Source organism: Meriones unguiculatus, chromosome 1, assembly GCF_030254825.1.
Source record: "Meriones unguiculatus strain TT.TT164.6M chromosome 1, Bangor_MerUng_6.1, whole genome shotgun sequence".
Lineage (NCBI taxonomy): Eukaryota > Metazoa > Chordata > Mammalia > Rodentia > Muridae > Meriones > Meriones unguiculatus.
In genome coordinates, this window is record NC_083349.1 from 61,946,039 (window position 1) to 62,059,673 (window position 113,635).

General features: G+C 44.1%; 3 protein-coding genes across 5 annotated transcripts; 1 reads left to right on the forward strand and 2 right to left on the reverse strand.

Moving 5' to 3' along the window:
- Positions 1-12,378: 12,378 nt before the first annotated feature.
- On the forward strand, positions 12,379-66,321 carry Slk (STE20 like kinase). Of its 2 annotated transcripts, XM_021640239.2 has the most exons (19): positions 12,379-12,703; positions 29,176-29,340; positions 32,172-32,220; positions 32,536-32,685; positions 36,059-36,131; positions 36,271-36,465; positions 37,172-37,253; positions 39,672-39,800; positions 40,271-41,620; positions 43,287-43,417; positions 43,610-43,733; positions 47,449-47,628; positions 49,840-49,932; positions 56,396-56,525; positions 57,247-57,371; positions 57,830-58,018; positions 58,491-58,616; positions 59,647-59,760; positions 62,911-66,321. In XM_021640239.2, exons 1-19 carry the CDS (start codon positions 12,554-12,556, stop codon positions 63,055-63,057), a joined length of 3,702 nt encoding a protein of 1,233 aa, XP_021495914.1. In that variant the 5' UTR covers positions 12,379-12,553; the 3' UTR covers positions 63,058-66,321. The 2 variants fall into 2 exon arrangements, with proteins under 2 accessions (XP_021495914.1, XP_021495915.1); XM_021640240.2 differs by lacking the exon at positions 49,840-49,932.
- Positions 24,411-24,909, reverse strand: LOC110550374 (large ribosomal subunit protein uL14-like). Its single transcript, XM_060390880.1, has one exon. The coding sequence runs from the start codon at positions 24,706-24,708 to the stop codon at positions 24,463-24,465; it is 246 nt and encodes an 81-aa protein (XP_060246863.1). The 5' UTR covers positions 24,709-24,909; the 3' UTR covers positions 24,411-24,462.
- Positions 66,322-68,069: 1,748 nt separating the features above from the next.
- Col17a1 (collagen type XVII alpha 1 chain) lies at positions 68,070-111,480 on the reverse strand. 2 transcript variants are annotated; one of them, XM_021640226.2, is made up of 54 exons: positions 111,249-111,480; positions 105,747-105,809; positions 103,782-103,826; positions 102,801-102,905; positions 101,903-102,034; positions 100,898-100,945; positions 99,951-99,986; positions 98,854-98,901; positions 97,497-97,640; positions 96,107-96,265; positions 95,352-95,423; positions 94,475-94,546; positions 93,748-93,816; positions 92,641-92,802; positions 92,190-92,270; positions 91,353-91,397; positions 90,371-90,586; positions 89,639-89,872; positions 89,270-89,299; positions 88,911-88,937; positions 88,069-88,095; positions 87,900-87,962; positions 87,280-87,384; positions 86,558-86,620; positions 85,957-85,992; positions 85,371-85,424; positions 85,096-85,131; positions 84,617-84,652; positions 83,916-83,978; positions 82,970-83,005; positions 82,656-82,727; positions 81,789-81,815; positions 80,887-80,922; positions 78,894-78,929; positions 78,583-78,663; positions 77,583-77,618; positions 76,907-76,984; positions 76,391-76,444; positions 76,213-76,254; positions 75,992-76,045; positions 75,365-75,424; positions 74,722-74,772; positions 74,146-74,268; positions 73,502-73,639; positions 72,987-73,052; positions 72,436-72,576; positions 71,936-72,025; positions 71,729-71,839; positions 71,066-71,212; positions 70,461-70,820; positions 69,805-69,942; positions 69,496-69,558; positions 69,284-69,364; positions 68,070-68,967 (listed from the first exon to the last, which is right to left on the reverse strand). In XM_021640226.2, exons 2-54 carry the CDS (start codon positions 105,796-105,798, stop codon positions 68,915-68,917), a joined length of 4,434 nt encoding a protein of 1,477 aa, XP_021495901.1. In that variant the 5' UTR covers positions 105,799-105,809; positions 111,249-111,480; the 3' UTR covers positions 68,070-68,914. The 2 variants fall into 2 exon arrangements, with proteins under 2 accessions (XP_021495901.1, XP_021495902.1); XM_021640227.2 differs by lacking the exon at positions 71,729-71,839.
- Between the last annotated feature and the right edge of the window lie 2,155 nt (positions 111,481-113,635).

Here is a 113,635-nt window from a genome sequence, read left to right on the forward strand (position 1 = left end):
AAAAAAAAAAAAAAGAAAAAAAAGACATCCTGAAATGTCATGAATCAGGACAGCATCTAGTTAGCAGATTTGACAGAAATGAGGAATGAGACATCCCAGATGTTCTGTGAAACCTAGGCCAGGACTAACACGTGGCTATACAGCCAGAAAAGGGTGGCTGTCTGGTTCTGCACAGATTCACAGGCATTCGGCCTGATAAAGGGAACTCTGGGCTAGATTTCGTCTACCTGGACCCCCTTCACTGTGTTTTTGCAAGGCATACAGAAGCCAAATGAATGCCTATTCCACAAGCTGAAGCGAAATCTAGAAACTAGAATTCCTAACACAGCTGGATGTGAGGCGGGGGAGATTAGAATCAGCATACTTCGGATGCAAAGGTTCAAAGACAAAAAAAGCCTCGTCCAGTTGTCAGGTACAGGTCACTGTGGGTCGGACCTGCGCGGTGTCAAGACACTGCAGGCGCCAGGGGAGAGGGGAGGAAGGAAGACTGAGAGGGCAGTGCGGTTCATGTGTGATCTCTGGTTCATCTGAGGAGCGAGCGGGTGTGGGGGGCCAGAGTTCATCGTAATCCTTGGGTACTCAGCAAATTTGAGGCCAATTTGTGTGTTGCATGAGACCATCCCCCAAACAAAACAAAACAAAAGTAAAACTGAGTGGAGAAGGGCTTTTTGAAGACAGGTTCTAGCGAGAAGGCCCGAGGTGTGAAACTGAGTGGTCCCAGTTTTTTTTTTTAGCTCGCCAACTGAACCTGAGCTCACCCATTCATCTAGACTCGTTGGTTAGCAAACACCAGATGCCCTCTTGTCTCTGATTTTCCAGTTCTGGGATGACATACTCGTGCCACCTTACCCTGCTTTCTATGTGAGGCTGGAAAACCAAATCCAAGAAGACCTCAAGCTTGCATGGCCAGAGCTTTCCTGAAGAATTTTACCAACTGAGCCATTTCCTCAGCTTCTTTTTGCTGGGTTTTTCATGAGGAGAAATTTGATAAGTAATTCCTTGTCAAATAACAAACTGATGACAACAGTTTTCTGTTAAAGGAATCTGTGATTACTTGTGAAGGTAACCTAAATTTATATTATGAATCTGGAGAAGAAAAGCAGCATTTATCCATAAAGATGAGTGGGAGTCTTAAAAGTTCCTTGAGGAAACTTTATAAAAAGCCTGCACAACCACGTACCCCTCCCTCACCACCCAGGTCTGGAGATTTAACTCAGAGAGACAACAAACTAGCATAGATTTAGAGACTTGTGAGCCACCTGATGTGGGTTCTGGGAACTGAACTCTAGAAGAGCAGCCAATGCTCATAGCTGCTGAGCCACATCTCCAGCACCTGGGATTCTTTTTCATTTTTTCCTTATTATTTTTCCATTATGTATGTATGTATGTAATCACTTTACAGCCTGATCCAGCCCCTCCCTCCTCTCCTCATGCCCACCCTCATGCCCACCTCCCTCCAATCCCCTCCTCCTGGGATTCCTTTTAAAAACTGTTTTTAACTCAACATGCTTCCAGTTGCAGATTGCCTACCTGACTTCCTGAATGCCTAGTGCCTTTACTTGGCAGCAGGAGTGTATGCAGTGCCACACCACAATAAGATACAGAGGTGTTTTGGTTTTTTTTTTTTCTTTTTCTGGTTTTTTGTTTTGTTTTGTTTTTGTCGTTTCCCCCCACTATCCCCCCAGGGTTCACAATGTGATCAAATATCCTGCAACAAACCATGGAGATAGAAAAAGAGTGTGATTTCCCAGACACATAGGCACTGTCTTTTGACTGTGTGGATACTCTACTGTAATTAGGCTCAAACTGTGGTTTTTAATTGCTGTGGAAGTTTTGTGAATCAGGACTGTACAGCAGGTACTGGGTCCTAGGCAACTAGACCAGGAAAGGGGAAGAGAGATTTAGGAAGCTCTTTCTTGACAATGGTGTTGTGTGACAAATTTTTTCCTAGAGAGATGAAAACAAGTCTACTCTCCCCATATAGGGATCCCACAGACCAAAGTGCGGACACCACCAAGTCTAACTTGGTGAACCAATGCGTTCTATTGGGGTTTCTTACAGGCATATGGATGAGGGGTGCCTTACAGGAGTGGAAATGACTCACAGACCACGGCATCACCAAAGACCACCGCAGCATGGGTGACAGGCCACAAAGGTGGGAACCTGAAGCACCCTGCACAACCTGAGGCAACTCAAGAGGTTGGAGAGTGTCCTTTCCAGGAACCTCAGTTGGTCTAAGACTCTTTCAGGCAGCTAATCTGGTTTCTGTTTCTTCCAGGCAGCTGCCGCTTCACTGCCTCTGAGGGAGACTCTCAGCTTTTACTGTTAGCAATAAAAGGCAGGAAGGGGCCTAGTGAATCTGGTCAGTTTTAGGGACTTCCTAAAGCTATTTTGGATTGTTTGCCTTCTGGCTTCAGGCGCACCCCCAGGAGGAAACTAGCAATACAACATGTAGAAACTTGAACACCTCTTTTGGAAGATAGCCACTGATGTTACTTTGAAAATCTGCCCCCTCCTCCCTCAAGGTCCAAGGCAGGCTTTGCCTATCTTACTATGTACATTTCTTAAGGGTTACCCCAAGAATACTTTTCAGTGGGGGATGGGATGGGATTATTTGTGAGTTTTACCAGCTCTCCTTCTTTTTGAAACTTATCACTGCATTTTTTCACTGACTGGTTATAATTATGTCAGAAAAATGAACACGATCACATTACTAATGCATAAAGCAATCAAACATTGGGGCAGGATGGAAATAGAACTGTATGTCCACAAAAGCCCCCGGGGATCGTGTGGTCCTTTAATGTGGTGACTGCTACAAAAGATCTGACCTTAGCAGTGAGTCTGTCCTGCCATTCTGAGTTGTTTCAGCTCCCTGAGGCCATGTGTGCTAAAGGTGCAATGCATGTGCAAGCCCGGGAGAGGAAGGCCAGACCCTGCCCCATGGCTCATGGCAGCTTGGTGACAGGACAAACACTTTAAAACTATTTTTATTAGGCACGAATAGTCATGTATGCCACCACACTTTTTGTTGTTTTGTTTTGACACATTTCTTCAATTCCGACACTTGGGAGGTAGAGGCAGGAGGATCTCTGTGAGTTTGAGGCCTGTCTGGTCTACATAGTACCAGGTTAGCCAGGGCTACACAGTAAGGCCCTGCTTCCAAAATAATTTTTAAATTAAGTCTTTGAGAGTTTCATATAAAGTAGTTTGGTCATTTTCATCCCAAATTGCCCCCCTAACTCCTCCCTTTCATACTCCTTCCTCTTGACCTTTGTATGACTTTGAGGATAAATAATTTTGAAAGGATGCTTGAACTATCACATCTAACATATATCTTTTGGAACACAGAACAAATATGCTACATAAAAATGAGAGCAATGGGGGCTGGAAAGATGGCTCAGCAGTTAAGAGCACTTGTTCTTGCAAAAAACCGAGGTTGAGTTTCCAGCATCCACACAGTGGCTCACAACCAGCCATAACTCCTGTTCCAAGGAATCAAACACCCTCTTCTGATCAACAGAGACCAGGCACAGCACACATGTGGTGACACATACACATACAGGTAATACAACTGCACAACTGAAAAAACGAAAAAAAAATCTTAAAAAAAAACAACAAAACACCACAACAACAATCCACAAACTCCCTCCCTCTCTTCCTCCCTCCTTGTCTTAGCACTGCATTACATTCCCAGCCTCAGGCAACTTTTACCAGCCCTTTAGGGTCCATAGCCAGTGGCTTCTCTTCCTGGGTCACTCCCAGTTAGCCATTGTCAGAATAGAGAAAATTCAACATTGAGCACCGAGGTACTTGGGTTCAGAAGGTGTTTGGTTTGGGGTGTTTTCTAAGCATAATCTGAATGTTACTTATAAACCGATTATGTCCACATTGCCTTCCTTGTCTATTTTCCCAAGGTTTTTAATGTGTTACGCTTTCTCACTACACTGCCAAATGTTCATGATTCATTTCAGCAGAAGTGACTAGGAATGAGAAGTAGGTGGGTGTGTAACAATTCCCTATGACATGGAGAAATGAATCAGAACCGAGGATATTTTTAGAATCCTTTTTAGAAACTAAAAAGGTGATTGTTTACTTCTCTTTCACTTTTGAGACAGGGAAAATGACCAAATTTCCCATCTGGAATATTCTGAACGACACACACATTTATTTCAGGAGAATAATTGGCCTTAACTGCAGTTATCTTTCCTAAACTACTTGTAAAATTCCTTTCCAAAAATACAATATCCAAAGATAGAAAAATGTATTTATACCACTGAGTACATCAAAGGAACTCACTACCTCTGACGTACTGAGGTACATTACATTTTTGTAATAAACACAGTAGTATTTAAAGAACTGACTGGTAAACTTACTGTCTAAATTAGAAACATGGAAGTGGAAAGGAATAAGGATATACTTTCTTTAACTATACTTTCATTTAATACATTCATTCAACAAAAGTTTATGGAACAGGAAGACACTGGGCTAGACCTAGGAGTATAAGGTGAGGGAGATGGCCCAGTCTTTACTCTCAAAAAGCTTTCCCTCTGAATGAAAAAACATATATGCACCCTCACACATGTGCGCAAACACACACAATGCTCCCACAAGACTGTATTCACTGTATTCACACAAATACATATGCTCATACAATTCATATATACACCCATCACTACACATACACACTTTCACATATGCACGTATAAGCACATAAACACACAAGTAACCATTTATGCACACTCACAGGCTTACATGCTTGAGAACTAACAAAGTTGAGGTAGTGAGTGGAGCATGTTTTTGTCAGTTGAGAAAGGGAGGAGAAAGCAAGCTGTGCCAACAGTCAGAGAAAGTTGTTACAAAAGCTTAGTGAGGCCAGGGGGAGCACCTTCCTGGAGTTGTTAAATGTTTGTTAGGTTTTTTTCAAAATCTGCATTCTGATGCAGATTGCCATTTTTGTCTATGAGACCATAAGGAGGGACCTGAGCGCCGGTTCAGTTTCCCCGCCTTTCACACAGGGATTATTATAGTAACTACCTCTCAGCCCTGGCATGAGGTTAAAATGAGGTGACGTACACGAACCACTTAGCAAATGCCAGGCGTGCAGTAGGCACGCACTGTACTCTAAGTTTCTACTTTTAATGACATCCCTATTATGAGAGAGAGAGTTACCAGAGGGGTTGGTAAATTACCAACCCCTTACCAACTCTGAGGTTAGGATGCAGCCAAAAAGTGTGTATTAAGTGAATAGGTGATGACAGATTAAAATTGCTTAAGTCCTGAAAATCCACGAGAGTCAAACTTTGATTATAAGTAACACAAACATGTAGCTAGAGCAGTTTAGTAACAGAAAATCTGGATCAGTATAACGGCATCTTACCCAGCATCCTCAAATATTCCTGTGGCTTAGAACTTCAAGGTGGAGCTGTGTAAACATAACTTCAAGGTGGAGCTATGTAAACCATTACTTAATTCCGTGAACACATCTCTAAAGTATGTCAGACTTGATCATCTCATTAATAGGATATTAACAAAGTCATTTGGTAGCCTTCATTGATATGAGATAATTTACAAACTAGGATAAGAGTGGCAAAATGCATCTGAAAAGGCATAATCTCACCAATGATCAGAGAAGTGTTACTTGGGGGCTTTCAGCCTGGCAAAGACTAGAGGAAGTATGCGTAGGACCTGGTGCAGTGTTTCAGGTGTGGTGTAATTGGCACACTCCACTCATTCATTGTTGGTAGAAGTATAAATTAGAACAAGCCATCCTTTTCAAAGCTTGTTTGGCAGTATAGACAAACAAACAAGAAACAAAAAACAACCTTTAATATAGTTTTTGTGTTATCAAGTCTACTTCTTGGATTGTATCTTAAAGAAACACAAGCAGACAAACACACAAGGATGCTTTGGCCTGCATACTCACTGTGGTAATGTTTACAACACTGGAACCCACCTGATGCCTAGTAATAGAGAAATGCGCCAATGAACTATGACCTAAGGAGACAATGGGACTCTAGCCAGCCACTGAAAAGGGTTGGGGAGATTGCTTGATGCTTGAAAGATGATATATATAAAGTTCTGAGGGCCCGATATCTAGTGAGCACCCACTATATGCTAAGTGTCTATTTAAATTTTATTTTCTTTTTCCTTTTATTAAAAATATATACTTTCTTAGATAATATATCATGATTACTTTTTCCCCTCCCTCTACTCCCCTCAGCTCCTCCCCATGACCCTCCCATCCAAATTCATTTCCTCTCTGTCTCTCACTAGAAGCATTCTTCTATGGGATAATTATAAAATAAAATATCATCCAATAAAATAAAACAAAAACTAACACATTGGAATTGGACAAATGAACAGAAGGATAAGAACCCAAGAGAGGGCACAAGAAACAGAGATTCACTCATTTGCATACTCAGAATCCCATAAACACACTAAACTGGAAGCGGTAATATATACACAGAGGACCTGTAGGGTAAAAAGAGAGAAGAAAAATATATAAATAAAGTAGAGTAAAATAAGCCAGGTGGTGGCGGCACATACCTTTAATCCCAACACTCTGGAGGAAGAGGCAGGAGGATCTCTGTGAGTTTGAAGCCAGCCTTGTCTACAGAGTATGAGTTCCAGGACAGCCAAAGAAGCCCTAACAAAACACTCAAAAGTAAGTAGGTAAGTAAATGAAAAAAATTATAAAATTACTCTCAACACATAAAAACAAAGAACCTGGACATGACGTTATGAGACAGGGAACCTCTAAGGTCGCCACTGAATTCATTTTCTATTGGCCATCTTCTGCTGGGCATGCAGCCTAACCTAAGAGCAGTCTGTTTTCCCAGTGAGACTCCCCTGGAGGAAACTAATTTTCATTTGCAGGTGGCTATCAGTTGGAGACAGCTTCTGGGTTAGGGATGGGGGCATGTGTCCACTTCTCCTTTCAGCTCTAGGACACCAGCTGGTGCAGAGCCATGTATACCCTCTGTATGCTGCCCCAGCCTCTGTGAATTCGTGTGTGTACCAGACCTGTTATGTCTTTCATCCCCTCTGGTCCTTACACTCCTTCTGACTCCTCTTCCCTCAGGTTCCCTGAGCCCCAAGGAGAGGACTTTTATGGAGATATCATATTTTGGGCTGTTCAAAGTGTTTCAAGTGCTCTCTCTGCAGTGTCTGGCTGTGGGTTCTGAATTTGTCCCCATCTGCTGCAGGAGGAGCTTCTCTGTTGATGGCCGAGCAAGGCACTGATCTGAGTACAGCGGCATGTCGTTAGGAGTCGTTTTATTGGTACATTTCCCCCTCCCATACATGTCTATTTTAATGATATTCTTATTCCCAGAGGGAGTTACTAGGTAAATTGTGAAGGCAAAACTACATTTAGTTATTTGGTAAAATTGTCTTTTGGGTAAATAGGGCTCCAGATCGTGTGAATACATGCCACTGGTTAAACTCTACTTTCAAAGTTCTAAGAATTCAGGAAAGGGGCTGGAGAGATGGCTCATTGGTCAGTTCTTCCAAATGACCTGAGTTCTAGTCTCCGTGGGCACCCACTGGCATGTGGCATGTCCTCACACACACATAAATGTGAATAACAAATGAAAATTCAGGAAAGCCAAACTTTGATTACAAATAACACAGACAGGTGGATATGGTATCAACACAGGATGATGCCATTTTTAAATTAAAAAAAAAAATACAGTTTAGTGCACAAGCATAGAAAAACCATTCCTAGTTAAAGACACCGTTAGGGAAGTATAATTTGGGTATTGTACCCTTCTGTGAGGTACAGTCCATTGGTGTTGTGGCAAGCTTAGTCAGGTGACTTTGTTTTGGGTAGTGGTGCGCTGCCCTGAGTCCACTTCTCCCTCGGGGTAGCCAGGCCCATTGTGCCCTGAGCTGGACTAGACGGAGATGAGCCTGACCCAAGAGCGTTCGGGTGCAGTGCAGGCTCTCCGTCCCCGGCGAGTGTTTGGGCAAAGAACACACACCAGGAACAGCTTCGGAGAAGTGGTTCAGTTTATCGGGGAGAAAAGGAGGTATTTATTTATGCCCCTGGACAGGTGGCCAGGGTTTCTGGGGGCGGGGCTTGTGTGGCCCCGTGTGCCATTGGCCAGGGCAAGCGGTGTTGGAAGATGCCTCATCTGCATACGCAGGGGCTGTAGGGTCTGGGGGAAAGACCTTAAAAGGGCAAACAAGGAGTGAAGGCTGATAGCTGTCAGAATAATAAATTCTTGATGGTGGAGGAGCCGACTCTGTGGCACCAGGTTGGGAGGTGAGAGGTGGCCAACTCCTGCTGTCCTCACGTTGGAGGTTTCCAGCGTTGACACATCTTGCCCCTTCTCTTCGGAGCCCTGGGTCATTACAGTCCCACAGTGGTGGTGTCTTTCATTACTCCTGGCTTTGCAATGACATTTTAGAACAACAATTTCTCCTCCTCCCCACCCCTCCTCCTCCTCCTCCTCTTCTTTGGTTTTAAGAGACAGAGTTTCTCTATGTAGCTTTGGCTGTCTTTGTAGACCAGGCTGGCCTTCACACTCACTCACGAAGATCCTCCTGCTTCTGCTTCCTGGAATACTGGGATTAAAGATGTGCGCCACCACGCCTCCCCGCCCCCCTTGTGTGTGTGTGTGTGTGTGTGTGTGTGTGAGTGTTTGTGAGAGAGACAGGGTGTCTCTGAGTAACAGCCTTGACTGTCCTGGAACTCACAGAGATTCACCTGCCTCAGCCTCCTGAGTAATGGGATTAAAAACGTGTGTCACCACCCCCCGGCCCTAGAACTTCGTACAAATTAGGTTTATTTTATTTTAAGTGAAGAGTGTTTTGCCTGCATGAACCATATACCATGCACATGCTTTGTTCGAGGGGAGGTCAGAAGACGGTGAAAAATCTCCTGAAACTGGAGTTATGGATCATTGTGTGGTACTAGGAGGGTGCTGGGGAATCACCCCTGGTCTTTTGCCAGAAAGAACACTGTTAACTGCAGAACCATCAATCCAGTTCAAGATTTTAGAGGTTTTTATTATCCTTGCCTCAAGTTATTTAGTGTCTTTCGGCCAGGCCTATTACTTTTAAAACATTTCCTTAAGAGGTCCACTTATTTTTTCCATAATATATGAAAAAAAACCAAAAACCATGAGAGTATTTGTAATTGTTCAGGTGTCTGAATTTTTCCTCTGCTAAGTGTTTTTACATTTTAAGCGCAGAACAACAGACACCTTTATTACATGGGGCACAGATGAAATTAATTTACCTTGCTGGGCTTTGATCTTCCTCCTTGCCCTCTAGCCATCTGCTCTGCTACGTTGGCTGTTTTTCATTTAGTTTTTTTTTTTTTTAAGAAAACACTTTATTGAAGTATGATTGACACATACAAATGGGCTTGCAGCTAATGAAGTTTGGAAATAGGTATATTTTCTTTAAGCTATAGTTATAATCTATGCCAGGAATATCTCTAACATTATAGTTTTAGCTTTGTGTGTGTGTGTGTGTCTGTCTGTCTGTATGTGTTTATGTATACATGTGTACATGTATGCATGAGGAGGCCAGAGGCCAACCAATACCAGCTGTTCCCTTCCTCTCTACCTTAGTGTTTTGAGATGGACTATCTCACTGAACCTGGAGTTTGAGGTCTAGGCTGGCTGGCCAAAGAGACCCTGGAATCAGCCTGTGTCCACCCCCCTGCGCTGGGGTTGTGTGTGTGCCGCCTGACTTTTACATGGGTGCTGGGGATTGAACTCCTGTTCTCAAGCATGCACAGCAGTACTTTACCCACGGGACCATTTCCCTTGCCCAGCCTTAGCTTTCAACAGGAATGGATTCAAGTGAGGAGAATTCAAATGGTGAGAAGTATTCATAGCTTCCTACATTATAATTTCTGCATTTTATTTATTTTATTTTTGAGACAGACCTTCACACTGTAGGCCAGGGTGGAAGTAGAACCCACTAAATGTTGTAGGTTGGCCTGGAAGTCATCGTTGGCCTCCTGTCTCTGCCTCAGGAGTGCTGAGCTTACAAGTATGAGCCATCATGTCTGGCTTGAGTTATTTTTTAAAATTTAATATATATGTATTTAATCTTTTGGGAAGATTCATAAGCAAAAGTAGTTACAGTGTTGTATTTTAAACAAAAATGTTATAAACAACCCAAACATCTCACGGACGAGAATAATTACAAATTATACTAGAAATCTACTAGTCCTACATATAAATCTTTATATATGAAGTTCCTCTAGTCTGAAATGAACACCAAAAAAAAAAAAAAAGTCCTATCCTTTTGCTCAAATATACTTCTGGTGGCTTTCACTGAGGAAATAATCAAATATGAGGGAAAGTGAGAAAGGATTCATAAGCAAAGGTAGTTACAGTGTTTTATTTTAAACAAAAATGTAAACAACCCAAACATCTCACGGACGAGAATAATTACAAATTATACTAGAAATCTACTAGTCCTACATATAAATCTTTATATAGCGTATAATCTAATTTATGTAAAAATATGAAGTTAGTACATGTAAAAGACATCCTGTTTAAAAATACGGGAAAATCTTATTAGTGGCTATGTTTGGCCAGTGGAATTATAGTATTTTTCATTTTATTTTTTTATACCTTTCCTCATTTTCCCCATAAATGATAATAACTGAGTAAGTCATTTTCATGGTGCATGTATCTGTAAATACATGAAAGTGTAGATTTTTCATGTATGCAGTTCATTGTATAGTACTGTATTAAAACAATTAGAAGGATCTTGAAAAAACAGTCTTACGCCTTTAACTGGAAAAGAGATCTTCCAGTAATAATTGCTACATTTTGGGGTTGGAGCAAAAGTGGTTAAGAACGAATGCTCTTAACTGTCAAGCCATTTCTCCAGCCCCAAAGTTTAGAACTTTCTACTGTCCCCTCCCCAAGTTACTTCATACCCACAGGCTTCATCTTTGGCGTGCCTATTATTTCAATTTTAAAAGGTTTTCATGAGGTCCACTCGCTCATTTCCTGGTGAATTCACCGGGTCAGCTTTCTCCTTCTACCCTGGAATGTGGCCCTGCCCTTGGACACCTTGGAGCGTGACCCCGCCTCTGCCCTGGAAGGGCTTTTGTCAGGTGGAGGAGGGGAAGGTAAATCATGACAAACTCCAGGCAACACCCACACAGCCCCAGCAGATCTGGAATCCCGGCTTTATTAGCTCAGGCAAGAGTCACCGAGGGCGGCACCAGTTTCCCGGCTGTGGAGGTGGCCCACGGGTTACCTTTAAGGGAGTGTCACCATTCCACAAGTGAGCTTAAACAAACTCTTTTTACTTTTCGAGACAGGGTTCCTTTGTGTAGCTCAGTCTGGTCTCGAACTTGTGATCTTCCTTGTCAGCCTCCCCAGGGCTTCACCACGCCTACTTTTAAAACAATTTTTACAACCTATGTCTACACTATCCTCATACTTAGTGTTGGGATTGAGCACTTGCGAGTTCAGGCCCCGTGCAGCGCCTTTCCATTTATTGTCCCATTTTGAGCTAAGCTGCAACCTTCCACGAAGGACTATCGGGATCATCGCAAGGCGACTCTGATGCTCTACCAGCCACTCAGCTGTGGCTCGGAGCCCAGGTTCCCAGCTCCCTCGCACTGTACTCCTTCACCGGTTCCGGAGCGGAAACAGCCCACTTTCGGGCACCAACAAGCACAGCCTGCTCTCCCGCTCCCCCCTGTGCAGGATGAGGCAACATCCGCTAGCGCAATCAACGGGGTCGTGCCGAAGGGGACCTCGCCAGCCACGCCGTGGAGCCGCGAGGCTCCGGCTCCCGGGGGTGGGCGCGAAACCCTGGCGGCGGATGGAAGCGCTCGAGCAGCCACCACACCTCCCGCCGCAGGCGCCAGCGAGCCGCCGCGCCGCCAGCCCCGCGGACCCAGCGCGCGTGCGCGGGGCCAGAGGGTACGCCCTCGCGAGCGCGCGGTGAGCGGGGCGCGTGGCCGGGGGCGCGCGCGCGGCCGCGGGAGTTCGGGCGCGCGGCGAGTCGGCGTCGGCGTCCGCGCGCGCTGCGGGCCGAGGCTGTGTGGGCTGTGGCAGCGAGCGAGGCGGCGGCGCCTCCGAGCCGAGGGGACGCGCGGGCCTCGCGCGGCGGCAGCGGACGGCTTCGGGGCGGACGCGGGGTCCCTCGGCGGGAGGGCTCGGCCTCGCCGCTGCGCGCCTCGCGGGCGCCGGCCGCTTTCCGGGCCCGGAGTGGCCGCCGCCCCGGGAGACGCGCGGTGACACGGGCCTAAGGCGCCGCGGGCCGCGGGCGTCCGCGCCGCTCGGCCCCGTGCGGCCCCGCGCGGGCCGGGGACGAGCGCCGGGGCAGGTGCAGCCCCCGGGGCCCGCGGCGGCGAGGCGCCCACCGCGCCGCTCGGCCAGTCCCGGCCCCGGCGGCCGCGCGCCCCCCTCAGCGCCCGGAGCCCGCTCGCCGCCCCGCCTTCTCCGGGGAGCGCCGGGCGGGAGCGGCCCGGACCCCGGGCTCGCGCGGGAGACGACGCGCCGCAAACTTTGCCTTGTATTGTTCCTAGCCCTTGAAGTGCGAGGGACTGTGTTGGGCAGGAAAAATGTCCTTCTTCAATTTCCGTAAGATCTTCAAGTTGGGCAGCGAGAAGAAGAAGAAGCAGTACGAACACGTGAAGAGGGACCTGAACCCCGAGGACTTTTGGGAGATTATAGGAGAACTGGGCGATGGAGCCTTTGGGAAAGTGTATAAGGTAAGAGGGAGAAAATGGGAAGTTGCTGGAGGAGCTGGAACGGCCGCCTGTGCGGGGTGGCGCGAGGACTTCGCCCCACGCCCCTTCCCGTAGCTTACCCCCAGCCCTCGCTTTGTACACTGAAAGTTCAGCTCAGCATCCAGGCGGTGGCCCCGACGCTAGGGCTCACTGGACGCAGCGGGGCCGGATGCAGTGTCAGGAATACTGGTTGTGCAGTCTACCTTGTCAAACTTGGAAAGAAATGAGTGTAATTTGATGGGAGGAGCGGGCGGTTGTGGCCCTGGAGTATTTGAAATCGGAAACTCATTAGCTTTTCAGTGTGGTAATGTTTGTTTCCTAATGGCGTTTGTATGTGTGCTCGTATTGAAACAGGTAACTTTTGGAGATGGGGCATACAGCAGGCAGTGTCTATAGTTCAAATAAAACAAGGGCAAAATGATTGCCAGTTTGCAGTCTGTTCTTGAGTTGGTTGCTTGGCGACATGGGATGGAATTTCTGACAGAAAATTTCCAGAAGAAAATCTGCATTTCATCTTAGTTTCTAAATATAAAAAGCATTGGATAGAAGGCAGTACCAGTGCTTGAGGAATTAAAAAACTGCACGGGTGTTTATTTATTTCAATAGAGGTTTGACGTTTCAACACGGAGGTGTGAATGTTAACTGTTTACCCTGTCCTAGGAAGTATATGAATGATGTCACTGGAATATTTACTTCCTGATGGGTGAGGTTTTTATGAGCCACAGTTTAGGGGTTGCCTAGAAGTGAAAACATAAATACAAGACTTTGCAGTTTCACATAATTTGGCCCCCATAAAAGTCCTGGGAGGTGGGCAGATCAGTGGTAGTGTCCACTTGTCCATGGCGGGAGACTGAAGCCACATTGATCCAGTCTAGCCTTGAACTCAGGTCTTCTGTTCCCATATTAGTAGTGTGTTTCTACTTTAACTTCATTTGGTAGAAGGCATTTCTCGTACTTTCTGAGCATAGTACACTTTGTCTTGTAATGCATGCCTTGAAGGGGTCTGTCAAAATCCCAGTCCTTGTTTTTTATCCAGTCTGAAAGACACAGGTCCATTGCTGTGTTTCAGAACATCTTGCTCACATGACTACTGCAGCATTTGTCACACGTTACAATTGACATTTTCATATTTATATACTCAAAGTAAGGCCAAAGTTTCACACTTGAATCTGTTTCTCAGCACATGCATTTCCTCATGTATTTGTTGAAGCGAAATAGTGTGTGTTATCTTCAGATGAATACTATTGAAAGAATGACTTCAGCAGGAGCTGAATAAGGTGCATGGTGGAAGGGCATTTAATGTGGTCAGAAAATTATCCTAGAGCATACTTGTTTATTGCTGGTTGTCAGAGCCAGCTTGGGGTCATGATCAGCTCCTCCGACTTGATTTTCTTAGTTGTAGAACTATCAGTTTCCTTAAAGGTTTCTTCAGATCTTTCTGCCTATTAATGTCCTCTGAATATGCAAAGGAAAGGCAAAGATAAACACACAGGGCACCTGGCATCTTGTAGTGAGAAGGCGGTAGGTGATCATGGACAGTTTCCATGGTGTGAAGACATCTCATCAAATATAACAGCAGAGGATTAAGAGCATGGGCAGAATATTTCTTGCTCTCCCACGCAGCAGTCTGTGACCTTGGGCAAGTTACCTTCTTATTCAGTGACTGACTTCCCTCCTTGGACCGTCTACTTGGTATCTATAGTATAAATATATGGAAAATGTTAGGCAGCCAGAAGGTGCAATAACTGGTAGAATTTACTGTTCTTATCTGTAGAGGTCATAGAAGCAAAATATGGGTTGGGGAGGAAAAGGGACCCAGAAGATAACGAGCTGCTGACTTGGTTTCTGTGGCAGATGTGCAGTTTTGCTCGAGAGGGTGATGCACAATCCTGTTGCAACATTAGTTGAAATTTCCTGAAAATTTTGAGACTTCATGTAGCTTGACATTACAAAGCTGCCTACCATAATTCCTGTGGGCCTAAAGAGTATGTTTTACACTGATACTGAAGAACGAAAGTTCTTTGCATTTGCTTTTGAGGAGGCAGGCAGGAGTTTGATTTTGTTCTTAAACAAAAATTTAGATGTAAGCTTATCTAACTTTTTTATTTTCTTTTCCAAAAATTGTTTATTCTTTAGGATTCTTTGGAAGGTATAAGTTTATGTGAGGGAAACTAGAGTTCTTTTTGTGGTGTGAATGCTGTCATACCTTACTTAATATTTTTGGTAGTGTGCAGTAAGCAATTATTTTAAAACTTGATTCCAGCTACTCTTTGCTTATATAAATTGGTGACTATTAAAATATCAAATTGTAAGTAGGAAATCATGTGTGCTTAGTTTTTTTTAAATTAATTTTATTTTATGTGCATTGGTGTTTTGCTTGCATGTATGTTTGTGTTAGGGTGTCAGATACTGGAGTTACAGACAGTTAGTTACAGACAGTTGTGAGCTACCATGTGGGTGCTGGGAATTGAACCCAGGTCCTCTGGAAGCACAGTCAGTCCTCTTAACCCCTGAGCTGTCTCTTTAGCCCAGTTTCTTTTTTATTTATTTATTTATTTTTTTAAATTAGCTTCCCATCATATAGTTGCATTCCTTGCATTCAGTCCAGATCTGTACAGTTATCACATGATTACTTCATGCTTGAAAAATCACTATTTTAAATTTGTTTTCTTTTTAATGTAGTATGGTTGGATGTAAATGAAGATATGTAATATTTTTTATTTTATCAGAAACAAAAAATAACAAAAATATGCATTGAGTAGCATGTTACCCATTAAAGTAGTTGGAGCTGAGTGCTGGCTGCGTTTGTGTGGCAGCTGACAGCCCATGCCTTTAGAAAGGAGTGAGATATAGACTCTGGCGTTGAAGAGATGCTGGAGCTTGTATTTGTGCATAGCTAATAATAAACTAAGTTTACACTGACAGCATCAGGGCCAAGGAATTCTGTTGCACCTCACAGGCTCCTTAGGTCACTCAGTTATTTGCTGTACAGTCAAACATCCGGGTGTGCATCACTGAACATAAAGGTAGTTTGTTAGTGTTCAAGTGTTAGAAAAACAGAATCATATTAAGTGTATTCTGTGTTTGCCCTTTCAAGATCACTGTTGTATTTGTTGCATGATCTTGGTTATTATCTATTGCTGTAGTTCATTTTCATTGTCGCATAGCATTCTCTTATGGGATTATATCACATCATTTACTGTTAGTGGGCATGTTGTTGTTCTTAGTTTTTGACTCTGATGTAAAACACTGGAACACTTCACTAATACTTAATTCAGGAGTAGCATGGCTATGTTTCTGGAGTAGCATGACTTTAGTTTTATTAGATGATGTCAAACCAATTAAGCTATTTTGCATTCCTCCTGGCAGTGTGTAAAGATGTCTTTGATCTTCATTCTTGCCAACATTTGCTATTTTTATAATTTTTTGACCCATCTGATTATTAATAAATGCTTTTTATATGTTTGTTGTTTATTTTTTGTGTTCCATTCTCTTTGTTTTGTGTCTATATGTAATGTACACATTTGCAGTATATTTATGTGTATTATGAACATGTATATATGTACATATATTTTGAATTTTAACTATTTGCCAGTTACAGTATCATATATACCCACTCATTTTTTGACTTGCCTTTTTTTTAAGATTTATTTATTTATTATTTGTACAGTGTTCTGTCTGCATGTATGCCTGCACACCAGAAGAGGGCACCAGATCTCATTATAGATGATTATGAGCCACCATGTTGTTGCTGGGAATTGAACTCAGGACCTCTGGGGGTGCAACCAGTGTTCCTAACCTCTGAGCCATTTCTCCAGGCCCCTTGACTTGTCTTTTTATTTTTGTTACAGTGTCTTCGCTGAGCTACTTCTTCATGTCAGTCTAGTACAATTCAGTTTTTTTTCTCTTCAAGCTAATGTTTATTTTTAAGGCATTCTTTCCTAAATCAGTATCATGAAGATAATCTACTCTGTCTTCCAAAAGCTTTACAATATTACCGTTAACAAGTCCACAGTTTGCATAGACTCAGTTTTTATGTGTGGTGTGAGGTAGGGATGGAGTCCTGTGTGTTGTGTTCCCTTCCTTCCACGGTGAATATTTAAAGTTCCGGAACAACTCAGTTCTTTCCCTCAAGGGCTGTCTTACTCCTTTGAAATGTTTTATTTACCATATAACTGTGTCTTTCTGCAGTGTTAATTTAGCAGTCTATTCGCAGGTCACTATCACACTCCCTTATTAGAAGAGCAGTAAAGTAAGTTCCTGCTAAAGCCTTTTGTTGCCTTTTACTTTTCTATTTTTTTCTGTGTCTACTTTTCAGGCTCTTTTGCTAAAGAATATTTAAGCGTTGAGTTTCTCGGGATTTGGGTGTATCATTTTCTTTCTCCTTCCTTTCCTGTCTTCCCACCCTCTTCCTGTGTAGCCAGCCCTGTGTGGTCTGGAACTCCCTATGTTGATGAGACTGGCTCTGAATTTACAGCAGCCCTTCTGTTTCTGTCTCCATAGTGCTAGGATTACAGACATGTGCCACCACCCTTAGTTTCCTTTTCTTCTTTGCTTATGAGAACTCATTTTCTGCTGTGCTTTAATTACCACTTAAATGCAGTTTATGTCTGTGCTCAAAGATTGTTCTCGAAATTTAGATCCACACGTTTAGCTGTTGGTTAGAAGGGTCTTGACCTGTTTTTTTTGTTTGTTTGTTTGTTTTTTGTTTTTTTGAAACAGGCTTTACTGTATAGCTCTGGTCGGCCTTGAACTGGCAATGTAACATAGGCTCCTTAGTCTCCTAGGTTCGGGGATTATAGGCTTGGTGATGTAATTTATGTGGCTGGCAGTAATTTCAAGTTGAGGTGACAGTTACCTTGAACAAGTCCAGAGCATGAGTCCATATTGTTGGCCCTTAGTTTATTCCTGTGGTCTTTTTAGTGTTTGCCATCTGGAGCTACTGTTTGCTTAGACAGATCTTCTGTTGTTTAAGGTAGGGATTGGGGGGAGGAGTCTCACATTATCTAGCACAGGATGGTTTTGAAATCTACTTCTTGGCACTTCCTCCAGCTTCTGGAATTACTGACAGTCTGCCATTCCTGGCTTTCTAGAGGTTATTATTATTTTTTTAATTTCATTTTTTCAGTTAGCTTATAAAGTAGCAGGTTTCCCTATGGCATTTCACACATACTTAGTTTTGGTTGATCTTCCCTGACACCCCTTCACTTTCACATGTTCTTGCCCCCCCAAGTGCCTTAAATACTAACTCCTATTCTCGTTTCCCTTTCCATTTCAGCAACTTGCTGTTTACCTAACACCAAAACTTATATACTAATTAATTAATTAGTGTGTGTGTGTGTGTGTGTACGTGTACGAGCGCACAGGTCCTCATGTCATAGGACCTGGGCTGGTCAAATGACAATCTCAGGAGTTGATTCTCCCTGGGATTGAACTCTGGTTGTTAGGTCTGCCCCCATGTGCCTGTACCTGCTGGTACATCTGGCTGGTTAAAAAACCTGTAAGTTATGCCAAAAAATGTGTCTTCTCTCTCTGTCTCTGTCTCTCTCCTCTAGTTTTTTAGTCAAAACTGCTGTCTTACATGTACAACCATGATTGTTACTGCTGTGTTTTGGGCTTGATATAAATGTATTTTGAGTAAGGCTGTATTTTTGGTATAATGTATGAGACCATTTGTTCTTTTTTTTTACAGTATTAAAACTTTTGAAATGTTACAGTTTACAGATTATTCTATTGTTGGTAGCATTTGGATTGCTTTTACTTTTTGTATGTTAATAGTAAGGTTAATCTATGTACATACATATTTTTCTCATGTATATGTGTGTGTATGTAATTTTGTCTATGTGTGGGCACCGGTGTGTTTAGGTGTGAGTGCACATATATGCAGAGGCTCAAAGTTCAATTGCTCTCTATTCATTCTGGCATAATAAAAGGTCTCTCAGTTGAATTTGGAGCTTCCTGGTTGAGCTAGTCTGGCTGGCCAGCTTGCTCTAGGAATTCTGATTACTCTTTTCTAGTGCTGGAATTACAGACAGGCCACCTTCCTCACATAGAATTTACATGGAGTTTTGGAAATTTGAACTCAGATCCTCATGCTTCTGTTTAAGCCCTTTAACCACTGAAGTATCTCTCCAGAAGGAGGTCTCTTTCTGTGTGTGTGTGTGTGTGTGTGTGTGTGTGTGTGTCTGTAGTCTAGATTAGAATAGAATTTGTAGCCCAGGCTGCTCTTAAATTTATGTCTTTCTGTCTCTGATTCCCAAAAGTGTTGAGATTGCAGGCTTATGCCAACTAGCGTCATCAGTATTCTCACATGTGATTTTTTTTTTTTTTTTTGGTACATGTCTTCATTTGTGTTGGATATGTATCTGGGAACAAATTTTATTTAAGTAGTTATGTCAGTTTTCATTCCCACCAGGAGGATGCTAGAATTATTTTAGTAAATTTTTGATTGCTGTAACAATACCATGGATTGAATGTAAAGAATAGAGTCTTACTTGGCTTGTGATCCTGGAGTTAGGATCATTCAAGAGCCTGGCCCAGCATCTGCTCAACATCTGGTGAGAACCTTCTTTTGTGGCAAGAAACATTACATGGAGACAATAAATGTGTTAAGATTTGCCTAATAGCCTAAGTATTTCTCCGGTAATCCATTAACCCATCAGTGGACTCAGCACTGAAACAGGTGCTGACTATAAAGTGTGTGTAAGGGAACTTCTTGGGCATGACAAAATGAGCTAAAGCTTGATGGTGGCAGAGCCCTCCCGATCCTGCTGCCTCCCTAAAGTCCCAACTCTAAATACTAGAAGTGTATGAATTTGGGGATTAAATTTCCAGCATTTGAAATTTGGGGATATGTTCAGGCTTTTCTAGACTGTCCGTGTCCTTAGGCTGGAGTGATAACTCGGACAGTAAAGTGCTTGCAAGGACCAGAGTTCAACCTCTGGGAACCTATTTCAAACAGCTGGGTACGCTTGTGATGCAGGTGCTGGAAAGGTGCAGGCTGACAGATCCTTGGCCTGACTTAGCTTATTGGTGAGTTCCAAACCAGTGAGATCCCCTGTCTCAAAAACAAGGTCAGCAGTACCTGATGAACAGCAGTGATGAACAGCTTGCCTCCATCCTCACAAACACACATCTGTACATGTACCTGTATACACCTAAATGTGCTTGTGCACCTGCACAGACGAACAGACAGAGACCCAGACACACAGACACAGAGAGCTTTACCTAGTTCTTTTCCCAAGTCTGTTATAGAAACTTTTTGTTTTTTGTTTTTGCCAAGGTCCATAGCTGCTTGGGTGTAAGAGACTGTTGCAACTGTAATAAATGTTGTGTCTTCCTCATAAAGATTGGTGCTGCTATGCATTAACATGGGAATGGAAAGTTTTTAATTTCAAAACAGTTTTTAATGGGTGATAATTAATTCAAACTCTGCTAAATTAATTTTTTTCCTAAAACTTGATTTTAGAAGGTTGTACGTAAATAATTCATCTCAAGGTTATGAAAACCAAAATGTCAAAAGCAGGACAACTTGCTTTCTCCCCCTCCGTTTTCTTGTTAGCTTTCTGTTTTTCTGTGTGGATACAGTTACTCAATGAACATACGAGGATTAAAACAGTGGTTAGCTTTTTCTTCTTTTAATTTATAAGATAATTTATCAGAGTGTAGCCTTGTATATCTTCCTATAGGTTAGTGTGGGGAGATTAGTAGGAGTGCTTTTTTTTTTAATAGAAAAGTATTTGAATTAGTCTTCCCTGTCCTCATTCTTCCTTCTTCCCCATGAGTACTTTTCAGAAAGTTTTGAAAGTTTTGCCTCATGTAGTCTTAAAAACAAGTGCATTTTATTTATTTATTTTGTATGTGTTTCTGTGGGCAGTCATGTTATGACATACATACATACATACATGTGGAGGTCAGAGGACTGCTTGCTGGAATAGTCTTTTTCTACTTTGTAGGACTAGGGGATCAAATTCAGGTAATTTGTCATGGCAGCAGGTGCCATTACACGCTGAACCATCTCTTTGGCCCCTTAATGTAGTCTTCTAAGATTTTATTGTTTTAGGTCTTGTATTTAGATTTTTATGCTTTGAATTAATTTTTGTATGTGATGCTGAATAAGGAACCAACCTACTTCTTTTGCGCATGGATACTAATTTTCTTAGCAAGACTTAATGAAACAACTGTCTGTCCTGTCCCCGTTTTTGACACCCTTGTTGAAGACCGTGACCACACATGCCGCGCTTTCTCTGAGAGCCCATTGATCTTTGTCTGTCTTTATGCCCATGCTACACTATTTTGATTACTACAGTTTTGTGATAAGTTTTGAAATAAGCAATTAGGAATCCTTGAGGCTTGTTCTTCTTTTACAAAGGATTGTTTTTGGCTATTTAGTGCTATTTGAAATTCCATATTTTAGGATGACCTTTTTAATATCTGCAAAAACCTTAAGATTTTGGTAGAGTTTACATTGACTGTGTAGAAATCTGCAGGCAGTATTACCATTTTAACAGTATTGTCTCTAATCCATGAGCATATAGTGTGTTTCCATATTTTAATGTCTTCATTTCTTTTCAGTAATGTTTGGTTATTTTTATTGTATAACCTTTCTATCTTCTTGATTAATATACAAATATTTTATTTTTATTTTTTGCAATGCAACTAAGAGTTTTAAAATTTAAAACATTTGTTTTTCTTTCAGTAATAAGGTAGTATACCTTTGTCTTATTTTTAAATATAGATCTTGAAAATTTTTTTAATCTTGGTTTTCCTGTTTCTTTTAGCATTTCAGGCTACTCAGCAATCTGTAAAGTAAGTGGGACAATGATATAATCTGAGATTTGGTAAACATTATGTCCTTATGCTCTGGACAATTGGGTTTTTCTTTTACTTTTGTTTGGGTGACGGAAAGAATACCCTTTGCTTTTCAACATCTGGTGATGTTCTTTTGTGGCAAGAAACATTACACAAGACAGTAAATATATCAAGATTTGCCTAATAGCCTAAATATTTTCCTGTAATCCATTAACCTATCAGTGAACTCTGAGTATTGAAGCTGGTACTGACTGCAAAGTGTATGTAAGGGAACTTCTTAGGTATGACAAAATGATGTGTGGCGCTTAGCCCTCCTGTTTAGACTGACAAAATGATGTGTGGCGCTTAGCCCTCCTGTTTAGACATGACAAAATGATGTGTGGCGCTTAGCCCTTCTGTTTAGACTGACACCTTTGTGGGGCTGGAATCAACTTGATTTTCTTTGTAGATCTTTTACATTTCTTTTTTCTTTTCTCTCTCTCTCTTTCTTTTTTAGGTGTTTTAATTTCCAGCTGAGATTATTATTAAAATCTCCTTGTTAAAAAAATATTATGTAGTCTTAGAAAATATAGAACTGTAGAAATAAAACAGGATTTAAAAAAATTCTTCACCACCCAGGCATTATAACCACTGTTAAAAACAATAGTGTAGAAGAGTCTAGTTTAAAAACCCTCCTTCATTTAGAATATACAGTCAGTACAGAGAATTCAGGTAAATTACTCTTTCCTACAGTCCTCTTATGTAAAGTAGCCGTGTTATATTACTAAGTTATGAAAATGAAAATATTACGACTTTGAATGTCAGTGGTTGATCCTTGAAACCTTTTATCAAGAGAAGTCACATTTTAAATTATTTTTTACTACTGATTATCCTGGTCTTATTTTTTATTAATATTTGTTTAGTTATTTTATGAAGTCTTCATGTGGGACTGATACGATTATGCATTTGCAAGGCTGTGGGGTCAGTCCCAAATTCTGTATTAAAACAAGACAAAACAAAGTCAGCTAAAAATACCTTAAACTTCTAATTAGGAGTTTTCATGCTATTTAATTTTATGGTAGTTATTATGTAGATGACCTTTTAGGGTCATGGTACTTACAGTGCTTATTTCAGCTTGGGTGTTCTAGAGTTCCCTGGAACCAGATTCTAGTAAGTGATTATTTTAAGGCAGAAAAGTAAGAAACTTTGTGCTTTTCCCCTTCTTTTTTTGCTCCAGGAATTGGAGCTAGGGCCTCTCAGATGTTAAGCACAGAACTACATTTCCAGTCCTTTGATATAGGAGTTTAGCTTTTGTTTGTTACATCAAGCAGGAAGACAGCTTTCTTGGTTTAACATTATATCTAGGGCAGTGGAATATAAGAATTTGTTGCAGTAAGGAATTGTAGAGATTATGTAATGTCAGTTTTGTTGTTTTTTTTGTTTTTTGTTTTTTCTTTTCTCCATTCTCTAGGGCAATACTTTTTACACTGTTCCTTCCTCAGGACCAGTTGCCTTGGGTCTGTCCTTCTCGCACTGTTACAGTAAAGGAAGAAGGGCTAATCTCTCGGGGTAATTTTGTCTGCCCTACAGGAAAGTAGTTTTTAATTACTGGCTCAGCTGTAGTACCTTCCTAAGGGGGACTTAGTGCTGTATTTTACCAGTTGTGATAATCTCTCTGTCTCTCTCTTTTCAACAACTGGAAAGGTTGTGGAAGATGTTTTTGTCAATGCCATTTCATAATGGCTGTTGGCCAGGTCTTAGTCACCATGTAGCCATTCCTGCATCATCAACTCACACGGCCTTAGTGTTATACAATTACAACTCCTTGGTATTTTAGCCTCCAAACTATTTTAAGGACTTTATGAAGAAGCAATATGAGTACTACTTAATTAAAATGTTCCTCTTATGTAGAAAGTTGAAGAGAGCTTTTTCATTAAATACCTGGAAAATGGGAATCATTGCCTTCCAAGAAGATATTGGAGAGGATTTTGGAGTACTTGTTTTAAGAAATGCTGGACCTCAGTGTGATGTTCTTTTCAACACTCTACAGGTGAAGGCAGGAGGACCCTAGTTTGAGGCTAGCCTAGAATACTGCAGCAAGTTCCCATCACAAAGCTTCTAATGATCAGAGCATGAAAAATACAAATATCAGATAATGGTCAGTCAGATGTAATTCAGAGGAGCCTAAATTTTCATATGTTCATAGGCATAATAGATACATGATAGAAATTTAGTTGAACTATTCTGAACTGTTGGCAAACTTTAATTAGTATTTTCTTCTTTGGTCTAGAAAATAATAGCACATCTTCTTGTTTTATTTTTATTTTTTGAAATAGGTATAGTTTGGGTTGACACTCACTTTGTAGCTCGTGCTGGCATCTAACTTAGAAGAATCTTCCTGCCTCTGCCCCCAAGAGCTGGGATTGCAGGCATATACTAGAATACTCAACTTTATATTTTCCAATACTAGTGCATCTTAAAAGAAATCCTAGATTTTATAAAATTTGATAGATGAGGATATTTTAGAGTGGCAGAGTAGTAAGGCTGACCTGGGGAGCAATCTTTTTTTTTTTAAGACTCAAATCACACATGGAATTTATTGTACATTCACAAGTAGTTTTTGCTTGCATGTGTATCTGTAAACCATGTGTATGCCTGGTCCCAGAAGCGGCCTGAAAGGCAGCATTGGATTTTTTTTTAACTAGAGTTACAGCCACCATGTGGCCCCCGAAGACTTAAACCTGGAAGAATAGCCCAAGGTCTTTATAGATTATCTACCTCTCCAGCCCAAGAATAATCCTAAGACTGGAAAATGATGTTCTGCAAGGTCATGCCCAGAGCTGCCATCTAGCAGCTTCCTTTTGTAAAGCTGATATTGGTGAAGGTGTGTCAAGACAAGTTCTTGGAGCAAAGACTGTTTAATGGATATATTTTACAAATACACTGGAGAGTCATGCAATGCTGCCTGCATTGGATGCAATCCTGGGCCACAGGTCTGCGCACTCCTTTGCAACTGGACCCGTAATAGCAGAACCTTTCATCTCGCCTTTATTGTTCACTATGACCCCTGCATTATCCTCAAAGTAAAGAAACCCCCCATCTTTTCTTCGATATGACTTTCGTTGTCGAATTACCACTGCTGGATGGACCTTTTTCCTCAATTCTGGTTTGCCTTTCTTAACTGTGGCCATCACCATGTCACCCACACCAGCAGTGGGAAGTCTGTTCAGCCGTCCCTTGATTCCCTTCACAGAGATGATGTACAAATTCTTGGCTCCTGTGTTGTCAGCGCAGTTGATCACGGCTCCTACCGGGAGACCCAGGGAAATCCGGAATTTCGCTCCGGAGGACCCACCATGACCTCGCTTCGACGTCTTGAGCGCCCGGAAAGAGTCGGAAAGCGGGAGCAATCTTTTTTATCTCTGAACCCTAAACCTTAGTATTAGGATCTGTTTTTTTCCTAAAGGAAAGAAAATTTAGCAATAATTTGCTTAGGGACTTTCCATATGTAAGCTGATATCTTCTTTGTTTACTTTTATCTTCTCCGGGAAATCTCCTGTGTACATTTTTTTTTTAATTGTTGTTGTTGTTTTGTTTTGTTTTAAGTAGAAAGAATGCATGTCTATTAAGAGAATTCAGATAATGTAAAAAAATGCCAAAAGTCAAGTCAGGAATCTCTACCATTTTCACAGTTATGCCATCACTGTGTATGTTTGTGGTCTGTCCACAGCTGTGCCTGGTTTCCATATGGGAATATGATATACTTATGTGTTGGTGTTTTTATTTTTATTTTTTAATTTCATCGTTTCACTTGGCTACATGTTATGGTTACCGTTTCATTCAAGAAATGTTAATTGATTGGTCAGTCTTCTTAGTGGCTGATTTTCCATTTTGGAACAGTACTATGTGATTTAAAGGGGAGGGGTTCTTAATGAATATTCAGGCTGATCAGTTTTTCTAGCATCATTGTAAATAATGCTTTGAAACTTTTTTATGTATGATTATTTTATGAAATTGTATTCTTAAGATAAATTGTAAAAAGTGGGATTTTTGTTTGTTTGGTTTTTTTGTTGTTTTGTTGTTTGTTTGTTCTTGGTTTTTGAAGGGAGGGTTTTTCTGTGAGGCTGTCCTGGAGCTCACTCTGTAGGCTGGCTTTGAAGTCACAGAGATCCATCTGCTCCTGCCTCTCAAGTGCTGGGTTTAAAATTATGCAGCACCATCACTGCCTGGCTTTTTTTTTGTTTGTTTGTTTTTTGAGATGACATCTTACTGTATGGCTCTGGCTGTCCTGGAACTGTGTTGACCAGGCTGGCCTTGAATTCACAGAGATGTACCTGCCTCTTTTCAAAGTGCTGGGATTAAAGGTGTGCACCACCATGCCCAACTTGTAAAAAGTAAAGTTTGAACATGCATTTATTTACTCAATCGTTACTCATTAATTAGTAGTTTTTACACTTGGTCTTAGCCAAAAGACCCAGAAATGACTGTTAGTAGTTTTTAAAAGCTCATCTTTTTATATTTTAAAAGTAATAGTACAGTTTTGATGAAATGATAACATAATATTAAAACATCTTATAAAAACAACCTAATTAGTATTTTAAGGTCTGATTCCTAATCATCAAAAAGTGATATTGGGGTTGTTGAACCCCAAGATTAGACACTTCCTACAAAGCCTGGTAACCCAAGTTCAGTTCCTGAGATCTACATGCTAGGAGGGAACTGACTTCCAAAAGTTGTCCTTTGCCTTCCACAGGTGTGCCATGGGCAGTGTTCACACACAACAAAATAAATAAAATGTAATTAAAAAGTAAAACAACAAAAAGCTCAGCTCTTAGCTCCTACTACTTATCTAAAACCTTTAATTCATAAACATTGGAAGTGAGGAATTATTCAGCCACAGGGAGAAAAGTGGAAAACAGTAAAGTGGAACAAGGAAAAAAATAACCAAACAAATGGAAATAAAGAAAACCAAAAGGACAGAAGGAATTGGAACTTAGCCTCTTCTCTTTTAGGGCCCTGACTGGGTCTGAGAGTCAAATTGATCTAAGATGGATTATTAGGAGAAAAGCATACAAAGTTCACCCAAGTTTTACATCCATTACCCCATCAGGGAATCAGGACCCAAAGAAATGGTAACATACATATGCTTTGAATCTTTGGTTGCGCAAAGGCAGTTGTGGAAAGCTAGACAGTGATGCAAAAGATTACAAAGAAAGTTTTGTTTGTTTGTTTGTTTGTTTTAAAACAAGGTCTGTCAGTGTAGGATTCTCTAGGCTGTGGCTTCTATTAAGAATATTTTTGGGGCCTAGGAGATGGCTTAGTGGTTAAGAGTGTTTACTGTGCTTATTAGATGATCCAGGTTCAGTTCCCAGCATCCACAGGGTGGCTCTTCCCTGTAACTTTACCTCCAGGGAATCCCATGTCGTCTTCTGGCTTCCATGGGTTCCTGAACACATTAGTGCATACAGACTCCTATAGACACACATGAAAACAATGCATCTTTAAAAAGAAGAAAAGAAAAAGGTGTGTCCATTGCTGAATAGAGAAAAGGCATCTTTCTTGCTTGCCTTTAAAAAATTTACATTTAAAACTCTTTTTTGAAATAGGGGCAGTGAGAATTGTCTTTTTGTGTGTATTTTTCAAGGCCTTTCAAGGCTTTTAGTTGAAAGTAGCCCTTGTTTCTGAGTGATGTATTTGTGTACTCTTAGACAATAATGGTTAATGTGAAAAATGGGCTTGAAAGTATCTGGATTTAAATCCTTATTTTACCTCTTACTAAGCTATAAGACCCGGGGAAGTGTGTTACCTACTATCTTAGTTAGGATTTCTGTTGCTGTGAAGGGACACTATGATCATGGCAGCTCTTGGTAAGGAAAACATTTAATTACGGCTGGTTTACAGTGCAGAGATTGTTTAGTCCATTATTGTCATGGTGGGAGGTGTGGCAGCATGCAGATGCAGTGCAGGACAAGGAGCCTAGGAGAGCCTCGCTGGCCTGAAGTAGCATTTGAAACCTCAAAGCCCACCCCTCCCGCTAACAAGGCCACACCTCCTAGTAGTGCCACTTCCCTATGAGCCTGTGTGGGCCATTTTCATTCAAACCCCACACCTATGTATTTATGTTTTCCTTTGAAGTAGGGGGAATAAAATATCATGGTGTTATTCTGAGGATTAAATAATAGTAATAATTATAGTGAATACTTTTGCATTCATACTATGTGTGTCAGACATTATCTTCAGTGCCTATATATGTTTTTTTAGCATAGTTAATATGTATTATCTTAGTTCTCACAAACCAGAGAAGTTTAGGTAAATTTCCCTGGTAAGGGAATGAAAACAGGAGTTGTTAAAAAGTTGCTGTAAGCAACCCAGCTTAGAAGTGGCAGTAGCAGAATCTTTGAGTCCCTGGCAGTTGAGCCATTCATCAGTGAGTAAAACACAGAAAGGAGCCTTTGCATAGCAAGTGGGATTTACTTAATTTTTGAGACAGGATCTTGCTTTGTAGCTCTGGCTAGCTTGGAATTTTCTGTATAGACCAAACTGGCCTCAAATTATATCTTAGCTTCCAAAATGCTAGAATTGCAGGTACGAACTACCTCACACAGCCTGCATAATTAATATTTATGTTTAAGTTACCTTTCAAAAATAGTGTGTAGGAGAATGAGAAACCACAGTCTTGGTGAAAATATTTGTGGAAAACCTCAGGTAAAGTTTTGAAAAAATTAAAAACCAGTAATTAGAAATTAAAAAACAAAACAAAACATGAATAGTTACCTCACAAAAGAGGCTATACAGAAAGCAGGTAAGCACCGAAAACTGTCCTGCATATGTCTGTAGGGGATTATAGTTTGAAACACATCCAGGAGAGTGTCAGAAATTACCCGGATACCCTTGAGATGTGGACTATCACTAGTGGGGATGCAAAACAACACAGCTATTTTGGAATTCAGTGAGGCAGTTTCCTGTTTCTTTCAAAACTAGGCCCTCTGCTCCAGCAGCTATACTGTTTGGTATTTACTCAATAAGTTGAAAACTGTCCATACCGAAACCTGCATAAGTCATAATTCCCAAACTTGGAAATAGCATTTATCATAAGTTAGGCGAAAGGGTAAATACATGATGGTATGTCCAGACAGTGAAAGAGTGCTCAGCACTAACAAGAAATGAGAAGACCTACAGGAACTTTAAATACATATAATAAATAAAAGCCAAACTGAAAAGTCTGTGATTCCAACTATATGCCATTCTGGAAAGGGTAAAAGCAAGGAGGTAGTGAAAAAAGGGGTGATTGCTAGCAGTCAGGGGGCAGTGAAGGTGAGTAGCCAGAGCACAGAGGGCTTTTAGGGCAGTAGAACCTTCTGGATGATAAAATGGTGGCTGTATTTTGTTACACAGTTGTTAGATCCCATTTAATATGTGGCACCAAGACTGGACCCTGATGTGAGCTGTGTGTAGACATGTGATACGCTAACGTATCTGATTGGCTGCAGCAAGTGCCCCAGCCTGCTGTAGACTCGGGGGGCTGGGGAGAAGCCAGGGAAACAAAGGAACTTGGTGATGCTGCTCAGTGTTGCTGGGAGCCTAAACATTTTCTTAAATTTTTTTTTTAATGTAAAAGCAAGCATTTAAAATGTGACAGACATTTCTGATACTTTTGTTTTTAGGCCCAGAATAAAGAGACCAATGTTTTAGCTGCTGCAAAGGTGATTGACACCAAATCTGAAGAAGAACTTGAAGATTATATGGTTGAGATTGACATATTAGCATCTTGTGATCATCCAAACATAGTCAAGCTTCTAGATGCCTTTTATTATGAGAACAATCTTTGGGTAGGTAATTTTCATTCCTTTACAGAGAAACCAGAGTTCATCTGTGTGTTACTTCTTTTATGTAGTTACTTGAATTACTTGATTGAGCGTTGATCTGCCAATGAGAGTCATTAGCAAGTTTCAATGGATGTTCAGCTTTAGATTTTAGATTATACCATTTCATCTCAGTTGTTTGATACTGGAGCTAGGTAGGAAAGAATATTAATCAATAATCTTAATATCAGTATTGATCAAGAATATTAAAATTTCTAAAATATGTCTGTATTTGTAATTTTAAGTATTTGTTTTTGAAAGTTTTTTCTGTTTTTTATTTTTATTTTTTTTTATTTTATTTTATTTTTTTTTGGTTTTCTCTGTAGACCAGGCTGGACTCAAACTCAGAGATGCATATGCCTCTGCCTCCCAAGTGCTGGGGTTAAAGGTGTGTATCACCACTGCTCATTGAAGGTTTATTTTTCTTTGTGTTATTTATAAGTTTTTATCCTAAAGTTTTTATAAACCATGCAATACTATAAGTTATGAGAAATGCTAAATTTTATATTAGGCTCAACTTCACTGCATGGTGAAATGGTTAAAATTATATATACATTTTGTTCATTTTTAAGAAAATAGGCACAAGTAGATAAAGCAATAAAATTTTAATATTTACTATAATAGCTAGTTACTTGTACCAACCTAGAACCTATTTTTATCAACAGCTTTCTTGTTCCCTTCACCCTCCAAGACAGGGTTTCTCTGTGTACCTTGGCTGACCTGGACTCATTTTGTAGGATAGGCTGGTCTCAAACTCATAACTATCTGCCTTCCTCTCCAAGTGCTGGGATTATAGGCCTGTGCCACCACACCCAACAGCTTTTTTTTTTCTTTATTATTTTTTTTATAAATAAAAAAATATTGATTTATATGTGTGGGTGTTTTGTCTGCATGTATGTCTATGTACCATGTGCATGCCTGGTTCCCAAGGAGGCCAGAAGAAGACATTGGATTTTGGGGGGCTGGAGTTACTGACGGTTGTAAACTTCCATGTGTATTCTGGGAATCAAACCTCAGTCCTCTGGAATAGCAGTCAGTGAGTGCTCTTAACTGTTGTACCATCATTCTAGTCTATCAAGAAAGCTTTTTTATAAAATAGAATTTTAGGTGTTTTTCATAGAATGAAGCTCTGGCTTGAATCAAAAGGCTTTAGTTAGGAGCTTGGCTGGATTACCTAACCCTTGAGCCTGTTTATTTCTGCAGAAGATGAATAAAGAATTATTTTTCAGATCATGTAATGAATTTGAAAATAAATTGTTATTGGCAAGCACTTACAAAAATATTGTAGTATTCTGGTGTGGTGGCGCATACCTTAAATCACTGTCCTCAGGAGGCAGAGGCAAGTGAATTTCAGAGAGTTTGAGGCCAGCTTGGTCTGCATACTAAGTTCCAGGACAGCCAGGGCTATATAGAATTTTTAAAATTTAAGAATTTTGTCTCAAAAACAACAACAACAACAACAAACAAAAAGAAAACAAAAAGCTTTTAGCAAGAGTGACCACCTTTGGAATTACAGTTTACTAAAATTATTTTTAAGAAGTATATTTATTGTTGGTGTGGTGTCTTTTAAAATATTTGTTTGGGGCTCTGTAAGAATATTTCTAGGGCTGGAGAGATGGCTCAGAGGTTAAGAGCACTGTCTGCTCTTCCAGAGGTCCTGAGTTCAATTCCCAGCAACTACATGGTGGCTCACAACCATCTGTAGTGAGATCTGGTGCCCTCTTCTGGCATGCAGGTGTACATTCAGACACAACATTGTATACATAAAAAATAAATAAATCCTTAAAAAAATAAAAAAAGAATATTTCCAAATATTACAAGAAAAGCTTCTATATTTTAAGAAATAGATTTTTACTTGATGCTATTGTGAAATAAAAATTTGGTTTACTTTTATGGAGGGACAGTTTAATGGGAGACAAAAGTATAAATAAATCACCACCATAAGATTATAGTTGTAGGAACAGTTAAGGATAGGTACTTGACAGTGATAATTGAGTTTGCGTCTGTGTCTTGTGTGAATGTCTTTTCTTTTTTTTTTTAGCTTAAAGGTCTTGAGAGCTTTGGCTCAGTGCTTAAGAGCATGTACTGCTCTTGCAGAGGACCTAAGTTTGGTTCCCAGATCCCACATTAGGTAGTTCATAGCTGCTGGTAACTCTCGCTTCTGGGGATCCTGTACCCATTTCTGGCTCTCAAGAGCACTTGCGCTCGATGTGCATGTATCTCTACATAGGAACATACACATAAGTATAATTTAAACTAAAATAAGTCTGCTTTTTTTTTTCAGGATTTACTTATTGAACAATAAACAGTATAGTCACTTAACATTGTAATAGTTACTTGAAAGATGAAGTTAATTATATTTTTTAATAATATCTTTTAAATGCATAAGTAATATAACAATTAAACAACCTGTATTTGGTAATTTTAGAAAAGAAAAAATACTAAAAGTCAATATTTATAAAAATGGGCCTGGCTGGGTGTGGTAAAACATACCTGTTAGTATTTGGGTGGCAAAGGCAGAAGGATTGCAGATTTGAGTTTATCATGGGCCATAGGGAAACTTAACTCAAAAACAAAAAAGAAAAGGAAAAGGGCAGAGGGGCTTCTATTATAACATGTTCTCCTTGTGAATGCCCAGGAGAACATAATTTAAGACTGGTAACTGATGACAAAGAATCCTTCATGTTTATTATGGTACTGTTTCTATAGCCTAGATTAACCAGTAGCTTTTCACTATCTGCTTTTATTAAGTTTCTGAAATGTGGTATAATTACAGATACTTTTTTATTTGTGTGCAGATCCTCATTGAATTTTGTGCAGGGGGAGCAGTAGATGCTGTGATGCTTGGTAAATACCTTTGTTTTTATGTTTGCTTCTTGCAGTGTTCTTGGATAAAAATATTTCAACCATATATATGTATGTATATGTAATTTTAGGGTTCAGTACATTAAGACATCAACTTAAGTATATTTTAGATAAATATAATTCTGAAAAATGTTGAATATTCTTTGTCAGGAAATTAATCATTATGGATATTTAGCTCTTTTACAATAAATGACTTCATATGATCCCTAAAAGATCACAGTGGTTGAATGTACTAAAAATATTTAGTTAGTTTTATGTAAAACTAAATACATATATCTTTTCACTTTCTCCTTATAGAACTTGAAAGACCATTAACTGAATCCCAAATCCAAGTAGTTTGCAAGCAGACTTTAGAGGCATTGAGTTACTTACATGACAATAAAATTATCCACCGAGATCTGAAAGCTGGCAATATTCTTTTTACCTTAGATGGAGACATTAAATTGGGTAAGTTATTCAAATATTTGTATTTGTGCTCTGAGATTTACCATGGAATGTATGATTTGATGGTGTTTCAGCCTACCCAGACATGTAAAGCATGGAGAATTCCTCCCAGCTGCTCTTGTAAACACTTCAGTGGTTAAATATTTACCAGTCCTTAGAATTCCTAAGTATATGTACCTAATGACACCTATGAGAAAGTAAAAGAGGGTGTGTTTTCTTTTTATAAAGCAAGGATTTGTAAAATACTGGTTAAGATTTCCTCCTGTAAGTTTTTTAATATAGATTTAACACTTGTAAATATTTTATATTTGGAGTATAATATAATACTAAACTCAATTGTATCTTTCTAAAACGTGTCTAGTAGGTTTTTTGTTCCACATTGCTCCACCCAGAGCCTGGCACTTCTTAAGCAAGTGCTCTGTCAGTAACACACACCCCCGCCCCCCGGTTTCTTACTTCATTTTCCCATTGTACTTATTAAACCAACAAGTAGCCTTAGGTTTGAAGTAAAATGAGTTTAAGAACTAGCATTTAATTTTGTCTTTTATACCAAAGAAATAAATGATGACTGTCATAAAAAGAATTAGATGTAGATTTTAGGCTGGGATTAGTTAAATTCATACATATACCTATAAGTAGTAGATACAGCCTTTTAAAAAGTTTTACAAACTGGACAGTTTTTCAGAAATCAAGCAGTGCTGTCTACATTTATTTTTTTGGGAAAACTAAAATCATTCAAAGCCATGTTGATTCCAGTGATTGTGACCATCTTCTTTTACATTGTTACAACATGTAATAGGACATTGAAGGGTACGCTAAATTTTATACTTAATGTGCCATAAAGAGATACAGAAATCCACATGAAAAGCCATATAAGTTTAGACAAGAACTTTGAAATCATGACTTAGGTGAAGAAATTAGACTTGGCCATGCACCACCTACATTCTTTCACAGGGTCATCTGACTTCTGCTCTACCCTCCCTCTCCATGCTGGGTGTTGACTTTTATCATTGCTCATTTGTGTTTCTTATTTATCGTTGAGTTTAAATTTGTACATATATAAATTTTAATTTTCTTTGACATCTCTATAAATCGCGCATTTCTTCTCTATTCCTTTCTTTATGCAGTAGGATGCATTATTATTGAATTAACATTGTTCCAGCCAAGAAAGCAATATTTGTTTGGAGCCAAAAAGAGATTATGACAATGGTTTGTAACCTCTCCAAAGTCCACAGCATGCAAACAGATATACAGTATATATGCGATATTAAAATTCCCAGTGACTGGATGATTAGGAAAATGATTATAAAAAGGCGAGTTGAGGAGTTAGAAATGAATGATGAAACACTGGATCTGGCCATGAGACCTGGAGCTTTTCCCTCAGCTGCCTTTGCTGATCCTGTGGTCATGAGTTCAGTTTCTGTCTGTATTTTCTTCAGTTAGTAGATGAAGCAAAGGCTTGGTAAGGGCTTGATGAGCCTCAGGTTTGCTGCTGTGATAAGACAGTGGTTTGCACTGTTTATTAACTGGTGTAAGGCTTTGGTTATGGTTGTTTTCTCACTATTGGGTATTGAATCCAAGTCTCACATGTGCCAGGAAAACACTCTACCAAGACCAACATCCTAAGCTTTTTTTTGTCCTTAATACCCAGATTTTTCTCTTTGATTGAGGCTGCAAAATGAATTATACTATTTTTTCATTTGTTATTTTTGATAATTTTATAATCAATTAGTTTATTCTTTCATTTATTACTATAAATTAAAAACAATTTTATAAGAAGAGATTCTCTTTAGTTGTTTGATTATTTGGTTAAAAGCAGAAAAAATGTTTTATTTAGTTTTTAAGATAATTAGTTTGTTCTGAATTCTAAGCTAAAAAGGTAGGCTTTAGCAACTGATTAAGTTAAAATGCTGCTGTTCTTTATAACTTAAATCAGAAACCATAAAGCCTCCCATTTTTCTTTGTAATATAATTAAGGTTGTCTGTCTATCTGTGTATGTATGTATGTATATATGTATGTATGTATCTGATAATATCACTACATAGCCTAGAGTAGCTTTAAACTTCTGAGTTCCCTGCCTAAGCTTCCCACATACTAGGATTACAAGTACACACCACTATGTTCAGCTTTTCCAGTATAATTTTGTGAGGATGCTGATGAGATAGAATGCTGTTATAAAGGCTGCTTTGCTGTAATTTTTGTTTTTTCACACTAGAGGAAAGTATCTTCATTGATTTTAATTATAGCACACAAATTTGGCATTTGTTTTGAAGTATATATATTGTTTTAATTTAGAGTAACTTTTTGTTTTTAATTCTGAGGAATTTATCATCTTTTTTTAATCATTTGAATATGTGTCTAGATGGTGATCAGTATATTTGTGAAGGAAAATTTGACAATATTTTGAAAGGTGGTAGAAAAAAGATGGTTAAGATTAGAGTGGTAGGGGCTGGAGAGATGGCTCAGTTGATAAAGTGCCAACTGAGTATCTGAGGCCCTGGTTTTGGTTCCCAAGATTGCCCATGTACAAGCTGGCCATGGCCATGGGTGATTGTAACCCTCATGCTGGGTTGCTGGAGACGGGAGAAATTCTAGTGTTCCCTGGCCAAGCTGGTTTTGCCATAATGGTAAGCTCCAAGTTCATTAAGAAGTAATGTCTCGGGGCTGGAGAGATGGCTCAATGGTTAAGAGCACTGGCTGTTCTTCCAAAGGTCCTGAGTTCAATTCCCAGCAACCACATGGTGGCTCACAACCATCTATAATGATATCTAATGCCTTCTTCTGGTGTGCAGTATACATGCAGATAAAACACCATATACATAATCAATCAATCAATCAATCAATCTTAAAAAAAAAAAGAAGTAATATCTCAAAAAGTAGGATGAAGACCAATAGAAGAAGATACCGACATGACCCCTGGACTCATGAGCATGTGTGCACACAGCCCTGCATGCATACATAATAGAAGAAGATACCGACATGACCCCTGGACTCATGAGCATGTATGCACACAGCCCTGCAGGCATACATAATAGAAGAAGATACCTGACATGACTCCTGGACTCACGAGCATGTATGCACACAGCCCTGCATGCATACATAATAGAAGAAGATACCGACATGACCCCTGGACTCATGAGCATGTATGCACACAGCCCTGCATGCATACATAATAAATGTATGCACTGCACAACACACACAATAACTTTGAAAAGATTAGGTTGGCCTAGAAACGATCTCCTTCTGTTGTGTTTATCTTTTAATAAGAGAGGCCTTACTAAAGACTCGAAGTGCTCTCCTCTCCCTCTCCAATGAATACAATTTACCATTCTTGAAAGCTGTTATTAACGTTATTGTGTGGTTATTTATTTCAAGCGGATTTTGGAGTATCAGCTAAAAACACCAGGACAATTCAAAGGAGGGATTCCTTTATTGGCACACCGTATTGGTAGGTATTCATTTTTATGAATTTATACTATTAGTTGTGTCTGCAGTAACTACTTTGTCCACAAATAGTCATTATCCTGACTATAGTTTGTAATAGCTGTTAATTAAACATCTTAACTTTCATTTTCCTCTCTTTATAGGATGGCTCCTGAAGTAGTCATGTGTGAGACATCAAAGGACAGACCATATGACTACAAAGCTGATGTTTGGTCCCTGGGTATTACTTTAATAGAAATGGCTGAGATTGAGCCACCTCACCATGAGTTAAATCCAATGCGAGTGCTGCTAAAAATAGCAAAATCTGAGCCCCCAACATTAGCACAGCCATCAAAATGGTAAGTAAGCTATTTTAAACAACCAAAAAGGTTCTGTTTTTCGAGTTTGCTAAGGGTATTTAAGTGTGGGGATGTGGCACAAAAACTGTGAATGAGGAAACTGATGTGGGTCTATTTCCAAGACTTAAGGACCACAGGAGATCTCTCAGCAATTAAGAGCACTGTCTCCTCTTGCCAGAGGATTGGGTTCAGTTACCAGCACCCACGTGGTGGTTTACAACTGGCTATAATTCAGATTCCAGGGGATCTGATGTTCTCCTGGCCTCTGTGGCACATGTTTGGTATATAAATGCAGGTGCTCACATCTGTACATAAAGTGAACACGTGAGAAGGACTTAAGGATCATGGAAACCATTATAATAACTTTACCTGTGTGTTGGACAATATGAGAGAACTGGGTTCTGTGTACAAAAGATTTTTTCTACTGTAAACAGTGATGTCTATGTACAATACTTATGGAACTTAATGTAACCGTTTTTGTGGCACTCTGACAGGTTGTGCACGTGCCTTATTGTGTGTATGTCTAACGTATTTACAGAATGTATTTTATGGTCTTATTCTCATTAGTTTTCTTGTCACTATACTAAATACTGATCTATATTAAACATAATGAAACAAAATAATTTATTAAGAAATTTTGTTTTTCTTTTTTTTTAAATAACAAGAAAGTAAAATAAAATGCCATTGTTGACATTTTATTTTGCAGGTCTTCAAATTTTAAGGACTTTCTAAAGAAGTGCTTGGAAAAGAATGTGGATGCCCGGTGGACTACATCGCAGCTGTTACAGGTAAAACAAGAACAGTGTGGTAACAAGTCAGACTGTTTTAATATTGTCTTTAAATGAATGCACTTTCAGCTTCAGTCATTGTTCACCCTTTCCACTTGAATTTCTCTGTGGGAAAAAAGTCAGAAGACATTATGTATTAGTTAATCTTTGCTTTGAAGCATGTGTGTCGTCATTATTAGCAGGCATTTAGTTTCTGAGTCATTTCTCATATGCTTTGCATAACTCAGTTTAATTATGTTCTTTTTTTTGTAATAACTGTTTGTATACTCTCTCTAATGATTGAAAGCCAGTGCCTTGTATACAGGGGCTATGAGCTAATGAATTTTTTTATTCCTCTTATTTCAAGAGACAAGTGTACAGTTAACATTGTTGGTTTTTAAAACATGATGTGGGAGGCTGAGGAGATAGCTCACTCGTTACTGTGCTTGCTGACCAAACATGGGAACCTGCACTCTACCCTCAGAACCAGGTGTGGTGGTAGATGCTTCTAATCACAGTGCTGAGGAGGCAGAGACAGGTGCATCTGGGGGTGTTGGCCATCCCGTGTAAACCACATTGGAAAGCCCTAGACCAGTGAGAGATCCTGTACTTAAAAAGCTTAAGAAAGCGTGTGTGTGTGAATGGTGCCTGAGGAAGAATGTCATCGTAGGTTGCCCTGTCCTCTATATGCACATGTGCACTGCACAGACATGAGCAACATACATACACACATACATACCCTGATGTAAGGTGGTCAGATAAAGTTGATTTTACTTTAAAGCAGGGTCTGTTCCTTATATTGGAAATAAAAGTGTGTCAAGTAGTATTAGAGATAGACAGAATAACAACTCTTAGGGTAGTTGCTGTAAGGATGTGTGTTGTATAATGTCAGTATGGTAGTATATTAAGCTGACCTGTAAATCTGGAGAGGATATGGGGAAAATTGCCTTGCTCTGTTTAACAAGTAATCTCTGTAATCTCTAAAGCACACTTCCCAGTATTTCATTGCTCCTGTATTTAAGCTCTTGGCTTGTAAGATACTGTGTTAGTCAGGGTTTTCTGGAGAAACAAAACGGATAGAATTAATCTCTCTATACAACAGGTTTTATTAGAGTAGCTTACAGGTTATGGTATGACTGTTCCAGCAATGGCCATCTCCTGGTGGAAAGTTTAAGAATCCAGTAGTTGTTCAGTCCACAAGGCTGGATGTCTCTGCTGGTCTTCAGTATGTGCTGTAATTCCAGAGAAGGAGGCTCTGATGCCAATGAAGGAATGGACTGGCCAACAAGAGTGAGAATAAGCAAAGAGTAAAGTAAAGCTTCCCCTTGCCATGTCCTTTAAATAGGCTGCCAATAGAAGGTGTGGCCCAGATTTAAGGTGGATCTTCCCACCTCAGAAGATCTGGATTTAGGGTAGGCCCCATTTCAGATGGTTCAATCAAGAAAAATTCCTCAGTAGTAGACTCAGCAGCATGGATTTTGGTTAATTCCAGATGTTAGTCAAGTTGGCAACCAAGAATAGGCATCATAGAGTTGAGAGCACACAGATGAGTGAACTATCTTTTACTTAATGTTAGGATCATTTAAAAAAGAAAAACAGGTATTTGAAGATCTTTTAGCAGAAATAAAAGGGTTTTATAAAGTTTTTATTAATACTTTGATAGGATTTTTGTAGATACTAATGTTGAAAGTTGTGTGGGTGCGCATGCGTGTGCCTACCTCAGCCGCAGTGTGTGTTTGGTGTCAGGGGATGACTTTCAGGAGCTGGTTCTTTCCTTCCACTGTGTGTGCACTAATGATTGAACTCAGGTCAGTCATTGGTTAAGGCAGAAAGCACCTTAACCAATAGAGCCATCTCACTGGCCCCTTCGTTGCTGTTAAAGGAATGATGCGTAAACTTAAAACTTGCTTTAAATTGTAATTTAAAAATTGTCAATGACACACTTTCAGACATACAGAAAAGCCAAATGTATTTTATACTCAGACATAACAAGTTGTTTTAATTTTTGACAGATTCTTTCAAATTACCAAAACAAAACAAAATGTAGGACTCCGCAAGTTGGCTCAGTAAAGGTACCTGCAACCAAGCTTGGCAAACTCCAGGACCCACATAGTAGAGAAAACTGACTCTTGAAAGGCTGACCTCCACATGCACACACCCATACACCAAATAAATAATAAAGTGTTATAAAAAAATAAAAGCTAAATTATATAAAACAAAATAAATTCAGTTCAGGCAATCTTTATTTTTGCTTACTTCCCTTTCTCTCATTTTCTTTCAGGGTATAATGTTTGACATTGTATGTGTATATACATATATGTGTATATATATTCTATGCATAATTCATATTTTTTGACACAGAAGGATCTGTTTATATGTTTAAAATTTGTAGTTGTCATTAAACATGCTTTTTTTTTTTTTTTTCTTAATGATCAACAGCATCCTTTTGTTACTGTTGATTCCAACAAACCAGTACGAGAATTGATTGCTGAGGCAAAGGCTGAAGTAACAGAAGAGGTTGAAGATGGCAAAGAGGAAGATGAAGATGATGAAACAGAAAATGCTCTGGTCAGTGTCATTAGGATGTTTCATTTAGTAGGTTTTTTTTTTTTTCTTTTTTTCTAGACAGGGCTTCTTTGTGTAACAGTCCTAGCTGTCCTGGACTCTCGCTTTGTTGACCAGGCTGGCCTCAGACTCACAGAGATCTGCCTCTGCCTCCTGAATGCTGGAACTAAATGTGTGGACTGCCATGCCTGGCCATTTAGTAGAAACTTAGAGATGGGTTTTGAGATGTGGTTGTGAACGTATATGAGGGATACAGTGCAAAACCTTCAATTAGAAATGAAGTTGGTGACAAGGTTTCCCTTGTCAGCTGTTGTCGTGTTTATTCTTTAAAACTGTCGATTTTTAAAGTTACAACTCAGGTTTTATAGACTATTGCTATTAAAAATATATGAGTATAGATCTGTAAAGCCATTATTTGGATGAGCATCTTGAGGTCATGCTTTAGTACTAATGATGTATAAAATCTTTTTTAGCCAATACCTGCAAATAAGCGTGCCTCCTCTGATCTCAGTATTGCCAGCTCTGAGGAAGATAAACTTTCACAAAATGCTTGTGTTTTGGAATCTGTGTCAGAAAGAACAGAACACAGTACTTCTGGGGATAAATTTAGCAAAAACGTTCATAATGAAAAACCTACTACTGACGAACCTGACACGATTGTGGAGGGTATTGATGAGCATGCAGATGATACTAACTTAGAAAGTATGGCTGAACTAAATGACCAAACAGTAGGAATCCATGTGAATGGGAGAGAGAAGAAAAGACCCAAGCTGGAAAACCTACCTGATACAGAAGACCAACAAACTCTGGACGTTAATTCAGTCAGTGAAGGAAATGAGACTAATGTAGAAACTTTAGAAACAAACACTAATTGTCTGAAACCAGAGGAAAACAGGAATAAAGAAAACCAAGAGATGCTTGAAGATAAACTTACACAACCTGAAGAAATTAAAGATAGGCATATTCAAACGATGGACTTAGTTTCTCAAGAGACTGGAGAAAAAGAGGCAGATTTTCAGGCAGTTGACAATGAAGTTGGGTTTAGAAAGGAAGACACCCAAGAGAAACTTGGAAAGGATGATAAAATTCAAGAAGTTGTAGTCAGTGATAGAATCAGTGAGGTAGGAACAAATGAGGCACTAGATGTTCCTCAGAAGACAGCTGAATACAGCAGTAAGGATGCACAGAGTAGTGATGGGAAAGAAGCAGTGGAAGTAACCCAGAAATTAGCAGAGAAGCCCACAGAAGGCCCTGAGGCTGGTGGTCCTGAAGAAGAGCCTCCTATTCAAGAGGGTTTCGAGAACAAAGAGCTAGAGCAACAGTCTGCGGTGTGTAAAGGCGAGGAACAGTTAGTCAGCACCTCAGCAACCACACGGGCAATCACAGTGGAACCAGGAACAGATGAAGTTGAGCAAGTCAATGAGTCACGTAGCATCGAGGAGATAGAGGGACGTGTGGTGACTGGAGCTGAAGAACGGGCTCTAGGAAGTGACTCTGAGGCAGCTTCTACTGAGGTAGAGTTGGAGAGAAAAGAAGTTTCACAGGAAGTGCCAGTTAAAGCAGAGCCTGAAGCTCCTGCAGCATTGCAGCCCAGCGAGCCTCCTCCTGTCCCAATACCCAGTATCAATATTAACTCAGAAAACACAGAAAATAAAGGAGAAATGGGTGCTTTACCAAAAACTGAAACCATATTGCCACAAGAGCCAGAAAATGACACCGACTCAGGGACTGGGTCCACTGTGGAGAACAGCAGCAGTGATTTGAATTTGTCCATCTCTAGCTTCCTGAGCAAAACTAAAGACAGTGGGTCAATGTCTCTGCAAGTAAGTGTGCCTTGTTTGGGTTTTGCTTTGTCATTTTGCAATTTCTAATTCATTGCTACTTTAAAACACTATTACATCAGCGTCGCAATAGCCTATCAGTTCTTTTAGGATAAAAGCAATCAAAAAGAACTGCAGAGAGAGATTGAGAATAATCTTTAAAAATTTTTGGTAGAGCCTACTCATTTTTTGTAAACGATGTAGATAAACCAGACAGCCTTTTGGTTTCAGTTATTTTTTTCTTGCACATATCTGAATGCTGTTTTAGCAAGTGTTACTGATACCCCAAAGAACTGAGAAGCTGAAAGAATTGTCTCTTTTTGAAAAGCATTTTAAAGTATGAGTAGTCCTTAACCTCTGGCTCCTATAGATGTCCACCTTTGCTCTTTTGTTCCTAGCCAGCCATTAATTCTGACATGAAAAGCATCATGGGGAAAACACCCCTCCCCCCAAATACAGCTCTGTATCCGTGGAGCCATTAGAGCATAATTCTCAAGTATTGTGGTGTACTCAGGAATAACATGGGGAGTTGTGTAGAAGCCTGGGAGGCTCTTGAGGATCAGTATATATAGCAAAGTATTTTTGAAAAATTACATTGTGTTTATTACTTTGAATGTTTGTATGTGGAGTGCATGTGTGCCATAGTGAGCACCTGGAGGTTAGAGGATAGCTTGTAGGAGCCAGTTCTCTCCTTCCACTGTAAGCACCTTTCTGAGAACTAAGGGGATATTAATTACAGATACCTTATTATAGAAGCTAAAGAAATGTGAAATTTATAGGTTAAGGAAAGGTGTGTGTATGTGTGTTAATGTTAGGTTTTAGGAGAATGCTGGGGAGGCTGCCATAGTCCAGGTTTGGAGGGGACCATAAGGACCCTAGAACTGGAGGATGGAGAAGTGAGAGGTTGCTGAAAGACGCCAGCGGCAAACTTGAATTCAGTGCCTTTTTCCACTTTCAATTTTCTCTACTCCTTTTCTCTTTCTCCTTTGGTCCCCTCCTCTCCCCTTCATTCCCTTCCCCTTCTTTCACTCTTTCTTTCTTTCACTCTTTCCTCCTTCCTTCCTTCCTTCCTTCCTTCCTTCCTTCCTTCCTTCCTTCCTTCCTTCCCTCCCTCCCTCCCTCCCTCCCTCCCTCCCTCCCTCCCTCCCTCCCTCCCTCCTTCCCTTCCCTTCTTCCCTTCTTTCCAGAGTCTTTCTATGGAACCTCCCAACTTCTAGTCAGACTCCTGAGTACCGGGCTCCGTTGGCTTTCCACACCCTCCCCCCACTAGTAAACCGAGTAATTGTCTTCTTATTTAATCTGTTCACTGAAATAAAATGTAGAGCTGAGAACCCACAAAAGTGAAAGATGAAGAAAAGCTTAATATATAAATTCATCCTATTTTTTTTCTGTGGAATTATTATTATTGCTGTGCCTAATTTACGAAGTGTCATAGAAGTTGTGTGTGCACATGACCAGAATGCCCAATTTCACTTAAAAACTTTTTTTTTTTTTATCTGCAAAGTTGAGTGTGAGTTCCCAGCTTAGGTATAAGATGATATAACTGTTACACAGACAATTCTTACTGCTTTATATGTGCAGCATTCATGCATTTTTATTTTTAAAGAGGAAAATATCTTTCATGTATAGTACTTAATACCAAGCCTAAACCAAATAAAATTTCACTCAGGAAACAAGAAGACAGAAGAAAACATTGAAGAAAACACGCAAATTTATTGTCGATGGTGTAGAAGTCAGTGTAACAACGTCAAAGATAGTTACAGACAGTGACTCTAAAACGGAGGAATTGCGGTTTCTCAGGTGAGTAGAGAAACAATATATAAAAAACAGGAGTTTTAATCTTTTTGCAGTTTCTGAGAAACAAGAGAGAATCCTTGGTTAACTTTGGATTATTTGAAAAATTGTTTTTAGTTTAAAAATCTTATAGTTAAAGCTTTTATTTAAAGTATTATTCCAAGGTGTAATTTGCTTCTTTCTGTTATATTTTGTCAGGCGTCAGGAACTTCGAGAGCTACGGTTTCTTCAAAAGGAAGAGCAGAGAGCCCAGCAGCAGCTCAATGGCAAACTGCAGCAGCAGCGAGAGCAGATCTTTAGGCGCTTTGAGCAGGAAATGATGGTGACGTCTTAGATTCTGTGTTCTTTGTCAGTAAATGAAATCTAGTATATTTGAAAACCCTACTATAATAGGTGGTAGAATTTGATCTCTGATGAGATTTTCCTGCTTTTGTGATATATAACTCTGTTTTGGCATTTTGGATGCTTTAAAACAAAAAACAAACAAACAAAAAAAACAAAACAACAACTTCTTGAAAGAACTCTCCAATCCCTGTCTTATCACTGATTTATAGTGTACCAAATTTCATTTGAAATCTATCATGAAAAGTTAGTGTTTAGAGACTAGTATATTGTTTACCAAGTCTTTAGATATGCCTATTGCTGAATGCCTTTTCAGTGTGCTAGTTTTGTCTTTCAGCTTATAATTTTATGTGGTTTATTTTAATATTTTGAAATTAAAATACTGTTACATAATCTTTTTCCCTTTTCTACCCCCTGTTTAAATTTATCGTTTCAGACCTCTTTTTCTTTAATTGCTGGTGTGTGTATTCCTAGATATATAAATATAACATGCTCAGGTTGTATAATGTATGTGATTTCAGGGCTGACCACTTGGTATCAGATAACCAGTTGGAGGGCTTATCCCTGAGGAAGGATATTTCTCCCACTCTCAGCATTTCTTAGTTGCCTGTAGTTCTTTGTCTAGGCTTGGGTCCCCATAAGATTGCCCCCCTTTTATGTTGCATATCTTTTGATGTTGTGGTCTTCCAGAAATTGTTTTGGCAACTCTGTTGTTGAGATTTTATAGGTGTAGTGTTCCTCACATTTCGGGGAGCCTGAGTCTCATACAGAAATCCTGTTCCTCTGGCTTTCACGATCTTTCTGCCCCCTCTTCTACAATGTTTCCTGAGGCTTAGGTATAGGAGTTGTGTTGGGGCTGGACACCACATGATCACTTGTTCTCTTTCATTTTAATTAGTTGTGGTTTTCTGTAATGGTCTCCATCTGTTGCAAAGAAATGCTTTGTTTGTTTGTTTTTTGCTGCTGAGGAGTGAGACCTACAGTTATCTGTAGGTATAAAGATAAATATTCAGAATGCGATTAGGAGTTTTGCTGATTTTTTTGTGAAGTGGAGGTTGTAGGTTTTTCCCTAAGATCTGTGACCCTAGGTAGGTTGGCTATGTTAGACATGATTAGTACCAGGCATGATTTCCCTTTTGTTGAGTCCAGTTATAGAGCTGTTGGTTATTACCATGATAGGAGTGCCAATTTGCTTATTATACAGTGTGGTTGTTGTATTTCATAGGTGTCATAGCTGAGTAGGACATGGGGGCAGCTTGCATGGAACCTTCTGGTACCGTGAAAACGAGTTTCTTAGAGCAGAGGCTTTCAGGTTAGATCCAGCATGGATCTTGTGGGTCTTGGGTGTAAAGTGCGTGCTGTCTTCAGCAATAGGGAGTATTACCTCCAACCTCTGGGAGGCAGCCAAGGGCAGCAGCAATCACCTATTGTGGTTTGAGAGTCTCTTGGACTTCCCTGACCAGCAGCTCATAAGGGGCTTTCTGATGCCTGGTATTGGAGTTTTTGTTAGAAAGTCTGTGGCTTGTGGGGGCAGCATTGTCGCCCCATGTGGGAAAATTTCATTTAGACTGTGTATGTTTATATATACACATAGACTTAGATGTATTATATGTATAATTTTAGGAAAATAACTAATAAAGATTTTTATGGCTTTTTTAGATGTTCGTACTGTATATCTTACCCTACCTCTTTTGTATTGAGCTTTCTCCCACCTCCCACCCCTCCCATTTTTCCCATTTCTTCTTCAAATTACATTTACCTTGCTACCCTTCTATTTTTCTCTCTGTTGTACTCCTTCCCCCATAATCCTTTACTACTTCCTGGCTTCAGCAATTATTCCAGATCATATACTTAAATTTGAAGATTTGAAGTTAAGAGCCATAATGAAAGAGAATATTCCATATTTGTCTTTCTGGGTCTGGGTTAACTCACTCTTTTCTATTTCTACCCATTTGCCTATGGATTCCAGGTTTCATTTTTCTTTACAGCTGTATAGTATTCCATAGTGTATATTTACCACATTTTTGTTATCCATTCATCAGTTGAAGGACGTTTAGGATGATTTCATTTCCAAGCTGTTGTAAAAAGAATGAATGTGAGTGAGCAAGTATCTTTGTGTAGGATCTGTCAAGTAGGTGACAGGTAAATAACAAGTTTTGGGCATATGGCAAGGAGTGCTCTAGCTTAGTCATATGGGAGATTTTATTTTAGCTTTTTGAGGATTCTCCACACTGCTTTCTATAGTAACTGCAGCAGTTTGCAATCCCACCCACCACGAATGAGGGTTCCCTTTTCTCCACATCCCTTCTAGCAATTTTTAATTATTGTGTTGGTCTTTGCATTCTAATTGGGGTAAGATGAAATCTCAAAGTTTTCTTTGAATTACACTTCTCTAATTGCAGGGGACAATGAATATTTGTTGAAATACTTCTTAGCCTCTTCTTCTTCTTCTTCTTCTTCTTCTTCTTCTTCTTCTTCTTCTTCTTCTTCCTCCTCCTCCTCCTCCTCCTCCTCCTCCTCCTCTTCCTCCTCCTCTTCCTCCTCTTCCTCCTCCTCCTCCTCTTCCTCCTCTTCCTCTTCCTCCTCCTTTTTCTTTCATCTTCTTTTTTCTTTCTTCTTCTTTCTTCTCCCTTCTTCTAGAATTCTCTGTTCAGGTCTCAGGCCCGGTTTCTGAATGAGTTGTTTGATATTTTGACTTTGTTTTTTGAGTGCTTTGTATATTCTGGATATTAATCCTCTGTCAGTTAGAGCTGGCAAGGGTTCTCTCCCATTCTGTGTGTGTTCTCTTTAGCTGATTGTTTCTTTAGCTGTTCAGAAGCTTTTTAGTTTTATGAAGTTCTACTCATCAATTGTTGGCCCTAATTCTTGGGCAAATGGAGTTCTACTCAGAAATTCCTTTCCTATACCTTTAGCATGGAGAACACTGGCTATGTTTCCTAGATTTTAAAGTTTTAAGGCAATCTAGAGCAGGTGCCTTCAAGCCTAGCTGAGTTTTGGAATTCATTTGCAGCTTTTCTTGGCTCCTACCTTTAGTTTAGGCCTTTGTAACAACGTCCCTGCTGCCATAGCAACAGTGTTGTGGTACTTGCTCCTGATGCCTTCAGTTTTCACTTGTGTCCGCAGTTGAGAAGGGGATGTAGGAATGTAGTACAAAATCTCAGTAACATAGGTTGAACAATTAGCTTAATATATGTTAGAAGTAAAAAACCATTTAAAATACTACTGAAATTATAAACCTGTGTAGTGTTGTCATGTAAGTGTTGAGGATGGTTGTTTGTGGTGTGTGGCACTGTTGAGTTTGTGTTCCAGCACTATAGCAGGTTCCCAAGAAAAGAATGAGAGGTATTCTCACCGAGCACTTTTGTGCTTCTTTTATTATGCTTTCCAGAATTTTAGAAATTGTGTCTTTTACCTGAATAGATTTTTCAAAAATGTTTTTTGCTTTTCAATTTTTTGTTTTAGAATTTTGAGGGCTTTTTCGTTTTTGTTTTTTTTTTTTTTGAGACAGTGTCTCACTATATAGTGTTACATTCCTGCCTCCATTTCTTAGGTTCTAGAATTGTAGGCATGTGCTTCTACTTTTTTTTTTCCTTCCTTGCAAATATAGAAATAGGTCTTTCTATATTCAATATTGCAAAACTACTTGACTATTTGATGGATTAGTTAGTATGGTAACAGACTGCATTGTCTTATAGAGTAAGAAGCGACAATATGACCAAGAAATTGAGAATCTAGAGAAGCAGCAGAAACAGACAATTGAACGACTAGAACAAGAGCATACAAACCGCTTGCGAGATGAAGCCAAACGCATCAAAGGAGAGCAAGAGAAGGAGCTGTCCAAATTTCAGAATATGCTAAGAAACCGCAAAAAGGAGGTAAGTGTTAGCTACTGCTGTTAGTTACCACAGCTGTTTTTGAAAATGCAAATTGAAAACTAAGGAATTAGGAATAATAGCTGGTGGCTGAGTAACACTCATTTATTTGTTCCTTTGTTCTGTCTTGCAATGATAGGCTGTTGGTGAGGTCAGATATTATCCTCATTTTACTGCCAAGAAAACGGGAATAAAAGAGGTTTCAGTGGCATGTCTTGCTTAACTTTGAGCCAAGTCTTCAAAGACAGTCTAAGCTGTATTTCATTCTGCTATCCCACTCTTATTAATTCAGTATTCAGGGCCTTATTTAGAAATGCTCTTAAAGAGAACTTAACCTCATTGGTATTTACTGATAGCAGCAGGAATTATCATTTACAAATTACTTGACATTTGAATTGTTCTCAATTAGGTTTATTGATTTCCTTAGACATTTTGCCAAGCAGAATGTGACTAGCTTGAGATTCAAAATAGCATCTTTTATATACCTTTGAAAAAAAAGTCATGTGATTATAGAAAGGTTTTGGCTTTCCTGAGCTGCTTCCATATGATTATAGAGCTAATTGTCCTTAGCTCATAAAGAGGCTTTCCATGTATTGTCCTTTTGTCCCTAAATTAAAATAAAATGCATCCAAGCAATTTTCAATGACAATTTTATGATTGTTTTACATCCTCAGTGCAGGAGAAGGACTTATATTTTCAGGATGTAAATGAACAACCCCAGGCGAAAATAATTATGATCAATTCTAATAGGATTGGAAGAAAATATCTCAGTCAAACTAGGAAGTAATTTCCACTTTTGTTACATGTCTCAGTTACCAAGATTTTAACATTTGACTTTAGCATTTAATTAGGAAGAAATCTGAACATCATATTATTGACTATTAAGGCTATATTCAAGTAGGATTGAACATTAACAGAAAGTAATTGATGTTTTCCTTAGGTCAAATGTGTGTGCTGATGTATAGCTTCATTTGTTGTAGTCCCATTTCTAAAGGTTGTTTTATTGTTCTTAATGTCTTATATGGAGCTGCTTCATATACCATGATAAAGATCTTTGTTAATTTTTAAAGAAATTCTGGGTCATTTGTTGAGAGGCTAATCTTTGTATCAGATTAAATTAAAAGATTTAACTCTAGATGCCTAAGTCTGTAGTTACTGTTACTGTTTTGAATTTGGAGAGTTTTAACTAGTTATATTTGAGATAATGTTGTGTTTATATTAAATAATCTTATTGTGTATTTTTTTCCTCATTGCTAAACTTCTTGCAATTTGGGAGTCTCTTGCTTTGACTGGTGATTTGGTTTCATGAGGAATTACTGATGGGAACTTTAAGGAAACTTAAATCAAAATCAGTCTCTTTCTTGGGTGCCAGTGGCATGTGGTGATTTGGAATCTGGGATCTTTTTATGCTTTTACTTGTAAACACATGCTTGTTTTTCGGAGCTGGACTATAGATCTTTTGATGGGTGAAAGTTATATTTAGGCTTTGGAGAAAAAAGGAATTTTAAAATGTATTTCATTTTAAAATATACTTTGTTTAGTGTAGGAAATCATAGTTTACTAAACCTTTAAGAGTGCTTATATTACTGATTTTAAAGTTGACCAGCTCGGCTTCTGTTTTCACTAAAGAGGATGTTATCTAACCCTACAAACAGTCTGCAGCTGTATTTATTTTGTCACACCATATATGAGACAGTATTACTATTTTATGGAAAAAGTTTAGTGTACATTTGCAGTTTCACTTTCCTTCTTCCGTTTCCTACCCTGGTGTCATGAAGTGGGTCATCGAGAGCCCTTCCTTCAGTGTTGTCAAGTCAGTTTTAGAGTTTGCACTTACAAATGGCATTAGGTTTTCATGTATTTGGTGTTTCAAATGATATGGATAGATATGTTTGAAATTTTTGATCTTTCAAGAAGGCAGTTGAGTCTGTCAGTTTTATCTCAGCCGTAGTGCTGTGAGAACTCCTTCATTGATTGATGCTTGGGGACAATCAGGCAATGAAAGACCTTTGTGTGCTGTGCACTTTCTGCACTGAGATTAAGCACTGCTCTGTCTTTTAATTCTTTTCCACCAACTAACGCTTCTGCTAATGCATGGTGAAGGAATCTTTTTAACAACTTTAAATTTTGATCTGTAGCTTTCTGCTCACACACATAATGTTTTCTGTGGAGAAAGTATTATTTCCCCACCTCCTGCATGCTTATATACTGTAGGTTATAAATGAAGTGGAAAAAGCACCCAAAGAGCTGAGAAAAGAGCTCATGAAACGCAGGAAAGAGGAGCTTGCACAAAGCCAGCATGCTCAGGTAACAGCAGCAGCTTAATGCTACTAAAATCAGAAAGCAGCCTTTTCTCCTGGCTCAGCAAACCATGGTTGAAAGAGGAGATTTTAACTGTAATTATTATTTAATGTTGAACTTCTCCCTACCTATAGATATCCAGGATACTTTTTAAAAATAATGTTGAATATGTACTTGGTGACATTGAAGTTGCTAATGTGAAAGTAACTGAAACATTTAGAAAGTTGATTCTGGATAAGAGAATGAATGTTGATTTTTATCATGATGGAAGCCTTTTTTTTTTAAAGCAGTGGTTTCAATGCTTGCTAGAAGACCTTTAGGGTAGAATTGTAGGGTAATGTGTAAGTCTAAACTCAGAAAAAGAATGCTTATTAGGAAACCACTTAGAATAAAAATGGTGAATTTTATTATTAAATAGTAGATCAAACATTTATTTTAAAATCAACATAATCAACTTTTAAAACAAATTCTTAGTATATTATTTCTTTTTGGCTTTAGGACAGCTACATTAGCAAAAGATGGATGAATTAACTACATAAATCACTATTTTAATAGAATTTTTCATAGTGACAATATATTATTCTTTTAATGTGGTTTTATGTGATAACAAAAAAAATGATTTCTAAACTTTTAGACTTTATAGGATGGTAAAAAGAAACATAAATAGCCAGGCGTGGTAGCACACACCTGTAATCCCCAGCACTTGGGGAGGCAGATGCAGGTAGATCTCTGTGAGTTCGAGGCCAGCCTGGTCTACAAAGCGAGTCCAGGACAGCCAAGGCTACACAGAGAAACCCTGACTCGAAAAATAAAAATAAAAAGAGCAACACATAATATAAAAAATTCATTAGGGACCATGGTATATACTGCTACTAAAGTGTGTGTGTCTTAATAAAGTTAGTGTAGTTGAATAAAATTAGTATTTTTCTTTCCATGAGCCACTGAGACACTTTGTCTTGTCCTGGTGTGGGGTGACTAGTTGAGGGGTGTGGTGACAGACAGAGGATTTGCTGTGTACCTGTCACTTTATTCTGATGCCCCACATGTGAGCTCAGATCGCAGGGAGCAGCACCCTATCTTAGAGGTGAGGGGACACACCCAGAATGGTGGGATAATTGGCCCAGTGATTCATTGGTGGGTGGTAAACAGGACTGTTGTCCGGACAACTTCAGCTCTGTGTGCGTGCACTAGATGCCACACGGCACACTGAGCTGCCCGTGCTGTCATGTCTAGACGCTCCTCATGTGCTCTGGTGTTCAATGGTTCTGTGAACAAACCGAGGGGGCGGTCCTTGCTGGCCACACATTTCCTTCTGGTTCTCGTAGATTTCAAACTAGATGTCTTAAAAAGGACCAAACACATGGTTTTTAGTTCCAAAAGTATGTCAGACTTAGGAGTTGACATTTTTTGTTGAAAGAATTGAGTGATCTTCTACTCTAATTTTAGTTTACTTTTTAAAAAACAACTTCTCATGTAATTTGGGGGGCTAGTTTATGTTTTCCCATGAAAGATAAAATTAATGGCATGTTCTTTCAATTTAGTGAAGTTTAGAAGGTAAGTGGAGTTGAGTCTAAGTTTAGTGAAGTTTAGAGGAGTTTAGCATAAATTTATTATAACTTGGTAATTTTGCATTCTGTTTTAGACTTTGTCAGAGTTTTAAGTTGTAGCTGTATAGCCATGGAGCTGCTACATACTTGACACCAAGTCCACAGGCTTTTAGACTGTTTGTAGGAGATCTTACTCAAAAAGTCAGGGCTGCAGGGCTGAGGACACTGTTTCTGTGTGGACTGAAGAGAACAACTTTTTCTGTTCCTCCTTTTCCACCCTTTCCCTCCCCTTCCCTTCCTTGCTGTCTTCCATATTTCATTTATTTGTGTTTTGTTAGAGGGTAACATTTTTTTTTTTTTTTGAGAGATGTCATATAGAGCTTGAGCAGGTGTTGTACCCACTCAAGTCATCTTGCAGGCCTAAGGCACTACTTTTAACCTGACTTCTAAGTAGATCTGTCTGTCGGTCCATCTGTCTATCTATCATTATATCTATCATGTATTTATTGGTCTGTCTATATCATCTGTCTGTCTATCACCTATGTGGATGAGCTTTTAAAAAGGAGGTTTACTGATTTAGAAATGAGTAACACATTAGAATTTGGAAACCAGTGACCTAGGTCTCATCTTTTATTCTTTACATGGGAAATAAGCTCCTCTGTTCATTGACTTGATCTAGGCCTGAAGGTCAGCATTTGTATAGTTATTCTTTCCATTTACACAAAGTCATTCAGGTATCTGTATTCTCACCTGGGAAGTGCATTGTATTCTGATCCACAGGGTGTTGCTCAGGTCATGATTCAGTCTTTTCAGTTGTCATCTTGTGCAGTGTTCCACGCCCAAATTCAGGATGTAAGTCCGAGTGCTGTGAGAGGTGCATTCTCTTACTTGTGCTTTCTTTGACTCACATGTGCCTTTCATTATTAACTTCATTGACTGCAGTGTAGAATATTGAAAGCTGATGCCAATAATAATAGTAACATAGTCTGGAATGAACTTTGTCTTAACGGTGTTCTTCAGTTTTCACATCTGGTTTTCCCTGGCACTGTCCTCATGTGGGGATGGAGTATAGCCTATCTCCAGATGCAGAATGTGGGCACAGAAGACTAGTGATCTGGTACAGACGAGTGCTCTGTGGTGTCAGCAGCAGAGCTGAAGCAGAACACTCACAGTGGAGGGCTCTGTTTCCTGCTTTCCCACCACAGATTTCAACTTGAAATTTTCATGATTTTTAAGAAAAGTAAAGTATCTTCCAGGTAGAATTTTATAAGCTTTGCACATGTGAGAAATGGAATGCTGTGATTAGATTGTTATCTTTGTGTGAAGTGACATTTTGATTCCATGTACAATTTAGATGTCATAATTATGGATATGGTCAGAAAAGCCATGATAAAAGTAGTGATTTTACTTCTGTTTAACTTGTCTCCATTTATTCAAATTGTCAATGATAACAAATATTGAGGTGTTGTTATTATTACTACAGTTTGAAATGAAGTCTGGAATTCCAAACTGTATTCTTTCTCACAGTGTCCATAGGAAAAGCGAGATAATATACCATGGTAATTTTTGTTTGCAATGTTTGGTATGGACAACTGGAATAGATAGAATACAGCTTACTTTCAGCCATTTCTGTTCTCGCTATTCCCAAATTAGATTTGTAAACAGTAATTGGCAGGTACCTTTTAAAGCAAGAAGTTACGATTTATAATCCCTTTTCTGATCATTACCATTTCGAGTAAATCTGTTGAGTAAGTGATCAAATTTCATGCAAATACTCTTAATTTGTCATAACCTTTTCTGATATTTTTACATGCAAAGTTGTAGTTTTAAAACTTACAGTTGGTTAGCTGATATGATAAAATTACTTGTCAGAATTTGAACTTGTACTTTTAAAGGCCACTGGTTTCATAGTGCATGGGTCCATTTTTAGAAATGACTTGGCTTTCTTAGTTTAGGTTTTTTTGTTGTTGGTTTTTGTGACTTCTACTGATAAAGCTCATGTATTTTTAAGGGCAGAATGTTATCTATGTAGACTTGTTAGAATGTGAAATTTCTCTTAGATCCTGTTTCTAAGAGCAATTTCTAGTTATAAATTCTACTATAAGTATATTATATTTGGCTTTTGAAGTTGATAAATTTAATAAAGAGGCAATAATGTTAAAATTACATTCATTTGAAGTAAAGAATTATATTAATTTGTGTATGAGGATCTTTTTCAGGTAATTTTAGCTTTACTGTAAAATATTTGTGTGGTTCTGAAGTATATTGTCTGCTTGCTTAGTCAGTGGTGAGCAGCCTGTTTTCTTGCTAACTCTGGTCAGGAAGCCCTCCAACATGGTAGTTTGCACTGCCCGCCTTCACTTTGATTTGTTGGTCCTTATTTGTCTTCTGGGACAGCACAGACTCTGTTCCGCCACCTCTGGGCAGCCATCTTAGCATTGCTTTGTTGCATAGTCCTTCCAGCCCTTCACTGCATAGGTTAGTTTCGGAACCCTTTGTCTCCAGCTTTGATTTTCTGGGGTTAGTTTTGAGCCTTCAAAACTTTCCCCCTTGGGCTGGAGAGATGGCTCACTAGTTATGAGCACCTGCTGTTTTTATAGAGCATCCAGGCTCTGTTCCCCAGCCCCCAAATGAATGCTCACACCATCTGTAACTCCTGTTCTAGAAGATCCAAATGCCCTCTGCTGGTCTCCACGGGCAACCAGGCATGCATGTGGTGCACATACATACTTGTAGGCAAAACACTCAAACACCTAAATAAATCTAATTAAAAAAAATGTGACGCTGTCCTAAGGGTCTGATGGTTTAAGATTATTTGCATTTGGGACCAATATCTTAGTGCACGTGAAGGCTGTTTTTTATTGATTTTAGTTGCATTGTGCCTGGCATAGTGCCTGGCATATACTGAGTCAGCCTGTACCTAGCAGTGCCCAGCATGTACTGACTACCTCAAGAAAGTTCTCTTTGAACTGAACTCTCATCTTATGTAATCCAGATCTTAAGTATAGTAACATCCCCACAAACTGCATAGGCGACTTTGTTTACACATGTTTATTGGCTTGAGTCTATACTTTGACACTTGACTTCTGAGTCTGAATGTAACGTTGACATATATGCTAGTTAAGCTGTTTGTGCAGATATTTTAAAATCTGTTATGCAACTCAATGATAAAAATCTTGACCAAAAGAAACTCTTCACTCTGTCTTCCAGGTTAAATGTTTGCTGAACAGGTTTGCATGTAGAAACTTTGCATCAGAGGTTGAAAGGAATAGTATTTTTGTTGTAGATATTTGCTGTAGGAAAAAGAGGAGCTTGGGTAGTTGTTTTTTTTTTTTTGCTTGTTATAACTGCTTAAAAGATAGCATGCAGATCTTGCATCTCTTGAATAAAACCCAAAAAGCTTTATTCAGTATGATTAAATAAATAGAAGTTTTTAGTTGTGATAGTTACATAGGTTGATATAGTCAAGTTGCTAATTTTATTTTATAGAAACAGTTCACTTGTCTTTTTGCTACTATGTATTCAGATTTCTAATAAAACATACATAATAATGCAGATTAATCGGTGTTAACACCTGCAACTCCATATTACTCCCTCACAACAGCCTGAAATGACCAATTCCAGAGGCACTGCCATAGGCCAGCTCTTGGAGGAGCTTTGCCAGGCTGTGTGCATTAATTAAGTGCTGGGCTGGAAGTGATGCAGATCTTGTCAACTCTGTCCATGTTTCAAAGAATAGTTCTGAAAGAGAGCTGGGGCTTGATTGTTTCCTGATGCTTACGAGAAAGGAATTCTAGATCAAGTATTGTTTCAGTCCAAAAATGCAAACCCACATTCTCTATTTGTGTTTGGTTTTTTTTTGTACTAAACACCATCTTCTGTTACTTCAAAAGGGAGCGGAGATCCAGACTTACTCTTTTCTTAAAGAATAATTTTGGCAAATGATAAGTATTCTGTCAGTATTTATTAAGTGAATTAGTGATTCTTAAGTGTTTTGGTAGAATTCCTTCATTGTAAGGGTTTTGTGTGTGTGTTTATGAGGTGTCACTTACTTTCCTAGCCCTAATTTACATTTCTTTAGCTGTGCGCTGTTTCTCACTAAGTCTTCAAACTGCTCCTTTTAGATACAGGTTATAGATGGTGAGCACTGTCACCCTCTGTTAGTGCAGGTGTGGTATTTCTTCCTTGTTCTGCTTCTCAGAAAATAGGGTTAAAGATGGTGAGGATCTGTTTTTTTAAAAGAACTTCTTAACTTATTCTCGCTCTAGTTATACAATAGTGGAGGAAACATGCAGCCTCAGAAATTGTAATTTTGTTATTTTTCCAAAGCTTTTAAGAAATAGAACATTTTAGTTATGAATGGGATATACACTTTTTCTGTGTATCTTTTTTTGGTTTTGGCTTTTCAAGACAGGGTTTCTCTTAGTAGCTTTGACTGTTCTAGACTTGCTTTGTAGACCAGGCTGGCCTCAAACTCACAGAGCTCTGCCTGCCTCTGCCTTCTAGAGTGTTGGAATTACATGTGTATCCTTTTTAATAGTGAATTTAGAATTGTGTGCATTCTAGTACTTTGTAGACTTGAGTTGGATAACATACATTTGTACAATAGAATTTTACTGATTTGTTTGTTTGGTTGTTAGTTTTTCCTGGAACTCACTCTATAGACCAGGCTGTCCTCAAACTCACAGAGATGCACCTGCCTTTGCTAGGATGAACCAGCTTTATAAATTTCACTTAGAAATCTTGTAGAGATGTAGTTCAGTGCCATAGTACTTGCTCAATGTGCCAAAGGCCTGGGTCAGTCTCCATTACTTTTCCCTAAAAAAGAAGAAACTTCACTTACCATTAATACATAGTCACTAGGTAACTGAATGTTTAATCCAGTAGATATGTATTAACAGATGGTTAACTGTGTCTGTTAGGAACAAGAATTTGTTCAGAAGCAACAACAAGAATTAGATGGCTCTCTGAAAAAGATCATCCAACAACAGAAGGCAGAGTTGGCCAATATCGAGAGAGAGTGTCTGAATAACAAGCAACAGCTCATGAGAGGTATGTGAGAGTCCACAGTGTATATATATACACAAAACATTATCTCAGAAAAATTGCCTTGAGGTATACATTGCAAAGTATTGAGTGCTTTTCCTTTGCTGGGGTGGCAAAGGAAAAGATAAAGCTATAAATAAGAGGTGTTTTTTTTTTTAATTGAGAAATACTATGAGATATAATAGAAGTGTCTATAAATGTATACTTACAACGTGGACTGGATATGCCGCGCAGTGGTAGACTGTGGACTTAGCATATACATGGTGCCCTGGATTGTAGGGTCTCGCTCAACTCGCAGAGCTCTCCCTCCCCAAAACAAACAAGCCAACTTAAAACATATTTCCTTCTGGATAATGCTAGGAAACTATTTGAATAATTTTATATACTCATGATGCCTTATAATTACTGATGTAAATATATAATATGTAACTATGTAATGAGTAGATTTAGGATGGAATTTTAAGTCCTTATTTCTTCTAACATACTGGTTTAGTTTCTTTTTAAAATAGGATTTTTGGCATTACTGATAAGACATACTTAGTTTAGAACATTAAAGTAAAAAGTGATAATAAGTGCTATTTTACATTGGTAACATTATTTGCATCTTAGAATATCTGTTTGTATATGAGTTAGTATATATAAGACACTTTAATGTAAATATTAAAATAAAGAATGCTGGACATTAGTTAAAAGAATGGTGTGACATTCTGAAAACCACTTTGTATAGCTCGAGAAGCTGCGATTTGGGAGCTTGAGGAGCGACACTTACAGGAAAAGCACCAGCTGCTCAAGCAGCAGCTTAAGGACCAGTACTTCATGCAGAGACACCAGCTGCTCAAGCGCCACGAGAAGGTGAGCAGAAGGGCTTTCTCATGCCTTTGTTCATTTTACTTTACAGGGTTACTCAGTTTTGAAGTTTAATTTCTTAGAGGATGGGTTCTTGGCTTTCTTTCTTTCTTTTGCCCTTAATTTCTTTGAGTTTAGAGTATTTGATTATGCTTTATTTTGGTTGCAAACTTTTCTATCAACTGTATTAGTTTAAGGACCTTATAAATTGTAATCTTCATCTTATATCTCCCTGTTTCCAATTGTGATTCAAGTATCTTAATAAGCTATCTTTCCTGAAGTTGGGAAAAGTCTATTATCTAATAAGGTTTCTTATAAATTATTTTTGCCCAATATTTCATTGCTCATTATGCAGTGAAGGAGGGTACCTATGTGAAACAGTAGCATAGGCTATCTTGACCATGCGTATGGTGCTAGGAGTTAAGTTATATCTTATTGTTCAAGTCTGTGGAAATCCTTCTTAGGAAACAGAACAAATGCAGCGTTATAATCAAAGACTTATTGAAGAACTGAAAAACAGACAGACTCAGGAGCGAGCTAGACTGCCCAAGATTCAACGAAGTGAAGCCAAGACACGAATGGCCATGTTTAAGAAAAGTTTGAGGATTAACTCAACAGCCACACCAGACCAGGACCGTGAAAAAATTAAACAGGTATTTAAACAGGTGGTTGTATTCTTTTTCAGGGTTTAACAAATTTGATTGACCTTTAAAAGTACCTCATAATTGGGTTTAGATATCTAGTTTCACCTTGGGATTGTTATTTTAACTTTCTGGGATGAAGCAGGGTAGTTTTGCCAGTATGGGACCATAGAAGGCAAAGCCCTCACCCATGACAAACCTTAGAGTATGGGAATGATATAAGTTGGACAGTCAGAGACATGTCCACTCTGTGACACTTCTTAAAGCCACAGAGGACCTTCTGCCACTGGAGGTGCAGTTGGAACACAGAGGCTTTAAGCCAGAAGTTCCTCCCTTTCCCTATCATACAGGCTACAGCTTTGAGTTAGTGTAGAACTAGCTTTAGTTACTGTGTTCCAAGCTTATTAAAAATCCGTAATTGTACCTCTGGAGTATGTAGAGATTACCCTGCTTCCTAACTATTTTTTGTTTTTCTTACTAATAGTTTGCTGCACAAGAAGAAAAGAGGCAGAAAAATGAGAGGATGGCTCAGCATCAAAAACATGAGAGCCAAATGCGGGATCTTCAGTTGCAGTGTGAAGCTAACGTCCGGGAACTTCACCAGCTGCAGGTGAGGTTCAGGAGTCTGACAACAGGGCAGGTAGCTGGGCAGCTCATGTGGTCAGTGTGGGGAAAATAAGAACTTACTAAAGTTTGTAGATGTTGCTTATGAAAGGCCTAGAATTGAAAACTTGTGCTGCCTGCATAGAATAAAGGAAGAGCTGTGCCACGCCATAGTCCCTTATTTTTATTTCATATAACCAAGGTGAATGTGAGTATGAAGCTAAATTAAAATCTGAGAAATAGTCCTTGAGATGTTGCTAAATACACTTTTTAGTATTAAGTGATGGCATGTTTAAGAGTCTGAATTTAATTTTTTTCCATTTAAAAGGATATGGCTTTTTTTTTGTTTTTGTTTTTGTTTTGTGAAAAAAAAAGTAAACATTTGGAAATCTTTTTTAGTAGGAGTTTAGACTTTAGAGAGAACTATTTTTGGAGTTCATATGGTGTACATAGTCCACGTTGTGAATGCCCAAAATGCTTATACTTGCAAAGAAAAAGAGGTAATTTTGATACTCTGTATATTTGGTTAATTTACTGGAATGAAGTACTTACTAATTCCACATCTTTTACCAACTGGATGAAACAAAGGCCCAAAGTATTTATACTTAAGTTCTTTTTATGTATATGTTAACAGCTTTATGTAGTATTTAGTTTTTTTTGTAAGAAGATATAAAAATTTTCAAAAACAATGAATGTATTTTTACACTTATAAAACAGACTTTCACAACTTTTGGCACTTAGTTTTTAAAGGAGAATTTGAACTTCCATAATAGCATAATGTTTAGTGAATAGTTTGCTACTTTGAAAGAAAATTGTATGTGTTAAAAATTACTCCAAGCCTGGTGATGGTGGGAAACACCTATAATCCCAGCCCTCAGGTGGCAGAGGCAGGTGGAACTCTGTGTTTGAGGCCAGCCTGGTCTACAAAGCAAGTCCAGGACAGCCAAGTCTACATAGAGAAAAACCCTTTTAGGGGGTGACGATGGGAGGAATGATCCATTAATCTGAAGCAAATTTAATTCTAACTTTATTTTCAGAATGAAAAATGCCACCTGTTGGTTGAACATGAGACTCAGAAACTGAAGGAATTAGACGAGGAGCACAGCCAAGAGTTAAAGGAGTGGAGAGAGAAACTGAGACCAAGGAAAAAGGTGATTTTAAGAGATTGTATTTACAGTGTTATGTGTGGGTTCCTCTGTTACCTAGCTACTGGTTCATTGCTTTCTTCAGTTCAGGCACAATGACAAGGGTAGGCACAGGATGAAAGGACAGAATTCCTCTTCCCAAAGTTCAGGGTCTCGTGAGAAGTGATTGCAAGTTGGATCATGGGGTGGGGAGTAGGTTAGAACAGGATGCAGGGGAGCAGAGCTGGTGAGCACAAGAAGAGTGTTGATATCTCTGTGAGGAGGCTGAAGAACTAGAAGCCAGGTGAGGTATTTGAAGCATGAATAAGAGCTTACAAGGCAGGTGGGTCGGTTGGAAAGGAATGGGGTGAGTGGAGAAAATAGAGTGAGCAAAAGTATTGCATGTGTAAAATTACAAATAGTTCTTGCATAGTAGTACAGGGTGTTGGGCATTAGGGAGGAGTACAGGAGGAAAGCAGAGACCGCAGTCTGTCCTTGTCAGCTGTAGCCACACGAACAAGGTCCTAGAATTAAATTTAAAATATGAAAGGTAAGACTGGCTTATTTCCCTTGTTTGTAACTTGACCTCCCTGCTGATCTGATTTCACTGGATGACCACTGTATCTGCGGCTATCACTTTACAGTTCTCACCCCTTTGTTAAGCTTTAAGACATCAGCCTTTCTTTTCTTGTGGGCTTCTAGCCTGGTGTACGTCTCAGTGACTCTTCCCCCATGTAAATGTGTACTTAGCTTTTACTATATGCCAGAGATTTTATCAGTGTTGTTTTAAGTGCAGTTCAAAACCGACATAGGTTGTACAGGAGACATTTTAACTTTAAAGTTTTAACAATTAGAATATATTGATTGAGGACATAAAATCACAGCCATGCAGATATGACTTCTTGCTGCTTATACTGTATAATTTTGACAATATTTGTAGGCTCAATTTTCCCTAGTTGTATGAGGCTCATCAAGGTTATTAGGAAAGTTAAGGGCTGGGATGTGGCTCAGTTGGTAGAGTGCTTACCTGCCGTGCAGAAAGCCTTGGTTTAGATCTCTAGCGTCAATAAACTGAGCATGGTGGTACATGTCTGAAATCTGAGTACTTGATTGGTGGAGGCAGGAGGATCAGAAGTTCATCGTTAGGTACATGTTAAATTCAAGGTTATCTTGGACTACATGAAACCCAGCTTCAAAAAGAAGGAAAAAGAAGTTAAAAGGAGTGATGTGTATATCAGTGTCTCAGTACTTGAGGCCACAGGTGGTTATACTGCTGTTGCTGTTCACTGGTACTGCTACTGTTACTACTTTGAATCAGGGTTTTTTGTTGTTTTGTTTTGTTTTGTTTTCGTGCTGGCCTCAAACTTGAATTCTCCTGCCTTAGGCTTTGAAGTATTGAGATGACAGACTTGCCCACTACACCCAGATCATTGGTTTTCGTTATCATCAGTGTAAACTTTCACTCTCATTTCATTTTCGTCTAGGTGTCTTTTCTTCCTCATTTCATTTAAGCCTCTTCTTTTCCAGTGCTATTGGTGTGTGAGGTCCTTATTTTGTCATTTGATTCCCACCTCAGCTATTTTGTATTCTTTCTTGTTTTTCTTTATTTTATTCTTTACCACCAGATATATTTCTCTATTGTCTTATTCCATGGGAATATAAGCCCCATCAAAGCAGGGAGTCTATCTTGTTCACTGATCCATGCCTTGCTCTTAGAGGAGTTCTTGACGCTTTAAGTGATTGGTGCACACCTGTTAAAGCTGGTAGAAGAATGTAAACTCAGCAGGCAGTAGATTGAGCTCGGGATTCATCTCACCTTTCCTTCTTTCAGTAGCCCCACCAACATGAAATGTACCTTCCATATCTTCTCTCATGATAGATACCCAGGTTAGGAACCTGGGCTACTCAATCTGGGATACTCCGCATTCAACCAGCAATTACCTGTGACTCATTTCTCTTGTGTATTCTCTTTTCTGTTGCTGAACTTGCTCAGCCATGTCCTCATTGGTCTTTCTTATTTCCTTTCCTTATTATTTGCCTGCTGCCATCAGGCTATTTATCCTCATGAACATCGGAAGATGCCATAGAGGTGTTGACAAAACTTCAGTTCCATCAAGTGTAACATAAATCCTGCAATTTGAAGCCTTCATGGTGATACACTTGAGCTATAAGCTTTCTTACTTTCCCACCAGCCACTTTGTTTTCATTGTGCTGTAGCATGGATAGAGTCCCTATTCCTTCTACCACCCCTGTGTTTGTGTCACTGTTTCAGCTTATCTGGCACATCTTCTGTGTTTTCCCTGTCAATTCTAACTGTTGCTGCATGGCCAAGCTCATGTTCTCCTTTTGAGGAATCTTCTTATACTTTGTTCCAACCTAAATAATAGCACTGTTTATCTGCAGTCACTGATACCTGTTCATTCAGTTCACTAAAACAACATATTATAGGTGGAGGCTTGAGAAGTCTATGTCTAAATTCTGGTATGGTCAGATTCTGGTGAGGGCCTTCATCGTCAGGAGAGAGCCCCTTAAGAGAATAGTAATCCTGTTTGGAGGGCTCCAATCTTGTGACCTAATCACCACCCAAAGGTTTAAGCCTCATAAAGCCATCATGGTTAGGTTTCAACAAATTCGTCTATGAGACAGTACTCTTGCTGTGTATTGTGGGGATGCAAGATGGATCTAATTTAGGTCTTAGGTTTATACAGCTTGTAGTGCAGTGTGGAAGTAGGTAACAGTTACTAATAGGTGTCACCTGCTGGATGCTTAAATTTAATGTTTAATGGCATTCCAACAGGGTAAGTTAGCCAGTGCCCCTCTTCTGCAGAGACCTGACTAAGCTGAATTTTGAACCTGGGACTCTGCAAAGTATATGGTCTTAGCTATCGAATACAAATACTTGGGCCTAGAAGGTTTTTTAAGATTGAAAAGTTATGCATAGGTGTCTGTATGTGGGTCCGCACATGTGCGTGCACACGCCTATGCAGGTCATCAGGCATGGAGATGGGGTCACAGTTGTGAGCTACCCAATGTAGGTGTTAGGAACTGAACTGGTCCTTGCAAGAGACACCAAGCCATCCTTTCAGATCCTGGGCAGTCGTTCAGTCTTGGCTGACGGAGTAAATTCTATGTACAATGTAAAACAGTGCGTAATTGCTTGTTTTTTCCTTCTTAAAGACGCTGGAAGAAGAGTTTGCCAGGAAACTGCAAGAGCAGGAAGTGTTCTTTAAAATGACTGGGGAGTCCGAATGTCTTAATCCATCAGCGCAGAGCCGGATCTCCAAATTCTACCCGATTCCCACCTTGCATTCCACTGGGTCATAGCAATAGTAAACATTCTCTGTCTGGATTTAGCTTCTAAGTACATCATTGTATTCTCTTCATCTTCCACAGTATGTGTGACTCACAAAGACAATCACCTGTTTCATCTTCTCGGTGGTTTTTAAAATTTCTTTCTTGGATTTTATTGTTAAACAAAGATGAAGGGCAGATGAACTAAGATAGATGCTGGGCCATGTTGGCAAAGTAGCATCTTGCAGTAATTCCCTAAGGTGATTTTTGTATATTGACCTTAAATATTGTATTCTTTAGACACTGTTATTGAAAAACTGCCAGAGAAATAATGTTTAAAGTTATTTGGAAAAAAAAATCTGTTACATCTAAGTATTAATAAATATTGTTTTACCTGATTTGTCAATGATGTTAAATTCTATAGTTAGGATTCTGCTGTAGAATTGGAATATATATATATTTTTTTTTTTTTGGTAAACTAGCTCTTACTAAAAAGCCATGAGTTACAGAAATATGCTATTGATTCAGTACATAGATATATTTTTATCATTAAACAGGATCAAAATCTTTTAAAAGAGAAAAGTTATTTCAGTAATTTGTTACAAACATTAGCCTGTATGGGCAGACGCTAATAATTGAGGTGCTAATTTTATTAAGATAGTGCCTGAAACACTAAATTTTAAGCAGATGTAAGATGTGGTTTTCCTTGTGCTCTACAGGAACAAAGTACCCTTCTCACTGAACATTACTGTTTTAAAAATTTGCTCTTATTACTATTTGAGAATTACATCCCAAAACAAATATTGCACAAAGTTTGGAAGATGAAAGAACTACTTTTAAAATGTACATATTGGTTGAGCTCTCCCACTTTCTCCCTAAATAATAACCCTACATCTCAGAAAGTTTTGTCTACCACTAATAGCTTAGAGGCCTCTGTGCCCAGAGCTACAGTCGTCACTACTGCTCTGAAATTAGTCTTAGAAGAACTGTTTGTCTACAAACGATTTTCATTCATATCAGATACACACCCAAAGTGACATTGTATTGTTTCAAATAAGGTTTTTCAAGTGAATTTTGGTTTTGTTTCATGTTTAAATTAATTACTTTGAGTAGGCAAAGCCTGAAATCTTTATCACGTGGTTACTGGTACATGTGATTGTTAATGAAATGTTCATTCTTTGCTTCTTTTGAAGCTCAGAATCTCAGCCACATGTCAGGTGAACAGTATTATAAACAGCACATTTGTGAATGATGCTCCCTGCCTGCCATTGGCAACCTGTTCTCTTCGAAGAGTGCTAGGTACCATATTGTAAACATTTTGGGTTTTAGTTATATTTTGAGGTTGGTGAAAAATAGAAATCTCAGTTTAATATTGTGGGAACAGCAGTTCATACTAAGAAAATACAGACGTTTGCAGTGCTGTCCTGCAGTTCATCTGAGAACTATGGATGCCGAACTTACTGGTTTAGATGTTTATAAATGCATGTGTAATTTTAATTCTGTTATTATTTTGACTAGCATAGTTTTCCTGAAAAACCTTGTAGGTAGCCTTAACTTTTAGCCAATTTTGTTTTTATATAAATATATATATATATACATATATATAATGTATGGTTGTAAATTCATACACTTATCACATGAATGTGTAACTGTATACAGAACTCTTTAATGCTTTATTTTCAGATGCTGGGTTGAAAACTGTTTGAAAGCCTTTAAATATATATCTTTATAAAGTAATATTCAGGATGATGATGGAAATTGTTTATATTGTTATGATAAAAGACGGTATTATGTTGTCTGGTGTATTTAACGATTTATTTGAAGAGGGAGAGGGAAGGAAGGCTCTCATACCACTTTCTCCTTTGAAATTCTCAGTTCATTGGATTTTTACAAATGACTCAGTCAGTGGACTTTATTTTCAGTATCATTCAGGTAATTCAGACCTGATTTGGTCTGAATATCACCCTTCCTGTTCCTTGACATTTAGAGCATTATATCTGGGAGGCAGGCTATGTAAGGGGTGTCTCCCTGAGCCTGCCCTCCGGATTCCCTTGCTCCTGCTTGAGTTTTCTTTCAAGCATGGCTGTATTCCTGTGGGTGCAGGGACTGTCCGTGGTACATGCAGAAGGGAACACTCATCTCAACACTTCAGGTTATGTGTAGTAAGTGTTTTGTACTAGAACGTGCTGTTTCTAAACAAACTTGCCTGCTCCTTGTAAGGCCTTATGTAGATAGTAGTGACCATTCTTCCTGCATGAAGGTGGGGAGTGGCTGAGGGCCACAGGCTCCTTTGAAATCTGAGAGTACAGTGAATCCATTCCTGATTAGGTTGTTCGGTGGCTGTGCTGAATGTGCCGTGCAGTGCATAAAGGAGCTTGTCCATGTGTGTACCCTTAACAGTCACCTCCCCTTTCCCCGCATGCTGTGGACACACCACACCTCTGCCACACCTACAGGTCCAGCTCCTACAGCTCGAACACAGGGCTTCTCCCCAGGCCTGTCGGCCCACAGGCTGTGGGTCTCAGAATTAGCTGCTGTTTTAGATGGAGTCCTAGTAAGCTCTTTCTTGCCCTTCTCTGTGAGTCAGGAGGAAATTCAGAGTGCTTTTAATTTGCTGAAAATATTGGAAGCTTCCCACATGATAGGACATGGCAAGTTGTAACTAAGTAAGAAGCAGAACCAGAGCTACCTCTAAGCAGTGTTTCCTAAGCACACGCTCTCAGGCATATGAGACCTTCCCCATGGAGGCTCTCTGATTTCTTGAGCATCAGCAAGTCTCAGAAGTGACTGTTTTTTGTACTCTTTCAGGTCCCTTGTACCTTCATGCTTTTCCCCATTCTACACTGTGCTTATTAAATGATAAAGAAGCCAAATTTGGCCAAATTAATAGCTAGAAATATTGCAGAATAAAATCCCTGGAACTGCAGTGGAAGAAGAGAGCGTCAGCTCTAGAGCCTTCTGGTCCTTTCTGGAAAATGCTTCTTGTAGGATGCGGTGGCATTTTCCGTGCTTCCCTTAAGTCAAACGCCACAGTCAGTGCTTCTGCTGTTGCTGCTCTTTGGCTGACATGGTTTTGATAACGCTTGAAAATTTCTGCTACAAAGCTTGGAATAGAGTGTTTTACCAGTTTCAGATGTTGGCTGCAGCTTAAAAATGTGATTCTTTGCAGTGTAATAAGTTCACAAACTAACTTTTCAAAGAGTTTTGTTTCACATTATGCTTCTCGTCTGTTTGGGATCAGAAACATGCCTTTTCAGTCACAGGACTGTCAAACAATAAAGTTATTTCTTAATCTGTTTTGGGAAGTTTTTTTAATTAAAAATCTTAGAAACGAAGTGGTGGTGGCACACACCTTTAATCCCATTGCTAGGAGGGCAGAGGTGGGCGGATCTCTGTGAGTTCGAGGCCAGCCTGGTCTACAAAAAACAAGTCCAGAACAGCCAAGGCTACATAGAGAAACCCTATCTTGAAAAACAAAATAAAACTTAGAAATGGGATTGTCCTGCCTGAGACACTTTGCAGCTTCCCCTCACTTCCTTTGGTCCTAGTTTTATTTTTAAACTTACCTTCTTCCCATTCTTCTGACCGTCTGTGTTTATCATCGATCCTAGCCATCTGTGGTTCCCTACCCTTCCCATTCCTGACAAAACGTAATTTTTACCTTTCTGCTAAGTACCTTCCAACATGCAAACTCCTCCTTGGGAAATGCTTAAAATGTTTGTGTTGACATATAGGTGTATATATGCTTTTGTTTGCTTTTTCTCCCAGGGATAGATATTTCTCTCACCAAGTATTTCAAATCAATGAAAAAAAAAAAAACCCAAAATGCTCTTGTTTTTCTGTCATCGGCATGTTGAGCACCACTCATAGACACTGGCAGCCTTGCTTGGCCTGTGTGCAGCTAGGCTGGAGGGAGGCGGTGATGTAATTTTCTAATTTTAGAGCCTTATGTACTCTTGAGCTCATTCCTGATCACTCCCCCCTTTCCCGATGAAACAAAAGAGGCTCAGACCAACTGCTGTCCAGCTGAGAACATGGCTCATGTCTGTTGGCCTCTTTCTGGATTTTGTTTGGAGAAAGCACAGTGGGACTTTCCTTCTGTTTCTTCTGGGTGTAGAACTCTAGGCAGATTCCTAGATGATGTCTTTGTAAAGCTTAGTAACAAGGGAACGTTTCCTAGGTCTGGTTAATCAGGGTAGGAAACATTAATATGTAATACTTGAGCTCCAAAGTAAAAAGTACTGTTTCACAAGGTTTTCATTATGAAACTGATAAATTCTTTAAAAATTCTTTAAAGATGCATTGTATTCATTATTATACGTAGTGGGTTCTTTTCCCTATGGGTGGTAAAGCAAGTTGTCTGAAATTGTGACGGCCATATGAATTCATTTGCAAATATTCTCATGCTGATGTTCGAGGGCAGCCAAAAGGCCACGCAGCGGCGCTTTGATGCTTGGCTCGCAGCTGCTGATGGAGTGGAACTAAATTGTGTGTTTTCTCTAGGATGATATGTGAGGTACTCAGGAGAGAGCATAGAAAAGTAAATCCAGGCTTGGAAGAGTACAGATGTAGAAGCGGACTTAGGTTACCCCATGCCTAATTATTCAGCAGTTGAAAGTCCCAGCCAAATTGCCATTGCCCGAGTGCAGACTCTAGTTTTACCGTGCAAGTTTTTTTGGCATTTTATACGTGTACATTCCCCTTGGTAGACATCTTGATCTGTATGTTTGGCCACCTGTCATACATCAGTTTCACAAAGAAGCTGCTAATTTGTTTCCATTTTAGGGAACTTAGAGAAAACCAACTGTCTAGAGGGTCCAGATTGAGCCAGTAGCTTCAGATAAAAAGCCTGCCTTTAGAGATTTCAGTGATAAAATGCTAAAGGCTGGGTCTAAAATACAGCCAATCGTCTTGTGTTTGTGATACAGTGTTAGACTCAGACCCATTTAACCCAGATTCCTTTTTTTTTTTAAACTAATTTCCTCACGATTCATAGTAAACGTACTAAAAAAGAAAAACTTTTAATTGAAAATTTTACAATTGAAATGATTTTTCATCTTACAGATTACATACAAATGTTTGTAGACAGTGAAAAGTGCTTAAGAACAAACTGCACCCAGTCTTCTGTGCCATTTCCTACGTGCAGAGCCGGAGGTGTGGAAGCCCTGTTTCCTCAGATCCTCTCTTCCTTCCTTGCCACTGCCCCTCTGTCCTGTCTGCTGTGGTCTAGTGTGGTGGCATGCACCTGTGGGCACAGGCCACAGCTACGACCAGTCAGGCTTTGTAAGCCAGTGGGAAGGTGACTGGCATCTCTACTGTGATAACTATCTGCAGTGTCACCTCCTTCCAGGAACTTCTGAGTTCCTCACTTGAGAGTGTCACTTCTTTTCTGTGACTGGAGAATGTGGGGTGAACAGGGGAGGAAGAGCCTGACAGCATAGCCTTTGTAACTAGCCAGATGTCTCCCATCACGTCACCCCCACAGAGGCCCTCATTCCCATTTTCCATTGTTCTGGGCTCATTTTTTAGGCAAAGCTCCAAGACCCCTCAGCCAACATGTATGTAACTGGCTGGCTTCTGAGGTCGAGGCTGAGCTAAGTGCTGAAGAAGCCAGGGAGCTCAGATCTACATAGCAGAGGTTAAGTCTCATAGTAAACATTGTAGCTATTCCGAAGGTCCACCCAACCAATGGAGCTGTTTCAGATTATGTGTCCTTGAATTTTCTGTATGTGTATATTTTGTTCAGACTAAAACAAGTGTTGCTAGGTGACTTGGTCTCAGCAGGATGTGGGCCAATTCCAGTTTTGACCTGCTGGGGACCCTTGGACATGGGTACCCAAGCGCACAGCAAGAACTGGTCCAAGAACCTGGTGCCTCTGCCAAGTGCAGTTTATGGCTTGGTGGCAATACTTCTCTTCCTCCTCCCCATGTAGACTTGGTCACCTGAAAGTTCAAAGATGTGTAGGGGTTAAATAACTCATGGCCTATGACCTTAGTAGGACCAGTGATACCAGCCAACAGTGATAGCTAAAAGGTAGCTTGAAAGATTAATCCTTTGTAAAAACCGTTTCTCTCTCACTTTTCAAATTATTTACCCTATTTTGTTACCAGGTTCTTTCTCCCTCTGTGGAAGCTCTGCTCTTCCCTCCTTTCCAGCTACAGCACCCTTTTTTTTTTTGCATTAGTTTTTGCTTGAATTGCTCAGGCTAGCCTCTCTGCAGAACCCTGGAACTTCAGAAGCCACAATGCCAGTGCTTACCTCTGTCTCCTTTCTCTCCTTTGCTCCCTCGAGGGCCGGGTGGCCCAGGAGGACCTCGTGGTCCAGCAGGGCCCCTGTCACCTAGAAGGACAGAGAGGGTATGACACTAGTGTATGGGTACAGAGCTGAAAGTGTGGCACCGTGCAGCACCAGCTGAAGTACTGCTTCTCAGCAAGAGGCGGGTGTAACACATGATCCCCACTGCCACCTACCTTTGGGTCCCTGGGTTCCCGCCTCTCCCTTCTGCCCAGGTGGGCCTGGGATCGCTCCGTAAGCTGCAAGGAAGGAAAGAATCTAGCCTGAGACTAGTGCTTGCCTGAGGCTTGGGAGGTCAAGTGGTTTGTTCAGAGCCACACAGATAATGGTGGAATCTAGACTTGTAGGAGGAACCAGAGCTAGGCCCTGCTGGTTTGGCATCTCGGCTACTGGGAAAAGAGTATCAGGTTGGTATTTGTATGTCAGGCCCCGTGTGAGACTAAGCAGGCAGGGTAGGGCTGGCAATGCAATGGAGATACGCTTACTCCGGAAGAAGTCCATGAGGTCCTGTGTCACGTTGCTGTAGGCAGAGAAGACCTTGCTGATGCCAGGAGGGCCTTGGGGCCCAGGTGCGCCTGGTGGACCCTGGACAGTGTAGGCCATCCCTTGTAGCAGACCTTGACCTGCAGAATAGCGGGGTGCGGTTGTAGGAAGCAGATGCCACGGGGGCCTCAGCAGAGATGGAGTATCCTCAGACTGTCTCACTCAAAGCAGCTAAACTACATGAAATGCCCCAGGCCAAAGCCCTGCAGCTTCCTTCTCTGCTCGCCTGATTCTGGCCTGACCTGTTGTGCAAGTCCTCCGGGCATTTGGGCTGCAGGACTGTGCTGATAGCTACAGGGAGAAAGGACATCTCGGCTTACAAGCTCCACAAGTCCTGTCAAAAAGCTGTCACTGTCAGACTTGTTCCAAGCAAAGCACCAAGCCCTTTGGTGTGTTCCCCATAGCTCAGGGGTCAGTACTGGGGTCCCTTACATTGAGATGGTATAGATTCAGGTTGGGATCTCCTCTCTTCCGGTCCCATTTGATTCTAGAGCTGCTGTCTACACAGCCCAGGTACATAAAAAGTGAGGGCCGGTCTGAGAAGTGTCGACGCTGGGTGCATCTTCCTCCCCCCTGAGGTTCACAGGTCCCAACTTACGCTGCATGCTCTCTGACACCCGCACGGCCAGCTTGTTGTAATCCAGGTCTCCAGTGAAGCCAGCCCGGAATGACCCGCCATCGGGGCCATACATGCCACCTTCTGCAGCTGCCCCGTAGCCTCTGCCTGGGCCAATGTCAGTACCATAGGGTCCCCCATCTCCTGCGCCAAAGGTTCCCCCTTCACCCAGGGAGCCTCCATTGGCCCCCCCTACGCCTGTGGAAGAGCCGTAGGAAGTGCCCCGTCTGGCTGAGGAGCTGCTACCCCAGTTGTAGCTCTCCCTCAGGTGACTATCTCCAGGTGGTCCCTGTGGCCCCGGAGGGCCTGGAGGGCCGACGATGAAGCTGCGGACATCAGGACCTGTGGGGTAGGAAGATGCATTAGCCCAGATTGTGGGGGACAAAAGGCTCGGGAGCTGGGAGTTTCAAGCTTTAACACCCCTTAGTGACAGAGTGCACTTTGAGGCCCTTGGACATGCACAGAAGAATGTTAGTGAGAAAAAAAACTGGTTTGTCGGTTTGTCCGGACTGCCGGCAATCTTGTGCCGTCTGCATAGGACAGGAAGGTCTGGGGTTCCCGGGGGAGACCAGCATCAAGGCACCTACTTGTGAGGTAGCTAATCAGCTCGCTGCGGAAGTTGTCACTGTTTTCAGCTGCGTAGGTAGCCAGAGCTGCTGAGACACCTGGGGGCCCCCGAGGACCCGGGGGCCCTGGAGGGCCTGGAGGGCCTAGCATGGAGGACAAGCCAGCATCTGTGAGGGGAAGGAAGGAAGAAGGTCAGGGTCCTGGGCAGAGCTTGGCCTTGGCCTTCTGTGGCCCCCATGGGTGGGGTGAAGGAGATGGGGAGGGGGAGGGAGAGTGGCAGATGTCTAGTGGGCCTCTTGCATGCAGGAGGGGAAAGAAGGAGGCCTAGGCTGTCTCTTTCTGGCATCATTGGGAATGGCTGCTTCCAAGGGGCCCTTCCATTGCTCAAACCACACCCTGCCTCCTCCTAGACCATCACCACCAGGCATCAAAACCCTTATTACATGACTGATCCCATGGCCCCTGAGTTCTGTAAGGGCTACAAGTTAAGAGCTCTGTTTTTGCCTATTTCTTCCCTTGCTGTGGCTCATGTGGCCCTCTCCAGGGCCCCAGAACCTATCCTAATGCCTGCTCCATTGGGGAATGGCACATTGATTCCATGTCAGTCTTAGCGAGGACTGGGGACGCCCTCAAGATCAGGCTGCAGCCCTCTGCCCTTCTCTTCCTGCTCCCTAGTGTCCTACTGTGTAAGTAAGATGAGAGGTCCTCCACACTGATGCTGGACCATGCACTGCCTGGCATCCCGGGTGGCCCTGGGGGCCCTGGAGGTCCAATGATGTCTCTGTAGTCCGACCCTGGGACATCAATGGGCAGTAAGGAGTCAGTCACAGGCTGAGCTAAGGGTTCCGTGTCCATCCCAAACCTGGATGGCTGTCCCTGCTTGTCCTTACCTCGGAGCATGCTGAGTAGCTCCTCGTAGGATGTTCCTGGCAGGCCAGGGGGTCCCGGTGGGCCAGGATGTCCAAAGCTGATCCCAGAACCTGGGGAACAAAGTCCCAAGTTGTTGGGGACTCATGAGGGACAGGGGAGGACAGATACAAATGGCCTGCCAGGGAGGAGGGTGGATAGCAGTTTGGACAGAAATGGGATCTGAGGAAGGGAAAGGGTGATGGTGGGAAGATGGAGAAAAGTGAGATGCAGACACAGTCTGGGCCATGGCACCCAAAGGGGAGGGCATTGAGCAGAGCACAGGTCCACAGGCTCGAGAGCTGTTGGGTGTGGAATGTGCACATCGGTGCATGGGAATGCTGGCTTTGTGCTCCTTTGCTATGGGCTTGCTCTTTCTCTGAGCAGCTCTGGAGGCCGCTGCCTCTATAAGGGTCAGTGCAGCTGGAGGGCGGGGCCATCTCAGTGGCATTGTATGCTCTAGTCCTCATTCCATGCCACTCACTTGACATATAGTTGAGAACCTGTCTGCTCAGCTCTCCGTAGTCCAAAGACAGGAGGGCCCCGTCTCCGCTGCCTCCTGGAGGCCCTGGGGGACCAGGAGGGCCCACCAGGTGCTGACGTAGGTACTGCCACACATCATTCCCTGGAGAGGAGAGGGTATGCTTTATGAAGTAGCCCAGTGGTCCAGCCTGGTTCCCAATAACAGCCGGGAGTTCCACACACACACGCACGCACGCACGCACGCATGCACAGACACACACACACACATACACACGCACGCACGCACGCACAGACACACACACACACACACACACACTGGGCAGGGGAAGTCAGGCTGCTTCTAGCTGCCTGCAGTGAAGGAAGACGGGAGATTCACTCTCCTGTTTTTGATGGATTTGTGACAGAACAGTGAGTGAGTGCCTCCTTGCCACAGAGGACTTCCTCTTACTTGCAGCTATTACAAAAGCTAAGCAGGGGACCCCTGTGCTCAACAAGTGAGGTCAGAAGAGAGCAAAGAGGCCCCGCTCTTAGTCAACCCCGTAGGTGACTCACGTCGCAGCATGGCCAGGATATCTTCCGAGGAGGAGGCAGAGGACAAAGTGACACCGTAGCCCGATGCTGTGGGAAGAAGACCTTGTCTGACCTCCTTGGTCTTGGAGCAGACCCTCTGCACCCAGACCGAAAGGTTAAGTCAGCTAGTCATTGTGTTTGGCTGAAACGAATGTGTGGAACATGTCTGGCTAGTCAGAAGGCCAGGAGAGGCCAGAAGGGGAGGCTGGCTTTTCATTCAGAGCGCCATGTTCTCGATTATGCTTTAGCCTGACTCCTACTGGACACCACCTGCCGGGCAAATGCTCTGCAGGCCTGCCCTTATCATGCCTCTGTTCCAGTGTGGCCCAGCGTTTGCTGAGCTGGGCCCTGGGGCCCGACTCTGGTGAGTGCAGAGTCAACGGCTAGATGTTTAGGAGAAAGGTGGAACCAAGTGTGGATTAAGAGGCATGGTCCCGGGAACAAGGATGACCCATTGGGAAGAGGGCAGAAGAGCATAGCAACTGTGACGGACTTACCCCGCAAGTAGCTCACCACCTGGCTTGCCAGCTGGGAGTAGTCGAAAGTCTCTCCTGTGATGGTGATGACAGGCCCTGGGGGACCTGGTGGGCCTGGGGGACCCTGAACTCCAGAGAGATAAGTCCTGATGTTGTCACCTGCCAACAAAGGAATGAGTGAAGCAGCCCAGCCCGCTGCCAAGAGTGTAAGGCCTCCCTGTGATCACAGGTGGAGGAGAGCAGGCCTGTCCTGGCCCACACAGGGCCTGAGCCAAGGCCAGCAGGGAGCCTGGATTGCTTTGCTGCTGACAGAGAAAGTGAGGCTAAGGGCTGTGCTGTCCATGAGGGTATGGACTCACAAGACTCCAGTTAGCCATCCGTTTGACTTATCACCGGTATGCAGGGATGGGAGGGGGCATGACCGCATTTAAAAGTGCTCGTGTGCATGCATGTATTCCTTTTTATGCATGTGGATATGAGCATATAGACCTCCAGGTAGGAGGAAGGTGAGGCATGTGTATGGACAGGTCTGTTGGTCAGTCAGCTCTCTGACCTGCAGGCCAGGCTTCATGGGTGGGCCTGGCTGCAGAGCCTACTACCCCAATGCCCCTTTTCCAGCGTCCTCGTCTCCCTTCCGAGGTGTGGGTGACAGACGAGGCACTCACTCTGCATGTACTCTGCAACGTAGCGCTGGATATCCTGGCTAGAGCTGCTGAGGGAGCCTGGAGGCCCGGGGGGCCCTGGGGGCCCAGGGGGGCCCTGCATGTACATAGTGCTGGACGATCCCCCTGCAGAGAAGAGAAAGCGTGCTGACTCTTCACTCTAGGGCAGGCCAGGGCCCCGTGTCCCTGCCGGCCTGGAGGCTTTCTCTGTACAGGAAACGGGTCAGTGGAAAACAGAAGAGCCACATCTGCAAGACACAGGGCTCCCCAGGCCAGACCTCCTGCCCTTCCTTTCCTTCAGCAGCCTGCTCCCTGCCTCACAGCCTCCCTCCTTTCAGGCCGCCCGTAGCTCCTGGGGCCTGCTCCATCCTCTGGGTCCCAAACACAATCAGCTGACTCTGGATTTGCACGCATCTTTCCTCCCATCCCCCAAATCCCTTGGCTTCCTTAAAGGTAGCTCATGCTGGCCCTCTGTGGAGCTACCAAGTCAACATGAGAAGACAAGCGGAGGCACCTCATTGGAACCATCGGCCCCTCTTGGAGGACAGGAGGGGAACTTTGTTCTCCTTCAGTTCTTACCGAGCGAGTGTCCACCAGGGATGCCAGGAGTACCTGGGACACCAGGATCACCTGCAATCCAAACAGAGAAGCTCTGTGTGCCTTCTTCTCCAGGCAGCCCCTTAGGTAAGTTCAGCACCCTTAGCGGGCGGCTCAACAAACATTCCATGTCTACAGTCTTGCTCGCAAATATCACATCGCCTTTGGGAAGGCTTCCTAAGAGCCACAGCTGTTGGGCCTGCACCCCTCTCTGAACAGTAACACACACACACACACACACACACACACACACACATACCTTTGTACATACTTAGCTCTCCACACTGACTCTGATCTACTTTTGTGGACCAAATGCACTTTGAGTCATCTCAGAGTTCTTGAGGGGTCAGCTCTTGCCACCTCACCCCTACCCCAGACTGTCTCTGAAGTACCCTGATGTCCTCTGAGGCCTGGGAGGCCTTGTACAAGACTGTTACCACCAGATAGTGTGATTTCCCCCGGCCCAGCGTGAGCGGGGATGGGGGCTCCAGAGGGAACCTGAGGTATCTCCTTCCACAAAGTCGATCAGGTGGAGACTGTCGGCAGAGTTTCCCATCGCCCTGCCCCTCTCCTACTCCCACCACGTGCTGCAGCTTCCGAGCTGCGCAGGGGATACTGCTCTCACCTTGGTCTCCCTTGGGACCTGGAGGGCCCGGGGGGCCTGGAGGGCCAGAGAAGAAGGTTTCTGCAAGGAAAGAAATAGTTGGAGTTTGCCTCTGAGAAGCAGCAGCTAGCACCATCCTGGGCAATAGGCTCCGTCAACATCTATTGTATGTGTGTGCATGTGTAAGCATGTGTGTTCAGATGTTTGCATGGTCCAAAGATTGGGCATATGAATGGATGGAGAGATGGCTGGTTAGACAGATGGGTAAGTGGGCGGCTGAGTGGACGAATGGATCTTCTACAAGGGACAAGTTCTTGCCTAATGCCTGCTCTCCCTATTCCTCCGTTTCTTTGTTAACATCATTGTGCTATGCGTGCACCCGCCTGCATCCTTTCTCTTCATCAAATCCCCCACCCCTGAGTGCAGCAACCAAGGGCACAGCTGGCTCTTCCTTCCAGCCAGGTTCCCAGTGTGGCTGGCATATTTGCCCCACATGCAGCAAGTAGCAGGGTGATGCTGTATTCACTCTCCCCTCAAAAGCCAGGAGCAGGAAGTGTAGAGGAGGTCCAGTCAAGAAGAGCGCTGCTGAGAACACAGTCAAGCTAGGTCTGAGGTAAGGATAGGTGCGAGTGGACGCCCGCATGTTACCTGAGTCAGTCAGGAAAGGTCCTGGAGGGCCTGGTGGGCCTGGCACACCTTCCCCTAGGGAAAAGAGGCCCAGGACTCAGTAGTGCCAGCAGATGAGTCAAGGGCCCCGCCTGGGTGAGGAGGCAGGAGCGCTCTCGGCACAGAGGGCTCTGGGCTGTGGGTCTCCTTGTCTTCCACCTCTCCTGCCCTTGTCCCCTCCTAGCAAGGAGATCAGCTCTCACCTGGTGGGCCTCTGGGTCCTGGAGGGCCTGGGATGGAAGGCCCTGCAGAAGGAAGAGAAAGGGCTGGCCTTAGGGGGCTGACTGACTCCTGAGGATTGGATCAGGGTTTCCTCATGAAACCTCTGATGTCCTCTGGCCCTCAAGACTCCCCACCTTCCAAATATCAGTGAGTTCTTACCTGGCGGCCCTCGTGGTCCAGGTGGGCCAGGGGGACCTCGTAAATCAACACCTTCTGTGGAGAGAAGCAAATAGAAATGGAAGGCTGTGGCCAGGCTCTTCATCATGCTCCTGATCTCTCACCAGAAAGGCTAGTCTCTGGTCTGCAATCCAAGCCCTGGTTGCACAGCTCCCTCTAGGACCCCATCTGCCGAGACACCCCATTCAGAAGCAGGGTGATACTGCACACTGACGGTATGGGGGCGTGGAGTGGTGGGTGGGAATTTGGACTTCAGTGTCAGGCAGCCCAAGCTCCATCCCACTTCTGAGTCTCTAGCTGGCAACTCCGGGCACCTTCTGGTCCTTGTGACTGTGCCTCTCACGCCAGACAGACCCTGCTGCTCTTACCAGCCTTCACTGCAGAGCAGGACACATGGTCCTTCTGGCATGAGACTCTGCAGCTGCCCAGCCCTGATGACACTGTCATCCCTCCCATCCCCTCCCCGGTGACACCTGTCCTGGAGGGTGGTGCACTCACGGGCAGACAGGACCTCGGAGATGGAGCTGCCGCTGTTTATGAATGAGTCACCAGCAATTCCTGGTTCGCCTCGTGGGCCTGTGGGGAGGACACAGAGTTAGGGTGCACACTACCTGCCGCAGAGGATTCCTGTGGGGTGGGGACAGATACAGGGTGGGGCCTAGTTGAGGGAGGGTGTGGCCGAATCAAAGAAGGGCGGGTCTTAGAGAAGAGAGGCTGCCTTTCAGCTGAACTGAGGAAGGAAAGTCAGGTGAGCGGAAAGCAGGGTCAGGGTACCAATGGCTGCTACTTCTGCCTGTGGTCAAAGCCATGGCCACTTGGCCCAGTTTTTCAAAAGCCCACTGTCATCCTGATACTTGGACAAATCATTGGACAGTCACGTTAATTATCAGGTTCTGGTTGTCTGAAGCCCAAGGCCTATGAATATGGTGCCCTTAACCTTGACCAGAACACCATAGAGCCTAGGCCCTTCCAACGTGAGGAATAGGATCTTCTCAGAACTATGGGGAGGGATGAGAGGAGCTGGAGGCTTTTTGAGGCCCCTGGAAGGCTCTGCTGTTTATTTCCAAAGCATGCATCCCCCCCTTTATCTAAAATTAGGGGACTTAAGCCCCACCTAGAAAGAATGTCCCCCTGACCCTGCTCACAGCCTGTGATGTTACAGGGTGTGACATACCTGGCTGTCCTGGGAGACCAGCAGGGCCAGCAGGACCTGCAAACAGTTATAGAAAAGACTAAATCACACACTCGGACACATACACACACACACACACACACCTGCCCCCAGGGTCACATGAAAAGCTGAGGAAAGGGCAGATACCTGGGGACACACAGGGATTCTCCCAGAGTGTGGGCTAGTTGGCTACATAATGGTTGCTTAGCAGCCAGAGGTCGTGTAAGACTCTCTCGGACAGGAAGGGGACCTCCAGCTAGGCAGGGCTGTCTCTTTTGATACTTTCTTTACTGGCTGGGGACATGTAGGTCTCTTAAACACTTACTACTCACTGGAGCATGCTTGCTTAGAGTGGAGCACACTTGCATATACTTAATTTTAATAATTAAAACACATATAACAAGACAACAGGTATTTTTGAAAAATGGAAAAACCACAATTCTGTAATGCCTAAGCATTTTGTTTCATTTCAGCAGTTTTCTTTTTTTGTTCCCATTTTGTAAGAACATAGCTGTAACCACAGAGCTTACACTTAACCCTGACAGTCAACTTCCTTTACCTCCTCACAGCCTTCCTCCATATTTCTGCAGGCATCTCACGCTGCTGGATGAGTTGGGGGTACTTTCTCCTCACTGAGCACTGGCATTTGGGTTGCCCCAGATACCTGCTGCAATATTTTCTAAGAAACTAGAGTTCAGGGGCCTTCGTTCTTGAAGGCTCAGACAGGCTCTGGAGACAGACATCTGGACTGAACCCTCCCCTGCTGTCTGCTGGCTGTGTGACCTTAGGCAAGTAATTTGCCCATTCTGGGTCTCAGCTTCTTGTGTGTGAATGCTGAGAGGGTCAGTGGACTCCCTGTCATGAGTGTGGGCTTTCTGGGGTCCTCCTTTCTCTCTTTCCACAGTTCTTGCTCTTGGTGTCAGGATGTGAACAAATGTGGCTGGAATCCATGGCATCCACTGCCTGCTGCCAAACAGGGGGCAGAGCAAGCAAACAGACTGACCTGGGGTCCCTGGAGGTCCTGGTGGTCCCATGGCACCGGGAGGTCCGGGAGGTCCGGGGACAGTGATTGCTGATGATCCCTCTGGAAACAGAAGGAAGATGGAACACTGAGCCCCACTCCTCCCCTTCAGGGGTGCCAGCACCCCAGGAGGCCTTGGACCAGGCAGGCAGGAGCCTCTGCCTCTCATCCCGTGCTGATCCACAGAGCTCACCTTGTCCCACCCTAAGCACCTGCCCACCGGCTGACACTGGGGCAGGATGGCCCACATAGGACAGGAAGATGGAACTCAGGGAGCCGTCCTGGCTGCTTACCTGAAGTGACAACTCTGCCTGGAGCGCCAGGTTCACCTGGGGAAGACAGGAAGGGTGGGCAAGAGGATAAATCCTTTATAAAGTTTCCAGTTGTATCTGAGGGCCACCTGTGGTCCCCTTGCCCTCAAGCCAATGCTATTTTAATAACCAAGGGAGCCTAGGGCACACTGAGCATTTTATTGTTCAACTTAGACCCAGGGTCCAGAGCATCAGCCATCCTTCAAAGAAGGGGTTTCCTGGGAGGCTGTGGAAGGGTTTGCCTTCCCATGAGGCCAGAATGGTGCTATCACAAGACTCATTCTCAGCCCCAAATCCATCTTTTCTTCCTGTAATGGCCATAGGTGAGAAAATTATCTGAAGGTAAAAGGGTAAATAAAAGTCATGATCTCACGTGTGAATTCTAATTTGCTGGGTGACAGGACAGATTGGGCACCCTGAAAAGGGTTTTGGCAATGGGCAAACCTGGGCCATCCTGAGTTACATAAAGGGTCACAGTTCTTTCATGCCATTGGTCTTGAGTGACAAAAATACAAGTATAAATGAAGGACTTCCAGGAAGAGGACTCGGGATGCAAATGTCCCCAAACATATGCATCGCTTCATGCACCTCTTAACTGACAATCCATGGGGTAGATGGGCTTGAGGACAGCAAAAGAGTAGAGCTGGGCATGGATCCTGGGGCTGGGAGCCAGGGTCGGTATTAGAGAGCCTGCCTGGCATGTTTGAATTTACTCCTTGAACTAAAAAAAGAAGTTCCGTTGGCCAGGATCCTTCCAGACACTCTTTTTTTTTTTTTCCTTCCAGACACTCTTAAGCCCCACAGTGAAAGGGTAGCTCCGGCTTCCTCCCAGGGAGAGCAAAGGGTGGGCTTTGCTCACATTCCCCAGCAGGAGGTCAAGGCCAAGGCAGGAGGAGGTTCTGTGAGAACGCACTCTAACAGTTGCTAACAAAGCCTCTCCTCTCTGATTGGTAGGCACAGATGAAGGCCTAGGTCTAGCCCCAGGAGAAGAGACAGAGAAAGGTTTGGGAAAGATACTGTGCTTGAACTCAAGCCTGTAATTTTAAGAGCACTCTCGCCCCTTTCTAGTAGCAGCCAGACTCTAGTGCATCTCTTTCAGCGAAGTCCCCTTGGTCTGAAGTCACAGAAGAATGGTTTGTGGTACCCCCAACTCTACTAAAAGCCCTACTAAAGCCACAGAGAGTCACTAGCCGGGGAAGTAAGAACTCAGCTGTCATAGTTTAGGGTTCCACTCATTCAGCCAAAGATCTTTTTTGGCTTAACTGCTTGTTGGAAATAATAGTTTTTAAAAAACTTTTTCCCCCTAGGGTCCTACTAAGGGGGACAGTGAGGGACTGTGATGGTCAGGGTAGTGAGGTTCAGGGTCATGGGGACATAGGGACAGAAACGAGTGTGTGTCCCTGAGCAGCCTGTTTTCTCGGCTTGCTCAGGGCGGGTGAACTAGAATGTCACTCTGTGCCTACGTGGCGCTGACTTGCCCTAACCAGACGCCTTTTCGTCCCTTGACTTGGACCCTTAGTGGGGTTCAAACATCTCTTCCTTCCTATGGAGAGAGCTGTTTCTTCAGATCTGGTGTCCTCAGTCACACCTGGGACAGGGTAGGCCAACGGCGGCTCCAGTCTCAGAAAGCCATATGCCGCTGGGGGTGGAGCTTAGGGGACAGGCGCGTTTTAGGAGCAATGTAGGTGTTTCAAAGGCAGACAAGGGCTTGGAAAGCTCGGGTGCAAGCCAGCTTCCTTTCCTAGCGTCCTGCCCGAGGACCTGGAGGCCTGAGGATGGACGGATGCAGAGAGAGCGGCGGGCCGGAGCACTCAGAACCAGTGTTGCTCTCCCAGCCTTCGCTGGAGCCACTAGATGCCACTGTTGGTCCAGGCTCTGGTCAGAGCAGGCCTCCTGCCTGCCAACCCCTCCCAGCTGTAAAAACGACTGATGAAAAAAAAAAAAAAAAAACCTTACTGGAAAAAAAATCACGTACCTTTAGGCCCTGGTCGGCCAGGGCTACCAGGAAGTCCTGATGGGATGAAACACAAGTCAGCCCAGAAGTTCTGGATGTCTGCCCTCCCTTTCCTCTCTCTGGCACTTTGCCACTCAGTGTGGCCGCACAGCTGCCTGACTGAAGCAGCAGGCCTCGCTCAGGTCCTTGCCTTAGCCACCTGGAGTGGGAGTGGGGTTGTCACCCAGAACCCTGCCTGTCTCTGGGAAACGGAGGCACAGCAAGGTTTGGTGGAGGCAGATAGAGGCCTTGGGGAATTCCCGTTTCCCTAGGTTACAAAGCTGTCATTGTTCCTCTCCCTGTCAACTGCTGCAGGGCCTGCTGCATCCAGAGCAGGAGCAGCAGCAGCAGCAGCAGCAGCAGCAGCAGCAGCAGCAGCAGCAGCAGCAGCAGCAACAGCAGCGGCCGCAGCCTCTGTGCAGCCTAGGCTTGGTCTCACTATCTTTGTCTTTAGAAAGTGAGGGGCTGGGAAGGATGAAGATTTCTTAAGCTGGAATAGATTTCACTGGTTGGGCTTTAATGCAGCCATCATTCCAGAGGAAACCCCGAGAGCCAGCGGGAGGGCAGGGGAGCACACACTCCCTCCATGCCATAGGGGAACCTTAGAGAATTCCTAGCCAGCAGTGTCCTTCCTCGGTGTTCCTGCACCAGAGGGGGCCAGGGCACAGCACAAACAGGATCTGACATCATTGATATCAGAATGTCATCTAGATTGTTCTCTCTCTGTGTTTTCTTATGGTGCTTCTCAGGACTCACCGTGGCAGAACCTGAGCTTGTTTTGCTGGAGGTGGGAGAGGGAAGGACAGGCTTTGTAACTAGAGAGGCACTGTCCAAAATGTGTGGCCTGGCAGGCGATGTCAGGTGGGAGGGACTGGATGACTTACCCTGAGGTCCTTGGGGTCCTGTGAGACCTGCAGGAAAAAAGACACAGGGCCAAGAGTTGAAGGGTTAAGGACTGTTCTCAAGGAGCCACAAGCCTGGCCTGCAGGAGCTGGTGGGCATGACAGTGAGGAGGTCAGAGGCTACAGGAGGATACGTCCTACAGTGGGAGTGCTCTCTGCCCTCACATCTCTGGGCAGAGAGCAATTCTGTGAGTGTTGCAGTGAAATGATCCAGTGCTCCATTGGGCAATGGTCCTTAGTACATATGGGCTCATGGATGCTTCAGGAATACAAGGAGAGCCAGGAATCTGCCCCCCCCCCCACAATGCCAAATGCTGCCATCATTTCCTCCATTACAGTTCACCTAGGCACCAACCATGGAGTCAGGGTTGCTGTGTCCCCAGTGTCTTGGGGAATGGTCACCTTGTCTGGTTTTGATTTGTTCTTCCCCCAGACCTGCTCTTGTTTCACCTTCAGTGGAGATGCTAACAAGGCCTCTCCTCTCTGATTGGTAGGTATGGATGAAGGCCTAGGTATAGCCCCAGAAGAGGAGACAGAAAAACTTGGGCAAGATACTGAGCTTGAATTCAAACTTGCAATTTTAAGAGCACTCTTGCCCCTTTCTAGAACTCCTGGCTTTCATCTGTTAATTCCTCTATTTGAAATGTCATCTTGCTGTTTGAGTTCTCTGTTGAGCTGCCGAGGGCCCTGGGAGAAGGCTCGTGCACACAAACAGTGAAGCATCCGTGAACCTACCACATCCCCAAGAGTGCATACACACACCGGAGCATACTGGAGTTGCACACGCACACATGCACACACACACATACACACTCAGGGGACTGTGGCTTCCCTTTCCTGTCCCATTACCTGGCTTTCCTGGGTCTCCAGAGGGTCCTGGTGGGCCCCTGGTTCCAGGCATTCCTGTCAGGCCTTGCTCACCTGCAGAGAGCATGAAAAAAATGGGAATGCTTTTCCCTTGGGAAAGCACCTCTGAGCCAGTGGGTTTTCTGGAGCAGAGGTATGCTGGTAGCACTGGCAGGAGGAAGCACCATGACCAAGACTGCTGCATGCCTCTTTGTCATTAGGATGGAGGGCCAGGCATGCATCTGGGAGCAACGGAGGGGCAGGGAGGGGTGGACGAGGGCAGCTGGTGAGAATGACGACCCAGCGCAGTGACTGACCTCTGGGGCCTTGCTGTCCATCAGGGCCAGCGGGACCTGGTGAAGCAGAAAAGTAAAGTCTGCTGGGTAGTCTGTCTGCCTTCCACCAGGCTCGGAGCGCATGGCCTCCTGGGTGGAGGGCTTGTGCAGCAACCACTGTGGTTGCCAACCTTCGGAGCCCTGTCTTTGTGATACCCCTGACGTGGCCTCCTTCCTGCAGCTCCTCCCGGGCCAGCCCTTCCCTGCTGGCAATGGTCCGGGCTCACCCTGCCCCCAGTGCACCAGCCAAGCAGTGTCTGCCTCATTTACCCGAGGACCCGGAAGTGAAGGTCCTCCAGGTCCTTGTCGCCTCTGCTCTAAGCATATTCCTAACCTCCTTCTAAAGTGGGGCCCCTGTAGGACTTGCCTCAGTAGCTACACCGTGGCAGGTCTGCATGGCTAGTTTCCCAAAGCGGTCATGATTAAGTGCTTTCTAACTTCTTAGGAATGTCTGAAATGCCCCTTCCTCGGTCCTCCAGGCCTCAAACAATCTCTCGTGGCCCCTGTCACCACTCACAGGCTTTGTGGTAACTCCAGGAGAGGAAGCATGCCACTTCCCAGTAGCTTGTCCTGCATACAGCAGGCACTCATCAATGCTTAGTGAGTGAGTGGTAATGAGAGTGTCACATCTCCACTGGTGGGGCTTGAGTTTCTGTGAGATTCAAGGCTGAGGCCAAGCTCCCTGGAGCTTCCCTGTCTTGGCCTAGGCACCTCAGCTGATCAAAGGCCTGGATCTGGCTTTGAAGCTATCCCTGCGGGGTGGAGTACCACAGAGCCTCAACCCCTGTCTGTCCTTAGTGGACAGGAAGTAGCCAGGGAAGAAGGGACATGTCTATTCCAGAACAGTGAGAATTTTCCAGAAAACTGCATCTAGAGAGCCCCAGGAAGGAGGCGCAGCTCAGACTGTCATCTGCCTTTGGACACTTACCCATCGCGCCTTTGGCTCCAGGTTCGCCCACAGCTCCAGGCAAACCTCGAATGCCAGGCTCCCCTGCAAAGAACAAAGGACCGGCCGCTGGAGGCTGACAAGGTGGGCGACCTTCCACCACTAGGAACATGCGTGTGCCTGTCTCCCCTCCCCACCCCCCGGGAGGATCTAAGAGCGGCGATCTCTGCTTTGCCACTGAGGTCGGAACCACCTACCCCTCCCCTTCATAAACAGCAGGCTGGGACTGACCCAGAAACCTTGCGGATCTGAGGGCCACGTGTATGAGTCTGACTTCCTTAGAGAGAGCAAGCTACCCTCTGCGGTCAAAGCGTTATTACTCTTAGCTTCCTTTTACCGGTGCAGTTGGCAGGTGAGCAGCGGAGAGGGCTAGCGGTGCACACGTCCCGCTGCTTTGGGAGCGGCTTCTTAATTTTCTCAGCCAGAGTCCCCCAGAGAACCCAAGCCAGCTAGAGCCTCTGTATCAAACAGACGCCGTCTGTAGCTACATGGATTGCATTTAGACACATGCTTAGCCTCTGTCCTCCAGGTATTTGTTTTCTGTCGGGGCTTTTCTCAGATTGTAAGTGCTTTGAGGGTTTTGAGACAGAAATTCTGTCTCATCCTTCTGTATTTGTTCCATGTCTGGGGACTGCTAGATCTTAAGAGGTCATGAGTGGGTTAAATTCCTGGGTAGGACTGACCTGTGAGGCCTCTGGGTCCTTTCTCACCCTGGTCACCTAAAAAAAAAAACCACACACACAGAGGTCAGGGAGGAACCCTGAGTTATGAGCAAGGAAAGCCGGCTCCCCTCATGACATGGAGGCCTGCAGGGTTCCTGCAGCAGGACCCTGGTGAGTCAGTGCTTAGATGAAGCTGGAGGAGATGATCCACCCACAAACGGATTCCCCACACTCCCTGCTGTGGTGTATGTAGGTGTCCTGGGCAGACACCTCAGAATGTGCCTCCTCACCATCACGAAGCCCACTATGTGGTGTGGGAACTTTGTTTCCCCTCTTTGTGCCTCAGTTTCCCTGAGAAGCTGGGGAAGAATGAACTCTCAGTTCCCAGAGCCCCGGAGCCAGAGTCACATGTGCTCTTGGGCTGTCCACACAGGCTGTGACTTGTGCCTAGGGAAGGAGCAGACCACGATGATGACAGAGCAGCAAGGGAAGCAGTATACCTTTGGGTCCTGGTGATCCCATGAGTCCTTTGTCACCTGCAAGGGAGACAGACACCTTATTGTAGAAAGCCCTGTGGAGGATGACCGAGCAGGGTCAATGTCTGTCTCTGAAGGCAGCTTCCCCCCAATACTGGTTTCACCCCACCCGCCTTGCATTGGTAGCTTGTGGGTCATGTCCACCAGACCCTCTCTGAACCCTGAACCTCCCAGACCTCCTTCTTGGATGAGCGGTCTCCACAGAGTGCTTTTCCTCCTTGTCCCTTCTCCTAGCTTACCTTTGACACCAGGAAGTCCCACTTCACCTCGGGGCCCTTGGGGACCCATAGAGCCTGCCCAATGAGAAAACATGTAGATAGATGACATCCCATCTTTGGAAGGGACAGGCACGCGTGCATACTTGTGCGCACACACACACAGATGCACATACACCCTGAAGCAGAAGTCAAGGGCTGCTCCCACAGACTCTCTCATCTCCCCATGCTCCTGCCCACTCTAGTCCCTGCCAGTCAGCGGGCTCAGGCATTAGAATGCTCTAAAGGATTCTGACAGGGATCCTGGGTACAGCTCTCGGGGTAGCAGGATGGCTTATCAGTCCATCTATGGGACAACACAGAGGCAGGAAGGGAGCTTCCTATTGGGGAAGCTGCTGGGAGGTCTTGCACGTGACACCAGTCCAAAAATGATTAGGACAGGGCCTACCAGGACACCCAAGCTCGGCCACAGACTATACTGCGGACTTTCGTACGTCTGGGAGGCCATCTCTATAATCGCTTCTTTTGTTTTAAAATGTTTGGTTTTTCCCCTTAACACTCCTTTCTTTACCACAGAAGCAACGCATATTTACAAGAGCAGCACACTGACCTGAGGGGCCCTGGGGACCAGGAGAGCCACTGGGACCTGAGCAACATAACAGAGACAGTTGTTAGAAGGCCAAGTACTGGCCGGGACAACTGACCCCCGAGTGAAGGGTGGGTGCAAGGAGCTCATTCTCAGGGCAGTGTTGGTCCTTGCCAGGACAGTACCAGAGGGCCCAGCGGTGACCCGAGCTGTAGAGGCCACAGCTTGGCAGGGTCCAGAGACCTTCGCTTCTCCCTAGGATACTGAGCCTCGATCAGGGGTGGAGAGGAGAGGCTGCGGCCGGGCATCAAGCACTCTCTGCATTTCATGTGTGTGTTTTGGTCCCAGTCAAAGCAGGAGAACATCTGCTTTCTGGTATAATCCATCCAATTTCTTCGACACCACATAACGTGGCCACTCAACAGAAACAGGAATCTGTCCCAAGCCCTGCTATAAGGCCAAAACTGTGGCCGCAGCCTTGACACGCAGCACTCCTTTGTGGAGGAACACTTGTGGACATCTTGTATAGATCTGGGGCTACCAACCAGTGCTCTTGGGGAGACTGGGACCTGCTTCTCTGAATGTGGCCCCTCCCTGCTACATTGGGTTGGCCCTCCAGACATACCTCTGGGACCCACAGAACCTGGGACACCAGGAAGGCCCCGAGGACCTTGTTCTCCAGCAATCCCTGAGAAGAAATGGAAGAAACGTGTTGAGAAAGTGCCCTCCCCTACCCCCATGCTCTGGCAGTCACATTTGGAAGGAAGGCTTCTCACTCTGCCAATGGACCAGGGACCATTTGGTATCTCTCATGGTAAGGCCACTCATCAGCAATACCCTCCATGAAGTCCTAGAAAGCACTCAACAAATATACCAGAGGCTCCACAGGGACTTTACCTGAGCAACCCCTCCCCCCATGACACCTGTCTCATGGTTGGAGGAGCTGCCCTGAAAACCTCCTCAGCCCATGAAGCTCTAGGTTTCTAACCCACAGCGGTCTGCCTTTTGTCCTGCTGAGTCCCCGCCCCAAAGGCTGGAAGGCGACAGCTTCACCCCACACCTGGTTGCGCTCCCAGCTCTCCTGCTCTTTGCCAGGTCACCTTGACCTGGCTTTGCTCCTCACCCTCTCTGGGAAGGTCTCTCTGGGTAATCCCCCAAGCCACAGCCTGTTTTTAGCTCTGGGTCAGACTCCAGTAGCCTGTCTCATTAGTCACTGTCTCCACAGGGTTTAGGACAGTGCTCCCACCATCCACCTCGGCAAGTGCTCAGCCAATGCTGCCACAAGGGGGAGCTGCAGGTGGAAGGACGGAGGCAGTTAGTCCTCTCCGTGTAGGTGGCACCTCTTACCTCTGTCTCCTTTCTCTCCAGACCCGGGAGGCCCAGGTTCGCCACGAGGGCCCATGGGGCCTGCTAGTCCTCTCTGGCCTATGGGTCCTTCCATGCCAGGATCTCCTGAAGATGGGAATGACCAACCTCACAGTTAGGGTCCCATGCCATAGCCCATAGAGGCCTCTCCTCAGCAGAACGGTGGCCCAGACCCTCTTCTAGGCCGCTGTTGTCCCTCTTCCTCTTGCTTGCTCAACCCAGGACCAGCGTGACCTGTGACATCCTACCTCCGCCCTAAATCTGCAGCTGCTTCTCAGTTCACTGGGAAGAAAAGGCATCTTTATGCTGGCTTTGCCTCGAGGCCCCACGTGGCTTGCTGCCCTTGGCCACTTCTGCCTCTTTAGCTTTCATCCACCTGGTAGTCTTTGAATCTGTTTTGGGGATTTGGCCCTAGCTGCCCCCTCTGCTTAGAATGTGCATCTGGGTCTTACACATGTGGTACCCTCTCCCTCTTCAGTTCCCAATTAACTCCTCATCCTTCTCTGCTGAAGTCACTGCTGTCTTCTAAAACAGGATCTACTTAATAAATGCTTAAGAAAAGAGCAAGGAGGAAACAAGTGAACAGAGAAGGAGTCTCTCACCAATGCTGCCTTTTTGTCCCTTTGGTCCTTCTGGGCCAGGGTGGCCCAGGGGCCCGGGGATACCTGTGGATATAAAAGAAGACCTCAGCCTTTGTTTCCTCTGGAGGCTGACAGTTAGGACTGATTATGCCCAAACCAACAGCACGGGAGGTCGCTGCAGCTTACGCACCTGGAGTCCCAGGAAGGCCTCGGTCTCCTGTGGGAACAAAAGGAGACATCAGACCTGGCCTGTTCCCCTAAGGAGCCATTAGCAGGATTCACATGGGGCTTTCAGGGAGCAGATATATCCAGTTAAATTCTAATTGCTAAAACTACAAATACATTCTTGTATCATTAGGCCCCAGGAGTTGTCTGGGACATAATTATAGTGAAAAATTGATGTTTTCTCAAGCTTAGATGCACTCGGGAGTACATCATCTGCCACATCCGGTGAGGGACTCCAGAACCACCATCTGAAGCATGGTCAGGAGGAATGTAGGCCTATGGGTCCTGGGAGCTAGATTCATGTAGGGATCCAGGCTGTGTGTGCTGAGGCTGGCGGTGTGTGGGAACCATGGAGAAGTTAAACAGGAGGGAAGGTGGCAAACAAAGGGAGGAAGGCGATTCCTGCCTGGGAGGTAAGTTAGAATGGAGTTGGGAGAGAGGCAGGTCTTTCAGCTGGAATGGTGCTTCTTATGGAAGGCACCCCCGGGTGCAAAGTCCCTTGGGGTGATAAAGACAAAAGGTTCCTGGGCTCATCCACATCCACTTAATCAGAGACTCCGAGAGGGGCCCAGAGTCTTTGGGTAGTTCCTCCCCACACTGGAGCTGACGAGACTCTCAGTGAAACGAGGCAAAGAAGGCTGCTTTGCATCCAGTGAGGGGCAACGGGGCTGGAAGCCTCCTTTTCCAGCATGCACGGACTACATCTTGCTGAACTGCTTTTTTCTCAGCCTGAGGGGTGATCTGCTTGCTTTAACTGCTCACCCTATCTCCCCAACGTTTAAGGTAAATTGTTTTTGGAATAGTTACCTTTAGGGCCTTGACTTCCCATGTCACCTAAAACCAGAAAGCCAGATGCTGTAAGCCAGTATAATAACCAAGAGCCGCTTTCTCACCTGTGTGAGCCACAAATCAACATGAGGGGCCGGGTCCCGCCAGCCCTGTCACAGACACCCAGGCACAGACCAATAGGCTTCTCCTGCATGGGGCCTAGACTCCCAACCCTACTGTGATGTCTGACAGCAGAGTCAAATCAAACTTCAGACAGATACACAATTAGAAGGTATATGTGCTTCCCATTTGGACAATGGGAAAGGATTCCAATCCCAGGGGAACATGCCTCCCCTGCAGGAATGAGAGCAGGGGAAAGGCTCGGGCCACTCCAGTACCTTTTGGACCAGGGTTTCCTCTGAGATTTCCTACAAGAAAGAGTAAACCTTGAGTCAGTTACACATAAACACCCAGGTGCACAGACACACACACAAATAGGATGGTGGGAAGAGGCAAATGCTTGTCATTAGAAATATACATCACTCCCCCACCCCCATGGTGTTCCAATGATCTTAACCAATTCTCTCCTGGACTCGGTTTTCCCAGCAGTGAAATGGGATCCCAGCCCAGCTCCCTCTGGCCTCTTAGGGTGTTGGAGGGATAGGAAGGGAGTCGGGGAGAGGCTGTGTAGTGTTCCCAGGACAGGTGTAAGGCCCCCCAGACCCAAAGTTCTGGGCTAGCCGGCCTTGTTCCCGGCCTGTTCTCACCGTTTTCCTGCTCTGTCATCAGCTTGTTCCTTACGAACAGCCAGATGGCCTCCTGGCTGTAGTCATCCAGCCCAGCTTTTCCTAAGCCAGGCCCTATGCCTAGGCCAGGTCCCAGGCTGGGTGCATCACCGTGGAGGCGGTCCTTGCTGCTTCTCTCCGTCTTGTCTTCATGGTACAGCACCCTGGTCTTTTCTAGCTCATCCACCCGGGCCTTCAGCTTCCTCACCTCCTCCGCTGTGACAGACACACATGGGCCATCAGTGAGGACTGCTCTGGGGCCCTGCGTCTGGGGGGCTTCTTCACATATTTCAGAGACAATCCTTATGGCTAATAGCAGCCAACATTCTCCTGCGTTTCAAGGATACCTGGCTCTGTCACCACCCAAGCTGAGTACAAAGCTGGTTCCCCTTTCTCTGGAAGGTGGAAAGTGATGCCAGGGAAAGAGATGGAATTGCTCAGGCCGGGTAAAGGCAGAGAGACCACAGGGCAGTGGCCTTATAAAAGGGGCCCTGGGGTGGGGCCAGGACTTTAGGTTCCCAGAGCCCTGCACGGTGACCTCCAGACTTGATCCAGGTGCCGGGAGGGGCTGTTTGCCCTCTGTAGGGATAACTGGGCTTACGTCTGCAATCTCCAGCTACTTGGCCTCCAACACGCAGCACCACCCATGGTTTCCCATCCCCAGGAAGGGGAGGAGGGGCTGGGGACTTTGGGCTCGGTGGCCTTGGCACCTACCTAGAGCAATGAGGCCGAAGAGCAGACCCAACAGCAGCAGCCAGGTGAGCAGCAGGCCCAGCAGCCACTTCCACCAGCTGCAGCAGGACCCGCAGGGGCACCAGGCAGGTGCGGCTCCCCACGCTCCGCCCCTGACACCAGCGCCGCTGCCGCTGCCAGCACCCACGCCGCCTTTGCCTCCACCACCGCCACCACCTTGGTCATAGCTGTGGTTTTCTGGGAAGAAACGGGGAGGGTGAATTGAATTCAGGAGGTCCCTGGCCTGGCTCCCCTCAAAACGGGTGATGTGGGGAGGGTGAGGAGGATTTGAGTCTATGTGCGGCTTTTCATGAACACAGGGATCTGGCTGGACAGGAAGTCTGAAAACCCCAGGCTTTGGCTGTCAGTGTGAGACCCTGTGAGCGCGTGTGACGCTTTATAAAGTGAGGTTCAAAGATGACCTGCTTCAGAAAATGGTTATGGAATGGAATGAAACAAGATCCTTACTCAGCGGAGGACGCAGCCCACCGCCTAGGGTTTAAAACATCTCCAGGGCTGAGTGCCACCAGCATCTGCCACAATGCCCGTGTAACCTACGTGCTCTGGTCGTCAGGCCTCTCTGTCATGGCTCACTGTGGTTCCCACAGTGCCTGGAGTTACCCTTAGTACCACAAACTTGAAAACACACAGTTATTTTATGTACATGAGTGTTCTGTCTGCACGTACACCCGCACGCCAGAAGAGGACACCAGGTCCCTATGCGGATGGTCATGAGTCACCGTGTGGTTGCTGGGAATTAAACTCAGGACCTCTGGAGGAGCTGCCAATGCTCTTAACCACTGAGCCATCTCTCCAGCCCCCACTCCTATTTTCTCTCCTTCTCCCTTCTAGGCCTTTAGGAGGCCAGATCTGGGTAGCTCGTGTGTGCCCTGGCTCCAGGCAAGGGCCCTCATCTGTCCCCCTCACCACGGCTGGCCGCCCAGACCCCTCCACTCTCCCTCACCTGCGGAGATGGCCTTGCCCTTCGTGGACACGGTAGTTAGGTCTCCTAAAAGTACATACAGAAGGTTGGAGCTGAATGTGAGGACTGGAATCACACACAAGGGCACCCCCACATCCACCCCCGCATGTGTACCCTCACAGGGTGCACCCACACATACGAAACCCCATGCAGTGACCCCCACACACGTGTCCCCCCTGCCTCACATGTGCATCCCGCACATATGAAACCCCATGTAGTACACACCCACACAGTTCCCCTCACAGTGACCCACACACATGTACACCCACACAGTGACACACACACACATGTACCCCCACACATATGAAACCCCATGCAGTGACCCCCACATGTACACCCCCACAGTGACCCCACACACGTGTCCCCCTGCCTCACACGTGCATCCCGCACATATGAAACCCCATGTAGCACACACCCACACAGTTCCCCTCACAGTGACCCACACACATGTACACCCACACAGTGACACACACACACATGTACCCCCACACATATGAAACCCCATGCAGTACACCCCCACATGTACTCCCACACAGTGACCCCCACATGTATACATACGGAGTGCACCCACACACATGTACCCCTCACAATGACCTCCCCCACATGTACGCACACGCACACGAACACCTACACACACGAGTTCACTCCCTCATTAAAGCTTCAGCTTCCCACCCAGGAAGCCTGGGGAGGGTTGGGTTCTATGTTCCTAGCACTGCTGGGTGCTGCCAGCAGACCCCACGTTGAGCGGCATGGTCCCGGAAGACAAAGAAAAGAGGCGCGGCCTTGCTGAAGTTGGGTTTGCAGGGTCGCTCGCCTTACCGTTCACGTCTGCCTTTAGGCAGGTGTCCGCAGCATACGCTGCCTGCTTCTCTTTCTTCAGGGTGTCTTCTGAAAAAGAAGCTGTGCACAGAACCAGTGATAATCTGGTCCACCCTCTCCCACACTCCCTGGGAAGACCGCACTTAGCCTGGTGGGAAGTGAGGCCAGGTTTCCCGGGTTAATCTCCTCCACCAGGGATGTGGTTAGACTCCCTTTGCCCACAGACTCCCTGTGGGAGCTCCCGAGTTTTCCTGGCTTATCTGCATTCAAGGCAGGTCCAGGCGGGTATTTTTCCATCAAAACAGCATCGCCATGATTTGATGACTAAATCTGCTCAAAATACCCTGTAAGGGCATTTCGGCCCAATCCCAGGCCTCCCAGGCATGCGCGCTATCTGCCCTTCTGAAGCCCACTCCAACTACGACGCCCATGCCAACCACGCTTTGCGTACTTGAAGAGATGCTGGCGGGGGAGGCGGTGAAGACCTTCCCACTGTCCTTGGTCATGATCAAGAGCTCCATCTCCTTCTTGGCTGGTACGTTGTCTTTCTCCAGAATCAGGAACTTGCAGTCTTTATGCAAGAGGTCGTCACTCTGGACGCTGGTGGTGCAGGCTGTAGAGGACAGAAGTGGGTGAGGGGGAAGGAAAGGATGCCAGAAGGAAGGAAAGGGAGGGCACGAAGAGGAAGGGGGAGAGAAAGGAAAGGAGGTTCACTAGTGTGGATGGGGTCCACTGGTCTTTTCCACAGTGCTACGGAGCATCTTGGGGACCCTGCCAGCTAGGTCTGGCCATCCCGACATTAGGCCAATGTCAGCAGTGCTGGGTGACTGGTCTGTCGGGCTGCCTCCCTACCTGTAGACACAGGATCTGTCCTGACCTTGCAGAAGTCTCCTTCACCCGCCCCCCTTAAGCTAATCTGACAGATTTGTGCTACCATCTTGGCGAGGCCTTTGCTGCCCACTCCCTGACACTCTGCACTCTAACACAGAGACTCCATGCCTACCACATCACTTGTTTGCTTAGGAATCAGGTCATTCTCGGTAGCTGTCTGGCCTGCTTTGTCTCTGTGTTTGTGGTATGCTTGCTCCCCTGGCATTGTCTTGCTCTCACCACGATTCTGTCCTGTCTTGTCCACCTGCTTCCCTTGACACCTGGAAAAGCAAACTGCCTGTCTGATACTAAATTGGTGCTCAGTACATTTTTGTTTTCAATGAATGAATTGCTGTTTAGAAGGAGACACACCGGAATCTACGTAATGGTGGAATGAGGCTCATTGCATGGGGTGGACCCAAGTTGATAAAGATTTTCTAGAGAGCAGTGAGGGTGCTGGCTGGAGTGTAACAGGCAGGAGGCAGGTGTGGAGGGCGAGGAAAACCAAGGTAGGTTCAGAGGATGCTCATCTCCGTAGAGACATCCATGAGACCTTTGGGGTGAGTTGCACTTGTGGGTCTCAGACCACCCACAGGTTCTAGCCTCTCTTCCAGGACACCACGTGGCATAGCAGGGCACCTCTCCCCGGGCACCAGCCTCGGCCCTAGAAATTGGTAACAACACTTACCAGCAGAGGTGGACACACCAGTGCTGGTGACAGTGGGCGGCTGGGACACATTTTTCTTCACACCATATGCTGCAAGAGAGAAGGCATCAATGAGCCGGGCCAACGTGGGAGGTGGCCTCCTCAGCTCTGGAGCAGTGATCAGCTGAGAGGAAGCACATGAAATCAGCTCTCTCCAGCTGTGGAGAGAGCTGTATCTTTTTCTTGTTCTTAAGCCCTTCTTTGAGGAAGTCTTCTTAAACCTTACTCTTCACAAATTATCTTAATTCCCGTTGTTTAACAGGATTGTCTTATCGCTTCATGTGGCTTGGAAGTTGTGCTCCAACTAAGGTGTAGGCAAGTTGGAGGCAGGAGCTGGGTGGCCCCACACCCCTTCCCCTGCTCTGCACAGAGGGGCAACGGCCCCGTTTGGCACATTGGCAAAGCAAGCACCGAGTTCTTTGAAGTGGCAGTGGGCTGCGGAAGAGTGAGCTGTGAGCTTAGAGACCACTGCCCTGCCTCGCTGGGCTAAGAGACCCGTGGAACTAGAAGTCACAGTGCTGGACCTACAGGCTCGCTGTGTGTTTAACTCACATTGGAGATAGTGAGCAATGAGCGTTGGCATCTCTAGGCTGGGAGAGGGGGCTGTTTCATTGGCGGGAGAGGCCTACTGGTCCTTTTGGCTGTTTGTGAAAGGTATGTTGTGGGCTGTAGTGTCTAAGTTCCTAAGCTCCCAATTTACGCTACCAACCTGTGGAAGAGGTGGTTGTGCCATGGGAAAGGCCAGAAGAGCTGGGGGCCAGATTGTTCTGCATGCCAAACACTGTGAGAGAAATGGAGAACACGTGAGAACTACAAGTTGGGATGCCCTCTGGATGCTGGAAGCCTCCTGGAGCCCCCAGACCATTTTCACGAAAACTGCTGCTATTTTATTCTTCACAGATTCACTTAATTCCTGTTGTTTCACAGGATTCTCTTGCTTCCTCTGGGTTGCACGGTCTACTCTGAATAGGGAGTAAGCCAGTCGGATGCAGGAGCTGAGGGTCCCCACACCCCTTCCCCTGCTCTAAACCTCAGGTCTGCACAGGGGCAATGGCCTGGGTGGGACACAGTAAAAAACAAAACAAAACAAAACAACCTACTGAGCTTTATTTGAAGTTGTTTATTTGAAGACTCCCTTTGGGGACAGCATATCTCTACACAGCCCTAGAACTCACTACATAGATCAGTAGGTTCTTGAACTCCAGTATCTGCCCGCCTCTGCCTCTGGAGTTCTGGGATTAAAGGCATGTGCTACCACACTTTGCTAAATCCTTGCCCTGGTTTTGACACCAAGGGTGTGGTTGTTGACTTAACTACCTAACATGGCCTAGAATGACCTGGGAAGATTCTTGGTGAGGGACTGTGGCCTGTGGGTGTGCCTATGGCAGATTGTCTGCATTGCCTTAACTGGTGTGACTCCCAGCGCTGATATACGGAAGCTCCAGTTCCAGGTGACCCAACGCCCCCTTCTACCCCCCACAGGCACATCACACTTGTGGTGAGCAAACACCCACGCAGGCAAAACACTCGCTCACACAACATAACAATAGCATAAGAGGAAAAGGTGACAAGGTGGCAGCACTGACCTGAAGAGCAGCTGCTGAGCCCCGGATGCAGCGTAGGCGAGCAGGACGCCATGTTATTTGGCACTCCAAAGACTACAGTGGGAAGGAGAAGGCAGGGGAGAGCAAGGCTCAGGGCAAGGCAGAAGCTCAGATACTTGGGATGTGTCAAGAAATGCTGGGATCTGGCTCAAATGTTCTGTTACATGTTTGTTGTTAGAACAAAAAGAAAACCTTAATATTCAATTCTCTCTCTTTGATGCAGAGAACTGAACACCAATCTACGGCACCTTCGGTCGTAGCCAGAGGCAATTTTGGGTAGCCAGCCCTGGAGTAGACAAGAGGGTCCAGTTAATGGCTCCCTTGTTGGTGGCCCCATTTCATAGAGTGGGATCTCAGAAGTTTAGTTGCGTTGCTCAAGATTCCCACAATCAATTCACACTCATTGATACGAGGCATTCTGTTGTTTTCCATTGTGTTTCCTCTGATACGCTGTTTTGAATGTTCATTCTATAAAAAACACCTTGTAGAGTCTAGTTGAAATCTAGCTGATTGTGTTGAAATGAATGCCTTTCCATTGGGAAGGGCTTGAGACATTAGGCCATAAAAATCCCTTCCCAGGAGGCGCTGGGGCTGGCACACACTGAGGGAAATCTTCATGAGCAGGGTGGAGCCACCGCTGTCCCCGCCTGCCTTCGCGTGAGAAGCTGTGGTGTGTGTGTGTGTGTGTGTGTGTGTGTGTGTGTGTGTGTGCGCGCGTGCGCGCGTCCTCCGCCTACCTGATCCTGCCGAGTAGGCGTTGGTGTTGAGCAGAGATGAGCTCTGGGTTGTCATGTTGTTGTGATAGGTCCCCATGGAGGACCCTGCAGGCAAGGTGGAGGACCACATATGCTGGGGAAGGTTGGTGTCCAGCATTGTCGCGTCGTAGGTCCCTGACACTGGAAACAGAAACACACACACACTTCACTGCTGAGGGAGAGGGGACTCTTTCCTGCTGGGGAACTCGGTTGCTCGTCCTCCTGGAGCTTCCCTGAGTTTAGCACTGAAGGTCCTATATTTCAGGACCCTCCCTCCCCCCAGTTCAGGACAGAATGAGGTACTGAGTCATTCTACTTTTGACTGAAGTCAAGACTTGATCTCTTAGATCACAAAATTCTTGCCAATTCCTGATGAAATTTGGAATTAATTTTCCTTTAGTGTCACTCATTGTGTCTTATAAGTTTTTGTTTTTTTTTTTTAACCTGGTGGTCTGTCCCCACCAACGGGGATAACCCTTACTGCTTTGCTATTTTCAAAGATGCCAAGGGGTAGTTCAGTCAGGAGCTACTTCTAGGCACCCTTGCAATGTGGGGTATGCATCCGACAAAGGAGTGTTCAGGTAATAATAACTTCTTGAACAGAGCAGCCTTCTTGCGTAGATCCTCATTAAGGTGCCTCTGTGAGCCAGCCAGGTCCAAAGGCACTCTGGAAAGTCCTGGCAGGACTTTTCATGCCTCTTCAAATCTGATGCCATTTCTGCCTGTTACTGGTCACACCATTGCTAACACGAAGGAAGCTTGGCTTTATAGGGAAGTCACACAAGGAAGGTCATGGTGTCAAGACTTTCCCAGAAACAACAGGAAATCTTCATTCACAGAAGATGTGATTTCTTTGCTCATCTTCATCCGTGGCTCTGCTAACTTCTCTTTCTGTCATCTAAAGAAGTATTTCCCTCATGGAAGACACACACTCCATAAGGCTGTCTTCTCATCCCGTGTGACCCTAGCCTCTTGGTATCCTGTTCAGCTCTCCAGAGACCCTCCTCTCTACCAGGGCATTGGCTAGACTTCTCTTGTCTAGAGCTTTTCCTCAGATCTTGACACAGAGTAGGCATAGGATAAATACTTCATTGATGAGAACACTACAACTTTCCTCTCGTTTCTTGGGGAACCTGGCAACATTTTCAGGACTTTCAGAACCTGCTGGGGAGAATCTCAAGGATGTAGAGACGGGTACCACCTCCTTAGAAGACAGCTGACCAGGTGGATAAGAAAGCCCCGCCCAAACATTCACTGTGTGGAAAGGCAGACGCTCACTACTTTTCCAGGGCTGGCAAAGCTGAAAGGTCTTTAGCGTAATCTGTCACATTGTCCCCAAGCTCCCATGGCAGACTGGAGCTGCGAGGCTTACCTGAGTGGGAGCTTGCGGTCACCATTTTGGTCTCTACGGTGCCTTTCTTGGGGATGGGGAGTGTGTTGGAGGTGTTCCTGGTGGGACTGGCACTTGCAGATCGGCTTCCCTTAAGCAAACGCTTGACTTCATCCAATTCTGTCCCTGCAAAGAAACCCAGACTTTCCCGTCAGCCCCAGGACACTTTCCCAGGGCCAAAGATCAGGGAAGGAACAATGAGGGCATTCTGATATCAGAGGGGCGGGCATCTACCTCATACATGGGGATATTTTCCATTAGCTTTATAATTTTTGAATTTTGCCAATTTAAAGCTTTTATCAACCGGACAGTTTGCAACTTAATAGCCTCATAAATACAGAGCTTCGCACAAGGAGCTTTGAGTCCTTGGGGGAGATTTTCTGATTTGACTTCGTTAGGCACCACAGGGGTGACTGTGACTGGAAGACATTGTCATCTGGGTTTGGGCAGTTAGGGAGCTAGGCTCTTTAAGAAGCCAGCTTAACAATTAATTGCCTTTCCTCTGAACACGGTGCCTTGGATGAGCTGGTGTGCCTCAGTGACAAAGGGATCTGAGGTTTATCGCTCCTAAACACTTTTCTGCATCTGCTTTAGTGTCTGCTCTGTCTGGGCTGCTGCTATTTGCATCAAGGTGAACTAGTAGAACCTGGTCCTTGTGTCCCCTCAGAGTGGCAAACAGGAAGGAAGCCGTGTCAAGGACAATGAGCAGGAGACAAGCACACTGATAGACAGAAGGTGCAGGAAAAGCCCCACCTCTCTCCCCAGAAAGCCCCTTCCTCTGGGATCAACATCTCAAAGCCTGAAGGACTCTGGCGAGGAAGCATTAGACCTGGAGTCAGATCCTATCCAGGTACGAAGCTCTCACCTTGGCGATGAAGGTAAAACCCTTATTTTCGACTCCTAAATCTTCTCTCATCTGAACTCTCTCATTGCAACTCCATAGAGAACTGCCCCTTGACGGTCTCCAGACAGCCACATCTTCCAAGCCTAACCCCGATCCCCTAGCATAGGAGGGCTTCCCTTCCCTCTGTCTCATCATCCCCGGCTGTGCTTTCTTTCACACTGAGTTGTGGGTGTTGACTGGCTTTCCAGTTTCCCCATTAGACTCTGAACTACTAACCAAGGACCATGTCTTTCTTACTCAGAAACTTAGCTCCGGACCGAAACCCTCAAGGATGTTTGATGATTGAGCACACACACACACACACACACACACACAGAGGGAGGGGGGGAAGGGACAGCACCAGCCCCTAACTCCCCAGCACTGTGCTCCATCTGTCCTGATTTACTCTGAGGGTTTCCCAGGCCCTTTCATGGTAGCAGGACAGTGACCACTTACATCTGGTGGACGGTGATGCACTCTGCAGCCGAACTCGAATTTCACTCTCTGCATGAGGGGAGAGAAGAGAGAGCGAGGATGAAGGCGTCTGCCTCACTGTCCTGGACCCTGACTTCTGACCAGAGCATGGCTGACTCATTGGGTTACTTTGTGATTTCGGAGTCCTTCACCAGGAAACCTTGGTGTTGCTACAAAAGGGATGGCCATTTCCCACTCCAGTTGCCAACTGTACATTGTACCTGAGACTTAAAATCCCAGGCTCAGCCAAGAAGCCCCAAGACACTTTATCACCACCCACTTTACAGTTGTCAGCTTTCTGCCTCTCAGCTCACTTGAGGTAGGGGTGGGAAGGAGATTTCTAAAGCCTTCAGGGTTCACTTAGTCACCAGATCAGGAATCCCATAAGCCTTAACAGTATTAGCTTCACGTAGAGAGTGGGTGTCTTTTAACAACCATTCTAAAGCTGTGGGTGGCTGATGTAGCCCGAACTTGGGCTCCTGATGACAGTGAGACACAATGGGAGCCTAACATTGGTCAGAAAGAACACGCCGAGCCTGCAAAGGACTCTGCTTCTGCCCACCCTGACACAAGGCTCCCGTGGCCACTCAGGGCTTTGCTAGGGTGGCTCTTCCTAGAGTCCTCCTCTCTCATCTCTGGACGCCGAGTTTACAAAACTGTCCCTTGCAATAATTTGAAAAAGAGGGGCTTTTGCGTGTCTTGGCATATAATGGCAAATGAAAGCATATCTGGGAGGCCAGCTGTAAAGACAGACGTGGCATCTCTGTTGCTCAGATTGTCACTGCGTGTTCGGATCCCTGCTCACGGAGCTGGTTAGGTCATTAGCAGATAAGCCCTTCCCATGCTCATGGAGTTGGCCAAGGCTCTTGTCAGTACTCTAGGCTCATTCTGGCAGATGAATGAGCCTAGAGTACTGACTTACTCTTACTCTTAGAGTAAGTACTTACTTAGCCTAGAGTACTGACTTACTCTTACAAGAATAAGTCTTACTTATTCTTGTATGTGAGGCTTTCTGTCTCCAGGCTGCCAGGTACTAGCTGCTCAGAGTGAACAGAACTGAATTATGTAATGGTACTCACCCCGTGTTTGGCTTCGTCCTCTGGTTGCAGAAGATGCTGAGAAAGAGAAATATGGTGGTCTTAGGCACATATAAAAGATGGCATGCTGAATATTTTTGACACTTGGGGATATTTTCACAGTGTCTAAATCCAGACAGGGGGTTTTCTATTTAGCAGATGCTAAATAAATGATTCCCAGATGCTGAAGTGTAAATAATGTTTTTCAACATCTCAATGCGATTTAGCTAAAAAAATGTTGAGCAAGCTAATGTTTAGAGCACTGTGCCTGAGGGGTGTGTGTGTGTGTGTGTGTGTGTGTCTGTGTGTGTGTGTGTGATACATTTGGACCAATTGAAAACATTGCCAAGTGGACCCAAAGACTGCAAAATCTTTCCTTATTGAAGCCTGCCTTAGTTTTTTTAGTGTAAGCAAATATAGAAAATTTTAATCATTTCATAATCACTGGCCCTGACCTCGATTCATCTGTACATTGAGAGTCTATGAATACAGACCTAAGACTTAAAGTCAGGTGAACACACAGCTTGGGGAGGCCCAGGTGTATGATGTGGCCCTGGGAAGGGAGTTACAGAGGAGGCACTGGGACGTCAGGCATTTGTGCCCTGTGCCTGCTGCTCTTCCTCCGTGGCTGGTCCTCTGGGAAGCCCGTGGAAGGAAGAGTCCCTACAGTTATTCTGAGCCTTCAGGGGCTTCTGTGTCCTAGCATGAGCCTGTGCAAACAGCTTGCCATTTTAAGAGTGTCATGAGCAAATGCTAGTGAGAGCAAGTTAGCAAGCCTGCCAATCTCCTTAAGATGCTTCAGAGTGAAGGGGCAAGCAACTCAACAGGAGCCACACTCTTTTAGAGGAATCCGTTTGCCTCATGGTAACCCCTGCCCCACAGCCCACCAGTCAGGCCTGTTCTTAGTGCCCCATTAAAGCATTTCTCCAGAAACTAAGCCGAGGACTTACCGAGTTCCTTTCTCGGGTACTCAGGGGAGGAGTTGCCGCTAGAGCTCCCTGGAGAGAAGATGTGACACTTAGTACAAATGGCTCTCCATAAGGCTTCCTGCGGGAGGGGCCGGGGCGCCAGCCACAGCAGCGTGAACCCCCATAGCTGGGAGGGTTTCAGGAGGTTCTTCAAGAGGAATTCACCCAAGCAGGGGCCTTCTCTTGAGTGTCCTGTTTCAGCTGCTGACACCACCACGAGCCCAGTCTGCAGTTGAAACCCCAGGGGGATGGCTGGTTCCAGGTTCTCCTTACGGCTCCTCAACCGCAAAGCCCGCCAACTTTTACCTCACAACTCCCGGCCTTCCTTCTCCGCTGAATCCAGCCCATACTTCTCTCTTCTTGACTATTGAAGATTTCCTTTTAACCTGTCATATACCCATGGCTTTCTGGGGCTCAAATATGATTCACTGTTTGGCTCAAAAAACCTCTGTGTCTTCTTATGTGGAGACTAAAGTCAAATTCTAGCACAGTCTGGGCCCCCCACTCCATCTTTAGCCCTGGACTGTCCTGTACTCCAGCGCTTTCCCACCCTGGACTGTTCTGTCCTTCCGTCTATGAGTATCACTAGGATGCTCAGGCTGAGGTACCACCACCTCCATAGAGACATCCTTGATTTTCTTAGCGGAAAGTAGTGACCCCTGTCTACTCAGTGTCACTGCTATCTCTGTCATCTCCAATTGTCTATAGATTCTGGGGTCCTTGAAGACAAGATCCATAAGGCATTTCGTTCAGTGTAAAACATAACATGCTAGTTGAAAAGTGACGAAGTGGATTAAAAAATGAGAAGATACATGAATGCATGTAAATGAATGCATAAATATTCCAGTACTTGGAGTCCACAAGGGAAATCAAGAAGTGAGGAGAAAGATGGGGTGGAGTGCCGACACACAGGAGAAGCCAAGAAGCCATCATGCACAGGACGAGTGAAGTTATGCCGGGAAGAGATCGGTTCTCTTCTGCGGATACCTTCGTAAGTTCCATGGCGGGTCACGTGCGTTTTCCTTTCAAAAGTGGAGCCTGGAGAGTTGGGCAGGGTAGAGGCCGGCGAGTGGGCTCTCCGGTAACTGGAGGTGGACGCGCTGCCTCGGATGCTCCCACCTGCCATTGGGAAAGAGTGTAAATCCTCAGGGCACCGCCTCGCCGGAGATGATCCCACTACATCGAAACTCAGTCTGCTGCCTTCTGGGGCAGACACTGAGATGGATGTGTGTGAGAGGGATGTACACACACACACACACACACACACACACACACACACACACAGCATGGAAGTGGTAAGGATGCTGTAGTTTTCTTGAGGACTAGCCTCTGCTCAGCGGGCTGGTAGACAGGTGGCTGGGCAGGCCCTTCTGAGTTTACGTTTCCTTTTTATTTTCTCTATGGAGACTTAATGGCTTCCAGGGTTGGCTATGTGAGTGTGCTTGTTTCTGTCATACTTCTGCTTTCTTTTATTTTCATGGGAAAGACTGCAGGTTCACGTTGGGAGTTTGCCTGGCTGGGCATCCTGCCTTAAAGGCCTTCAGCAGAGCAGCTCAGGGTTCACTTGCAAACTTTCCTAAAAGGTGTGGCTTAAACAGAGCGAATCAGTGTGAGCAACCACCTTGCCTTGAAGGCTTCTGAACCAATGAGTGTTACCTGTCCTGGAGATTTAAGGAAAATTGGAGCCATTTTTACATAGGTGTTCAAGGCTGGTGATTAGAGAGTCAATTCTCCCTTCCCTTGTCATTTGGGTAACTCGTGGGGGGGATGTGGAATGAATGGCAGATGGGATGATGGTCCCCCTCGTACTCTGACTGCCGCTGGTGGATTTTCACTGTTCCTCATCGCTATCCACCATCCCGCCCCCACACCAGCGGCCGCTTACTTGAGTTGATGTAGCCGCTGCTACCATGAGTCAGGCTTTGCTTCTCCAGCCGACTCCCTCCACCGAGAGAGCCTGTTCTAGCGTATCCATTGCTGGTGCTCCCTTCTGCAAAAGCAGGTGACAGCCTCAAGGTGGATCCAGGTCAGAGGGTCTCCTCTTCCTCCCCTCCTTTCTCACCAGGACCCTGCCGGCTGGGAGCTCTCCTTTACCACACTCCAAATCCCAAGCTGCCCTTTCCCCTACTTATTTTCAATACAGACATCTGGAATGAATATCCTGCTTGGTGGAATGAGAGCATTCTGGCGGAGCACAGAAAGCCATTCAGCAGGAAATTAGCCGAGGCAGCTGAGTGATGCAAGCTCCTCCATCTCAGGTGAACCTTGCTGGGCTTTGCTTCTTTCGAATGCCCGATCAGGGCCCAGACACATCAGCCACTAGGAGTGCCGGAAGGACTAAAGGTGGCTCAGGATGACACTTTGACTTGCTTCTACCACCCTGCTGTGGCCACAGATGGGTGGGTCCTCCCTATGCCAAAACCCATGAGGGCCCGGGGATAGTGCTGGGACTTTGGACTTGATCTCTGTTGTTAGAACCCACCGACAAATCCTTAGGAACTCCTGAACAAAAGTGGAGTGCTCCTGGAGGGTAGGATTTCTGGTGTTTTACTGACTAGACTAGCAAACCCATGAAGACAGACAGCGGACAGAGTTCCGAGGGGTTGTGGAGAGGAGAGGAGCAGAGAGCATGACTGTGAATAAACAGGAGGGAGTGATGGGAACGCCCTTAGATTAGACTGAAGCAAGCAGTGCGCGCCACCATGCCACAAACTGGTAGCTGCTGTGGTGTTTAAATTCACATCACATAGCTGCTAGCAAAAGAACATTCCGGAGAGCGGATTTTTCCAGTGGGAAAGTGAACTCCCATGTTCAAGAGCACAGCATAGCGCCTTCACAGGAGACCGACAGAGACAGAGACACTTACTTGGTGGTAAGGATGTGAGTCTGGTAGTTACTGTTTCTGTGACAACTGGAAAAGACAAGGAGAGAGGGGATGCTGTGACATATACTGGCATTGCTGGGTTTTGGCAGGGCCTGGTGTCTGCCACAGGTTAAGCATTAGGCTCAGCAAGGAGTTTTGAATAGCTGTGTCTTATGACAAGAAATCTGAAAATATGAACAATAGCAACGATTTTAGATGCTTAATGCATCTAGAATATAAAATTTCTCTTTGGTGCCTAAAGAAGTTAGCTACCCATTGATTGGAGAATGAGTTGTCATGGCACCCAGGCCTCTCACTGCTTGCTCCAGTCCAGGCCTCGCTTTCAGGCTGAAGCAGGCCTAGCCTCTTTTTTCTGAGAGCCACACGTACTATCTCTGCTCTGTTCCTTCCCCCAAACTCCTGGGCCAGCTGATGAATTCGGAGGGGCCTCTAGGGTTCTGTGACTCATCCTGGGACCCTCACGGGCATGTGTGAGTGTGGAAGGCGTGGAGAGGAATCGCAACCTAAGAAAATTGCTGTGGAGGTCTGTGGTAGGAGTCATACGCGAATCCCAGAGCAGACTCCGAGAAAGGTCCCCTTTCACACACTACCTGCAGTTTCTCTGGTGTCAAGTGAGACGCTAACAGTGTCACCTGTTTGGGAAAACACCAGCTAGAAGCAGGACCTTGTTTCTCTGGAGTCATTCTCCTGGAGTAGCAGAGCAGGACCAACTTTTTGTCTGACTGTGGCCGTTAACACTGCCTCTCCCTCTTTCAGGCCTCACCCGGCTGGGCCACTACGTGTGTCGGTTCACGTGTGTCACAGCACCATGAGCAAACCAGACAACAACTGGTGGGAGTTGCTTCTTTCTTTGGAGGAGGGCTTTCGTATGTGCACATGTGTATGGAGGTGTTGGTGTGGAGCGCATGCGTGCATGGGGAAGAAGGGAGAGCAGGGTGGAAGGAGATGGCTCAGGCCACTGTGTGCATGTGCAGCCCCGCTGTCCGCCCGCCTCTGTCCTTCACAGGACATGCTTCTGATCAGCCGTCTTGTCCTCCCAGACCACGGCGTGACAGGGTGCAGTGGAAAGGGTACGCCAGGTGTAAAAGGGGACGGTTTTCCACAGGAAGGTGCAGCGGCTCCATCGGAATGATGGCCCTTGAGCGCCCAGTAACCTCTCACTGTGTAGACCTCCCGCAGTTCTTTTGACACATAAAAATCAATTATTCTCTAACCTAAAGTTCCAAGTCTGTGGAGCCAGATTTTTTTCTTGTTGTTGTTGGAAATAAATGAAAGTCACACAATAAATGAAAACGTTTCCTAATTTAGAATTACTGGTGAGACTGTTTACACACCCCTGAATTTATCACTTGGACAGTTCCATGAAGTAAGTGTATGTGTTTTCCAGCTTGAGTGGAGATTTGGGTGGGGACACCAGTGTCTTGTTAGCCCCAGCCTCTGACATAAGATATTATGCTTTTAGATTTCTGCTGCCCTATATCCCTAGGTAGAGACAGAGCTAAATAAACCACAAGAATTAGGCAGTCATCAAACCACAAGTATTAAAATTCTGCTCATGGTAACTACACACAGGAAAATTTTTTTTCTCTTTCTTCTTTCATCTCTCCTTCCCTACTCCTCTCAGCCCTTCCTCCTTCCCTTTCTCCATTTCTCTTTTTATCTTCTGTGGTACTGGGGATAGTGACCCAAGTCTAGAAAGGTAGTCTACCATTGAGCCACACTCCTGGGCCCAGAAATGGCAATTTTCATCCTGGAACAAGACGCAGAACTCATTTGATTATAAGAGCATGAAAGTAAAGATCCAGAAGAACGCTCATGGGAAAGGGGATAGAGTCTGTGAAGGTATTTGGAGACAGTGATGGCGGTGTTGGAACATGGGTGGATTATTGTCTCTGCTTTCAGATGAGCTAACACAGTTATGAGTAAAAGAAATCCAAACACTCTTACTTCTTTCAGTGATTTCAGTGCCATCTCGCTTGTTTTTCTTGGTCACATCCATCCCATAGCCACCTGCAGGAACAGAAGCCATTGCTTTTAGCAAGTCTAGGCTCCACATCACACATACACACACACACACACACACACACACACACACACACACAAGTTAATAAAAAACCCGTTTCAGAGCAGTCAAAACCCATCTTGTCCAGGCACTTGCCCCCATTCTGGCTGTTGCTTGTTTCCAAATTCAGTAGTTTCCGTGTCCAGGCTACTCCTTTTAGGATCTAGTAGGACAGCCTGCCCTCTGCTGAGCACCCGAGGCTTCAGCAGCCCCAGTACCTGACCCTTGTCTGACTGTAACATCTATGTTTTGCCTAGGTGTGTACTGAGATACTGTAGCACTGACTAGTGCATTTTCATGTGCCTTGTGGTGCTCTGTGTTCTAGGGCTGGGAGATGGCTCTGCGGAGTAAATGCTCATGAGACAAACATAAGGACGAGAGGTTAGATTCCCCGGATCAGCCGGGCAGGCGTGGTGGCTGCTTGCAATCCCAGCACCTGAGAGGCAGAGGCAGAGACAGAGACAGGGGATCCCCAGAATCAGCTGGCTTGTTTGACTAGCAAGAATTGGCAAGCCCTGTGTTCAGTAAGATGCCCTGCCTTAATAAACACCCACTTGTGCACACACACATTTGAGTATTCTGTGTTCTAGGTGGGATTATGTGACTATATGACCTCCAAGCTGTGTTAGAGTTTGAATGTTAGAACCGTGCTTGATGGGTAAAAATCACATTCTATGCTTGTGTAGGTCTTTATGGTTTGCAAAGTGTGCACCCCAGAACAGGCCATCTCTAGAGCACACACAAGCACAACAGCACAGCAGATAGCTACAGCATGCTTTTTGTTTTTTTTAAATTTTGTGTATGGATAGTTTGTCTGCCTGTATGTCTGTGTACCACATGCATGTCTGGAGCCTGTGGAGGCCAGAAGAGGGTGTCAGACCCCTGAAATGGGAGTTGAAGATGGTTGTGAGGTGCCATGTGGGTGCTAGGAATCAAACCTGAGCACTCTGGAAGAGCAAGCCAGTGCCCTTAACTGATGAGGCATTTTTTCAGTCTCACAACATAGTTTTGATTTGTTTGCTTGTTTGTGGCTCTCTCTGTGTGTGTGTGTGTTTTGAGGTGGAACCATAAAGTTATTTTAATTTTTTAAAAAATCAGAATGAGCTGGGCGCAGTGGTCCATGCCTGTAATCCCAGCACTCAGGGAGGCAAAGGCAGGCAGATCTCTGTGAGTTCGAGGCCAGCCTGCTCTACAAAGCTCCAGGACAGCCAAAGGCATAGTCTAAGAATTAATACACAGAGAAACCCTATCTCAAGAAACCAAAACCCAAAAACAGAGAACAACAACAAGAACAAATCAGAATGGAAATAAATATAGTCTAGTCTGGATTGTATTTTTCTTAGGAGTTTTTGTTTGTTGTTTGTAGTGGAGGAAGGAACCCACAAAGGCAAACATGTCTAGGTCTCATCTATGCAAGTCATAACGTAGCCTGAGGTGACTTCCTTGGTGAGACCATGACAAAATCGGACCAGCTCAGCATCCTGGTGGAATTAGGCAAGACTGGCAGGGCCTGGCTGAATGTGCCAACTCCTTGTTCATCGGTGTTTCTTAAACTTAGCTCCAGACAAGGAATGTGGCATCATGGAAAGAATTTAGTTGCATCTGAGATGCCGCAGAATGTCTTTACAAGTATGTTTCCTGGAGCTACAGGAATGGCTCTATAAACAGCCTAATAAGGGAGTCTAGCCTCATTAAAGGCCAGAGCTGGCTGGTGACCAGGCGGGAGTCTGGTTGTAGCCTCTAAGACTGTGCATGCTCTCTGTGTGAAGGTGGGTGTCCTCTTTGAGATCCTTAGTCTAAGAATTAATAGTCTCAGGACCTCTGATGGTCTCTGCTGAGTTTTTAAAACTATCACCATCATATTCTTAAATTGACCATTAGCTATGAACCAGGAGGTATCTGAGGAGATTAAACATTTCGATACACTCAGATGCTGGTTAGGGCGATGACTGGCTGGTATTTAACTAATATGAAATTTACCCTGAAGTTACTGGTTTACTATAATATCGAGATCTCTTTGTACGAGGCATTGTTTTTGATACTTCCATGAGTGGTAACAACGGGATTGACTGATAGCTATGATATGATAGCTATGAAGGCAGGTGGATTATAGCTCAGTAGAATTCCAGTCTCCAGGAGCTAACTTGGTTCATTCTGCTGTTTTGTTTTGTATTTAGGGCAATAATAGGCATTCCTAGGCCCTTTACCTACTCTCCAAATCCTAACAACAAACCGCCTTCTCCTATAGTTTCTATAGCAAAAAGCCACACGCTCCTCAGCTTCCCCAAGGCACAAAGAGACAGCCTGTTCTGTGGCTTCCTGACATTCCTGGTTTTGAGCCATTTCTCAGCACTGAGTTCCTCAGTGGAAAGGGCATTGTGGGTAGAGCCTGCCGCAGGTAGGTAGACCTCACCCTCTTAGCATGGAGCCTTTCTTACATGGATATGCGATAGCAGTGCATTTCTTTGTCCCTCCTGACCGTTGCAGAGGGCAGGGATGTCAAACATAAGAGACTCTCCAGGAGTTCGTTAAATCAAACATAAGAGACTCTCCAGGAGTTCGTTATTTCATGGAGAATGATGGGTGCGGGCACACACCTGGGCTAGGACTGTCCCACTGGACAGATCTTCTGTTTGAGTCATTCTAAGAACTGGTAGGTTTTTCTTAAAAATGTAAAAGTTCAGCTGGGTTCGTGCCTGAGCCTGCCGTTCCTGGTAGTCCTTGGCTGTGCTCTGGAGTTCCCCAAGTACCACTTAATGGAAGCTTTGTCAACGAACATAATTCTTAACTTCCTAGATGTTTGGGCTTCATAGCTGGCAAGGAAGAGTGGGTCATTTAAGTTCTTAATTCTAAACTTATACTGATTTCCATCTACAATTTTTCCTGATATTTGTTTACTTTTATTTACTTATTTTAAGACAGGGTCTCATTATGTAGCCCTGGCTGGCCTTGAACTCATAGAAATCCACCTGATTCTGCCTCCTGAATGCTGGAGTTAAAGGTGTGTGCCACCACTCCTGGCTCTCAGATGTATTTTCAAGTTATGTAGTAAATGTGTGTTATCAAATGTGTGTTATATTAGGTACAGGTACACATGCAATGATCCAGTCAAGGTAAGTAGCATTTCCACCTCCTTAAGCCCTTTATCTGAGTGTTGATACCTACAAACCTTTCTTCTGGCTGTTCATAACACACATGATAAATCACTGCCAAGTCTACTGAAGTCCTGTGCTGTGGAACACGAGACTGAGCTCTTCTCACCTGACTGTTTTGGCAACTGTTAGCCAACCTCCGTCTTTTCCCATCCCCTATACTTCTCAGCCTCTGGTAATCACCATTCTCACTCCTTCTCTGAGGTCAACCTGTTTTAGCTTCTCTGTGAGTAAGAACATGCCCACCCACTGTTCTTAGGAGCTGCTTTATAGTTATTTCATGGCAATAACTATATTTTGGGAAATAGGCAAATGATCCCCATGTGACTTTCTTATGGATGAAGACAAAATTTGAAAAAGTTTTCTACTTTGATAACTTCCTGTTTCCTTTACGTTTTATTTGAATTGTGTCATATCCACTTAAAACTATTCAGACAGCGATGTGGTCTAACGTACATGCAAGGAAGGACTAACCAGTGACAGCAAACCATGGCCTTGACCTTATCTTCTAATGATACATGAAACACACATTTTTTTTCGAGACAGGGTTTTTCTGTGTAGTCTTGGCTATCCTGGAACTCACTCTGTAGACCAGACTGGCCTCAAACTCACAGAGATCCTCCTGCCTCTGCTTTCCCCGAGTGCTGGGATTAAAGGAGTGCACCACTACTGCAGCCGAAACACCCATTCTTGATATAGATGGAAGAATAATTCGGATAAATGTTTTTTATTTCTAACTTTTAATCTTAGGAACAAGTGCTTCTATTCTGCTAAAGAATCAAAAGTGTTTTTTAATCTCTTTATTACTCCAATCTCTATAGACTGTAAGTTTTAAAATAAAACAACATTGAAATTGCTACAGAATGAGAAAATCACGCCCTGGCCACACTTATCTGACAGCACACACGAGCCAAGTAGGTTCAGGGCCAGGGAAAGCAGAGCCCTGGTGTGTACATTGTGGGTTTAGCTCTTCAACACCTAGAGGTGACTTTGCTACCTATGACATTTGGTCACTTTAGAGTTCCGTGACCATAGATAAGACACTAGCTTGTAGTTATGTCAGCTCAGTGGCCACTGTGGCTGCTGCCACTCATGGTGGTGAATGAGCCAAGCATTGCCAACAGACCATTTTCCATTTGGTTACAGTCTAACTGCCCCTGGTAACTTGGTGGGCCTGCTCTGTTTCCCCAATCAAAGGGTTTGTTTTAAAGTGGGATTTTTACTGTATCTGACCCCTGTACATACTGGTGTGGTATTATGCAGGGCCTAAGAGCAAGGCAGAACCCCTAATTATCTGAGGGCATCCATCAGCAGATGGACTAGTGTCGGGTTAGTTTTCTCAGATTTGTGCCTCAGCTCCAAGAAAGAGCACAGAGGAGGGAAGAAATGGTCCCACTTTCCCAGTAAGCACTAGTAAAAACTTCGGCACATTTTGAGGACATAACAGTTTCAAACTTTAGACTGTTCGGTAACTGCTCCTAGGGAGAAGCGAGACTCCAGAGGGTTGCCCCACCTCAGAAGTGAAGGGGCACTATGCCAGTCAGGAGAACTGTGGTCCAATTAGACCAAAACTGGTAAGTCTGAACTCAAAGTGATTTTTTTTTGGGTGGGGGGAGGAGGAGAAAGAAAGAGGTCAAATTGGCCAGTGAAAAGTACAAACATAGAAACATACTCTCTCTCTCTCTTTCTCTTTCTCTCTCTCTGTCTGTCTCTCTCCCTTCCAATTTGACTCCAGGAAAATTCCTGGACCAGTCACAGCATTCAAAGGTTTCTCTTTTCTTTAAGTTAGGAGAGTTTAACACTAGGAACAGCAATGTTAGCTGAGCCCCCAGCCTTCCAGCCTCAGAGGTCTGGGCAGCCCCCACTGGGCACCGGGAGGCCGCCACTCACCTGCACTGGAATTCCCCTCCTGAGCCATTCCACTGTCTAATAGGAAGGAGAGACAGGGATATGGGTGATACCAGCCAGCAAGATTTTAGTACAAGCCTCTTTCCAGTAATGGAGAACAGTTCTTGCTGGGAGGGCCCACCAGCTCTCAAATGGCCTTTTCTTTGCCTTACGTGGACCTTCCTTGGTATTCTCCACACAGCCATTGTGTGGCCAATTAACTGCTTCAACCAGAACTTGAGACATGAATTTCGTCTTGTTTTCCCTAACAAACATTTCACAGTTGAAAGCAAGTCTCAAACGAAAGTCTCAGAGCAAAGGAGAAAGCTCGGTGTAGCTGTAACTCACCTGGCTTCAAGTCTGGAGGAACTGGAGGCAGTTGTGAGCGGACACCCCCTCTCTTCCTTCCTCTGATGCCTTTCTTCTAGAAGTTTGCAGTGCCACTTTTTTTTTTTTATCCAGACCCAGCCAAGGTGTGTTAAAGCTGAGTGATCTTTCAAAAATGTTCGCTTCTTCTCTCCCTCTTGTTTCCTTCAGCGCTTTGCTTCAAAACAAGTCCTGACAAAGGTGTGCCGCGGTTTGCAGCCTCACTCCACCCTTCCAATTATCTGACACTTGCTGGATTTAAAAAAATCTGCCTCCAGGAACCAAACTTTACAGAAGGCAGAAAACTTCTCCTGCTAGGTCAGGTACATTAACCATTTATAGACCTGTGGGGAAAGGGGAACAGAGGACTGGCCCATGGAAAATAACCTTCACAACATCTCCCTTGCCTTTGCAGCTGAAGAACAACCATAACCCAGCAATTCCTAGCAAATTCCCCTCCTTGGTACCACAGGGCAGCTGAATGCCAGCACGCATGCTTCATGTGACATCTCTGCTCACAGGGGACCTGCGGCCAACGTGCCTGAGCTTCTCCCATTTGCCTTTGCCCTGTTTCCTCCATTCTGGCCGAGCCAGGCCTAACTCACATGAGCCATACAGTGAACTGATGCATAGGAAGATGCCTGGGCCTGAAGAAGTTGAGTAGTTGGTAGGTTAAAGGCTGCTTTTTTGAAAGAAGTGATCTGATATGTGATGATGACTTAAAAGAAAGCAGATGTTGGCAATGGCATTCAGCTGCCAGTAAAGGAGAAAGATGCTGGTGGAAAGGGGTAGGGACCTTCTTGGCCTCCAAACCAGGTGATCACATGGTCCCTCTCTCTTCTTTTAAGGCCATCATTCAGACTGGATTAGGTCCTATCATAATGCCTCCCCTTAAAATAAATCATGTCTTTAAAGGCATTTTATTCTAATAGAGTCACATTCCTGGGATATTGGGGGCTAAGACTTTGACCATGACTTGTGTGTATGTGTGTGTGTGTGACAGTTTGGCCTGCAAGAAACAGTGTATAAGGTCATATGATCAGGAATGCAAAACTAATCCAAAAATGTTCTGGGTACTGTGAATGAGGAAGCATACATAATGTTGAGCAGAGCTAAATAAGTGACATTTAAATTGCGATATGACAGAGATTTCATAGGCGAGGGGAAGGTTGAGAATATTCTAGAGCCTGGAGAGAAAACAAGGCAGCAGAGAAGGCTCTGCAGCGGGACAGCGATGGTGAGCTGGAGAAGCAGGGATGAGGACAGATTGTGTACCCCACTGAGAGAAGGGGGCCGTGGCAGGCGGCAATACGAAGGCCACATTCCTCTTTCACTCAGGGCTTCATGGGCTGTGGCAGGGGTGTGGGTTTTGATACCTGGAGTGTGTCCTTAAACTTGAGAGTTTTTACAGGCTCTCTCCAAGTGCTTGGACTGTGGATCATGGGGGAAGAACAGGGATAGAAACCGATTTTTCATGGGGCCTATTATATGCCATATTACACACACTATTTTATACAAACCCTATAGCAAATCTAGGAACTGGGCTCCATTATTGCCCCGATTTTTATATTCATTCATTCATTCATTCATTCATTCATTCTCCCTCCCCCTCTCCCTGTCTCTCTCTGTGGGAATGTGCACGTGCCAAGGAGGTCAGAGCAAACTTTGGGGTGAGCTCTCTCCTACCTCGTGGGTCCTGGGGATTGAACATAGGCCGCCCGGCTTGACAGCAAGCCCTTTTACTTGCTGAACCATCTCACTGGTCTCATTTTTATAGCGGGGAAAGGGGAAGCTCTGAGCAGCTGGGCAAGCCGATCAAAGGTGCCTTTATGTCTCATAGATGGTTGAGCCTCTGTTTCACTTGATCATCGAACCCTTACAGATTGTTAAATTTAAGTATATTCATGCTTTTATTTTGTGTTGCTTTGAGACTGGATCTCATAATGTCGGCCTGGCTGGCCTGGAACTTCCTGTGTAGACCAGGGTGGCACAGACCTCACAGAGATCTACCCGCCTCTGTTTTCCAAGTGCCCAGCTCACCCGTGATTTTGAAAAGGAGGAAAATATGCACTATCGAACAGATCAGACTGACTGCAAACAACAACCTAAAATAAAATCTAAAACTGTGCAAACTGGGATTTTTTTTTTCAGTCAGTAACACTATGATACCAATGTAATTTATTGATAAAAAAAAAAAGATTAGATAGAAACCTATTCACTAAGACAACTGACTGTTTAACCACAGCTGCTATGTGAAAAACCACACCAAGCAACCATTGCACAAACATGGCTGGGCTTTTCGCCTTCTGGTTCCTGTAATAATGTTGATATTCTCTACATGCCATGGAAAAATCAGGCCATTGACCTAA

Excerpts from the sequence above, each read along its gene's own strand:
- Slk (XM_021640239.2), top strand. The coding sequence starts at position 12,554 with ATGTCCTTCTTCAATTTCCGTAAGATCTTCAAGTTGGGCAGCGAGAAG. Across the intron at positions 41,621-43,286 it reads GTGGGTCAATGTCTCTGCAA|GAAACAAGAAGACAGAAGAA; the intron begins GTAAGTGTGCCT and ends AATTTCACTCAG. Across the intron at positions 47,629-49,839 it reads TAAGAAACCGCAAAAAGGAG|GTTATAAATGAAGTGGAAAA; the intron begins GTAAGTGTTAGC and ends TATATACTGTAG.
- LOC110550374 (XM_060390880.1), bottom strand. The coding sequence starts at position 24,708 with ATGGTGATGGCCACAGTTAAGAAAGGCAAACCAGAATTGAGGAAAAAG.
- Col17a1 (XM_021640226.2), bottom strand. The coding sequence starts at position 105,798 with ATGGATGTGACCAAGAAAAACAAGCGAGATGGCACTGAAATCACTGAA. Across the intron at positions 78,664-78,893 it reads AGGCAGAGTTGTCACTTCAG|AGGGATCATCAGCAATCACT; the intron begins GTAAGCAGCCAG and ends TTCTGTTTCCAG. Across the intron at positions 73,053-73,501 it reads GGTGGTGAGCTACTTGCGGG|CATCGGGCTACGGTGTCACT; the intron begins GTAAGTCCGTCA and ends TTCTTCCCACAG.